At 44.6% G+C, this 144,179-nt stretch overlaps 3 protein-coding genes and 1 long non-coding RNA gene across 27 annotated transcripts; 1 reads left to right on the top strand and 3 right to left on the bottom strand.

Annotated features, from left to right (window-relative positions):
- The first annotated feature begins 63,171 nt into the window (after positions 1 to 63,171).
- Positions 63,172 to 93,262, top strand: CCDC90B (coiled-coil domain containing 90B). Of its 15 annotated transcripts, none has more exons than XR_013956479.1 (10): positions 63,174 to 63,274; positions 63,967 to 64,086; positions 64,919 to 65,022; positions 67,129 to 67,230; positions 68,289 to 68,330; positions 68,410 to 68,481; positions 68,566 to 68,619; positions 69,187 to 69,301; positions 70,208 to 70,354; positions 71,105 to 71,237. XR_013956479.1 is itself a non-coding variant. In XM_080614125.1 (10 exons), the coding sequence occupies exons 1-10, from the start codon at positions 63,208 to 63,210 to the stop codon at positions 71,394 to 71,396; spliced, it is 1,059 nt and encodes a 352-aa protein (XP_080470251.1). In that variant the 5' UTR covers positions 63,174 to 63,207; the 3' UTR covers positions 71,397 to 73,549. The 15 variants fall into 15 exon arrangements, 14 of the variants coding, with proteins under 14 accessions (XP_080470263.1, XP_080470251.1, XP_080470262.1 ...); XM_080614125.1 differs by having other exon boundaries at positions 70,251 to 70,341; positions 71,105 to 73,549; XM_080614136.1 differs by having other exon boundaries at positions 70,251 to 70,354; positions 71,171 to 71,270.
- Positions 73,799 to 89,491, bottom strand: ANKRD42 (ankyrin repeat domain 42; the record flags this gene model as incomplete). Of its 2 annotated transcripts, XM_080614124.1 has the most annotated exons (11): positions 73,799 to 74,331; positions 75,232 to 75,385; positions 78,217 to 78,343; positions 78,734 to 78,909; positions 79,515 to 79,620; positions 81,525 to 81,650; positions 82,301 to 82,501; positions 85,380 to 85,515; positions 86,372 to 86,491; positions 87,378 to 87,485; positions 89,303 to 89,491. In XM_080614124.1, the coding sequence occupies 11 exons, from the start codon at positions 89,489 to 89,491 to the stop codon at positions 74,236 to 74,238; spliced, it is 1,539 nt and encodes a 512-aa protein (XP_080470250.1). In that variant the 3' UTR covers positions 73,799 to 74,235. The 2 variants fall into 2 exon arrangements, with proteins under 2 accessions (XP_080470250.1, XP_080470249.1); XM_080614123.1 differs by lacking the exons at positions 73,799 to 74,331; positions 75,232 to 75,385 and having other exon boundaries at positions 78,325 to 78,629.
- Positions 93,263 to 93,433: 171 nt separating the features above from the next.
- On the bottom strand, positions 93,434 to 115,850 carry PCF11 (PCF11 cleavage and polyadenylation factor subunit). 8 transcript variants are annotated; one of them, XM_080614118.1, is made up of 17 exons: positions 115,154 to 115,294; positions 110,524 to 111,221; positions 110,304 to 110,429; positions 107,908 to 108,096; positions 107,317 to 107,508; positions 105,387 to 106,492; positions 104,931 to 105,120; positions 104,191 to 104,836; positions 102,648 to 104,104; positions 99,963 to 100,050; positions 99,184 to 99,303; positions 98,705 to 98,813; positions 97,463 to 97,646; positions 96,871 to 97,026; positions 95,842 to 95,934; positions 95,155 to 95,190; positions 93,434 to 94,571 (listed from the first exon to the last, which is right to left on the bottom strand). In XM_080614118.1, exons 3-17 carry the CDS (start codon positions 110,400 to 110,402, stop codon positions 94,359 to 94,361), a joined length of 4,878 nt encoding a protein of 1,625 aa, XP_080470244.1. In that variant the 5' UTR covers positions 110,403 to 110,429; positions 110,524 to 111,221; positions 115,154 to 115,294; the 3' UTR covers positions 93,434 to 94,358. The 8 variants fall into 8 exon arrangements, with proteins under 8 accessions (XP_080470244.1, XP_080470246.1, XP_080470242.1 ...); XM_080614120.1 differs by lacking the exon at positions 110,524 to 111,221 and adding an exon at positions 114,328 to 114,622 and having other exon boundaries at positions 115,154 to 115,280; XM_080614116.1 differs by lacking the exon at positions 110,524 to 111,221 and having other exon boundaries at positions 98,705 to 98,810; positions 115,154 to 115,834.
- Positions 115,851 to 130,572: 14,722 nt separating this feature from the next.
- On the bottom strand, positions 130,573 to 143,809 carry LOC308219337. Of its 2 annotated transcripts, none has more exons than XR_013956480.1 (3): positions 140,617 to 143,809; positions 139,362 to 140,328; positions 130,573 to 137,565 (listed from the first exon to the last, which is right to left on the bottom strand). It is a non-coding gene; the product is annotated as an uncharacterized lncRNA (long non-coding RNA). The 2 variants fall into 2 exon arrangements; XR_013956481.1 differs by lacking the exon at positions 130,573 to 137,565 and having other exon boundaries at positions 140,193 to 140,328; positions 140,617 to 140,814; positions 141,076 to 143,809.
- Between the last annotated feature and the right edge of the window lie 370 nt (positions 143,810 to 144,179).

Genomic DNA, 144,179 nt, shown 5'->3' with positions numbered 1-144,179 from the left:
CTTGACAAAGGTCTCAAGAAATGTCAGCAGGGTGTGTTGAAAAAGAAGAAATCGAAGATGACAGGCCTAAAAATCTAGCGAAATAAAGATCTGTTGAAACATAAAGTGTCATTTGTCATCAGAGATCAAGTGAAGCTTAGTCTACATGTGTTTTTTCTTAACAACAGTACACTTTTACTGTTTCTCACTTGGTTTGAAACTGTAATAGTAAGTTTATGTCATTTTCTGCCAAAAAGATTGCCCAGCAAGCTAATTTTTCAGCTTGGGAGTGCAGTAAAAAACTGCTCCTTACCTATCACATATTTTTAAGCTGTTGAGGTTTTCAATTAATAACAAAAAGTGTCAATTGCATTTTTAGCTGAGGAAACACAGTCCTGGCTGCTTTCAGGTTACCTCTTTTGTCAGCGACTGCTCCCCGTCAGTGACACATTAGTGCCAGAGCTGCAGGCAGATTTCAAGTCATTAAAGTTCATGAGTGAAACTTGAAACTGAAAGTGATTAGAATTCTAGTTACAGGCTAAGAACTCATGGTAAGTGGTAAATGCTCCATCCCTGGCAGTGCTCAAGGCCAGGTTAGACAGAGCCTTGGGCAACATGGTCTAGTGTGAGGTGTCCCTGCTCATGGCAGGGGGTTGGAACTTGATGATCTTGAGGTCCTTTCCAACCCAACCCGTTCTGTGATTCTATGGAACTGTTGGGTTTGTATTTGTTTGTTTGCTCTAATCCAATATGTGATGTCTAAGACCAGTGAGCAGAATGAAAGGAACTTTCCATCCCTCCCTCATGGACTGGTCCTGGCTGGGTGGTCCAAGGTAATTTTGTTGATGTTTCCTTCTTGCTCACTCTTTAAAACATCCAGTTTCAGTGGAAACTCAGGAAACACTGCTCGGTTATTCTGTCACCAGAAAACAAGAAGAAGAGAGGGAAGGCATGTGCTGAGAAGATAGTGCCTGAAAGTGTCCCAGGGACTTGCTTGCTCTAGACACTGACAGAACTGTGCAGTGAAGAACTGATAAACTCAGTGCTGAAACTACAGCAGTACCCACTAGTAGCAATAAGCAGTTACATGGTCCAGACCTCATCCAGAAGCTTGATGGCTGCTATATGCAGGAATATATGCACCCCTTATAAACCAGAGTATTCTCATAGGGGTTTTCCAACTACCTACCAAGCAGCCACATATGTCAGTTTGACCCTGCGCTTATGAGTACACAGCTTGGCTTGGGCTCCCAGATGCTGATGAAACCACACACAACATTGTGTGAATTATCAGTTATTACTAATTACAGCTTGATTCTGTTAACTGCAGAACAGGTTATAGAATCATAGAATCATAGAATCATAGAATAGTTTGGGTTAGAAAGGACCTTAAGATCATCCAGTCCCAAACCCCCTGCCATGAGCCCGGACACCTCACACTAAACCATGTCACCCAAGGCTCTGTCCAACCTGGCCTTGAATGCTGCCAGGGATGGAGCATTTACCGCTACTCTGGTCACCCTGTGCCAGTGCTTCACCACTCTCACAGTAAAAAACTTCTTTATATCCAATCTAAACTTCCCCTGTTTATGTTTCAACCCGTTACCCCTTGTCCTATCACTACAGTCCCTAATGAAGTGTCCCTCCCCAGCATCCTTATAGGCCTCCTAAAGGTTACTCCTAAGAAATCCTGGTTGCAATCTGTGTCTCCCGGAAACTCATACCTAACAGTGAAATACCAAACTGCTGGGACTATCCATCCATTTTCGCTTCTTTCAGCAACAATGTCAGCTAAAGCAGCTGCCTCTCTCAGTCCCTCCGTTTTCTGCAAGGCTGTTTTTGACATGAAGGAGTTCCCTGGAATGGCTCACCCCTTGAGAAGAAGCTGGGGCAGACTTTATATGCTCTTCAGGCACCTACAAGTGACAAGAAAATGCCCCAGTAAACTTCAGCATCCAACATTTATGATTCATTCCCCTTCCTGGGGCCCAGCCATGTTTTTTCAGGACCAAAACGTCCACCCAGAACTCTGCTGATACCAGCAAAAGCCCCTGATTTGCTGTTGCCCTCAGAAGAGTACAAGGACTTAGAAAATACCAGCAGATGCCTATCCATGTTTGAAACCCAGGGAAAATCAGATCATCTATAGATGACTAACAAAGGATCCTCTTTGGAGCTGAGCTGGGAATTGAGTCCCATCTGCTGTGCTTGTCCTTGTAGTTTGGCTAGAAAAGACACCCTTCCTGATGAGGTTAGATAATGGAAATGGAGCTGACCTCTAGTAAATATTCTTATCCCTCCATGTCCTTCAGAAGATTAGGAACACCCATTAGGTCTGTTTTCAGAGCCAAGTAAAAACTCTTCTATAAGAGTTTTTAATAATATTTATAAGAGTTTTTAATAATATTAAAATAATATAAGCTTTGAAAGTTGTAGGCCACAGGATTACAGGAGAAGCACAAGCATCTAGTCAGAAGGAGGAAAAGACATTATAATCAGAATCATAGAATCCCAGAATGGTTTGGGTTGGAAAGGACCTTAAGATCATTTAGTTCCAACCCCCCTGCCATGGGCAGGGACACCTCACACTATATGTAAATAGACAGCAATCATAAGTCAACTTATCTAGAGAATCTTCTTGAGGGTTTTTTGCATGAATTTTCAATATTCCTTCTACCCTCACATATCTCATTGAATGACATTGCACTTGCAAAGGCTGCCTGCTTTGTGAAGTCTCTGGAAACCTAACACCTCCACAGGGAGAAAAATAATTAAAAATTAAAGGATAGGTCACAATATACATCTATAACCTGATCCTGAAAGACATTTTCATGCAGCTTTTATACTGATAGGAGTGCTCTTGTAACTTTAGATGCTTACAGTTCACACAAGCCAACTGACATCCCTGGTCTCCTGTTTTCCTAGTGGGGCTCTTCATGTGACAGGGTACCTCTTACTGGGTGTTTTCACAAGATCAAGACCACATATTCAATAGCTTCATTTCCCAGTGATCTCAACAGCTTGTAGCATTTCAAGGACTAGTTGTCTTTGCAGTCCAGCTGCTGTTTCAACCTATCTTTGCAGTGATGATGTGATTGTATATGTCCTGCAAGAAATCTAGCAGGTACCTGCTTGGTATGTATCACTCAAAATGTAAAACAGGCATTCAGGAAAACAAACAGGATTGCAGAAGGACATTATAGAATCACAGAATAGTTAGGGTTGGAAAGGACTTTAAGATCATCCAGTTCCAACCCCCTGTCATGAGCAGGGATGCCTCACACTAGACCATGTTGCCCAAGGCTCTGCTTTGAAGCATCTTCACTTCATGAAGACATTCATATACAAATTTTCTCAGCCATTGCAATTACTGTTTCTTAATTCACACAGGTCATGGGGATTAAAACCCCACAGGTATCTTGATATTGACCCCTCTGGAGGCAGACTTGATCTGCAGACAGACCAGCCAATGACCACACCACATTTATTAAACCTGCAAAAGTGTCTGAGGACAAGGAGGAGGTGAGCACTGGTCTGGCCTGTCCAACCCCGGCTGTGCATTTCTCTGTCATCACTGTTTCACCACAAAAATCATGGCACTAATGAGCAGCCTTAGGATGGAAGAGATCTTGTATCGGTGACTCTAACCCATGGCTGTGGCCAAGAACGCGTCACGGTAAGATTGTATTAGTCTACTGCTAAGCAGCATGGTCAGAAAGCACATTTCTTAGGTTTATTGAGTTAATTTCAAAGTTAGTTAACACATTCCATTACTGAAGAATAATGCACAAGATGGTCAGGTTGCCTTTTTCTTTTTTCAGCTGGCACCCAGAGGATGATGTCTTATCTCTTTCTTGGTTGTTTTGGCAATCACTTCTTATCTCTTGCCTCTGGCCATCAGTGAACTAATGTTGTTTCCACCATGGAGCAATTCTGCTACTGAAAAAGCCTGCTGCCTGACTTGCCTGTATTCTCTCTGTGCTGCTGTAGGCTTAGAGGACAGCTGAACCCTCGACCTTCCTAGGCAGACGATGGACTAAAACTCTGAAAGTCTTGATTCCATTCTGGCTTCTTTCTATGTCTCAGGTTCCCCATCTGGAACATGCAGATGGTAAAATTACCCTTCCAGTAACAGGAAATTCATGCTTGTGAGATGATGATAAATTGATACGTGATACAGACAAAACCAAAACCAGAATGATTTCAGGGCTTGCTCAGAAGGACGCCTGAGTTTAAAATTGCCAGTTGTGTAAGATCATGTTGAATAAAGAGAGACAATGGCTTTTTACCTTCCCTTGCTCTGTGTGCAAGACCACATGTCCTAGTGCAATGTCCTTGAATGGATCTAAACCAGAGTTGCACTGGGTCTCAGTTCTATCCATACTTTCATGCGCTGCGCAGCAGAGGGTTTCTGGCTGTCAAAAGCTTTCTATCCCTCCCCAGAGCCATTAACTTACTTACAAAACCAACTCCCACAGCAGCACAGTCTCAGCCTTCAAACACTGAGTACGTTTTACTCAGTATTTATAGGCCAAGCCAACAGATTTGAAATATAATTAACTCTCACCAGATGTAACATTTTTGTTTTCATCTCAGCACCATCCAAAGAGATGAGAAAATTCTGCCCTTGAAATATTCTGCCACTGAAATAGCAACAAATCTGAGCAAAAGCATATGCAAGCTGATCTAGTCAATGGTAAACTCTTCAGATTGGTATGAGCAGAGGGGATCACCTCAGCAAATATATGGAGTGGCTTCAGAAAGTAAAATCTGATCTGAAGAGCCAAATAGCCATTGCAATTGGAGATGAATTATTAAACAGGTTAACACTCATAACAGTAAACTTGCAGAGACACACAGTCTGTATACCTCCGGATGCAGAGCAGAACAAGAAGAAATCAATGGTCGATGAGAAAATGAACATGAGCCGGCTTGAGTGTGCGCTCACAGCCCAGAAACCCAACTGTATCCTGGGCTGCATCAAGAGGAGCGTGACCAGCAGGTCGAAGGAGGTGATCCTGCCCCTCTACTCTGCTCTCGTGAGACCTCACTTGGAGCATTGTGTGCAGTTCTGGTGTCCTCAACATAAAAAGGACATGGAACTGTTGGAACAAGTCCAGAGGAGGGCCACGAGGATGATCAGGGGACTGGAGCACCTCCCGTATGGAGACAGGCTGAGAAAGTTGGGGCTGTTCAGCCTGGAGAAGAGAAGGCTGCATGGAGACCTCATAGCAGCCTTCCAGTATCTGAAGGGGGCCTACAAGGATGCTGGGGATGGACTCTTCATCAGGGACTGTAGTGACAGGACAAGGGGTAACGGGTTCAAACTTAAACAGGGGAAGTTTAGATTGGATCTAAGGAAGAAATTCTTTACTGAGAGGGTGGTGAGGCACTGGAATGGGTTGCCCAGGGAGGTTGTGAATGCTCCATCCCTGGCGGTGTTCAAGGCCAGGTTGGATGAGGCCTTGGGTGGCATGGTTTAGTGTGAGGTGTCCCTGCCCATGGCAGTGGGGTTGGAACTGGATGATCTTAAGGTCCTTTCCAACCCTAACTATTCTATGATTGTATAAATGAGATCTTGGGGGAATTTTCTGGGAGCTGAGTCAGCTGGAAATTTCCTGCTGCTTTCTCTTAAAAAGACAGTTTTCCCCAAGGAAATGCACGAAGGGGAAAAATAGAAAAGATGGTGGGCAGGTGTAATATAGCCCTGCCACTTACCAGCTGCTGAGACTTTTTTCTTCCTCTGTGAATGTCTTTATGGAAAACTTCATGAAAGCCATGCACATTTAGATTGACAGATGATGTCAATGTGGGTCACTTACTCTAACTAGCTGGATGCTCAGAGACACACTGGCTCATGCCAGTTGTACACTTTGGCTCTCATGTTCATTTTCAATCACTGCATCGCATTGAGGGAAGCCAAGAGTACATTACATATGCAAGTCCAGTAGCTCCCAGCCTTGGGAGAGTGATGGATGTTGCTGCTCCTGCTGGCTGGTGAACAGGGTGAGCAATGAAGAGGCTTATGCAGTCTCCCAGTAGCCCTTCCCAGGCTGCCCTCAAGGGTGCATAACTCAGTGGACAAGGCTATTTTTGCACTGTTCTCACAGCATGTTGGAGACAGCCCGTAAGACCACATATTTATGGAGGTTTGGAAACAAACGTGCTGGAGAAGTATGTCCAGCATGTGTGGGCTGGAGTGATGGGGCACAGGACAAAGAAACAGATAAGAAAGCGGGACAGACTCCCTCCAAAAATGTCACATTCCTGACATTATGAATCAATTCCATTGTCCAAAGCACTGCAGAGGGAACTGAAATGAGCAGTGGAGCAGAAGTTACCTGGTCATATCCGGGCTCCAGTTCTACTGGGAACTGCCCACAAGTTGCCCTTGTCTCTCTGAGAATGAGATGAACCCTTCCAGCATCACAGAGACTTTGAATCCAGACACAGCCAAGAATGACCAAGGTGTGAGGATAGATCCTTGCTATCCCATTTACAGCCATGGGAGAAGATCTGAGTTAAGATTTTTTATCCCACAATATCCTGAGATAGTACTGACAGCCTCACTGCTGATCTGTCAATATTGTTGAGCACCTATACAATATAACTGGCTTTCTCAGGTACTGACATGAAGCTAGAAGGACTAATGCTCAGGTAGTCGAGTATAACCAGTAGCAACCAATGCTTGTGTTTCATTCTGCCAGAAGTATTCGATAAGAGGTCACAACTATTTTCCAATATTAATCTTCTATGTCAGCAGATGCTGTAATTTCTATTGATTGCTACCTCATTAGTGGAGAAAGGCAAGCCAGGAGATAAACAGGCAGAACTGGAAAATTGGAAGGTCTGGAAGCTGTTTTATCTACCTGTAATTCTGCTCCACATTCAGAAGACACTGATGCTTTATAGAAATCCTTCCTATATTTGTACCTCTCATTACAGTGTCTTTTCAATATTTGTAGCTCTCATTTCGATGTCAAGTTGATTCTGTTTGTGAAAGCTGAAAAAACACCTTTCGTTTTGACTCAAAATGTTACGAGTAAGGCAATGTGACATTTGTATTTAAATGCCATTTCTTACTGCACTTCCTGATTTTTAAAGCCTTTCTCACATAAGTAAAACTTTGTGCATTTAATGCCATGTCATTGATCTTGGTTTTTAAGCTATTAGTGACTCACCCATCACCCCTTGGCTCCTGTTCTTCGTCACCACCTAGCAATGTATGGCCAGCAGTCTGGTTGTATTCTGGGGTTCAAAAAGGACTTTAGGGGGGTTTAAGACACTTATTAATCATTTCTTTTCTTTCTTTCCTCCACCTCCCCCCCCATAAAATAGAGACAGCAATACTTAACTTCCTCGTATCTTTAGTTTTCTTACAGTGCACAGTGCAGAATAAAGATAGACCTCAAGTATGTGTTTCCATAGCTCCAAGCAGATGTGGACACAATCTCTACTGGGGCCAGGAGGCACTGCTGTTATAGAAATGATAATGTCAATGCACTGCCTGTGGGGGTGTGATCTCTTACTGAGAGGGAAAAGACCTATGAAAACTAGCTGAATTATTGCTGTTTTCTTTGCTTGCATGTTGCAGTACTACCTCTGCATTGTATAAATACAATTGCAATGCAAAACACCCAGGCAGAAATAACAGGTAAATGCTGCTCACATGTTAACCTCAGATCTGCACCTGTGTATTTCTCCTCAACACTCATCAAGCCTAATGGCTTTGTAGAGGACCTGCTCATCTCAAAGCACTTCCTACCGATCCACCACCGATTAAACCTATGCTGCCATGCTCCTGTGAAGCAAGGAAATTGGTGATAGTGAGGAAGCAACAAGAGGGAATTTTAGCTGTACAGTGAGTTCCTTTGGACTGTGAATCAGTTTCCAGATTAATGTCGTAGATCAATTGCTTGATTTATTTAAAGAGTGAATTGGATAAAGTCACAGAAAATGCATCAGAGAATAATTCAGCTCCTGGAGGATGGACTGGGGGAACAATGAAGTTTGCTTGAACTCTGATCATTTTCTTCTCTTTCTGTCTGAAATCAGGGCACTATTGCTACACTTCTCCAGAGGAAGACTAAGAATGAACAATGTGTAAGAGTCAGTGAAATCTCTTTTTACTACAACAAGAAAAAGCTGCCTAGTGAGCAACTGGGATAAAAGGACAGTTTCTGGGAGTGACATGAACAATAATAAACTAAAACTATATCCACTGGCCTCATCTGGCCCATTTACCTAGTTATGACTCCATTGGCTGCCATGAAGTTATTCCTGATTTACCTCCAGTGTAATTAAAAGGGCGCAGCAATAAAAGTGATATATATGGAACACTTTTTTTTACCTGCTCAGAATCCATATGCCATTCTTTTATCTCATTGATCATATTTAACAACATACATAAAACCAATGAGCGTATTACAGTCTGGAGCCTATTTTAAACAGAAATAATTGTATCCCTAGCCTGATATCTTGATTTGGTGTTATCAGTCAAGTCACCTTTTAGGGGGTTGAGGATAAGGTGTACAACATGAGCAGGAAGAACAAAGCTTGCCTCATCAAAAGCAAGCCTGGCCTCAGACCTAATGCTATGCAAATTGAGCTACTCTGCTCCAGACTGAAGACTGATGAGCTTGCTTTAGTGACTTTGCATGTATAGTGCCAGCTCTACTCAATTGGTAGCTCCAGCTAAGTACGAGAGCCAAGCAAGCTCTCTGTACCCCAGTGTATCCTGTAGTGCTCCTCTGGGAGGAGAGGGGAGATTGGACCAGAGAATAGTTTGGGTTGGAAGGGACCTTTAAGGCTCATCTAGTCCAATCCTCCTGCAACGAGCAGGGACATCTCCAACTAGACCAGGTTGCTCAAAGCCCTGTCCAACCTGGCCTTGAAAACTGCCAGGGATGGGGCATCTACCACCTCTCTGGGCACGCTGTGCCAGTGTTTCACCATAGAATCACAGAATCATCACCCTCATCGTAAAAAAAATCTTTATATCTAGTCTAAATCTCCCTTCTTTTAGTTTAAGATCATTACCCCTTGTCCTATCACTACAGTACCTTTAGGTACCAGAGAAAGGAGAGGTTAAAGGGGGTTTTTCAATCTGGCAGGCCATAAGCCTCTCTCTCTGAAAGAGAGTAAGCCATACTTCTCTCTGAAATGAAATCCTGTCAATTAGTGTTCTCTTACAGTTACAGGGCCCATGCCTCCTATTTCAAGATTTGCTGGGCAATGTATAACCGGCATCTAGTTTTAATCTGCTCCCTCAGACCATAGAATCATAGAATAGTTAGGGTTGGAAAGGACCCCAAGATCATCCAGTTCCAGCCCCACTGCCATGGGCAGGGACACCCCACACTAAACCATGTCACCCAAGGCCTCATCCAACCTGGCCTTGAACACCGCCAAGGATGGAGCATTCACAACCTCCCTGGGCAACCCATTCCAGTGCCTCACCACCCTCTCAGTAAAGAATTTCTTCCTTAGATCCAATCTAAACTTCCCCTGTTTAAGTTTGAACCCGTTACCCCTTGTCCTGTCACTACAGTCCCTGATGAAGAGTCCATCCCCAGCATTCTTGTAGGCCCCCTTCAGATCGGTCAGAATCTCCTAAATATTTGGGGGGCGGGTTGTGTGTTTGGGGTTTTTTTAATTGGGAAAAAGTTCTGTTTAACAGCATCACTTAACAATTGCCTCAGAAGCACCAAGGGGTGCTGACACTGGCTGGAACAGGGGTGCAGAGAGGAGCAAGTTGTCATTAAGGAGAGCTCACCAAAAGAATGTCAGTGTGTAATCGCACTCCAGGAGTCAATGAAGCGCTGTCACTTGTATGGATTTATCAGGTTTCTTTAGTTCTTGTGCCATCTGCAAGCCCAGGGCTCTGTTTCCAGGCATGCACGGTATGGGTCTCCCACCAGTATTGCGGACAAGGTCCCACAAGGCACAGTCGCACAGAACAGCTATCTGCTTCCTACTCTTCCACAAGACCTCTATGGGCAGAAGTCTCCTTTTAACTTTAGTGTGGCAAAGATGCCACCAATGCTCTGCAGTGCCTCTCACGTGTGGGTGGTAAAGCCATCTCCTGCTCCTATCAGCTCCTCATGAGCTCAGAATGACAACAACTTTGGTTTGTGGCTGAGAAGTGAGAAGTCGGTGACGATAAGCAGGACTGCCTGTCAGCCCTTTGTGCAAGGACATTTCCTTAAATAGGAGTTCTCTTTAGAAATAAAAGGTTCCTCAGAAAGCAGAAAGCCTCTGTCCAAAGCTCCTCTTTAATATCACTAAATAAGTAACGGAAAATGCCTTCAGGGCAGCAAAGTTCAATATTTTCCAATTTAGCAAGCAACAGTTATTCTTGTGCTTGCAGATCTGAACGCTATCTCCATCTACCTAATAGGAAAGCATAGAGAAGACAGAGACAGACTCTTCTAAGAGATGTACAATGATATGAGAACAGGTGATGGACACAAGCTGCATCATGGGAATCTCCATTTAGACATGGAATTATTCTTTTACCACAAGGGTGGTCAAACACTGGAACTGGAACACAAATAAGACTGATTTAACTGAGCTACATGCTCTACATGCACCCGTTCTGAGTGGGAGGTCAAGCCATACAACCTCCAGGGCTCCATTCCAATCTAAATTATTCTATGATCCTCTAACTCTTAGAGTCACATACATTGAAGCTATGGCTGCAAAATTATTTATCTATTTTCTTGCTTCAATGTAACATAAGGCTCAGTTTCTTGTTTTGCAACTCAAAATTTCAGTTTTGCAGTAATTTTTTACAAAGAGCTGTGGAAGCACCTACTTAGTCTGTATCAGAGCACTACTAATTAGTAATGCGCATCACTATAAGACAGATATATGCTGTCTTGCTGTGTGGCGTATGAAAATACATTTCACTCTAAATTAATCCTATTTTACATAAAGGAAGATAACAATGAAAATCAAACAAAATTCTCCATAATATGCAGCATGCAAATAGGGCTACAGTCTCAGCATCTTGTCTGTCAGACAAGATCCAGTCCCTCCGCTTGGTAGTAGAAGAGGACCTGAATCACCCAGCCCTCCTCTAGGAGCCCACACGGCTGCCTCTTGTGACTTTTTAAGCCTCAGGTTGCCCAGCAGCTCCTGAGTAATACTTTAGTAAGCCTGGTTCCCAAGCAATGTGCAACAGGACTAGCTGTAGTGATGGCCCCAGATCCCCATCATTATACTGCTTTTATTGTGCTGTAAGAGCTCAACTACAGGCTGTTTGGCGTCCAAGTAAGGATTGGAAGCACTGAATGGTATTCAGACTATCTACACTGGTTTCCAAGATTTACATGGAATTTATTGCCTAGATCCAAGAGCCCTACTCAGACTGATGGCTGCCCAGGGCCCTCTAAACTCTTCAGCACATAAAAATCTAATGGCACCCTGGTGTTAACTGCATCACTCATTAAGCACCTAAACACGCCTAATCAGCTAAGTGGGAACCTCCTACCCCAACCCTGCAACATCTCAGAGAAAGAAGGGAGCCCCTGAGGACCTTCATCCATTTGGTACATCCAGAGAGCACTTGGTGCGCTTGAGCAGCATTGGCCAAAGGAGGTCGCCTCTCACATAGCACTTAAAGGGCAAGAATTGCTGATGCAAGGACAAAGATCACTGAACCTACTGCAAATCAAAGACACGCCGAAGAAAACAAGTCTCTTTCTAAACAAAAGAATTTGCTCATTATCAATCACAATACTAAATTAAGAGAACGGTAAGAAAATTTGCACCTATTATCTGTGAAAGGTACTCATGAAAACACTTCTTTGCTTTTAATGTCTTGTTATGAAAAACTCAGCTATATAAGGAGGAGACTGGTATTGACAGCTTCAGGGAGCCCTTAGGATGGGTCAGGGTATTCCCTAGCGTTTGTTCCAGCAGAAGCACAACTCTGCAAATGCATGGAATCATATAACTTAATGATAATGGCATTATAACTCAGCTGTGATAAAAAAAAAATTACTACAGACATTTCTGGTTAATAAGTAAATCATAAGTAAATCTTAATCATTGGTTAAGAAATGAAATCATTAGAAGACCTTTAACAGCACATTGGGGATATTTGAGGAGGCTGGGCAACAGCGAAGCAATTGATGCAGATGCCTCTAGCAATCCAGGAAACAGCAGAAGGTTTAGAATACCATCATATTCTTGTCTCCTCCTTGATAACCCTTGAAAATCCAGCTGCTTATCAGCTTCTAACAAAGAGAATATTAAATTCACAAGGGTCAGGAACCAATTCTGGGAAATATTCCAGCTCCATCTTATGCTTGCTCCCCAAATTGATCTTTGAAAGGGTTGGGGAACTTTCTGACTGGTGATGTTTAACATGTGATAAGATAAGGACAGCCAAATCTCTTTCTTCAGGCTATTTGTCCTGGAATCAGGAAAAAAACTCTTCCTACTCGTCATTGCACAGCTGACATATTAAGGCTATTTTCTAGTGTTTAGAATCATCATCTGCTGTTAGGTTTGATGAACTAGCAAAGGATGCCAAAACCTATTCTCCCATTCATCAACATATGCTGCTGTTAAGTGGTGCAAGAATGTTTTTGCAGTGGTAGTTCAGACAAATTAAGAAAACAAGACAGTCCTACAAGGAAAGACAGCCCTGGATTCTTGTCCTATGGGAAAGACCCTCATTTTGCCCTGATATTGCAAAAATTCATCTTATCTCTTGTAAACTGAGATTGCAGAGATTCTTGCTGACAACATACAGCAAAGCAATGTCCTGTGTCGTTCAGAAGCAGAAAAACCTGACTGGCAGCAGAGGAAGCTTCCTTTATCTACTAGTGAAACGTTCTGCCATGACATTTGCAATAGGTTGCTCTATTATCAAAGTAAAAATTAATTCCTACACATTGTTAACAAAACAGCATGTCTTTCACTTTGCTTACAAACTGCCAATTACATGATTCACCAGGAATTGCTGTATATTGCAGTGTCTTTCCATTCTGCATAAAAATAGCTTTTCATTCAGTGTTTCTTTCCCAATTCCACACGTTGTGAGCGCTCAAGCCATCAGATATTCCCCAGTGATACGTAATGATTTATAAACCCTCTGCTTTTGCACTTATACCCAATTTGAATGAAGTCTGAAATTCAGTGTCTCAGCAATTTGGGCAGCAGAGTTAGAGCTGGAATCTGTCCTTGGCCTCCTCTGGGAACACAAAGATTGCTACACATGCTATCATCACGCTTTTGCCTCTGAGCGATATGGGTTGTACAAGGCTTTGAGCTGAACCTGGATTGCTTAAAGGAGGTTGGGGCAGGTGAGGCAAAAGGAACTAAAATGTGCAGAAAAACAAAGGTGAAATTTAATTCAGCTTTACTTATAGCAAAATTAAGGACTCCTCACTACTAGAAAACCACAAAACACCACAAAAACTCTACATTGTCAGGAATTGCAGTAAAAGTGCTCTATCAGGGCAATGGTATGGTGCTCCTCAGCAGAGAATAACACTCCACTTCTGACACCAGCCCCAGCACATCTGGATGCATCACTATGAAGAATCGGCAAATCTGCCATGAAATCCACGCGAGCCCTGAATCACATCATTGGGATGCTCACATTGTTCACAGTTTCCAGCTCCACGATACCTCTTCCTCTCAGGAGAGGAATAGGGAATTTCCATCAAAATGTTATTGATGAAATAAAAATCAGTTTCTGCATAATCTAAGTTTTTGGTGGGAAGAATTTAATTTCTCACTGGAACCACTGATGTTGAGCATGTTTTGAACCAGGCTGCCCGAGCTGCTGCAGTATCTCTTGAAAGACGCAGTGCAGCTGATTCACCCTGCGGGATGGATTGTAGCGTTCATAATTTAGCAATGCCTCAGCTCAAGCTGGAGCACGATGGCACATCCCAGAGCGTGCATCTAACAGAATTAAAACTCTCTACAACCACCTTTTCTCCCCTGGTAAGTCTCCATCTGTTGAAAATTGGTGAAAACAGATGTTAAATAATCAAATGCTTATATCAATAACTAAATTTCATATAAAATTTGTGAAATTATTTGCATTTCCAATTCATAATGAAGTCAACTGATTGAAACCTTAAAAACAGAACTGGGATTTTTCTGAGGAGCCAAACCAAACAAAATCAAGGCAAAATGCTAGGAATATTCAAACGCAATGCATTAACAATTTTTTTCCCTCCAGTGAGCTGTTGCAGGTAAATACACACTATAAACCAGTAGATTTTTACCAAAGTTATTGCACCGTAAGGTAGGTTGCCATGGGTGAGGGGAACATCACAAAGCTCATGTGGCAGAGGGCAAACTGAAAGAGCTGCTTTCTTCTTCAGAATCCAAACTGTGATCAAAGCCTTTCCTTTGGAAAATGATTAAATAGAATTGAATGAGTCTGAAAGAAAGGAAAGAGGTGGCAGGTTGGCAGCACATCAAGACTGGGCAATGACCACAAATGTTCACAGGAGATAACCGCACAGAGAGTGAGCTGCAACCCTATACAAGCAGATATTTGATGTATTATTGTCTCTACCTCAGACAGACCCAAGGGTGCTGTCCTTTGTGTATCTTGGCCAAACGTATGTCACTAGCCTTGTCAAAAGAGTACAAATGAGATGGCAAGAACTGATTCTTTCCAACATCTCTCAAGATCCATTGGAACAATATATTGGTCATATAAACTTTTACAAACTTTATTTTCTTAAGCCACAGAACAAACCACAGCAACAACAGTAAATATTTCTGCTTTCATTCCACAAAGAAAGTAACTAAGGCTGAGAGCAGGATGATCAATGTTTTCCAGCTATTGTGCTTATAAGGGAGTTTGGAATAGCTCTGGGTGGGTTTTAGACAGCAGAAGTCAGCTAAAATGAATCTCACTCCAAGGAAACAACAGTGCTTTTGCTGCAACCCCAGGGATACACAGAAAGTGCTCTCTCTTGAGATGAAAGACAAGTGCACAAGGAAGTTTGGGCTCTAGCAGTTGATGCAATGTTCCTGAGTTCATCTAAGGAGTTTATAACCAACATAGCGTATATCTTTTAGAGCTGCACAAACAGCTGGATGCCTCAATGATCCTTATGCCTAATGAATTCATACTCTCTCATTGCTCAGATAAAAATGCTACACACCATCAAGTATAACCACACTGAGATCTGAAGTTAATTGAGTCTTACTTATGACGGCTGAGGAGCCCCAACAGGCTTAGGCCCTATTGGAAAGGCATTGTCCACACTGAGGAGTATGGCACAAAGTTTAGGGGCCTGCCTTTGCTATGGTATTATTTTTCTCTTGCCATCATTGCAGTGCTGAAAAACATCAACTAAGAACAAGTTCCCCATTAGGCTGAGTGTCATATAAAGGAAGCCCAGTAGAAGTCAGGAAAGAAGAGTGAGATTTATTGCATTTGTCTTTAAGAGAAGGATTTAATTAGACACTTGGCCATCTCCATTTAGGTGGCTATAATTTCACAGATGCTCACAAATAGGTATCTAAAGTCTTTTGAGACACCTTAATGTAGTTTATCCACTTCAGGTTACCTTCAGCTGCTGGTTCCAAAGGCCACAGGTCTTCCATATGTTCTGTATCATATTTGCCAGCCCCATGCAGATGTCTCAGATACCCTAGAGCCCCTCAGAGACCACAGAAGTCTATTATGCAACTGAGCTGAGCCCTTAAATTCCCTGACAGTCAATGGAAAGCGATTCCATACAGTCAGTGACCCCTGAAGAGTGATGCAGATGGCCAGGTACCTGCTTTGAGGTAAGGATTCCTCTCTACCATCCACTGACTGTACTGACTAGGACTAGGGTTCAATTCATCAGGATGTCCTCTGTTACTCGATACACCCAAGGGTGTCTGAGATGTGCAGTGATACGATGCAGCATTTACGCATCTCTGGAACAGCAGCTGGAGGCCAGGTGGAAGAGTGGGACATCTCAAGTGGTACCGCACACCTATGTATGAGCAGCTGTGATGAGCTCTTATGATCCATCCTGGCTGCTTAGAGACCAAGTTCACACATAGACACTTACCTGAAGAAAGTGCCTCAGTCTGGAGCTGTAGCCCACCCAAAGACCCTATTCAGTTTCCAGCAATCAGCATTATGGCCATTTGAGAGACTCTCTGCAGCCTGGTCTCCAGCTGCCACTCTTGAGAGATACGTGTCTCCTTACCAGCCCCATGTCATCCCTGGCAAGCCCACACAGATGTCTTAGGTCCCTTGAGCATCCCTAATTACACTGAAAGCCTCCATCTGGTTTACTGAGCTGCAGAAATGTCTGTAATATGATTGCCTACACTAACAGAGCAAATGATTCAAGATTTCCTATATAACCAGGGCATGAAAATTGAGGTTTAGGATACATTTCAGCTGGCCTATAGCATATCCAGAGGAGCCAGTTTCTCTCCATTCTTAATAAATGGAAGACTACCAACTCAGAAGCAAGCACCTCAGCAGCCGGTCAGCTGAATCCCACATCTCAGGAGTTACCCAAGCCAGAAAAGGAAACTCCAGCACAAATTCACAGACAAGAAGAGACACAAACAAGTCACTAAGGTTTGATGGACCATTGTGACTCCCAATTAAGCAGGGCTGGGCTTTAGCCATGAGCCAAGTTCAGATTAAAACCCCAGTGAAAGAGGGTTAAGATGGTCTTTAACTTGCTTTCGTGATGGAGTAAGAAAACAATCAGAGCCACACTGTCAGCCAAGGTATCACAGTATCACAGTATCACAGTATGTTAGAGATTGGAAGGGACCTCAAAAGATCATCTAGTCCAATCCCCCTGCCAGAGCAGGAACACCTAGATAAGGTCACACAGGAATGTGTCCAGGCGAGTTTTGAATGTCTCCAGAGAAGGAGACTCCACAACCTCCCTGGGCAGCCTGTTCCAGTGTTCTGTCACCCGAGCTGTGATTCTTGCTGTAACCCACCACCGCTGTTTTTGTGTTAATATTGCTGAGCTTTTCCAAGAGGTGCCATGGTAACAGGCACTTGGAATTACTTCACAGATTATATAGCATGTTATTTAAAGTGGCCTGGCAGGCTTTCTGCTTTTAGCATTCAAAGGATTACCTTCAAGGTAGCCCATCTATTTTCAAATCCTTAAGCCCCTTGACACCTGGATGCTTTGTATGGAGCTTCAAACACACCATAATTTTGCTCCCAGGCTTCAGAAAATCATTTAGAAGTAGAGGAGGCAGGAACAGCACAAGGCACTTCTATCAATTCCTGTGGCAGAGAAGTTGCAACAGGCACACAGACAAAGCGAGAGGAAGAAAAATTAATAGTAGCTATTTTATTAATAATAAAAGAAAGAGTCTGGCTAAAGTAAGGCATCAAGTTAGTAAAATAAAGCTCATCTAGTGGTTTCGTACAAGGATAAGGAATAGTTTCCAGCTCTGCTTGCTGCTAGCCTGCCTCGTGTTTCATCCAGGTAGGATTAAAGGCTCGTAGCATCAACTGGGTTGGCAAAGACCTTTAAGATCCTCAAGCCCGACCTTTACCCCAGCACTGCCAAGGCCACCTCTAACCCATGGCACTGAGGGCCTTGTCTACACGGTGCATGAACACTTGCAGGGATGCTGCCTCCAGCACTGCCCTGGGCAGCCTGTTCAGTGCCTGAGCACCCTCTCTGTGAAGAAATTGTTCCTAATCTCCGGTCTAAACCTCCCCTGGTGCAGCTTGAGGCCGTTTCCTCTTGTCCTATTGCTTGTTACTTTAGAGATCAATCCCACCTCGCTCCATCCTCCTTTCAAGGCAGTTGTAGAGAGCAATAAGGTCCCCCCTGAGCCTTCTCTTCTCCAGACTAAACCCTCCCAAGGTCCCTCAGCCTTTCCCCATCACAATTGTGCTCCAGACCCTTCATCAGCTCCGTTGCATTCACAGGGACCATCCCCCACCACGCCCTGTCTCCCCTTTGCATCTTTATCATACCGTCCCTCTCCCTTTGCTGCCCTTGCCTGCCCCATCTGCGCTCATGGCTCTCCCTTCACAGCCCTGCCCTAGACTGGGGGCTCCAGAGGGCAGCAGGGATTGCTGAAGCACAGCACTGATAACTCCTGCCCACCCCATGTTACTCTATGAGAGTCCCAATAAATTAGACACAACTTCCCCCAGGAGGCTGTTACAAAAGCAATGATGATTTATGCAAGCGTAACAAATAGGCACTTGGATACCATGGTGATTAGCACTGTGAAAGGGAAGAAGAAAAGCAAAACAGTTTTTCTCCTCTCTTTTATCTGATTTGTGAATTCTCCAGGGAATGCACATTTTTGCATATGCACATGCCATATGGACAGGCAGAGGCACGGTCCTTCTGAAATCCCTGATGCTCACCTGAATTATGAACAGAATGGAAATTGAGAATTATCTCAGCCAGTCTCACTTCCGCCTTCATTAAGTGTCACAAACACAGCCCATGAGTGACAGGCAAATTTCCTGCACCAAACGCATTCAGTTGCCCAGACCTGCAAGGCAAGAGTAAATACTCTAATTTGTCAAGCCTTCTACCATCGCCTCTTACCCCCAGCCCTGGCAATGACATTATCCTCCTCACTGGTTCATTGCCTCCTCTCACCATCATTGCTACACCTACATATTCACTGCATCAGCATCTTGAAATCACCTCCCAAATTTCCCTGTCTATCCTCTACACCTGTGCTATTTAAATCTCTCCCAGGGAACCAGCTTGGCCACCTTCCTACCTGCAAAACACAAGCTCTCTGCATCCAGACGTCAACAGCCGGTATTCATGAGGCTTTCCCCACTGCCTCACTGCATTTAGGGACAGACCTCTTCTCTCCTAAAGGTGCCCCTTTGGTGGCCTGACTTTGCCACTGCATGGAGCCTTCTTCCCTTTCCTCACACCTTTGCAATAGGGGACAATAGGCTTCATTATACGTTTGGACTGATATTTGGTGAGCACAGAGAGCAGATTACAGCAGTGTTAATTGCAAACCACCAGCATGGAGGAGTACGGTGTCTTGTGGTCATCAGTATCCCTATAGCCATCACGCTCCTTTTCCATTTCAGGGTAACTGGGGGGACTACCCTGGCAAATAGGTGGGAAAGGCTGGCTAAACACAACTGACTTGCTGCAATGCTCCTACCATTCCCATAGCAGAGGGGATACATCTCAGGCAGCTGAATGAAGAACCCATGTCTGGCTGTCACTGGCATCTCCAAATCCTGGTCCCTACTCTAAACCAAGCCTAGAAACCACCCACAGCTGATGCACAGTCTGTTGTAAGCCTCTTCCCTCCGCCACACGATACTGTAACAATGGGCTGAATAAAGCCAAAGACATCTTGCAGGATAGAGAGGTCAAATCCAAGTGCTTTGCCTTTGAACAGATTTTGCTTTCTTCCTGCCCATTTTCCAGTTGTAAGTATTCTGCAAGGCATGACTTCAATTTTCACAGCATTGGTAAGTAGTTTCTCATACTCCAGAGTACGCACAACCCATGCACAAATAACTCTGGTAATAGCAAAGGGATTAGAAAAAAACAGTAAAAGACTGAATAAGTAAATAGCTCCTGGTTAGAAAACTGAACTTCTTATTGACTTTAATGCAAACATTTCCACTTGAGTGTGTATCTTCTCAAATCATTCGCCTCTCTCAGGAAGCAGATTTTTACAGTTAAATGGTCCTCAAAGGCACAAAAGACAGCAATGATTTATACATGCATGTGTGTATCTATGTATATGACCACCACCTATGTATACATACGTGTTGGTGGAAGAACCAGAGCAGTTGTGAAGACCTTTTCCAGACCTGTCTTTCTGTGATTCTATGAGAAGAGCCTAATTAGGAGCCCATTTTTCAGAGGCACTGAGTATCTCCTGCTGTCACCCCAAAACCAGCTTGCTTAGAGACCCCAAAAATCCTGCTCTTGAGGCTTATCTCCCATGAGAAGTGCAATGGTTTACATTAAAGCCATTTAAAAACAATTTAGTGTTATTTTTTGCTTAGCAGTGGGTTATATTGTTTTAATTTGTGTTAGTAAGGATTTGACTGAAATCAATGTGAGCTGTTCTTCTGTTTAATGAGTTCATCCCCATTAAAAACATGCCTTTATTAGGTTCATGGATGTTTCTTGTATAAATCAGACCTTAGAGCCTCTAAAGGGCTCCAAGATGCATAAAGAAAAGATAATGCTTATCTTTATTTCCTGGGGTTTTTCTGCATTAAGTTACCCAACAGCACATCCACCTATCTTATATAGCACCATTTCTGCAGTCTTCGCGCATCTCATAATACACCTGGGAAGTAGAGAACCATTTTCTTTCCAATTTACCTGCGGAGAAGTGAGCTGCAGAGCAGCCCTAAGGCCTCACCATCCCCGAGCTGGGTCCTGCATTCAGCTCACCAGCCACTAACCCATGAATTGCTCCTCCCTTTCACCCCTTAGCTCTCTCTGTTCCTATAATGTACTTGGCTTAGCACTAAAGACACAAAATCTCTGTCAAAACCATGGTGCCAGGACAACCACATACCTGGTTTCTCCTAAGAGTGAGGACAGACCACAGCATCTCCTGCTCCCTCCATCCATAGGGATTTTCTTCCAAAGTAAAGGGATGCAAGCACCTCTGGGCCTTGGCCTGGCTTGCAATCTGGAGACTCTCCCAGGACCTTGAAGCAGATCTTGGGCACTGGTAGCTTAGATCAGATAAAACCTTGCACCACTTCCACAAACCTATTTTTGGCAAACAGCTTCCTCCCCTTCTGTTCAAAGTGCTTCCTTAAGTCAGATGCACTGATTGACGTTTCAAGGGGCTTGAGTGCCAACACAGTCTGAGCTGCAAGAACTTCTCCTGGTGCTGCCAAAGAGGTTATGTGAAAACCATCACAGCAGAAGGAATACACTGAGTGCAGCAGGGAGCTGGAAAGGCAAAGATGGAGTTGAAGATGAGAGGAAATGCTCCAGTGCCAGATTTTAAACTGCACACAGGGGCATTTGCTCTCTTTGTTATGCAAAACCCAAAAACAACCGTGGTGTTGATCTTTCAGGAAGTCTCAAACGGAGAACGTGGTGGTACAGGCATTCAGTGATCTGGTCTCCTTTCCTTTTGCTAGGGCTGGAGCCCTCACAGACCACCCTTGATTTATTAGGAGAAGTGTTACACAAGACAGGAGGTAGGACCCACCTAATTTTATAACCGTCCAAAGCCATATATATGTTATTTATACTGCACTGTACATTAGGGAGACCTCTTGCTGGCATTTGGAATTAAAAACAACCTGCAGTACTGTGAAGCACTAAAGCTCTCATCTGGAGATGCAGTCAGGAATGAAAATGAAGAGGGTGAATCTGTAGGCAGATTTCTGACAAAAACTGTTTATATCCAGGCGAGGCTGGGAGGAGAGTGCCAAGATTCCTGCAAGATTTTCCAAACTCAGTGCCTGCATCTTGGCTCCTGCATCCATCACTTGGCACCTGTTTGGAAGCGCAGAGCATCCTGGCTGCTCTCCTGGCGATGAGCACGGATGCAGTGTGCTGACACTGCTGTGTCTGTGCTGGAAACCTCACCTGTCCCATGCATCCCTCTGCTGCTGTCTCACACAGATGTGTTTCGTTTGGAAGTGGGGACAGATGGCTTGAATTCATTTATTTCTACCACATAAACAGAAAACAAACCCCAAAACAGGGCATGCAAGAAGAGGCTGTTCTCTGCGTCCTGATCCCAGTATCCACACAAATACAGGATGCTACCAGATGGAGGGTATGGTAATTTTAAAGGAGAAAAATACAAATACCATGCTGTGAGGTGGGGGGATGTGTACACTTAAGTTTGCATTTGGCAAAGCAACAGGCTTTATCTGTCTAAAATACACCACCTAGAGTGGCACTCCTCAAATACAAGCCTTTGCTTCTACCTCCCCCATTGCCCATTCTTTTACTGGAGCTCAGAGCTTGCGTAGGGATCTGGGTGATGGAGCCATCCACCTCCAGTAGCATCCCAAAGGGAACGATTTTCTAACAGAAAGAGGAAATTCAAGGTTGACAGGAACAAGGACACAGCAAAGAGGCCCCAACCTCCATCAGTTCATGAAAAAGACCAAAACCAGGTCCTTGCTGCCCTTATAGAGCTCAGTTCTCGTAAGCCACTGAGGACAGAAAAATGCGGACATAGAGATCAGTAGCAGAGCAAAAGTTATAGCCTCACCTCATTGCCAAAATGCAAGAGCATAATATAAGAAAGAAAATCCTGGTCAGTCGGATTAGGATGTATTTCCCATGACACAGTAAAATGAGCTGCTGGCAAAAAAGATTGTGAAGAAATAATGTCACTCAGAGGCTGGTCTGAGCCAAATACAGACAAGAAACAGTTCCTACCTTGGGTCACAGGGCAGCATCAGCCTATATGTCAAAAAAGGTTGGGGTCCTGAACTCTGCGTTACAGTATCTGTGTCCTTCCACTGCTCTGAGCCACAAAAGGTCACAACAGCTCATGTCACAGCCAGTTCTTTCCAGGGCACTCAGACGTCTGCTGGAGATCTACATTGACCTGAAGATTATCACACCTGAGCAACTCTAAACCCCCAATCACCCAAAACACCTGTGCAGAGACAAGGTATTCTTGTCAATCTCACACATACACTTTCATGCCCAGTGTGACAGTCGTGCAGCTGGGTCTATCTGACAGGTTGTGCTGCACTCCCGACCGTGCTCAGAACTAATCCAGCCCTCTGAATGTGCCCAGAGATAACAGGTGTGACAAAGGGGGTTACCTGCATGGATGCCCCCAGCCATCTTCTGCAACTTCCTGATAAAAGCATTGCTGCCTTCTAAGATGAAATTGCTCAAACAAGATCAGACCTTGGGTCTCTGGTGGTAGGATTGTACGGGGTTACACTATGATCAGAAGGGTAAAGTTCCCACTTCAAAGGTTTATCAGTTTAGTTCAGAAATGCTGAAATGCCTTCATTCCTACGTTAAGTTTCATTGTAAGACAGAGACAGTTTGTTGGTGGTTACATTTAGCTGCTATGCTGTTTGTTGATGAGACCATGGGATAATAGTGAAGCTGCACTGAATTCCAGCACTCCAAAATGGATTTCCTGTTGCTTGGCTGCTGCCCTCCCATGGCATGTCTTCACCAAACACTGTCATTAGACATCTAGTGTCAAAAATTCTTATTTTGTTCCTATATCTCAGTTTCTTCCATTCTATTTCTGTTTACTAAGTGGAGCTGCCTTATATATTTTAAAAGCAAGTAAAGAATCTCAACCAGGGGAAGCTGTTTATCCATCTCCCAGCTTGACCATTGAGCTACTTGCCCTTTCCCCCATTACCCACATTCAGCCTTTTTTCCCTCCTCAACTGGGAGAAAAACGTCACTTTACTGTTATCGGTCTCACTGTCCTAATAGGGCAGAGGGTCCTCTGTGTGTCCATATTTTGTGTGCTCATTTAACTGCAGTCAAAGAGCACTCTGCTCTTTTGGGTAAGGACTCAGACAGCAAACTGACTCCTTCAGTCAATGGTTTAAGGCCCGTAACAGAAGGGATGCCACAGAGCATCTTTCCCTGTGTGGAAATCAGAATCTGTAGTAGAAGTAACTTTTTAAAGGGTAAAATAAACTTTGTTTTGCTACTTTCTGAAGAAAAAATATATATTTTTCTGACATTTTTTGTCCATTTGTATTAACTCATTGTAACTCTTAAATCTTTGCAGCTTGCTAAGCCTATACCCCCCCTTTTTGTCTTTGCATGGAAGCAAATATAGACCTGGACAGCTCTAAAGTACTGCTTCTGTGTTAGCACTTTCACCCGGTTGTTTTCCACCCCAGAGGAAAATGTTTCTAAGCAAAGAGTGCTACAGCATGAGACACAAACTGTGATCTCTGGAATGAAATGTTACGTTTTATTAACCTCAAATATAAACCTCCTTGTGCTGGCAGAGGAATTGCACTGTTCAAAGCAAAATGAGTTCTTAATAATTGCTGTCAGAGAGGCAGTAGCTGTGGAAGGTGAAACAGCCTGCCAGTAAAACTCCACTGGTGTTAACAAATTGTGAATTAGATACCGTGAGCACCAGCTCACTGCTGTAAATTGTTTGCTTTTGAAACCTTCTGGACCGTCTTCTTCTGGGTAAAAGGATAATGAGACTTGATGTTAAAGGCTCATTATGAGAAAAAAGGAGGATCTAATAGAATCATTACATTAAACTGGAGATGAATGCCATGGCGAGATGGGAAGCTGGGAGGTGCTGTCAAGGGGTCGCTGGTCACCTTCAGTCTTTGGTAAAGAAAAGACCTTGAGGTTTGGAGATGTGACACTGTGCTGGGATGAAGTGAGGCTCTTCCGCCCAGGGGCATATGGTGGCTGTCAGCAAGCTGCTCACACAGCACACAGGGGAGAGCACAAGGTGTAGGAAACAGGCTGGGGGCAAGAGCCAGCCACTGCAGAAGCAAAGAAATTACACATCCCAATGTGGTATGTAATGAACGGATGGGCAGGGAATGCTGTGAACAGGCAAAAGGTGATGCTGATAAGGGCTGTGCACTTCATGAGCAAATGGGTACTTAGAATTGTACTGCTGGGTTATTATTCAGTTCCATTTCTAGTTTCACTTGAAAGTACATGGCTTTGCAATAGTCAAAAAAGAAAAAGGCAAACAAAATACCCAGATGAGTCAAAAAAATAGCAGAAACACCTGTAAGTTCCTTTACATAACTTGATGCACACCCTCACCTGAAACACTCTGCTCTTTTCCAGGTCTGCTATTGCAGACTGCAGTGGAAAGCAGAGCAACTGGGGACACGCAATGCAAATGCTTAATGGCACGTAGGAAGAGCTGAGAAGATTGGGATGGCTGGGTTAGAGAGAAGACTGTGTACACAACATGATGTAGATGGAAGTATGACTCAGACTGGAGCAGGTAAATTTATCTCCAGAGTGCCATAAGCTGGAACAAGGGAATGTCTGATGACATTTATGGAGCACATCTGAGGAATGGGCTGCTAGTGGTACACAGCCAAATTAGTTAAAGCTAAAAACCCCGAGAGGAACAGCTCATCAGGACTTTCATATGATATTAACAATACCCATACTTAAATTACAACATTAAAAATAGAAGATAAAAATAGAAATAAATTAAAAGGAATTAAAAGTTTAAACAAATAATAAAATAAAAATAGAAAAAATCTTACCCTATTGGGATACAAGTCTCCCTTAGTATTAAAAGATTAAGTGGAAATCAGGGCATTGAGCAATTATTTCCATGTTTTCCAATAATGGATTTCAGTGACACACTTAAGAAGAGTTTTTCTTCCAGAAGAAAGCAATTACAGTGTTCAGGGTTGGTATTAATAAAATACACAATCAAGCTTGGCTGTAGAAGACAATGATGGGTGGTTACCTGTGGTGCCATTTGAGATGGGGCTGGCAGTAGCCATTTTTCTGTACTGCCTCTTTGTGTGTAATCCTTCTCTACAGGAAAGCAGCTGTACGCAGGATACCACTGCTCTGTTATTTAGAACCTCAGCAAGAGCAAATCTGCCCACATTCCTCCTACCCCAGGGCACCGCGGCTCCCAAACACCTCACACTTCTGCCCCTGCAAATCACAGCTGCTTCCCACATAGTGACAGCACTGCCCTTCCTATGGATATTCTATGCACAGAACAGCCTCCATCAGCCTTGTCATAGCTGTGCTTCTGAGCCATGACCTGTGTCATCATGCTTCCATGCACAGCTGGGGTGGGTAAGCATGCTGTTCGCAGAATCATAGAATCAGAGAATGGTTTGGGTTGGAAAGGACCTTCAGATCATCCAGTTCCAACCCCCTGACATGGGCAGGGACACCTCACGCTAAACCATGTCACCCAAGGCTCTGTCCAACCTGGCCTTGAACACTGCTAGGGGTGGAGTATTTATCACTTCTTCATGTTTCAGCCCCATTTCTGTCTTTCTGGATGGAGTCCCTTCAGAAAGCAACCAGACTCTGTGGAAGCTGTCCCTGCCCATGGCAGGGGGTTGGAACTGAGTGATCTTTAAGGTCCCTTCCAAGTCAAATCATTCTTTGATTCTATGACTAATAATAGCGAGAAAGCTAAAAGCAATTGCTATTGCAAATAGAGCCTATCAGTGTATCAAAGTGCAAGCAGAAACACTTATCAAAGCAACAAGCAATTGAGATGCTGATGCATAATGAGCTGTTGCTCATGACTCAGCCGTAAGCTGATGGATGGCTCTCAGCCCATTAGAAAATATGAAGTTAAAAGTGCTTGTTTCAACCCCTGTAAAAGTGTTTTCTTACATAAAAGCAGGTTTGCGCTAATGGGATTTATTTCTCATTCACAATGGCCTGAGAGTACACATTTTCTGCAGCTAATGGGACCAGCAATATCCAGGCACGCTGTGCAGATCCACACCTGGCTTTGGGTATTGGACATCCCAAAGTCCCCTGATGGCTCACTCTACATTTTAAGACCAGTTCTAAACCAAACTCAAGCAGAACTCAGTTCTGATTTGGGCTAACACTCCTCTCTTACTGCCTTTGGAGATGTTCAGATCCAGAGTTCTGGTCCAGGTCCGTTTGGGAGAAAACATAAGGAAGGATTTATCTAGAGCTGCTATTAGAGGAACTGGCAGCAAGACTGACAAGATCCTTCTGCTGTCACTAAGCTTTGACAAGCTGGCAGGAAGCAAGCATAGCTGTGATGGAATGACAAAACAGAGAAGCTCCTCTTTTCTTCTGATCACTGAATTTTGTATGATAGGCCTGAAAGGCACCCAAAGTACAGCTCCTCTTTAAAGTCCACTGCTTTAACTGATCATGCAGCTTTGTGCCAGCAGAGAAGATGGGAGACAAGTCCCATCCCTTCCTACCAACCCTGTGCCACAAGGCTCTCAGGAATGGATGGTGTATGAATGCCTGGAAGTCAACCTCCTTTACCTGGAAACTGCAAACTTGCTCTTTCAGAGACAGGGCAAGCAACACAGTGAGAGATGCTATCTGGAGCTATGTTGGGAGAGTTAACCACAGCTCTAGGAGCAGGGTGGCCTTACTCCCAAGGCTTTCCTGCCTTCACTGGGAGCCACCAGCTTGGATGTGCAGCTCTTTATGGGCTTCACAGGTTTTCTGAGCTCCAGTGTTCTTCCTTCCTCCTGGCCAAACTGGTCCTCCCCAGCCTTTATGTCTCCTCGCATCTGCGCATCTCAGCTCTTCTTCTGCTCTCCCAGTTCCTACTCCTCTGACAAACACCTCACCCAATCTGCTGCTTTCTGAAGGTCTTTCTCTCAGTAGCATGGAAAATAACACAGTTTTGGTGTTGCTGCTTATCTACCTTTGCTCCACTGCAAAGCCATGCAGTCACACCATGAAATCCCTTCTTCAAATAAAAGGGTACCAAGGTTCAATAGTCTGCCCACATGTGATGTCCTGAACTCCCAAGCTACAATTTAGAGTGTTTAATCCTAACTCCCAAGTACATCCATAGCCTGGCTCATCTTCCTGTTTCTGAGAATTCAATTACAGCCTCTTCGTGACCCTGATTCTCACTGCCCTACCTCTTCAGCTGGTTGAGTAGTTAATTGTTATGCCAGAGGCTTCAAAAACTGCTTTTTGCTGTGTTAACCTCTGTGGCATCTCGCACATTCATCACCTTAGAGAGACAGTGCAGAGTCTCAGGGACTGAAACCAGTGTCACCTCTTCTAGTCCCACTATGAAGAGAGGCACCACAGTGCACAGAGAAGCACTTTCCTCTGAGCTTCCTTGCCTTTCCAGAGCTGCTGCATATAACATTAAGTACAAGAGAATGTATCAAGTGAAGTGTAGCTTGACCTTATTTTTTCCCTTTCAGGTGATCTAACCTTCTCCTTGTCAAAGCTCCCTCCTCTCCATCTCCTATTTCTTCCTCTGACTTATCTTTTTAGATATAAGTTCTTTGAAGGTTGAGACCTGGCATCGGTATGTGCTGCCTAGCAAAATGTGCCTCATCTTAGGAAGGCTCTCTAGTTGTGATTAAACTCTGCACTGACCCAGGAAGATCATATAGTGCCTACATAATAGATGCTATATTAAAAAGGGTCAAGAAGACAACTCAAACACTGGACCCTGGATCCTCCCCATTGCCCAGCTACTGCCTCTGTCCCTGGTCCTCTTTGGGACCATCCCTCCTGACTCCAAAACATATCTCCTGCAGGAAGCCACTCAAATGTTGAGCCTGTTTTATAACCTGGATCTTCCTCAGGATGCCTTTACTCACCTAGTGTGTCCATGAGTCCTTAAGGAGTGAGAATTTGCCATGGGGATGGGTGAGTTACAGGCCCAGGTTTAAGTAAACAGGTTTTATTCATTTAAATTTGCATGCAAATGATCAAAGAAGACTCCAGGCAAAGCCTCTACACAGAGACAGACACTCACAAAGTGGCTATTACAATGACAAGACATTTCTTACTCTAGCACAGCTCCCATTCAGCACAACTCTTCCTGTGATGTGTTGTCATTGTTCCCAGACAGTGGTGACACTGCTTTAAAGCTCCTGCCTTCAACCCACACGGCTGTTGTCTGAAGGACATAACAGCACAAATCAGATCGAGTTTGATTACAGTACCCATCTTTAGCTCATTGCAAGGGCTACTAAAATGAGAAGGATTAGGGAGTTTATAAACTTTGTATCACGATATCCACACAGTATCAGAGAGCTACCTTCAAGTAAATGCATAGGCATCAGCTGGCAACCCCATTCTTGCTAAAGGCTGTGCAAATCTCTTGTGTGCTCTAAAGAACTTAGACACTCTGGATTAGTAATAGCATAGTGTTATCTATTTTAACAGTCTGTAGGCAATATTCAGCACTTTGGATGAGAGAGAGTGAAAGATCCACATATCAGAGTAACAAGCATAAATAATACAGCAGATTGATCAGCTCATGAGTGATGTTTTCCAAAAATCATCAAAAGTGCCAAGGCAGATTAATCAGTTTTGTTTCACTCAAAGATGTTCCGCAAAGGACTTGATGTGAAGGAAACCATGTGAAGCCAGCAACACTTTTGAAAGCCTAAGAGAAAAACTGAATGTGTTTGTTCAGGACGGGAAAGAAGAAGAGGACCCATCATATTTATGCTCTGCATGTTTCCATGTTATCTGACTACATACCAGATCCAGCTGTGTGTGGTGGAAGTTTCAGTACAGCCTCCCCCAGGTTCCTGTCTGTTTTAACTGAAGCATTGCCCACACTGCTCCCATCGCTTTCCTTCCTTGAGCAACACTGACCAATGTTGGAGTCCTTTGCACTTAGAGGCATTTCTGAACGACCCATCGCTGGGACCATCTGGGCTGCATGTTATCCATGCCATGGATGCCAGGACAGGGTATGCATTAGCTCTGACATCTTCCCACAGAACTAAAGGCTGGTTTTGGTGTACCTGCTTCCTTGTGGTGCATGGTTGGCATTCATAGGCCTGTTGGACTCAAGCTGATCTCACACAGGGCTTCTTGGCTTTGGAAACTGGGATCATGGTGGAGTCAGCTGTTGGCTGTAACACACACTTGCATTTCAGATCCAATAGCTTTGGAGCTCTGGGCTCATCTTCAAAGGTCTTCCTGACCTCTGAGGTCTCCAATGGTCACTTTTACCACCAAAGATACATTTTGCAGATGTTTCAGAGCTAAAAATGCCAGGTCAAGAGTTTGCAGGAGAGTGTGAATATTAACGTCTCTCTTCCAGCATGGCATTAAGTAAGAAACAATGCAAAATCACATTATTCACTGTTTGTTACTTAATGCATACATATTATCCTGGACTATTACCATGATTCATTTCCTTTGTCACCTCTTGATCTCTCATTTGATGTATTTTGTTCTGTGGTACATAGTGGCATGTAGGAAGCATAAAAAGCCCCCAGTGAATACAGGCTGACGGATTCAGTAGGAGAAGGTTATTACAAGTACTGGTAGAAGTTCAGGTGTGACTGCTGTGTAGATGACATCTATCTCTGCAAAATGGTATGGGCAATGATAAGGAATAAATAAATGTATCTGCTAAACCAGATGGGCAGTTTGGTGTCATTTGTGTCCCACAAAAATAAATGAAATGGCTTGGAAATAGCATGAAGAGAACCATAGAATCAACTGGGTTGGAAAAGACCTTTGAGATCATCAAATCCAACCTTTACCCCAGTACTGCCAAGGCCATCACTAACCCATGGCACTGAGGGACTCATCTACATGATTTATGAACACTTGCAGGCATGGTGACTCCAGCACTGCCCTGGGCAGCCTGTTCCAATGCCTGAACACCATCTCTATGAAGAAATTGTTCCCAATATCCAATCTAAACCTCCCCTGGTGCAGTTTGAAGCCGTTTCCTCTTGTCCTATTGCTTGTTACTTGGGAGAAGAGGGACACCATCCTCGCTCCATTCTCCTGTCAGGCAGTTGCAGAGAGCAACAAGCTTCCCCCTGAGCCTTCTCTTCTCCAGACCAAACCCCCCAGGTCCCTCAGCCGTTCCCCATCACACTGTGCTCCAGGCCCTGCACCAGCTCCGTTGCCCTTCTCTGGCCCTGCTCCAGCACCTCGATGTCTTTCCCATAGTGAGGGGCACAGAACTGAGCACAAGATTCAAGATGCAGCCTCACCAGTGCCCAATACAGAGGATATGAAGATGGAAGACTGCTAATGAACTATGAGCTACTTATATCACTTACTGGAGTCCTCCAGCTCTAGCACCAAATTCAGCCACCAGACTAAGCCAGAAAGGCAAGATGAACTACTTAGAAATAGCTATGTTTAATCTCAAGTGGGATTTTATCTAGAGGTCAGGGTGAGAGAAAGGGAGACAGAGGAACAGCTCTGTGTTTCCTATTTGCCAAGATAGTTCTGCCAGTGCAGACTTTTCAATTTTCTATTCAGAACTACCTTGGCACAGTGAGTCCTGGAGAGAAGTGACCTTTCCTGCTGGCTCACCTTAATGAAGCATTTGGTCATGAACATAGAAGTCCAAAACCCTGTATTAAGCAGAGATGTAGGTCTCCAGGCTTGACGAAGAGCCATCGTGAGCTTGCGAAGCCTAAGGAGAAAGCAGAGCTCACCAGCAGTGTGAGCTCCCTGTTTGTCAGTCTCCAGTATGGGACAAGGCACAGATTACCAGCTATCAGGTGCTAATCCTTTCCATAATTATTAGGTAAGGGAAAATGCTCCTAATTCTTTCTTCTTATGGGACAATTGCAACTGGCTTGTTGCTTCTATAGACAATGTTATTTTTGGTAAGAAAAGAACTAACCTGTTCTGTGCTTAAATAAATGACATCTGCTATTCAGCATGTTAAGCACCAGCTCTGGAACACAACAGATCTATGATTTACATAGATTTCTCTGTTTCTTCAAAGTTAAGCACTGGCTCTGCAAAAAGGCCACTCAGAACCCACTATTTTTTCAACTATTTCTTATAACTGGATTATTCCCAAGGTGAATTATTCACTAAAAAGAACTCCCTTGCATCAGAGTACATCTTTCTGCTGCTCACTGCCAATGAATAAGCCTCAGGAAAACGTATGAAGCTTAAAAGGAGTGAAGAAAAAAGAAGCTCTAACCAGCTAGTTTGGATCCAGACTTGAAACAGCTTGAAATCCAAGCATGTTTGGATTTAGGATTTTCATGTGTGTTCATCTGTTGTAGGCAATATTCTTTTATTTGAAGAAGAATAGAGGCAATTTGCAGTCGAAAGTGCCTTCTTGGAAACTATTTTTAAAATGACCCTTAAGGAAGAGTGAATTCTTGCTGTGCAATTTGCAAGATAAGTGAATTTGAAGCAATCTGCTGATAAAACACCATGATGAAAGGTGGCAGTGAGTGATTGACTCCACGTTAGCCTGCAGTGTCGGAAGCAGCTCAGGTAACTATAAATATATGATTCTAGAATAAATATGAGAGAATTAATGAATAGAGACACCGCTGTTTCTTAGTTGAGCACATGCACACACAGCTGAGAAATAGCGGAGACAAAGAGTCAGGAAAGGAGGACTCCCCCAGGGGAGAACTGTTCGCAAAACATAGCCCAAGCCATCTCGCTTTGGGCAAGGTCAAAGCAGTCAATGAAGAAATCACAAGAGAGCAACAAAAATAAAGGCTGGTGCATGTGGCTTCACATGGACTGTAGGGGTAGGTCAAGGGGTGATGAGTTCAAACTGAAACAGGGGAAGTTTAGGTTGGATATAAGGAAGAAATTCTTTACTGTGAGGGTGGTGATGCGCTGGAATAGGCTGCCCAAAGAAGCGGTAAATGCTCCGTCCCTGCCAGTGTTGGATAGAGCATTGGGTGGCATGGTCTTGTGTGAGGCATCCCTGCCCATGGCAGGGGGCTGGAAGTGAATGATCTTCAGATCCTTTTCAACCCTAACTATTCTATGGTGATTCTATAATGTTTCAGCTCACTACATCACTATAACATGCAGACTTCAGCCATGCAGCAGCTCTGGGACAGAGTAATTGCACAACTGGGCAGGTGACAGTGCTATCAAAACCAGTGCAAGGTTTACTGGTCAAGTCCTGAGTAGGAAACAGTTAGACTGCACTTGTGGAATATTTCTGTAAGGCATTAGCAAGGCCATTGCTGCTTCTCCATGACAGGGAGGACAGCTGGGATGTCACCAGAACAGGAGGAGATAGACTCATGCCACTCTTTTAAAACCTGAAGGCCACTTACCTAAATACAAGTTTCTATGAGTGACTTTGCCTATTTGGGGATTTGTTTAACTATATACCACCTGCCTGGTGAGTTCCTTTAAGTGTTAACCATGCCATTGGGTGATCTGCAGAGGCATCACAGCTCACAACCCAGATCTAAACAGCTGGGACACAGGATGGTCACCCTTCACAGACAGAAGTTGCGGCTACCACTTGTCTGCTATTGTATAAGCTGTGATTTGTATTGATCGTGACTTGACGCGGGTGTCTTTCATGCCTTGCTCACAAGGGCACCCTTCCTTCTGACTTACTTAATCTCTGGAGCCAATTTATCTTTCCAAAGTGCAGCCTTGCACTAAGCAGGTTGGTTTGATTTTGTTTATTGTGGAGTTTTTTCCTTACTTGGGAATTGCCTCCATTCAAGCTGCATCCTGGGGACCTTTAAAAACACCACACTCCACACAGAATGAGGCATTTGGTTTTCCTCTCAATGCCTGAGTGGAGACAATCCCATGTCATTATTTCCCTCAGTGTTGTCGCTGGTCTAAGCACAGTCTGACCCTGACTGCTCATCCATGTCACCGAGACAGCCCTTTATTTGTGGCAATAAATCATGTAATACATCATCATATTAAGTCTAAAGTGTCAAATTTCTGTCTTTGGCAGACAGAGGAGTATTAAGTTTAGAATTCCTTGGAGATTCAGCCCAACACATGAGGTGTGAGGCCAACAGACAGCCCTGTGCACCAAATGGAGCTGTGCAATATGCCACAGACATGGAAAAAAAGCCCCTATGTCAAAAAGAATAAAGAAGTTCCATGCAAACAGCCCCAAAATTGTCATAAAAGTTAGAGGAACCTTTCTGTTTCGCTAATTCCCAGAATGAGAAAGCAAAGTTCTGATTCTGCCCTGAGGGATTTGTTCAAAAAACAGACAAAGTCAAAATCAAACTGATTTACCAGATAGGAGATGAATGGGTAAAGATCACGGATAATAGATGGGAGAGTTCATCGACCTGACAAGGGGGAAAATACACTGCTGAAGGAATCCTTTCTTGTGCTGAGGACAGGAAGAAAGACAGACCTTGCAGCTATTATTCTTTCCTTTAAGTACAAATACTTCAGCATCACGATATGCTAACAAGGTAGTTTTCAGCCACAGGCCTCTCCAGAGAACTGAAAGCTGATGGTAGGAAATTACTCTCAAACTCCGACTTGAGACTCTAACACAACGTAATACAGAATGAATAGAGCACCTTAAAGCCCTGTGTGTGCATTTGCAAACTACTCTTACAAATTCCCCCTTTCAAACTTTCTGTGGCTATTTTATACTTTTTACCACCCATAGCTTTGCAGATTTGTGTGTGCTGATGCACCCTTATGTGTCTATACATGTATATAATGAATGCACATATTTATAGGGAAAGTTAAACAAGGGAAGTTTAGATTGGATCTAAGGAAGAAATTCTTCACTGAGAGGGTGGTGAGGCACTAGAATGGGTTGCCCAGGGAGGTTGTGAATGCTCCATCCCTGGCGGTGTTCAAGGCCAGGTTGGATGAGGCCTTGGGTGACATGGTTTAGTGTGGGGTGTCCCTGCCCATGGCAGGGGAGTTGGAACTGGATGATCTTAAGGTCCTTTCCAACCCTAACTATTCTATGATTCTATGATTCTATAGAGTAAAATTTCACATTAACCATGCATGTACTGCAATGGAACAGTAACAAGTACCTCATATTCCTGGAAACCACTTCCAAACATATATATGAATGACAAGAATGTGATAGGGAGCAGTCAGCATGGATTTAGGAAGAGGAAACCATGATTGACAGCCTTCTACAATGAAGAGACTAGTTTGATGGATGGGAAGAAGGAGTTAACATTGTTTAATCTTGACTTTAGTTAGACTTTCAACAATGTCTCTTCTAAGATACTCATAGACAAACAGATGAAGTCCAGGCTAGATAAATGGATGGTGAGGTAGACTTAGGGGGTTCTGATCAGCAAAGTCCAACTAGAGGCCAGTCACTACTGGTGTACCATGAGGATTGGTGATAACACTGTTTAACATCTTCATCAACAACTTGGGTTATGGAACAGGCTGAACCCTGAGCAAGCTTGCAGAAGATAAAGCAGGAGGAGTTGTTGGTAACACCAACAGTTGCACTGCCATTCATGGAGGGACCTTAACGGCTGGGGAAATGGACAACAGAAACCTCATGAAGTTTAACGCCAAGGTCCCTGGGGTGGGATAGTCCTAGGCACCAGTACATGCTGGGGACCTATTTGCTGGAAAGCACAACGCTCCTGAAAGGTGACCAAATATTATGCCCATAGTAAAGACAGAAAAGCTGAAGCAGAGCAAAAGGGCATCTGGAGACTACAAAGCAGGACAAGTCTTGACTCTCCTGCTTTAATAGACAATTTCTCCCCATTAACTGGATATCAAACAGACTTCTACTTTTTCTTTAAATGTGTATCTAATCAGTAACAGAATGATGGTGACTGCTTGAACATTCTAAGACAGACTGGTAGGAATGAGAGAGTGACATGACCTGAATTCTGCTGAATCTATTGGTCTCTTAAAGGGCCTTAATCCAGTATTGCCTCTCGTAACATTAATTGGACTTTTACCATTGACTGTGTTCTGACCTGGCCACTTTAATTAGGAAAACAATCCTTTCTTCTTTCTTTTCCTATAGATGAAGACTGGGACATATCAGAAGGGATATTTCACAAGGACAGCATTCAAATTAATAGTTTTATTTCTCTTAATAAGAATAGCTGCTTTTGAACTGTATTGGTGTCAATATACAAGACAGATCCAAGAACATTTGGCTCTGCCTTCTGTGGTATTGAGTTACTTAACAGATTGCTATTACGGCTTAGAGAAGCATTAACAAAGCAGAAACCATCCAAATGGCTATTTTCTTTCTGATATAACAATTGATTTTTCTTGGTCTATCAAGTGTCCAGTTTTAACTTGCACATTCCCTATTTTGTTTGCAGCTCAGAGGGAGCTGGATCAAATCTTCAAGGAGTTTGCTGGATGAAAGTCTAGCTTAAACATGAAAAATCACCACAGCAACTTTCACTGACATAAAAGACAGACAAACCCAAACACTTATATGGAGGGACCCATATCATAAGCATCTTTGAAAATCTCCCAGAAGCTGCTATATTTGCTGCTGTAAACTCAGAATTAATGGGCTGCCTTCTATTTGCTGCCTATTTGACTGAGCAGCATGAACAAGAAGCAGAATAATCACCTCCATAGATGGCTTTGACTGCTCTCCTCTTGTGGTCCTCTGAGCTTTATGATTCTGCATATTTTCCCTTCTGCTTTGCTCTCTGATTTCCAGCAGAATCCACATGAAAAAGCACAATGCTTAGGCACTACATCCCAGAGTCAATGCTAGGTTAGCCTTTACATTCACATCTCTGCAGTATATGGAATTTACTGGTTTGCATGATGCTTCCCCTAAAGCCCCTGCAGTCTGATGCTACTTTGAATCTCAGAGGGCTCACAGGCACAGAAAGACTTTGCTAATTCTGCCTTCAGATTGCAGGACTCAAGAGGTCCTTCAAACCATGAAGCAAACACTGTAAAAAGGAGGTGATGGAAGAGGCAGTATCCACCTGAGCCAGTCATAAGCCCTTCCTCTACAAAAGAAGGCATCTCCTACACATAACCAGACCAGGCCTGGCGCTAAAGGTTGCGGAAGGGAAGGACTGCTTTGCTATGGATCTTCAGATTATCCAACATATTGGTTCCTGGTCTGACTATGACTTCCATGGTGATAAAACACCATGGCTGGTTTGTACTGTAAGAATTTGTATGAACAGCATGTCACCACATTAAATGGCATTGTTTTTCTACGCATTTCTATTCTCAATGCAGTTGACTTGTGAAAAGGCTTAAGAGTCCTTTGGGGACTTATCCTTGTTGGGTTTGCAGAGAAATACAATGAGACATCTCATGTAACTCTTCTGAGTGCAGCTTTTCCTCAATACTGTGATATGGTCAATTAATTTTTAAAGCAGCCACTAATAGAGCTTGCCTGTAAACTAGATCTTCATCTTAGGAGAATAAATAGTGACAGATTTCTTTTCAATTAACCCAAGAGCAGCACCACAATTAGTTCATCGGTATTTGCTGTTGCATTGTGCATCCTCTGATGTCTGAATCATTCTTCTGCTTTTCAGTTTGCAAAAGTCTGCAAGAGATTTTCAAGCACTCACTGCTCCAGAGAAACAAAATATTAGCTTGGAAGGAAAAGCTGGATTTTATTCAAAGTCCCATGCCTGCTTTTTGTGTTGTTAGGCTCTCCTCTTTTCTCAGTCTTCAAAGACACAGCTCACTAATGGACATGATTATCTGCTGACATTTCTGAGTAAGAAGACATTTTTAGTATAAAAGGGTTATTACAGTAAATGCAGGCAAATATATTGATTATCCAAGAAGTAAAGGTGCTGGTAAGAAAGCTACCAAGTAATTTAGCCAGTCCTCAATACTATTCCCACTAGTATTGATGCAAAAGAACTTGCCTAATTAGGGGCCTATCAGTTCAGAAGAAATCAAAAGAGCCTCATTCTGATCTTGAATGTGCAGTTTGGTATTGGCACAATTCTATTCATTTCATTCTCTTCATCTCTTACTTAGTGTACACCAGCATCAAGGAAATTATGAGGAGAATGTTACCTGCCATGTCTCATGTTGTTTTGCAAAGACCACTAACTCGCAGCAAAAAAGGTGAAGGAAATATATCTATAGACACCACATAGCAGGTGGTGCCTCTGTTGCATGCACTACAATGAATACAGCAGATATCATTGAAACTACATTGTGGAGGTGTTAAGAATAAACCATTACAGCCATTAGTATACTAGTGGAATGAAACTTTAGTGCCGAAAGTGTTTTAACTCTTTTGTCTTTGGAGAAAAATCTGCATACCTTTATGAAAAGTTCATGGGGGCAATTTCAGAGCACATAAACAGCCATGAGAAGAAGCCTAAGCAGCAAATCTCAGTTCCAAAGGTCTTGCCAAACGTTGCCAGAACAGGTCTTAGGGTCTTAATCAAGTTTTATACATCCACAGTATCAATCCCTATATCTGAAATACTCCCCACAGGATCTCTTTATACTCAACAGGGAGGAACAGTCACTTCTAAGTTGTGAAATATCTGGCATGGTTTCAGTATCTATTTTAGAATGAGCTAAGTGCCCATTACTCTCCCACTGATAATTAAGGTAGATCAGATGACGTGGTCATATGTGTAGATGTCTCCACTTGGCTAGATGAGGGTCACCTTTTGATCTTAGTTTTGAAAGGGAAACATGGAGAAGTAACAGTAGCAAATTTGTTTGAATCTGTAATACTAATTCATTAGCATAGGGAGCAGTCTAAGTTGTCCTTCACTGGTAGGCATCAGTCAAAACATTTCTCTGTACGAATACAAGGAGTTTTGGACAATCTGTTCTATCAACCCACCATTCGACTACTCCAGGCATACATATCTGCTGCCTCACTTAAAATATACAGCTGGCAAGATCTAGTATGAAATGTAAGGGAGGTTTGCTGCATGCTCCTCAATTCCATTCCAGGGTCAAGAGTAGCCAAGACCAAAGACTTACAAATCCTAAAACATTTCAGAAATGCAATTCAGGGAAGGGCATGTGGCATCAGGTACTTCCTGTGTATATGAAAGCAGTCCCTCAGGATTTTGATGGCCACCATATAAAACTACTCAATAGCCTCAAACATCCAGCCCAATCACCTCTTACACTGTCCTGGGGATAATGGATGTAGGAAAATGCAACAGTGACAACATAAGGTTTAATATCTTGTGTTTCTACTCAACTAGAAAAAGGAGATTGCAGCTCTCCAGCAGAAAACTGATCAATTCCTTCTAACACTTCCACACTAAAAACATGGCATTGTAGATGGAATTTCTGTTCTAGGCTTTTTTTCATGGGCTTCTAAAACATGTTAGTTATAAATTATCCCTCCCTCGATGGCTTGCATTGCTAGACCCAGGCGGACTAAGGTAGCCACAAAATCTCACAACTCTCTAGAAACCTTCTGTAGGCTTTCCTACTCAAGTACATGGCACAGGGTGACATGTTCAGTGTGATCCCAGAATTTCATCTCTTCTCCCCATTCTCCAGCTAAGAGTTATAGATGAGAAATCACAAGGGAAAACTCACCCTGGATTTGGAACCAGATCAGCAACCTACAGCCTGGCCCTTGCAGTGTTGTTGAAGAGCATCCAACAAACCCAAAGAAGGGCAAGCTCAATACACCCAAAGCAGTTCGGTTATCACTAATAATGTTCACCTCTTGCTAGGAATGGCACTCCCTTATTTTAACCAGGTCCTTACATTTTATTCAGATAAGATTTAGGGTAAAAGGATGCATCTTGGTCACTTAACCAGATTAAACATATAAAACTGAACATATTAACATATTAAAACTGAAAGAATTAGAAGAGTTACATAGGACAAGACCTGAGCAACCCAGATATATGTCTTGTTTTTACTGCTGTCTGGATCTCTCTTATCCTGGGGGATACTGGTGGAGATAGAGGCCAAGAACTCCAACTGCCTGTTGGAGAGGTCTCAAACTTCCATTAATTTTTCTTTTCTAAAAAGTCCTAACCATTGATTTTGCACAGAAAAGACAACACAGGAATAAGTATCATGGAGATTAGTTCTTTTCTCCACCTCAAGCTTTCTTCACTACCATTTTGATCCTTTGCTGTCACTTAATAAGGTTAAAGTGGTATAAATTTGCTCTTCAAGGAATTTATCAGTCTATACCTACTCAAAGCTGGGAATGAAATGCTTCAGTTCAGTCCCAGTTCCTAACTTCATCTCCCTTTAGTACATAATTAACCTAAGGGTGGGAGGGAAGATTGAGAACAATATGGAGCTGATTCACCTTCTACATTCACTAGCAAAAATAGAGTATTACTGCATGCATCAGTGGAATTAAAGAGTAAGTCTGAGATCACTTGTAAACAGATCCAGTCAGACACGATTGTTGCATGAATGGGAATGCATAAATTAAGCTTTGCCAAAGGTTACTAGCAATTTATAGTTTGGGTTTCTTGGAAGCTCCAAGCACGATGCTATGTATTTGTATTGTTTGTTGAACAGGTACACTTAACAGGGCAGTCACAGTATTTAAATGCTACTTTTTCTCTCAAATATATCTTGACTGATGAGCAACTCGGAGATGTCATAGGCCAAACACTGCCTTTAGAGTTGGAAAACATCTGTTGATTGATGCCTGCTTGAAGAGCTGTCATAAGGAACATGGAGGAAAAAATAATTGTCATAACATGCCTAATATTGAAATGCGATGTGTTTCTTTTTCATCATTTCCAAAACAGAGTAAACTGAAAGATGCCTGATGACAAAGCATTTAAATATAGACAGACTTTTTCAATATGCGTGTGGAAATAACTGATGGCTTTCATTTGAAGAACAGTTTAAATAAGTAAAAGAACTAAAAGAAGTGTAAAATAAGTATGTTTGGATCCCTTTGATACCTGGCAGTCACTAGGGAATTCCATAGTTCTGCCCTCCATGAGGTGCTGATTAAGAGGATAGCTTAAATTAGTCCTTGAATATGATATGAAACCGATCATGTTGGAATGCAATTGTTTTTATAGTTTAGAGGCTTAGCAAATCAAAATCATTATATCAGGAGCTGTACAGAAGTCCTATTTAGGGGAAGCGGTGGATTAGGATAAAAGATGGCATTCTTCCCTCACACCTATAAATGACTCAGCTTTGTGCTGAGGAGGTCTTGTCTTAACGGTAAGGAGGAAGAAACCATGATCATCTGTTAGCCCCACCAAGTCATTACAATCAGCCCTCTTCCAACTTGAGCAATTACACTGGCTGTATATCAGCAGAATGTGAAGTCTGCCTCTGAATTTCCCCTCTGAATATTTACTGTCTTCAGATACCTTCTTCCCTCCTCTCATTTGCCATATCTTTGACTTGATGGCCTTCAAGCCATAAAGTTGGATGCTTTTTTGACAGCCTCATTGTTTGCTTTGACTTCACTTCATGATGAACTCCTCCACCACTACAGCTGACTTTGCACCGCAGTCTCACACTCCATCCTTATTTTCTGATTCCTGTAACACCAACTTTGAATACTTTCTCCTTATCAGGAGTCACACTATGGGACAAATCGGTTCTCTACTACAGTGATCTCATCTCCTATCTGGAACATGGGGTTTACATTTCATGTACAGCTGAAAAGATCCATGCACGAAGTCACTTAACTTGCAGCTATCCAGGAGCAACCTTTGGACCAGAAAAAGGAGCGGAAGGTGTCCCTGCCCATGGCAAGGGGTTTGGAATTAGATGATCCTTAAGTCTCTTCCAACCCAAACTATTTTATGATTCTATGAGCAAACCATTGTGGAAAAGGAAAGGAAAAGCATGAGGAAGATACATTAGAGAAACAGATACCACTGTCTAAGTAAATGAAGCTCCTTCGCCCCAGTGAGAGGAAGAAGAGCTGACAGTAGCCCAGCTGCATGGAAGTCCCTTGTCTACGCAGCCAAATTAAACCCTGTAAGTTTAATTTGGTAAGGTTTTCTAGAGCATAACTTTTTGCCTGAAGAGATGCATGTCCTTCATCCCACAGCCTCTCTGCTTCATTCGCCAGCACTGACTGGAGGTTACGGGTCAGGAACCTTCACTGCTCCTGTCACAGCTGCTGCCACATTGCTCAACACATCAGTGGCAAATGACAGGCAAAAATGATGTGCTGCTTTATGTAAAGTTTGCTGCCTTGTGCTTGATGAGGGCATGTCTTCAGTGTGCTCATCTCCTCTGTCTCTTCTTTAATAGCAGGAGAAACATGCTGCTGGAAACAGTCATAAATCTCAGTGCAGCCGTTGGGGAATGAGAGCTGATGTCGTGTTGTACTGAATGTATTCAGTCACGTACACAACAGAAGGAAAACTTTTCTCAGGGCAAAGAATTTCATTCATCCCTGACACATACACTGACAACTCAATTAGTTAAGGAGTTTTTAAGGTATTTAGATAATGACAGATGGAAAGACCTGATTTCTACTATAGTCAATAGCACCAGCCCGGGTTCTTGATAATTCTATTTGCTATCAGTCTATGCATTTAGACTGATGGAGTAACAACATCAGTGGACAAGGCAAGAGCTATGGATGTCATCTATAGGTCTTCTGTAAGGCCCTTGACATGGTCCCCCACAATATCCTCCTCTCTAAATCAGAGACATATGGACTTGATGGGTAAACTGTTGGCTGGATAAGGCATCGGTTGAATGGTCGCATCCAGAGTGTAGTGGTCAATGGCTCAATGTCCATATGGAGACCAGTGATGAGTAGTGCCCCTCACGGATCTGTACTGGGAACAGCACCGTTTAATATCTTCATCAGTGGCATAGACAGTGGGATCAAGTGCACCCTCAGCAAGTCTGCAGAGGGCACCAAACAGTGTGGCATGGTTGACATGCCTGACGGACAGAACACCATTCACAGGGACCTGGACAAGCTCAGGAAGTGAACTCATGAGATTCAACAAGGCTCAGTGCAAGGTCCAGCACTCACTGGGCTGTGCCAAAATCAGCAGGCTGTGACATACAGTGAAGCACAGGATGGCTACTGGTGTTCAAGGCATCAGATGCACAGTGGCTGGTACAATGCATAGAATCATAGAATCATAGAATAGTTAGGGTTGGAAATGACCTTAAGATCATCTAGTTCCAACCCCCCTGCCATGGGCAGGGACACCTCACACTAAACCATGCCACCCAAGGCATTAATAGGAATTAGGAGGAGGAGAAATGACAGCTACATGATGATGTCTGCAGGAGTGCTGGGGAAACATCCATGGTGCAGCTTGGCAGCCTCAACCTTTTCCCTTGGACTTCCTTTCTCACTTGCCATTACTTTGCTCTCCCAGCAGCTACTCAAAAGCGCTCATCACAGGCCCTGCGCAACAGCTCACTGATTCATTTCGTGGGGGTTGTGATATGGATTTCTGCTGCTCATCACTCTGGGTCTGTTCCACAGGCAAAAGTCCATGAAAATCACGTATGAGCCTCAAAATACAAATTAAGAGGTCCTGGGCTTTGGTGTGGGGATGACTCTTTGCCAATCCCACAAGTCAGGTTTACTGGCCGATTTGCTTTGCGTATGGACAAGGAATGTGTGTGAGGGATGAGGGAAGGCCATGGGAGAAGTGGAAGCAGGGAGGCTACATAGAGTCCAAGGGAAGCAAGTGCCTCTACTCTCTATGCAATGTCACCAGCCTGGCATTGGTGATGCTGCTTAGACCAATACTGGCTTTAACGTGGGGCGCACGGCCTTAAGAAGAAGTGCAATTTTGTGTTATCTTTCCTACTTTATTATTTAAAGAGCCAAACACGTTCATTTCTCCTCCCTGGAGGTGTCTGCAGCCTCCCCACAGCTGGATCCTACAGAAACGGTGCACTACAAATAGCAGCTCAAGGAGCAGGAGGGAGGAGCTGCTTCCGCAGTGGTTTTTGACTGTTCCAGAAATAGCATCCACAAGCCGTGTACTCTCACAGGAGGCATTTCTGCCTGCACACCCTTCACTTGCACACCATGCACTGCGGCAACGCAGGTCAGCTCAGGAGCCTCAAAGCACAGCTTTTAAAAGCCTTTGGAAATGAAGTTTGTCCTGCAGCTCCCCCAGCACAGTTTGATGCCCACCTGGCATGCGTGCAAGGTGAGCCCCGACACCTGCTCTAGGGGACCCCGTCTTTCATGGCCTCTTCCCTCTAATCAGACTGGAGTGCACCTTTCAACAAGCTGGTTCTAAGTCTCTGACCATGAAGTCTGGACCCATCTGAAGTGAAGGTTACAGAAAACGTGAAAGCAGGGGGCTATTTATTGTAGCACAGCCAAGTTTAATCACACGTGGCACATCCCCACTGACATGGATGCTTTCCATTGTAGCCAAGATTCAGAGGACTCTCCTATAATCTTTAAATTAAATGTAATCCTTTATGCCGGAACACAATTATCCTATGAAATACATCCAATGAAAGAATAAGCTGACCACATGCCGTACACATCTGTTTAAGCTCTCATCCATCAGTCACATCCAGGAGGCACAATGAGCTCTTTGCCAACTAATTACAGACCAAATATCGCTCTGGAATCACTCATCTACTGATTTTAAATAAGGAGTGAACTGGGAGAAAATTGTTGTCAACCAGCACCACAAACCAGCAAAGTCCGCTGAATACATCATTCCTGATTAACTTCTTGCTCAGCACTACGATAGTGCCAGGGACGAGTAGTTAGAAATTGGAAATAATCAGTGAGGAACTTTAGGAGAAGAGATTTTTTTACCTGAAATGCATTTTGGAGTTCTTAACTTTGGGTCTATCCAGGGAGCAGATCTTGCTTTGCAAGAACTTTGATTTTTATTGCATTCTAATGTGATTTTAAAGCTCATTAAAGCAGCTCCTTTTGTGCTGCCAGCAACAAAAGCCTTAATGTTAAGAGTCCCCTGGAGCCCACAGTGCAGATAAGCACAGTTGTTTTTCACTAAGCTCAGCCTCCTAAGCCACCAGCTCACAGAATAAAGCAGAAGCTTGCTGCCAGCAGCAGCCTGGAAGCCAGATTTTAGATGATGCACTTCCTGTACAAAATGCTTTAGTCACGAAAATAATCATCTGTGTGTTGCTGTCCAGGGCATGACACTGAACATAGAATCACAGCATCATGGAATAATTAGGGTTGGAAAGGACATTAAGATCATCCAGTTCCAACCCCCTGCCATGGGCAGAGGCACCTCACACTAGACCATATTGCCCAAGGCTCTGTCCAACCTGGCCCTGAACACTGCCAGGGATGGAGCATTTACCACTTCTTTGGCCAACCCATTCCAGTGCCTCACCACCCTCTCAGTAAAGAATTTCTTCCTTAGATCCAATCTAAACTTCCCCTGTTTAAGTTTGAACCCGTTACCCCTTGTCCTATCACTACAGTCCCTAATGAAGAGTCCCTCCCCAGCATCCTTGTAGGCCCCCTTCAGATACTGGAAGGCTGCTATGAGGTCTCCACGCAGCCTTCTCTTCTCCAAGCTGAACAGCCCCAACTTTCTCAGCCTGTCTCCATACAGGAGGTGCTCCAGTCCCCTGATCATCCTCGTGGCCTTCTCTGGACTTGCTCCAACAGCTTCATGTTCTTCCATCTTTTGTCTACCAAGACTTCAGATGAGAAACATCCAGGTAACGTTGCTTACGTATTTGCAATGCAATGATTAACTTTCAAGTATAACTCCTCTCTTAAAAAAAAAACAAACCCACACCTCTTGGAGCTTCTGTTCTTGGTCAATGACTCCACATCAAATTTGTCCAATTTGCAAGTAAAATCGATTAGGTCTTATTCCTAATTGACAGCATATTCAGCACAGGATCAGGAAGACATGTTGATACATTTTTATTGACTTGCAAATCACTCACTAGTAGTAATGATTTTGTGATACAAAAACTGAAATAGATGGCATTGCATCTCCTTTAGTGTATGAATTTTCCATGGAAATTAACAGAATTAAAGCTCAGGGCTTGATTTACCAATTTAAAATACATCACTATAGGTGGAGAGATGTGTTGAGTCAGCAAAGGTGTGGGTTTCCTTATCTGTAACTGCACTACAATCAACAACTGCAAATCTAATTACTGAATAAGCTTATTCAACTTTAACTGAAATATCAATCCTGCATTTCAGTTAAAACGTATTATGAATGCCTGAAAAGTACATTCAGCTGGGATTTAAAGAAAGAATTTTCACAGGTGAAGGTGTAAACTCTTACATCTCCTGTCAATGAAAATTAGATACCTGCACTGACTTCTCCCCTAATTCTGTAAAGCATTTCATCTTGCCTTTACTATTAGACTTGGCAACCAGTGCTACTCTTTCAACCTTTGTGGGTGCAAAGAACTGCTTGTTTCAGCAAGAACCTTAAATGGAAGCAACAAGAGCTTCTTTTCATTGCACATGCAGCAAAATGGAGAAGGTGCCCTTACTCCAAAAGCAGGAGTTACTTTAACCTTCACCTCAGGCAAACGATGTGGTGTAAGAACACCTGTGATGCACAGATAACCTGGCTACCCTGGCAGGGTTAGACATGGTGCCTGGGCTCTGGTCTGGTCTCAGAGTCAGGTCACTTCTGCTTATCTTCAGGTATTCTGCATGGGTAACAACTACAGCGGCTATGGCCATTGCAACAAGATATTCTGCATGTGTTGGCACAGTCGCAGGCTTGCTTTTGCCTATGGCCAGCTAGTTCTTGGCCTCAGAAAGATGCTGTCATAAGGTTTTTTGATCAGCTCATATAAGAGAAATCACTTGGATTTTACCCTAGGAGGGGAGCACATAGGAAACATCACATCCATCATAGAAGCCCCAGATGCCCAGGTAAGGTCTGGCCATAGGGCTGCTGATGTGGAGAATCTCTTTAACAACATCTCCTCTAAAAGGCCAGCAGACCTCTTCAGGACAAGACTAACTGGTGAAAATTGTGATGATTTATTGGCTGTGCACAGCAGAGAGGAGACAATTTAGTTTGAAGAATGGGTTTGGAGTGTCCTTCCCTACCCACCACATCGGACTCCCATAATTTATAGTTGACCTTAAAGACCATGATGCCCTGGATCCTGGACTTCTCAACGACTCCAGCCCACGCTAGTATGTGTCAAGACAACCCTCATATCCTTCCACTGTATGTTGTACTACCAGGCAATCCCCATGAGCTGGATGTGGGAGCTCCCCCTCACCAGAGCCACCCCAAGGAGGACCCTTTGTGTAACACACAGTCTTCAACAGGTCTCTAGAGCACAGCATGACAGCAGGGATGGTTTCCCACCTCAGAACCGCTCTTGACATCTCTGGAAATGTTCAGGCTGGATCAACTACTGGAGAATAAACTTGCTATTGCTCCCTGATCACTCTTCAGAGCCATGTTCCTGAGTGTTGAAAAGAGGCACTTAGATGTCTTCCAAGTGAAGAGACACCCCAGTTGAATTTCACAAATGCAAATGTCAATGTTCCAGTAGTGAGCAAAACCGCACAACGACTATCCCCAGCGAAAGCTAAAGTGAGAGTTTATAACCAGCATTAGTGTTGTCTTTCCCAAAATCATCTTATAACTCCTGACAGGGCAGTTCTTGTTATGACTGTATTGGAGAGATACAGCTCATCATAGAATCATAGAACACCAGGCTGGAAGGGACCTCAGGGAGCACCTGCTCCGACAGCACCCTGTCCACCCAAACCACTTCCCTGGGGAGATTATTCCCATGGCTGGTTGTTCTCATTGGGAAAAATTCTCCTTGTGTCCAGTCAGAATCTCCCCAGGAGTAACTTGTGCCCATGGAAAAGTTGTCTTTTCCATGAGACTCCTTGCAAAAAGGGAGTCTCCATCTTCTTTGTAGCCACCCTTTAACTACTGGAACATGGTGGTAAGGTCTCCCCTGAGCCTTCTTTTCTCCCAGCTGAACAAACCCAGCTCATTCAGCCTTTCCTCATACAACTTTCCAGTCCTTCGATCATCTTTGTGGCCCTTCTCTGGACCGTCTCCAGCCTGTTTGGTCTGTTTGGATTATGAAGTTCTGCAGGTGCATACAGCTCTGCATACTTCCCCTCTCCATAGCTTGGTACTTATCTTTACTCAAGCCAGACCCAAAGATTAGGTGAAGGAGCACAGAGACCCCTGAAAGGTTCAATCAGATCAGCGCAAGCTCTCACAGAGTGCCTTACACCCCAAGAGCCTACTCATATAGTACAGGTATAACTGCTTAAAACACAGGAGGAAAGAGAGCCAGAGTCTCACTTACATTTTATATGGCAGCCTTGTGCTACTGCATTCACCCAGAGGGGGTGAGAGACCCCAAAACCCCTGCCCTGATAAGGGTTGGAAAGCCACTCTCTTATGAGTTATGTTTTCTGAATCCCTTTGGCTGACCTGAGCATAGATCTGCTACACCCTGGGCAACGTCATTAACCCTTCAGCTATGCTAAGTAAGGTCATCAATATCTCTTCTTTAACAAGACTAGTTCTTTTCCCATTATGATTACGGAGATATATGTCACATGCACAAAACTTCAGCATAACAGAAATAAATGTAAGACCTTGAACATAAATGCATAAAGAGAGAGCATATATTTTCTTAATTGAGTAATAGTAGCATTAGTGTTAATAACAGCATTAGTGTAGACATTAATACGTAAGGGTTTAAAATGTCTCCATACTAAATCACAAGGGTATTTTAGTGTTAATAACAGCATTACTGTAGACATTAATACGTAAGGGCTTAAAATGTCTCCATACTAAATCACAAGGGTATTTTAGATTAAGATGTGCTCATCAGACTGTAAATCTTCCAGCTACTTGCACTGGGAGTGGTGCTAAGGATTGTAACAAAGGATGAATGTAAGTATACTAACAGCTATTGCAATACAATATTCAGAGAATAGACTACACTATACAATGGAGTATATAACTATTGGTTGCATCCTACAAACTTGTACAGAAAATTTATGGTTTAGGGATAAAAACAATCTTCTTAGAAAGAGAAAACTGATTGCCCAAGATGAGATCTCTGATATTTGTCATTTGGGAGTGTAATAACTGCAGGGATTTTCCTTGGCTGTACTTACTTGATGTTATTGCTAAACCTGTATCTAGTTTCTGCTGTGCATGTGCCTATTTTTCCATATTCCCATACAACTGCTGGGGACAAACCTAATTTAAAAAAATATATTATCCTACAGCTTATCTAATAGCTCCTAACTTCTAACAAGGTGGTCAAGGAGAATAGGATAACAAGCCTCTGCAATGCTGCCTAGACTTTGTTCGTTATGGGAGAAGAAATACGACTAATATTTCAATCTCCTGCCCTATTGAATCTGATTGTTCTTACTCAGTGTCTTGCTTCTATAATATATGAGATAAGCTAATCTGTTTATCACTATTGGAGGATCACCCTTGCAATAACTCTTACACTGAAAGCCATTTATATGCACGGATGTCTCAGTGTGCCTTCCCAATAACTCCTGGCCAACATATAAATATAGAAGCTTCCCTTGGTCATTTTGGCTGTCAACAAAGAAAAATGGCAGCAATGACCATTTAGAAATCACTCGTTTTCACACATGATATAGAGCTTGTGGTCTGAGTGTATCAATAAAAACCTTCTTGTATCCTTTCATACTCACAGGACTAGGGTGGGATATTTTGCTTATTTAGTTAAAGTTTTTTTGTTCTTTTTCTCCACTATTAAACCCTTTAATTTTCAGCATGTTTCAGAGTCTCAGGTCAAGTGGGATCTGAAGCCAACATAGAGATGACCTGAATAGAATCATAGAATAGTTTGGGCTGGAAGGGACCTTAAAGGTCACCTCGTCCAACCCCCCTGCAGTGAGCAGGGACATCTCCAACTAGATCAGGTGGCCACAAACCACATCCAGCCTGTCTGTGAATGTCTCCAGGAATGGTGCATCCACCACCTCGCTGGGCAACCTGTGCCGGTATTTTACCACCAGATGATACTCTGCAGGCAGATACAGCTCACTCTTATCCTCCAAACTGGAGGGCAAACTCTTCAGTTTCTGCACTGTATAGATGAAGGGTGAAAAGCGTAAAGATTTAACAGCATTTCATGTGACTACACTTCTTTCTGAGAGAAAGTACCAGCACCAGGCACACTCAGTATCAGCATCATGTGGCTACAGAGCTTCTGGGATGGCAAGGAGCATGAGCCAGGAAACCTTGTATCTGTCTGTCACAAAGCATGGCAAAAGATCACTTCAAAGCAAGCTGAAAACAGACTACCTGAGTGCATATGGCTTTTGGCTGAAAAATTTGGACTGGCTGTCACATGCATGCCTCAGTCTCAGGAGTGCCACTTTATTGTAACTATTCGCACATAAGAGACATAACCAAAAGAGAAGAAAGAAAAAACAAAGGCACACTAAGGGGGAAACATTTTTAACTAAATCTCTCCAGAGAGATCAAGTCTTTTCCTATAGATCAGAAACAGTCACCTGGAGAAAAAAACAGTTATTTTATTTTTTTTAAGGAAACAAAAAATCATAAAGGTATCACAGAATCATGGAATGGTTTGGGTTGGACACGACCTCGAGCACCCTGATCTAGTAGAAGGTGCCCCTGCCCATAGCAAGGGGTTGGAACTGGATGAGCTTTAAGGTTCTTTCCAACCCAGACCATTCTGTGATTCTATGATTTTATGTGTAGTGGTTGTTCTAGAAGACAAACATAGTAACAAATGCTCTCTGCCCCTTCTCCTTTCTTTAACCTTTTATTGCTGAGAAGACATCATATGTTTTTTAACCCTTCTTACATGTGTTCTCTCAGAGGCGCTACCACCATCGCTGATAGGCTTGGCCTTGGCCAGTGGTAGGTCCATCTTGGATCCAGCTGGCATTGGATCCATTGTACCTGAGGGAAGGTTCTAGCAGCTTCTCACAGAAGCCACCCTGAAGCACCCCCCAGTACCAAAACCTTGCCATGCAAACCCGATACAAAGTCCCAAATAGCAAAAGTCCTGAGAAACCTGGTCTGACACTTGGGTGACCATGCTCATGAGGTTGAACTACAGACTTCCCAAAGACTCTTCCAACCTGAATAATTTTGTGATTTGAATGAGATAGAGAGAACCTCAAATGATACACATCATACAGACTAATCCACTTGGTGACAGTAAATTCATGCATATTATGATGACCTGTCTCATCCTTTTTCATCCTTTTTCCCAGACTTCTACTGGGGAGACAAATATCTCCTGTAGCCATGAGGCATCCCCAAAAGGAAAAGAATCACATCCAGTAACACTGGAGATGTGCTTTATGTTTTCAACCACAGTCACATATTCAAGAGTATGTCTTCTGTGTTTTGTTGTTGCTGCTGGATTTTCTTTATCACACTCCCTCCTCCTCCACCCCAATTTCAAATCCATCTTTACAACACCAAGAAAATTTGTTCCACATCTATAGCCTTTTCCCAGAGCCAATGAATAAGTTGAACAGTAACACAACGGTTATTCATCAATAAATGTCTATCTCTGACTATATATGTATAATGAATACTTCAGTTATGCAGCAACTGGAAATTGAACCTTTTGTGTGTATATATCATCACATCAATTTAATTGCCTTTAGCATAGATACTTCCAGTTTATGAGCAACATACATAATTGCAAGGGGACAGTTACGGCCACAGTTAAAAGTTACGGCTGGTAGATGAACCATAGCTGCTTTTGCATTGAAATTCTCAACACAAACTGTATTAGCAATATATATAAGAAGGGGTGGCACGGAATAGATCCTTTTCTTCTTTATTTGCATTTAATCAGCATTCTTGAGGCTGATTTAAATCATGTTACACTTATAGCTTCATAATGTGAAAAAACTAGCTTTTACATTGAAAAATAACCCATTATTTTCTATTCTTCCCCACGTCAATGGTTACAAAGGTTGCTGAGCTGCTCCTGCTGAAAACTGCTGGGTGAACTAATGAGATCAGCTGCTCTTAGAGGTGCTCCTTGAAAGCCCTTGATGCAATCAAGGCTTGAGCTGTGTTTACCCTACATATCTACAAGCTACTATTATTATGGCTACAAGCTGCACCTATATGAAATAAGCAGAAAGCACTGTGTGTGTTGTCACATTGTCTTCACAGGCTTAAAGGAGGCAAAGGGAACCTGCAGACCCAATCTTCAGCTTTATTCTGACATGCAATGGAAATGGTATAAATGTCACTTTTGTAATCCTAGTTACAGACCACATGTGTACTCAGTTTATTTACTGAAGGCTGAAAACCCCTATAAATTACAGCATCCAACAGCTCCAAAGGAGCTAAACCAGGAGTAAGTGGTGGGATACAGGGAAGACAACCCTGCTGCAGAAGCTGGGCTGTTGTGCTGGGATGTGAGTATAGCCTTGCTATCTTTTCTGATGCATAGAATCATAGAATCATAGAATCATAGAATAGTTAGGGTTGGAAAGGACATTAAGATCATCCAGTTCCAACCCCACTGCCATGGGCAGGGACACCCCACACTAAACCATGTCACCCAAGGCTTTGTCCAACCTGGCTTTGAACACCGCCAGGGATGGAGCATTCACAACCTCCCTGGGCAACCCATTCCAGTGCCTCACCACCCTTACAGTAAAGAATTTCTTCCTTATATCCAATCTAAACTTCCCCTGTTTAAGTTTGAACACGTTACCCCTTGTCTACCCCACTACAGTCCCTAATGAAGAGTCCATCCCCAGCATCCTTATAGCCCTCCTTCAGATACCCTATGTGGGCACCTCAGAGCCAGACACACTGGTCCTGTGTTCAAGTTTTCTGAGCAGAATATTCCATATGAAAAGGTATGGTTTACTGTGTGCAGATCTCCCACTCAGCACTTGTTAGGCCACAATTGGAATACTCTGTTCAGTTTTGGTCCCCTCTATACAAAAAAGATGTAGACAGGCTGCAGAGGGTCCAGAGAATGGCCACAGGGATGATCTAAGGACTGTTCAGCCTGGAGAAAAGAAGGCTCTGGGGAGACCTTATCACCCATCTTTCCCTAAATGTAGTTTTTCAAATGTTAAAAAAGAAAATGAACAGTTCCAATGGACATGAAATCTGTTTGGTTTTACTGTTGGGTTTTCTTGCTTTGGATCAAGCCCACATAAATTAATGTTAGTGATTTTCAGTCAGGCCATGAATACAAAAAATCAGTTGTTTCCACAGTTTTGCCTCTCAGGAAAACAAGAACGGTTTCCTTCTATAGTACGAATTGACCACCACATTTTCACACTCTAGTTAACTCCTACCAGAGTTAAATGAAAATTGATTTTTCTCTCACTCCACTGCCTTGTCATGGTACTCTCCTGGATTTTCTAACAGATTCATGGAGAAATGGAAGTTCTTCACCAATTTCACTTGTGTTCCATCTGCTATTCAAACCTATTATTTATGCCTAACACAGGAGCGGCTGGAGAAATGCTTGGCTCTAGAACAGCACTAGGAAGTCCATTCCATCTTTTTGCATTGCTGTTTCCTAAAGCTGCCTCCTTGCTGCTGATGATTAGCTGCAGCCTTGGAAGTGTAGGACCTCTTCCTCTCACCTTTGTAAATGTGAGTGACTCGTGAACATTCAGACTATGCTCTGTTCCAACCTCTCTTTCCAATCATGATCATTTTGCTCAGAGTCAATGACAGGAGCTGCCCACCTTCTCTCCAGAGGGGTCACTTATAAGACTAAACTTGCACAAGTTTTTCTTCTTTTGAATTGTTCTTGTCATGCTAAATTACATGAGTCTGCAAAGAAGACAGGAATCATTAAAACTCTGACATGGAGAAGAGGCATCAGATGTAAAACCTTTCCCATAGTATTTCCTAAGTGATTCAGGGTCAGGGTGGTGAGCTCAACTTGTCAGGTTGCTTGAGTCTCATCATTAGGATATTTGTTATTCGTTTCATTTTCCAGTCCTTAACTTAATCCTGTTACTCCCTAATATAATCCTATTACAACCAGGATAGTTGCTGCCAGCCAGGTCCACACATCAGCACTGAGATGCAGTTACTTTAAAATGTGGAAACTGAGATCATTTCATTACACTTCCAAAGCAGCACAACTTCCAGGTAGAGTCTGTTGCAGGGGGTGGTCCATCTCATGCATAGAGGGGATGGCACAGTAATGCTAGTTTACCTATGCCAGTTAACTGGTGTTCATCAATTAGGGTTGTGTAAGTAATTTTCCTGTGCATAAAGACTAGACATGGTACAGAATATCTACAATCATAGCAAAATAAAGCAAAGCTGCTTCTTTGCACTCCTGGATATTTCAGAAACTCCCCATGGGCTTGTCCTAGCTCTGAGGTATGATTTCAGGTTAATAGTTTTGATTAAAGCAAAGGAGGAAAAGAAAAGGGGAATCAGAACAGAAATAATATCTCCGATCAAAACAATCCTTTCTTCAGCCTTATTTCAGTGTTCTGTGTAATTTGTTTCCAACTGCTATTGAAACAGAGGTTGGCTGCTTTTCAATAGCAAAACTTAAATATATATATAGTGTGTATATAGACTCACACATGCATAAATATATATTACACATAGACTATTAAAACTGCAAAACCAAGTGTACACAAGTATCATAATACCAGATTTAAGGTTACTGTGCTCATGTTGTGCAGTGTTATGACTCAGTAGTAAACGCTATGATCACCTGCTGTTTTCCTTAAGACCTCTGTTTCAAGTTTCATGAAGATGCTGCAAGGGCTGGAGCAGCTCTGCTCTGGAGCCAGGCTGAGAGAGCTGGGCTGGTACAGGCTGGAGACGAGAAGATTCCTTAAGGGGAGACCTTAGAGCAGCTCCAGTGCCTAAAGGGGATACAGGATGCCTGGAGAGGGGCTTTGGACAAGGGCCTGTAGGGACAGGACAAGGGGAATGGCTTTAACCTGCCAGAGGGGAGACTGAGATGAGCTCTTAGGCAGAAGCTCTTCCCTGTGAGGGTGCTGAGGCGCTGGCACAGGGTGCCCAGAGAAGCTGTGGCTGCCCCATCCCTGGCAGTGTTCAAGGCCAGGATGGACACAGGGGCTTGGAGCAGCCTGCTCTGGTGGAAGGTGTCCCTGCCCGTGGCAGGGGGTTGGAACTGGATGAGCTTTAAGGTCCCTTCCAACCCAAAACATTCCATGATTCTATGATTCAATGAATCAGGATAACATCAGAGCGATGAACATCTGCACCTTTAGTAGAATAAACCCCGACTGTAGTATTTGCTTATCCATCCCCACTAACAATCATTGCAGCAAACCAACCTGAAGGTCACCAATGCAGAAAGCTTTATGTTCACACGGTTTTTGTTCTCTTGGCCAGGAATAAAAGACTTTTTATTCACTCACTGTAAAAAGGAGGGGGCAAATTTCCTGTTGAAGAAAGAGATCAGGCCTTGAATTACATCAGCAGAGATTTGGTTTCAACTGAGTTCAACCGGCATAAAGCACTTCAGAGGTTGCCACCAGATGAGTCTAATTGTTTTGCAGTAAATCCACTCTTAATTTATAGCCACGCTAATGGGAACTGAATTTACCTAAATGTGTGTGTATTCACATCATAAATTCAGCAACTCCATAATTCAGTTATCTACTGAGTAAGACTGGCTCCTGGGGACTGAAGGTGAGGCGTGGGCTCTCTTATTTTGGTGGTTTAAACACTTCATGTTCAATTAACATATGTGTAAGATGACAGCACGTCAGTGTAAACTGCTGTACCTGGAACAGGGGAAAAAAACGACCTCATTTCACTTCATTATCCAACAGCACAAATGAATCGCTGCAGTCGCTTCTGAAGGTCTGTGGCATTTTGCACTTGGCTGTAGCATATCCGACCATTACTGAGAAGACAAATGTCCTTACAGGCAAATGCAGTTAACAGCACGCTGGGTTGCGGGGCAGATGGATGAAATGAGCCTCTGGAAACGACCAGCTGCTACAGTGACTCCCTTGACACAGCCTCGCCAGTCCAGGATGACTGTACCTTCTGCGTGCTGAGGGAGCTCGAAATGGAGATGTCTCCATGTCTTGAAGCAAGCAGTGTACCTTTCTGAAGCTCATCTGCTAAATGTTTTAAGATCCCAGCTGGATTTACATTAGCCTGCAAAGAATACATTTGCTCTGTTTCCAGGCTCATAAACACTCTACTGTTTTGAGAGAAGCTCTTAGTCCTGGCATAATCTATTCAAGCAAGAAGATCTGTGAAAACAATGGTCTGCAAGCTGTTCCCAGGATACAGAGCGCTGCAGTTAAGTGGGTGCTGTTTGTGCCTAGGTGGAAATGCATCAATGTCTATGTGGCCTTTAAACACTGAAAGTGCACTGTGTAAACCAGGCAAAGTATTTTGGACTCCATCAGAATTCCAGAGCCACTTCAGGAGCCATGAAAACCTGTTTCCTGGGGAGCTGTCAGCATTTCCATAATAACTCATAAATCAGATCATAGTGACTTTTATGAACTTGTTTATGAGTTTGTGCCAGCTTCTCCAGTACATCTGGGCCCTTCAGGATCTTTGCTAGACAGGTATATTGTGTCTGGCTGAGATGGAGTGAGCTTTCTTCTTCATAGCCTGGACAGAGCTATGCTTTGGAGTTGTGGCTGAAACAGTGTGGATAACACACCAATGCCTTGGCTATTGCTGAACAGAGCCTGTACAGCATCAAGGTGTTCAGTCTTTCCTACTCTGCTCACCCCACCAGCAAGTAGACTTGGAGTAGGCAAGAGCATGGGAGGGCACAGAGCCAGGACAGCGGATCCCAACCAACCAAAGGGATATTCCAGACAATATGACATCTGTTCAGCAACAAAAGCTCAGGGAAAGGAGGAGGAATTGCAGAATCCCAGCTTGGAAGAGACCTCAAGGATCATCTGCTCCAATCTTTCTAAGCAAAGCATGACGCAGACTAGATGTCCCAGCACCCTGTCCAGCTGAACCTTAAAAGCATCCAGCATTGGAGAATCCACCACTTTGCTGGGGAGATTATTCCAATGGCTGGTTGTTCTCACTGGGAGAAATTCTCCTCTTGTGTCCAGCCGGAACCTCCGCAGGAGTAACTTGTGCAGGCAAGCCAGGCAGCTGGGATCCCTGTGTAGAGCACTACAAACAAAGTGATTGGAAAGGGAACTGGAACCCACAGCCTTCTGAAATGGTTCCTGTTGACTATGAAACCAGTTACTCCCTCAAGGATGATCTGGTATGTTGCCTGGACAAGTGGACCACCACTGAGGAAGGCATCCAATGTCTGAGAGAGCTAAAGATGGTGGGAATCCACCCAGTCCCTGTGGCAGAAGGTAGGATGTAACTCATCACCAGTGTTTTATGCCAATACTCTGGTGCTGATGCACTGGCCAGACTCTGAGCCACTAACTGTGGAGTGACTGTTCCAATGGCTCCAGAGGTTCAAAGAGAACCTCCCCTCCTTCCCCTCGCCATGGACCTGGTCTGAGACCACAGGACTCTCAGTACTCCAACCAGGAATAGAGGGTCCCTGTCCCTGGCCAGGCAGAGGAAAGGGATAACCAGATTTACCGGACAGTGTGGATCCAGTGGCCTGGCATATGGGATCCACAGGAACAGAAGGCTTTTGTGGACACTGGTGCACATTGTGCCCTGATGCCATCAGAGTACAAAAGAGCAGGATCCATCTGGATTTCTGAAGTGATCTAGACTAATGAGTTATCTGTACCTTGGTGAGACCATGAAACATCAGGACATCTACGAAGAGATGGAACATACAGACGGGCTCATGACTGAGGCGCGGACCCAACTGCAGAGGGGGTAGACAGCAGCACTATGAAGGGCAGAGAGGAGATAACTCAGAAAGATAGAGAAGAGGAGCATCAGACAACCCCGCACTGAAGTCTTCTTTCCCTAATTACTGTCAATACCAGAATTTTATTGCCTTCAGCCACACGCAGAATCTATATATTGAGATTTCCCAATGCGAAGATGCCGACACAGGATTTGGGCTTCTCAGTACTATGGGATTACAAAGAGCAAGCAATAGTGTCTGCTGCTACAAGTCAGCATGGCTCCATTGACTACAGCAACCTCTCTGACTTAGGTGAGACTTAATCGAATACATCTGTGATCACACATTTTATTTCACTATCCCATTTCTTCCCTCCCCAGCGGGGTCTCAATGTTATCTGAGACACTGACAAGGACAAAAGTCAACAGAGCATCATTAATACCAACCACAGCTCCAAAGTCTGCCTGCCCACTGCCCATGCTCCATCTCAATTAGATTTAGTAAGATTTATCTGAGCCTGATGTGGCTAAATGAATCATGCAGAGCATCAACCTGTCCTACCACAGGCTCCTGTGCCCGCACCCTGCATGTTTATTTCAAAGTAATCTAATTTGCTGTAAATGTGCTTATCTAGCTGGGAAGCAGCCTGTGAGAGGTGCTCCACAAGGAATACAGCTTTCCAGAAAGCACAGCTCAGTGAACTCCTTTCAATGCAGAATATAGAATCTATTTTGTTGTTGTTGATGATCTGCACTGGAATTATTCACTCGCTCCCTGCTCTTTCCCTCAATACATTTCTGAAGCACAGTTAAGCTCCTAAGCTCCAATCAGTTCAAAATGGAGTGGAATGCACTAGCCCTTTTCTGTGGGATTTCCATAAAGAGCTTAAGCAACCCTGGAGCACTGCAGGACAACACCACTCTGCGTGCAAGGTACATTTGGCAAATGAGGGTGCAGTTCTGACAGACGTTTGCTAACAAAATGCTGATGCACAACAGGCTGTTGAGTGGTACAGCCTCCGAAACAAGAGAGAGACAGAGCGTGACACTTTGACCTGAGTAGTGATGGGAAGAGAGACCCAGGTCTCATGTTCCTAAATATATACAATCCCAACCAGTGCTGAAATGATTAGGGGACAATACTGAGATAATTAGCAAATGTCTACTCTACATGAGCACCTTCTATCCCACTCCAGGCTGTTGGATCTCACTCACCTTTGCTTCCCGAGCTCTGTCTTGCACTTGAGCTTTGTCTCAGTAGCATGGTGAAGGAGGCATTCAGAGCCAGTCCTGCTTCCCACGGCACAATGCGCAGCAATACTCCCCTCTTACTCCACGAGGTGTAGGAAACAGGGTTGGGAGGGGGTATGCAGGTGTACATTGGGGCAGGGATGATAGATGGATGGTTCCAACACCAGGGAGAAGATGAGCTGGGAGAAGATGACTTGTGCTGCACTCAAGACATTTGGCCCCTTTGCAGCATGGCAAGTTTCACAGGTTAAGTCCCAGCAGAGATTTTAGCATGTATGAAGACAACCTCCTCCAGAGGTCCCCATCTGGCCTCTTTCCTCCAAGGCTCAGTCGTGCTGCAACACGTGGTGGTGGCAGGATGCTCCCTTCTTCCAGTTTCAGGACTGAAGAGTTCCTGAAGGACGCAAGGAGACAGGCATCACCTGCCACTGCTACCAAAGTTCCCTGTCACCTTGACCATCCCCTTCCATGCTGCTTCAATTTAGCACTGCTACAAAACTACCCAAATGACTAGAAAGAAGCAGAGTGGGCACCCTGAAAAGATACTGGAACTATCTATTAGCAGAGGAATGGATATTTCCAGACTTCAGCAAACGCAGTGTGACCAGTATCAGACCACCAGAGACTTCACAAGAGGCTCATAGCAGAGAAGGGACTCACGAGGGATGGATTCTGCTTGAGCACCCATAGAAACAAAGTCTACATGAGACCCCTGTCCATCAGCCCCGGCTTTGACAGGGAGGCACAACTTACAGCACATGAACACTTGAATGTTTTTATCATTTTAAACTCCTCATTCTCTTACATTCTGTTTCATTTGTTGAGATTAAATAGTACTTTGCTGTGCTGAAGCTGTTTGCACTCTGTTTGACACTGGCCACAGATCCCAGAAGAGGTCTGCAGGGGAATCATGTACCATGGTTCAAGGACATGTGCCCTCTAACACAACCAATATGAAGGTTGCCAAACCCAGACCTCTTCTAAGGGTGGGAGACTCAGAAATGAGAGAGCAGAGAGAAAGGGCATTCGGTACTCCACATCTTTGAGCATCCCGCAGCAGTTTAGCTTTCTAAATGCAGTGCAGGGATAGCAGGCTTTGAAAGTCTTTGATTCACTCAGACTTCAGAAAGGAACTTGCTAGTGATTCAGCGGGAAAAGCAACCTTAGGTTGGGAAAGATCTCAAAGAAAACTGGGGGGATGGAAAGGAGGTCTGTGTGCTCGCTGTTTGCAGAAAGAATGGACTTGAGACACGCGGTCCTTTTCAGCCCCACATACCAATGACTACATAGCATCACCTTAGACAATACTAAAACTTTGGTCTCTATCCTGAAGTTGATCCATGTCCCTCAAAGGGAGACAACAGAGAGCCCTGTGAAGGATGCCAGATAGTGAAAAATATATACTGCATGAAAAACAGGGGGAAGGTTAAAAAATTAGTTATCCAGTCTCACTCGTTTCCCTCTTTCCAACCACATCACTGGTTTAAACATTTTTCTGCTGGGGGTCTGTATCTGTTCACCCTCCTTATTTCTATAGAATCACAGAATGGTCTGGGTTAGAAACAACTTTAAGCTCACCCAGTTCCAACCCCACTGCCATGGGCAGGGACACTTCACACTAAACCATGTTACCCAAGGCTCTGTCCAACCTGGCCTTGAACAACGCCAGGGATGGAGCATTCGCAACTTCCCTGGGCAACCCATTCCAGTGCCTCACCACCCTCTCAGTAAAGAATTTCTTCCTTATATCTAATCTGAACCTCCTGTGTTCAAGTTGCATCTGTTTGAGAGGGGGGCTTCTACCCTGCAGCATCTTTGCAGAGCCTGGCAGCATGAAGCAATCCCTGCTGCAGGCCCTTACGAACTGAAAACAGCTGTGCTCTTTGTGTGCATGCAGAAGCTGCAGGACGGCTGTCCGAGAGCACAAGAATGGCTGCCCTCTATACCATACTTGTATTAATGACAATAAATACAACACAGCAGAAGGCTGAGTCAACCGGAACACACAGCCCCATCGGCAGCTCCTGTCTGGCTGTAGGCTGCTGCCCTCCTACGGCAAGCTGGGACAGCCGCAGCATCTCCAGAGCTGTTTTCTTTATTAGAGATGAGCCACGTTCGGCTGCTGGTACCAGACACCCCGTTTGGCAGCTCAGTGTCTGTCTGAAGCGGAAAATCAGCACCCTGGGGCACTCAACCCTTCTGTCCTGTGAGGGAAGCCTTGGTTGGAAAAGACTTTGTGACCCTGAAGGTGCAAATTCCATCCTGAGCCTGTGTGTGACACTGCTAGTGCTGAACAATAAAGTCCTGTGAGAGGGCGCAGATCCAGGGGTCTTCCCCTTAGTGACAGGGGTTTGTTGCTATTGTTGAGGTTTTTTATTCATGTCTATATCTTGGCAACACAGTTGTTGACCTGGAAACTCAGTGCTTTAAATAAGCTCAGGCTTGTTTGAGTGTTTCTGCTGAATCCTGCATCTGTTACCATGTCAAGTTAACCCTCAGCACAGGTACCAAGGGTGTGCTCCTCTGTGAGCATCCTTTCAGGGAGCTCCTCAGCTGCTTGCCTTCTTTATTACCCTGGGTCACACAGCTGCCACTGGTAGTAGTGCTTCTTCCCTCACATATCCCATACACATCTTCCTTCTCATCCTAGAAGTCCTCTGAATGAGTCATGTCCTGATAGAGGAAATGACAGGTGGGCCAGTGAAAACTCAGGAAGTTCAACAAGGACAAGTGCAAGGGCCTGTACCTGGATCAGGGCAATTCCAGCGCAACTACAGGTTGAGCAAAGACTGGATGGAGAGCAGCCCTGAGGAGATGGACTTGGGGGTGTTGGTTGACAAGAAGCTCAACAGCACGTGCTTGAGCACACCATTCATAAGTGTATGTGAATATACAGAAACCAAACTGTATCTGGGCTGCATCAAAAGGAGTGTGAGCAGCAGGTTAAGGGAATGGATTCTCCTCCTCTACCCTGCTCTGTTGAGATTGCCCCCTGCAGTCCTGATCCAGCTCTGGGCCAACACCACAATAAGGATGTGGAGCTGTTGGAACGAGTCCAGAGGAGGCCATGGAGATGCTGCAAGGGCTGGAGCAGCTCTGCTCTGGAGCCTGGCTGAGAGAGCTGGGCTGGTTCAGCCTGGAGAAGAGAAGGCTCCTTAAGGGGAGACCTCAGAGCAGCCATGGTGCCTAAAGGGGCTGCAGGAAACCTGGAGAGGGGCTTTGGACAAGGGCCTGTAGGGACAGGACAAGGGGAATGGCTTTAACCTGACAGAGGGGAGACTGAGATGAGCTCTTAGGCAGAAGCTCTTCCCTGTGAGGGTGCTGAGGCGCTGGCACAGGGCACCCAGAGAAGCTGTGGCTGCCCCATCCCTGGCAGTGTTCAAAGCCAGGTTGGACACAGGGGCTTGGAGCAGAGTGGCTCAATGATGGCTGAAGCTGACCTGGCACCAGAAGGAACCTCCAAGTAACTGAAAATCAAACGGTTTTTTTACCAAAGAGATTTTTTTGCTCTGAAAGCCTGAATTTTTATGTGCTCAGCTTAAAGCACTCCCTCACACTAGCTGTGAGAAACCCAGATCTCTGGGAAGAACACGGAGGGTTGAGTTCAGACAACCCACAGCTGCTGGCGACTGCCGAAACACGCATCTTACTTACTCACAGATGCCCTGCATCACGGCTCTCAAAGTTTACTGTTTCAGTTAGTACGTTTTACAAAGAGTACCACCAGCAATCCTGGGCTGCACTTCCAGCTGTAACTTCAGCATCCCCAGGCTTGTACAGTGTCTGAGAGAGACTGAAGTATTTTAGTGTAACTTGTACAAGCAGAAAAGTAAGAATTCAATTTTGCAGAAGTACTCCTTGGCTGTGAAATCTGTGTGCTGCTCTGACAGGGACTCAAATACAAACAGGTTGCAGTTGGAAAGCTTCAGAGTTCAAAAGCACCAGGGTCCAGAGTAATAGTTTCATCTTTCAGAAGATGGACAAAAGCGAACAGCCTCAAGCTGCACCAGAGGTTTAGATTGGGTATTGGGAACAATTCCTTCCCCAAAGGGTGTTCAGGCATTGGAACAGGCTGTCCAGGGCAGTGCTGGAATCCCCGTCCCTGCAAGTGTGTAGATGAGGCCCTCAGTGCCATGGGTTAGTGGTGGCCTTGGCAGTGCTGGAGTAAAGGTCGGACTTGATGAGCTTAAAGGTCTTTGTCAACCCAGTTGATTCTGTGATTGTTTTAAGTCAAGGGGGGCCTTCCTCTGGCTGATAAGGTCTGAGAAAGGAGTAAATGCCTTCAAAAGGAAACAGCTGGATGAACCTCTCCAGGTTGCAAATCAGCTCAAACAAGAACGTGTAGTTAATAGGAAAGACTAAACACACATTCCAACGTCCTTAATGAACAGATTTCCATGAAAAGATAAAATGAGTGGGGTATTTCTCCCCAAACGACCAGTACACTCCCCCCAGACCAGAATTCACAGCACCCGCACCATAGCCTTATCTGCCCAAATTACCACATGCAATGACTAACAAGAATAGGGTGGGCATTTTGTAGACTTACAATGAATATGTATATAATGGAGGTATGCGAGCTATAATACATATGTGGTATTACCAATAGAGGTACTGTCTCTTCTCAGGCTGCATGACAGGCAGAGCAATCCCCCACGCACCCAATACTGCAGTAAAGCCATGTCGGCTTTAACCCCCCGTTCTTTCTTTAACCGGTCATTCTTTAACCCGCCATCCCGGTTAAAGAGTTTATGTCCCGGAGCTCGGGGACACCCGCAACAGAGCCTTACAAACACCTCACTGAAAAGGAACACAGCTCCCTCCGCATGGCGGCGCAGCGCCTTCCCCTTGAGGCTGAAGGACTACAGTACCCAGCATGCCCCGCGAGAGCCTGCCCGGAAAGGCATCTCCACGGCGCTTGCGCAGTGGAGGATGGTGGTGTTCGCCGGAAGCGGAGTGTTCGTGCCGCAATGAGGGGAGCTTGGTTTGGGGCCGCGGTCCTCGGTCGGGCCCTGCGGCCTCCGGCTGCGCGGAGAGGTGAGAGCCAACCCCCGAGGCACGGACCGAGCGCGGCAGGAGCGGGCGGAGCCGCCTGCTGTGGTAGGGAGTAAGCTCGGCCTCTGTGGGGTTGTGCTGGAGGCCGCGCAGGGCTGCCTGAGACTGATCTTGGGGCCGGTCCCTGAGGTGATGTGTGGCGGAGCACACTGTAATAAGGCCCAGGCAGGGGTGAGTTACATGGGCAAGAGCAGTGGGTTGAGTAGCTTATGGGGACTGAGCTACTTTGTACTGTTTAAACTGGCGGAGAGTAGATTTAGGTGAGGTATTAAGAAGAGGAGCTTCCCTATGAAGGTGGTGAGGTCGTGACACAGGGTGCCCAGAGAAGCTGTGGCTGCCCCATCCCTGGCAGTGTTCAAGGCCAGGTTGGACGAGGCTTGGAGCAACCTGCTCTAGTGGAAGGTGTCCCTGCCCGTGGGTTGGGACTGGATGAGCTTTAAGGTCCTTTCTAACCCAGACCGGTCTGTGATTCTGTGAAGATAGATACATGAGTCCTAGTTGGTGTGGATTTCCTATGGAAAAAGGGATTGGTGGTTTTTTACATAACCTAGCAATCAAAAGAACCCGGCTTTTTGTTGCAACGTCTGTGCATCTTTGTTGTGATGCAAGGCATTAAAATGAGATACAGCATAACAGGATCTGGTTAAGTTTAAGATACGTGTTGTCTCTCCCAGGTTTTGCCGCCACACTGGTTAGGAACTCATACGATGTCAGAAATGTTGAAATCGCTCCCCCTGAGCAGAGGAAGGTGACTTTTGATACCCACGCTTTAGTGCAGGATCTGGAAGCCCATGGTAAGTGTTACCAGACAGATCATTCAAAGGAAGACTCTTAGGTTCAGTACTATAACTTTGAGTGCTCTGTGTTTTCCCAGAGTACCAAACTTGGTGTTATAAGATGGTTTGGCAGCCCATTGAGGAGGATGGTGAAGGAGGCACCTGACCCTGATGCCTCTGTAACCATACAAATAACTATTACATTAAATTTACCTTATCTATAGCTATAGGCAAGTTTAGATAGCGTTTTCCAGCTGGAACATAATAAACTTATCAAATGTAAAGTAACAATAACACTTAAAAGAACTGTTTTCTAGCAAAAATGAAGCTTTTTTGCAGGTGGAAGGAAGTGATCCTGCCCCTTTACTCTGCTCTCGTGAGACCCCACTTGGAGTATTGTGTACAGTTCTTGTGTCCTCAGCATAAGAAGGACATGGAGCTGTTGGAGCAAGTCCAGAGGAGGCCATGAGGATGGGCAGAGACTGGAGCAGCTCCTGTATGAAGACAGTGGAAGTTCTTTATAAAGTTAATTTTGACTGAATTACTTTTATAGTGCATGAACAGTTCAACATTATGCAGAAATCCTGTCAGCTGCATGCACAGGGAACTTCAGTATGTTAAAAGTTAACATATTTTTAGATGTTGGCAGCATTAAGTCTGTGAGTTTTGCAGTTGAAAGTCACAGTGACTGGCTCCTCACTGTCATTTCTCAGTGATTGTGTGACTTCCCATTTACCACTGCAGTTGGGTACAGCACTTGAGTGTCCCTGTTCATTATGTACCACTTGCTCTTGTCTCCATCCAGCTTTCTAATACTATCTTAACTTGTCACCCTCCAACTGTCTTCCAGGCTTTGGGAAGGAACAAGCAGAGACCATCTTGAGGGCGTTAGTAAACCTGTCGAATGTCAGCTTGAACACAGTCTATAAGGATATGGTTACCCAGACTCAGCAGGTAAAAGATGGTGGTGTACATGCACCATTGTACAGGCACAGCATTCTGTAACGTCTCATGGCTGGATATTTGAAAGGCAAGTGAGCATCTCTATAGTACTATAAAGACTTCACTGAGGTAGGTTTTCCTGAGTTTCAGGGTGGTGGTAAGAATAGTAACATCTCAGAATACCAGGTTGGAAGGGACCTCAAGGATCATCTGGTCCAAAAGTCTTAAACCTTTCATCTCACAGGAGTGTTTTCCAAATGCAGCCACAAATCAGCAGTGTAATGCAGAGTTTGCTTCATTTGCTGCTGCAAAGCTGAGAGGTGAAGCCAAACTCTTCACTGTGCTTTCCAGCAGATGAGGGCAGAAGAAAGGCTCAAGAAGAGGTTCCTGAAGAGAACAGGAGAGAGAACAGGATTACCTAAAATAGCAGAAAATTGGCAGTGGCTTTACTGAATGGCATGGCATTGAGGTGTCTTCTTCCCTTAGATACTGGGGTTCATGGACATACCTGGAGGCAGTGAGTCAATTCAGTATCACGGCTGGTTTGTCTGCCGATAACAGAGGTGGTGACAAGTTTCACTTGAACAAATTGCCAGAATGAAAAGAACTTCAGTTTTTCTTGAGGGCTGCACATCTGGGCTAAGCTCTGATGCATAGTGATGGTTTTAATGACTGGGGAAGGCTGTGCCATTCTTTTTCAGTGGCTTAATGTAATTAAGCATTGCTGTTTCATTTAAACTGCTGAGCCATACATCCAAGAGTTTTATCTTGACATTCATTTCTAATAAAAGTTGTCTATGCTCATTTTTTCTGTAACCCTGAGAAGACAACAAGAACTTGTGTGTCTATTTTCGTTTTCCTCATCAAAATGAAAACTTTCGGGAAATCCTATTATGTGTACAGGAAGTCAGGATCCTCAATATAACTTGCATGGAATTGTGTTACACAGAAACACTTGATTTTTGTAGTGCAGTCAGTGTTGAGACTGAATGTTTTCAGATGGGATGAAGCAAATGAGCTCCTCTGTGTAAATGCAGCTGAAGTTTTCCCAGGAAATGTAAAAACATCCTTGTGTTCAAGTCAGACATCAGCAGAGGCTGGGTCAGGGCATACTTTCATACAATCACAGAATGGTTTAGGTTGGAAGGGACCTTAAAGCTCATCCAGTTCCAACCCCTGCCACAGGCAGGGACATCTTCCACTAGACCATGCTGCTCCAAGCCCTGTCCAACCTGGCCTTAAATACTGCCAGGTCTGGGACAGCCACAGCTTCTCTGGGCAAAAGCATGATAATGACTTTAGTGAAGTGTGGGATCTGAGAAATGATGTTTACTTCAGGTCTGAGTGAGAGCTCTTCATTGCTCTGGTGCTCAGCTTTAACAGCAGAATCCCACAGCGATGTGTTATTTTGCATGCTAAGTAGCAGGTAACTTCCTTACATTAGCTAAAGGAATGTTGCTTTCAAGAGTCTCAATTACAAAGCGTCTTTATTTTCATGGGATTTTTTACTCTAGTTTATAAAGAGCAGTTGAATCTGAACTTGTTGGTCCAAACATCAGTAAGAGTTTTTTCAGTGTTTAACTATTGGCTGTCAGGCTTTAAGGCTGGGTGGACAGCATGATACTTGGACTAATCACAGACTGGTTTGGATTGGAAAGGACCTTAAGATCATCCAGTTCCAACCTCCTGCCACAGGCAGGGACACCTTCCACTAGAGCAGCTTGCTCTAAGCCCCATCCAACCTGGCCTTGAACACCACCAGGATGGAGCATTCACAACTTCCTTGGGCAACCCATTCCAGTGCCTGAGCACCCTCACAGTAAAGAACTTCTTCCTTATATCTAACCTGAACTTCCCCTGTTTCAGTTTGAGCCCATCACCCCCTCTGATGTTTTTGCTTAAGTTCAGAGTCAATGTAATTAAGCAACAGAAAAAAAGCACAAATCCTCTAAAGTCTTTTTAACAAATTACAACTAGGAAGTTCTGTGTTTCTGTCACTTTCTTGGTGGAGTCTCCCCAGTTTTGTGCTTTAGAGCAGCTAGTTTCATCATTTCAGACCTCAACATCTTTACTTGGTAGAAAGTGTGCAACTTAATGACATGTTTTATTGTTTCTAAGGAAATAACTTTGAAGCAGATAATGGCACATTTGGACTCCATTCGAAAAGACATGGTCATCCTGGAGAAAAGTGAATTTGCAAACTTGAGAGCTGAGAATGAGGTACTAAAGAACGCTTTTAGTTAAGCAGTTAAACTGTAATGTTGGGTTGTACCTGTTGAACATGTTTGTGGAAAAAAAATATGAATGTAAAAGTAATTTTGTATACTTCTATCATAGAATAAAGGAATGGTTTGGGTGGAAAAGGAACTTAAAGCTTGTCCAGCTCCAACCCCCTGCCACAGGCAAGGACACCACTAGACTCCACTAGAGCAGGGTGCTCCAAGACCCGTCCAACTTGGCTTTGAACACTGCCAGGGATGGGGCAGCCACAGCTTCTCTTGGCACCCTGTGCCAGCGCCTCAGCACCCTCACAGGGAAGAACTTCTGCCTAAGAGCTCATCTCAGTCTCCCCTCTGTCAGGTTAAAGCCATTCTCCTTGTCCTGTCCCTACAGGCCCTTGTCCAAAGCCCCTCTCCGGGTTTCCTGTAGCCCCTTTAGGCACTGGAGCTGCTCTAAGGTCTCCCCTTAAGGAGCCTTCTCTTCTCCAGGCTGAACCAGCCCAGCTCTCTCAGCCTGGCTCCTGAGCAGGGCTGCTCCAGCACCTCTGTGTTGAACTGTTGTAGATTACAGCTTCTGTGATCACATAAAACATATTTCATGTGCTCAGACTTGCTCAGTTTTCTTAGAGTCATCTCCTGTAATTTTATTTCAGGGTGATTGTGGTACAGTCTTATCCCCATTAACCACACAATGCACAGCAAGTAGTTGGTCATTTCTCTGCAGGGTTTAATTAAACTGGTGATTGAGACATGTTTCGATTCTGCTCGATGGCATTTTGGTATTTTCCTGCCATCTTTAGTCTCAGAATAACAAGATCCTCATCGTTACTAAAGAATCCCTTTACTTTGATCACAATTCCCAGCAGATTATATATGGCTATAGGAATTGAATACACCAGTTAGGATGTTTAGTCAAGAACAAATTGTCCCATTGGGAGACAGATCATGGCAGAGTAATTGCATGCGCGTGGTGGCAGCGCTCCCATGAGTGATGGGCTTGGTCAGCAGGGTTCTGGGCTTGTCAAATCATTTGTGTTCTTTTTTCTCCTCTGCACTTAGAAAATGAAAATCGAATTAGATCAAGTCAAACAGCAGCTGTTGGTAAGTAAACAGCAAGTACCTCCATGCTGCTGTTAGGGACAGTAAATAGGGAGTTTCATAATCTTTATTTGCTTTCAAGAATGAAACGGGTAAGATCCGAACTGACAGCAAGCTGGACATCAACCTGGAGAGGAGCAGGGTGATGGATATGGTAAGCTGGCCTGTGAACATACCCTGACCACTGCTGTGTCCTTTTTTCTGGTGGTACAGTTGTAATTTCTCTGTTATCCCACAGTTCACAGATCAGGAGAGGAAATTGATGGAAGTGACTACAGAGTTTCATAAAAAAGTAAGTGTTGAACTAGGTTTGTTTTATCACAGAATCCCAGACTGGTTTGTGTTGGAAGTGACCTTAACGCTCATCCAGCTCCAACCCCCTGCTACGCGCAGGGACACCTTTCACTAGAGCAGGTTGCTGCAAGTCCTGTCCAACCTGCACTTGAACGCTTCCAGGCCTCTCAGGCTGAAGTCTGAGAGCCTGAGGGTGGACATATCCCTTCTTCAGCATCTCCTTTAATTTCTGGATATGGCTTGTGAATGCTTAAACCTTTTTGTGCAAGAATTTAGGGATACTCTGTGTGTGCTGTGGAATGCCTCCTTCAGGAGGCACTGGCATAGCAGAGATAAAAGTGTATGGGGTTTTTTTGCTCTCTTTCCCTTCAGTATTCTTCCTGGATTGTACTAAACGTTGTTCCGTGTTTTCTAAGGTCTCTTACCAGTTATGTGTTTTACTCCAGTAATAGGCTGGAAGTTTATGTCTGTCTTGTTGCCTGTAGCATGGTACTCTTGTTTGGCTTTACGAAGCTGAAAGGGCTAGAGATTGTTGTTAAACACATGCTCTCTTTTCCTGTTTCAGGATGCCAGTACCAACAGTGTTATCTCAGAAATCAGTAATAAGATTGACACTGAAATTGCTTCCTTAAAAACACTCATGGAATCAAATAAACTTGACACAATACGTTATTTGGCAGGTATGTGATGGGCGGGGGGAGTACCAGTAGTTTGGATGTGTAAAATCTTACTCAAGAGTATTTGTGAAGTGAACTGAAGGACTCAGTTGTATAGCAGTAGACAGCTGGGACTGAGTTGGGGAGATCCTTCAAACTGGCAGAGATGGGACACAGAGCACAGAAGGGATGGGGGCATGCAGACTGCTGCTGCTTTAGGCTGGGATTGTGCCCAGAACTGAGATTAGGAGGAATATGAACATGATTAACAAGTAAAAGCCTGAATACCTTGTGTAGTCTGACAGTACCTCAGCTTGCTGCAAGGCTACAAAACTTCTCCTGAGGTGATGCAAGTTATGCTGGAAGTGAGCTGTCTTTCAGGGCTGAACTGGGAGTGACAGCTCTGCCTCCAGACCCAGAGTGCTTTCCTCTACCAAGCAGAACAAACTTCTGTCAACATACACATAACCAGTGACATTTGTATTGTGTTGTTACTGGATTAAAAGGGGATAATGCTTTATATTTGGAATTGAGAACAAGTCCAAATGGAAACGTAATTCGCTTTCTTCTAATGCTAATAGAAACAGCAGTTTAACAAATGTGAAAGACAACTCCTCAGGCTTCAGACGTGCAGCCTGGGTATCAGAATGGTTTGGGTTGGAAGGGAGCTTCAAGCTCATCCAGTTCCAACCCCTGCCATGGGCAGGGACACCTTCCACTAGAGCAGGTTGCTCCAAGCCCCATCCAACCCAGCCCTGAAAACTGCCAGGAATGGGGCAGCCACAGCTTCTCTGGGCAACCTGTGCCAGGGCCTCAGCACCCTCACAGGGAAGAGCTTCTGCCTAATATCTAACCTGAACTTCCCCTGTTTAACCAGCTGACAGAATCAAGCATCCAGCTAATTATTTCCTTCCTTTATTTTCTTAACAGCTTCAGTATTCACTTGCTTAGCGATAGCACTGGGATTTTACAGGTTCTGGAAATAGATCCATGTGGAATGACTGCATCACAGAGATGGAGAAAAGGCTACGCAGCAGCATCAGTTGGACAGTGGTGTTTGCACTGTAGATAACCTTGGTACCTTTTTGGTTTGATACCCTTACTGTGCACTGTTTGCTGAATATGTAATGCTAAGGATCAAAGTAATTGGGAGGGAAGTAGCCAAACAGGAATACTACATCGTCCTTCATGGAATACTGTATTTATTTCCAAGGACGACTTATGCTAAAGCAGAAAGTGTTTCCTGATGTGGTTTGGAATTAATTTTGTTTTCTTTTTGGAACATTCTCAGTGGAACATTCTCACTCTCACCTTCTCTTGGAATAGAAATATTAAACATTTGATCTGCCCTTGAACTGAGAATACCTTTCCCACGTTAGTATTCCCAGTATGGGAACACTACTGCCAGATGCCACAGATCTACTCTGATCCAAGTATAAATTGGATTTTTGCCTTCAATCTGTTCCTCTCTTCTAACAGATTAAGCCTGGCCCTTTGCGATTTTTAATATATGTATATATATGTATATACAAACCCACACTGCAATGGCCTTTACTAGAGAATCCTTGGTTTTTTTCTTGAGTACTGGTTTACATATATTTCAGATCTCATGTAGAACTAAAATGTCTTCTTAGATTTGGGGTTTCTTTAGCATCTCTTGCAATTTCCGTAACCCCAGAGGTCAATAGAATGGGAGAACTTACCTGTGTCTCTCCAAGGGGAAACCCCTCTGCTCACAGCAGCCCCGGGGCAGATTAAGTGCTCTTAACTCCCCTTCAGGTAGCACAGAGTATTTCCAGTAAACCCTGGTGTATGTTCTGGGTGTAGGATCTGGCTTGTAACATGGAAATACTCAGCATCCCAGTGGTGTCCTCCTCCTCCCATCTCCTCCAGCCTGTCCTGTGATCCCGTGGGACGTGCTGCCTCCTCCCTCCTGATGATGATTCCTCTGCCTCCTACAAGGACTTCACACCTCTCACTGCAGAGCTGGGGCATAGCTGGTGGCTGCCTTCCAAAACTGAAGCATGGAGGTTGGGTTGGAAAGGAGTTCTCTGGGATAGAAATCCCAGAGATTTTGCATCTGGAGTGCAAATGCATGGGCTTGGTTTGGGTCTGCTAATAAAATAGGATTTAAAAAACCAGCCTCCCTGGATTGCACTTTAAGAATAGGTCCTTTATGGGTTACACAGCGTGTAGTGCTGATTAGTGGCAATTCATTTTTATTGCAGTATTAGCCTGTTTGTAGTTTAACTCGCTGGTACCCTACCAAGGCTTCTCTGCTGTGCATTAAGTTATTTATCATCTTCAGGTAAGAAAATAAAATCAGTTTCTTATATTTGCTATCTAACTGGCTGAGATACCTGAATACAGATAAGCAGGCTGTGAAAATGAGGCTTTTACAACAGGCACCGTGCTCATACAGTGAGAGATGAAGCTGCTTTTGTTGTCTTTGTGTTTGACAAGTAGGGAAATGTACAAATCCATCTTCTCGTAAGCTATGACCATTTCTGAGGTTCTCTGGATCACAGAATTGTTTAGGTCGGAAAAGGGCTTTAAGATCATAAACCCAGCACTGCCAAGTCCAGCACTAAATTATGTTCCCAAGCACCACATCTACACATCTTCAAAACACCTCAAGAGATGGTGACCCCAGCAGTGCCCTGGGCAGCCTGTTCCAATGCCTGAGCACCCTCTCTGTGAAGAAATTGTTCCTAATTTCCAATCTAAACCTCCCCTGGTGCAGCTTGAGGCTGTTTGCTCTTGTCCTATCACTTCTTAATTGAAAGAAGAGACCAGCTCCCTCCTGGCTCCATCTTCCTGTCAGGCAGCTGTAGAGAGTGATAAGGTGTCCATGTCATCCCATTCCCCCCCCCACCCCCTCCAGCCTTCTCTTTTCCAGCCTAAACCCCCCCCAGGTCCCTCAGCTGGTCCTCATCACACTCGTGCTCCAGGCCCTGCACCAGCTCCGTTGCCCTTTGGACACACAAATGACTCAGGTTGATCTGTTGCACTGTTCCTACATGAGAGTTTAGCCCCAACAGACACGTAGGAAATGGCTCATCTACTGCAGCTTCTCACCACCCTCATCCCTACACTGAAGTTGGCTCCAGAGCCTGAGTTACTCCTCTAGCTCAGAAGCAAGGCCCGTGCTGTCAGTGTGCCTGTCCCTCAGCATGTGTGCACAAAAGCACTGATTTCTTTTCAGCACCTTTGAAATTCTCAGAGATTAAGCTTCCTTTGGTAACTGAGGAGGGGACAGAGCAGGATTCAAGTGCTAGAACAACTTTCAAGTGCATGGATTTCTTACAGAAATCAAAACTCTCAAAATATGCAGGGTTCCAAAGGGAAAAGAATTTCACAATAGCACAGAGGAGAGGAAAATCTTTGTACGTGAAGTCATGAGCTGGTTTTAGGTGTGGAGGAGAGGTCAGGATTGCTGCTGCTATGATGTGAACTCTTCAACCCTGAGCTAGGCTCTAGTCACTGCTGCAGCTCAGCTGGCACCTCACAAAGGGGCTTATTTAGGAATGACTTGAAGATGGAAACCAAGGGGCCTGGCATGTATCTGCAGCCAAGAAGTACTTCTCACAGAGACTATTTTGGTTCCACACTGAAGGTCCTCTGATTATTTCAGGAGTTAAGGTGTTGGGTTTTTCCGCTCCTAATGCAGCAGTACAGGATAGACCAGACAACAGGGATACCCGTCTCAGACCTGGGAGGGCTGTGACATTGCTGCAGGTAACTCTTGAAATGTCCCTTTACAATTTGCAGCATTGTTGCTGAACTGTTACCTGGGCAGGAAGAGAAGTCTGGATGCCGTTTTATTCTTTTAATAAAAAAATGATGCTGCTGTGATTAAAGAATATTTTCTGTCCCAGAGAACTAAAAAGCAGACCAGAGAAGGCTCCAGGGAGATCTTGGAGCAGAAATCTGGAGAGGGACTTTTTACAAGGGCCTGTAGGGACAGGACAAAGAGGAATTGCTTTAAACTGACAGAGGGAGACTGAGATACTAGGATGAAATTCTTTACTAATGAGGGTGCTGAGGCGCTGGCACAGGGTGCCCAGAGAAGCTGTGGCTGCCCCATCCCTGGCAGTGTTCCAGGCCAGGTTGGACACAGGGGCTTGGACCAACCTGATCTAGTGGCAGGGGCTGGAACTGGATGAGCTTTAAGGTCCCTTCCAATCCAAACCATTCATAGAATCATAGAATCATAGAATAGTTAGGGTTGGAAAGGACTTAAGATCATCCAGTTCCAACCCCACTGCCATGGGCAGGGACACCCCACACTAAACCATGTTACCCAAGGCCTCATCCAACCTGGCCTGGAACACCGCCAAGGATGGAGCATTCACAACCTCCCTGGGCAACCCATTCCAGTGCCTCACCACCCTCTCAGTAAAGAATTTCTTCCTTAGATCCAATCTAAATTTCCCCTGTTTCAGTTTGAACCCGTTACCCCTTGTCCTGTCACTACAGTCCCTAATGAAGAGTCCATCCCCAGCATCCTTGTAGGCCCCCTTCAGATACTGGAAGGCTGCTATGAGGTCTCCACGCAGCCTTCTCTTCTCCAAGCTGAACAGCCCCAACTTTCTCAGCCTGTCTCCATACAGGAGGTGCTCCATTCCCCTGATCATCCTCGTGGCCTCCTCTGGACTTGTTCCAACAGTTCCATGTCCTTTTTATGTTGAGGACACCGGAACTGCACACAATGCTCCAAGTGAGGTCTCACAAGAGCAGAGTAGAGGGGCAGGATCACCTTCGTCCTGCTGGTCATGCTCCTTTTGATGCAGCCCAGGATACGGTTGGCTTTCTGGGCTGCGAGAAACTCTGTGATTCCATGATTAAATGCAGAGAACCACAACTCCTCTGTGGAGCTGGGCTATGCAAACATTTTGTGTTGTCTGGAATATTGCCATTCTCCCTCCTTTTGCTGCCCCTCCCTGGAGTTTCATCCGTCAGCGTAGTCTCACAAACACTCCCCCAGGGCTGCAGGCTGGTTTCTTCTTTACTTTGGTTTTCTCTTTGCAAGGCTTGGAGATGGTCTCAGCTTCCTAAAACAAAGGACATCATTGCAGCCATTATACAGCAATCATAGAGTCATAGAATGGTTTGAGTTGGAAGTAACTGAGTAACCCTTTAGATGGTGACACTCCCCTCCTGAAGCACGATCCAGCCTCAGATACCAGCCAGGATGAACTGTCAGTCACTGCATATGCAGTGTGGAAGTACTCGGGGATCAGTCCACTCGCTCTTCTTAACAAGAAGATGAAGAATATTGGTGTTTCTCTGCTGGGGTACAAAGAGAAACTGATACCCCTTAATAGCAGACACTGTCAGGACACGAAAAAGGCTACTGTTGACTCCTGTCCCCCAAGCTAAAAGCTGCTGGCACATTTATTCCAGTATTTGGAATACTCGCTCTGGAGCGAGTCCAGAGGAGGCCACAGAGATGCTGCGGGGGCTGGAGCAGCTCTGCTCTGGAGCCAGGCTGAGAGAGCTGGGCTGGTTCAGCCTGAAGAAGAGAAGGCTCCTTAAGGGGAGACCTCAGAGCAGCTCCAGTGCCTAAAGGGGCTACAGGATGCCTGGAGAGGGGCTTTGGACAAGGACCTGTAGGGACAAGACAAGAGGAATGGCTTTAACTTGCCAGAGAGCAGACTGAGATGAGCTCTTAGGCGGAAGTTCTTCCCTGTGAGGGTGCTGAGGCGCTGGCACAGGGTGCCCAGAGAAGCTGTGGCTGCCCCATCCGTGGCAGTGTTCAAGGCCAGGTTGGACACAGGGGCTTGGAGCAGCCTGCTCTGGTGGAAGGTGTCCCAGCCCGTGGCAGGGGGTTGGAACTGGATGAGCTTTAAGGTCCCTTCCAACACAAACCATTCCATGATTTCCCAGCACAGTGCCTAGCAATGGGCAGTAGCCTCTGTTCCACACACTGGGGGTGTTCATGTCACACTCACCATGGGGGGAGCAGGAGAGCTGTATTGTTTCTCCTGTCTCTCCAGGCTCGCTCTCAGATGGTTTATCTTGGCACGGCACTCATCCAGCTGACTCTCCAGCTTCTCCCGCCTCACTCGCTCATATTCCAGCTGGGCCTCCAGCTCCCTCACAGCCCTGCCAAAAGCAAACGCAAGGAGTAGGGGGCGAAGCGCATCCCGACCTGCCCTGACCACTCCACAGGTCCTGTGCCTTTGCTGAGGAAGGGGTTAGTCACAGCAGAGCAGAACTCCTCACAGCAACTGTGCTGGGGTGTACGCTCCTGGCTCAAACCCTTAGTAACAGCTATGAAGAGCTGGTTTCCGCCCTCGCTGTCAGCCGCGTTCAGCGAGTGTGACCACGAGGTGGAGATGTCTTCCCGCACACCGAGCCTATCAGCAGGGCCTTGGGCAGGCTGTAGCACAAGTCCCGATCCAGCTGTGGGCGACGAAGAAGTGCCCAAGGAGCACAAAGATTAGTGTGAAACAGCAAAAAGGCATTGAACTGGGATTCTGAAAGGGGCAGGGGCAGTTTTTTCGTTTATGCCTGGTTCCTCTACAGCCTTCCTAGTGATTGGCTTAGCCATAGATGAGGAATACTCAAATGACAGCCCGCATGGAGTCCTGCGTTCTGCTCCGGGGCAACAACACAAGAGGGACGTGGAGCTGCTGGAGTGAGTCCAGAAGTGGCCACGAAGATGCTGCGAGGGCTGGAGCAGCTCTGCTCTGGACAGTCTAGGAGAGCTGGCCTGGTTCAGCCTGGAGAAGAGAAGGCTCCTTAAGGGGAAACCTTAGAGCAGCTCCAGTGCCTAAAAGGGCTACAAGAAACCTGGAGAGGGGCTTTGGACAAGGACCTGTAGGGACAGGACAAGGGGGAATGGCTTTAACCTGACAGAGGGGAGATTGAGATTAGGTATTGAGAATAAATTCTTCCCTGTGAGGGTGCTGAGGCGCTGGCACAGGGTGCCCAGAGAAGCTGTGGCTGCCCCATCCCTGGCAGTGTTGAAGGCCAGGTTGGACACAGGGGCTTGGAGCAAGCTGCTCTAGTGGAAGGTGTCCCAGCCCGTGGCAGGGGGTTGGAACTGGATGAGCTTTAAGGTCCCTTCCAACACAAACCATTCCATGATTTCCCAGCACACTGCCTAGCAATGGGCAGTAGCCTCTGTTCCACCCACTGGGGGTGTTCATGTCACACTCACCATGGGGGTTGGAACTGGATGAGGTTTCTCTTTCAACCCAACCAATCTGTGACTGTGTGACACTGACTAAAGGGAAACTGAAGCACTGGCTGATAAACAGTTGCACAAGATCTCAACAGTCACACCCACCACGGCTCCTAAATTAACTGAGATTGCTGGAACTGGTTTGCTGAGACATATTTCACGCATGTTTTTACTACATAAGCAACTGACCTCAGTGACTGAGTCATCTGGAGTTGAGCTGCTCTCTTCTGTATTGGAATGAACTAGCACAGTTATGACCATAAGAGCTTGGTAAAAGGAAAAGGGAGACGTCTGCCCTGTGCATTCATAGAAACACAGACTGGTTTGGGTTGGAAAGGGCCTTAAGATTATCCAGTTCCAACCCCCTGCTATGGGTAGGGACACCTCGCATTTTGCCCAAGGCTCTGTCCAACCTGGCCTTGACCACTGCCAGGGATAGAGCATTTAAATATACTACAGTGGCCTTCCCAAGTGGCAACTCCTGCTTTTCATCCAGCAAAATGGTGTTGTCACTAGTTATTTTGAAGTAATGAGCTTTTCTGCCATACGACACAAGCCTCTTCGGATTTATCTACACGTGGGTGCCCTGAGAAGGGGAGGTGGGTACACTGAGAAGTGCTATTCCCATTTCAAAAGGCCAGTGTGGAGCTAGAGATGTTTTTAGCCTCCACAGGTCAAAGATCCTTCAGAGAGCCCCACATTTTTCCTAGTTTAGCCACACATGCCACAGAAAGCAAAATCCCTCAAAAAGCCTTATCAGAGCCCTCTAACAGGCACTGATAGCTTCTGAGTAGCTGCTCTTTCCAAAATGAACTCTAACTACTGCCATTAGTCAACAGCGACCTTTTCAATCACTGCAGACAGATTGTTCTGACCTTCCAATGCAGCAGCAACATCAACCTCCTTAGAGCCAGGAGAGACAAGCCTCAAGGAAGATGAAGGATCTCATCCTGAAGTACATGTCAAATTATGCCTGGAAGTGCCTACATCTCTCCAAGAAGTCTAAAGAGGAGCTCAAGGTAACTAACTCGGATGCAGCTATCTACATTGCAGACATATCAAGTCATTTTTGACAGGTAGAGGTGGACACAGGGCTGTCTTTTGGATGCTGCATTATCGTTCAAGCACTAAATCTTTAGTAGACAGAAGGGCTTTTCTTTGAAACTTAGTCTGCCCATCAAATCACCACTCTGACAGGATGCTTTCATTTAATGGGAGACCCTGAGAATTAGACATTATGAGAAGTGCTTCATGTGCAAGAGCAGGTTTGCTGAGATTTCTATTTTCTGTGTTCTGGATATGAGCTAATGCTTTCTTGAGTGCAGAAATATACTGCCCCTGACACGAAAATGTAGCAGGTCATTGAATAATTTCTGCTGGGTATGCACTTCCATCCAAGCCATGCTATGACTAATGCCTTGTGTTAAAGTACATTCATGTATTTGGCATCCTCAGCGCAAACAGAACAGCCAGGACTTATCAGACCTACTGCACATATGCTGCAGGAGAGCCTGAAGGCAAAACAGATGGTTTTGCACAAAAGGTGTGGGCCCATCAAACACTTCTGTTGTGTTGTGGGGCTGATCCTGGTGGTAGTAGTTTAGAAATGGTCAAATTGCTGAAGTTCATTTCTTTTTGGCCTTTTGGAAGTGGAAAAGGCAGAGTGGGCAAATTAATCTGAGTGTAAGTTAGCCTTAAAGAAAGCTTTACAATGGAGTTAAACCTTAGCAGGGCAGATTAACCTTACTTCTCAGCTTCCCTTTCTTCTTTCTTCGTCTTCTTTTCCTCTTCAGTTATTCCTCCCAGCTGCCTGTAGTTGCTGTAGGCAATTTCTAGAAGTTGCTGAAGTTCTTGAATCTTGTGATAGGCTCTCACTATAAGACAAAGATCTCCAGGTAGGTAAAATACATGGAGAAGAGTCATGCTGGAATCCTATCCTCTGGAAAACAGTCTCATAAACACAGAGCAGAAATCTCAGTGCTCAGCAAACACTGAGCTACACCTGACATCCACAGAGCAAACAGGTCTCAAAACCAAGCAGAATCCAACATGGCTTCACCAACATGGATTGAAACAGCGTGAAAATTGCGTTCTGATTGCTTCTGCTGTGCTTTCTGATCTTCCAGTTTGTTGTGGTAGATATCCTGTCAACTGTCTCTCCTTACAAGAGAAAATACACACCAGTTGACAGAAACTGTACAACTAGGGCTATAATGTCTCAAGACCAACTGTTTCAAACAAGGAGTGATGGAAAAAGTACTTACTGCGCGCATCCCTCTTCTCTGCTTTACCCAGTGTTACATCTGCTTTGCTATCCGTGCTCCCTTCCACACCATGGCTTTCAAAGAACTTAATGTTGTTTGCATCTAGTTCTTCATCACTTGAGTTACTGTCTCCAGTTCTCTGTGTCAGAAGTTCCACAGCTGCCAGTTGGGCAAATCTGCAGGGAGAACAGTGAACCTGCACTGAAGTATCCCCATCGCCTGCAAAATGCATGTGAGAGAAACTCCCTGAAACTTCTCATGTTCCCATTTATCAGAGAGAGGGTCAGGATTAAAGGAAGCACAAGCTATGAGCAGCTCATCTGCTTTTATAGTATTCTGACGGCATGAGCTCTGCCTCCATGGAATCTTGTGAAAATGACTCCAACATCAGAGGTATCTTTTGCTTTGCAGGATTTTGTAATTGAATCCCATCAGGAAATGCATTCTTTTTATTCATGCAAAACTTAGGCGGCCTGAGCTGCTTCTCATTTACTTTGTAGAGCAAACTGTGAGCATACTGGCTCACAACCTTTTTCAGGTCTGCTAGTTTCCATCTTTCATGTCTGACCCTGCTAAAATATCTAACTAACTAAAGTGAAAATTAAATCCTTTTATAGCTACAGTACAGCTTTGCTTATCACTCAGAACTGGAATACATGGGCCTGATCTGTTCTTGCTCCATCACTGAAAATCAGGATTAATCCCAAGAAAGCTAACATGATATTGATATATATAAATAGTAAGGAAATAAATGGCAGAGCTACAGGATGTGGACTACTACCTCTTGGCTACATCCTTTGGAGTCTCTCCAGCATCATTTGTAATGTCACAGTCAGCTCCCATTTCAATCAACCACTGTAGGCACTGGATCTGCCCCTGTCCAGCAGCTAAGGGAAGGAAGTTGCACACAAGTCAGGTATATTCAACTGAAGCATTTCAAATCTAAAATGTTCTCCTTTTGTCATTATCTGACATGCCAGAGCCTGGGATCACTAGAACACCACAGTGGAGATACCACTGCAAGAGAAGCCTCTATGTCAAGATGCTCAAGTCACACAGAACCATTGGGGAAGCCCATTCAATGTGCTTCTGTGACTCTTTCTAGTTCTAGATATTTACTTACTGGCAGCTCTTCCTGGAAACAAACTTGCCCAATCTCATGCACTGAGCATGAGACACAGAAGTAACTGCTGCCTCACACTCTGTTGCAGTAAGGCCGGTGTGTCATAGATCTGCAGCAAACCACTATCACCCCTCTCCAGCTTCGGGCTCCCATCTATCTGGGATGGACAGACTGGTTGCCCCAGTGTGTGGTGCTGTCTTATGGAGGAGGGAGGCCAAGGCTTTGTGCTGCACCTATAGGGAGATCATTTCTTGGGCTAGACACTGAAGGCAAGACTTCTCAGCTTCAGCGTTAACACAACAGCTTGGCCTGTTCATATGACCTGGCATGACTGCTGCTCACACCACGGGGTGCCAGGAATGGTGTCTCACATACAGAAGAAAGCATTTGGCATTCTAGCTGGATCCTAGAAGCTGCTTTCTCAAGCTTATTCTTTTCAAGGAAGAATAAATCCATTTCTTCATAACAGCCCCTTGCTATGTTTGTTTACTTCCTGAGAAAGGAAATGAAATTACAGTATCAACCATAGTACTTCTCCATAACACCAACACTGTATGTAAAGACTGGGGATGAAACAATGGGTTAGCATTCCTCCAAGAAAAGAGAGTGGGAAAGAATATAGAAAACATTTTTTAAATCACTACAAATCCATTTATTTTAATGAGAACTTCAATTCTGTTTTCCAAAATTCTACCATTTGGATCTAGACAAAAAGAAACAGTGTTAAAAGCATGTTACAGAAATACATCCCTCTTTCTTTCCTCTTCTATTTCTCCTATTCTCCCTGGAGAAAAGAAGCTGCATGGAGACCTCAGAGCAGTTTCCTGTATCTAAAGGTGGCCTACAAGGATGCTGGACTCTTCATCAGGCACTGTAGTGATAGGACAAGGGGTGATGGGTTTAAACTGAAACAGGGGAAGTTCAGGTTAGACACAAGGAAGAAGTTCTTTACTGTGAGGGTGCTGAAGCACTGGAGTAGGTTGCCCAAGAAAGTGGTAAATGCTCCATCCCCAGCAGTATTCAAGGCCAGGTTGGACAGAGCCTTGGGAGACATGGTCTAATGTGAGGTGTTCCTGCCCATGGCAGCGGGGTCGGAGCTGGATGATATTAAGGTCCTTTCCGAACCAAACCATTCTGTGATTCTATGATTCTATGTCTTCTTTCAGACATTATCATGAATACCCCAGACACAAGAGGACCATTCTTCTGTAATGCTAGCACTCCACTACCTATCAAGGTGGTAGATGCCAGAAGTTCACCTTCCTTCCCAGCTCCTACCAAATGACTTTGTTGTGGTTTCCACAGTACTGATATGTTCAGTAAACAAAGTCCCAGGCCACACCACAGACCCTTCTCATACCCAGCTGGCCAATGTCTCTGGAAGTCACGTCTCTCCTGATAAAAAAGAAACTATTTAGTTTTCATCTTAGATGTTGTTTTCTCTTTAACATAAACTCTTCTCTCTTGACTTCAGCTTGGGCATGTTGTTTTAAAAGTGACACCTACACACACATGCATCACAAAATCTGTTTTGGGGGTTGCCCTTTCGAGCCCTCAGGAAATGAGATGCTGTTTTCATGGAGTTTATCTGAGGAGGAGCTGCTTGAAAACCTTCACCATATACAACAACAAACAGCAAAAGCTGAAACACAGATCATAGTTACTGACCTTTGTGCATGAGAGTGGATCCCTCATCATCCCGCTCATTCATATTGATCACTCCACTTCCCACTAATCTTCTAAGTGTTAACAAGTCCCCTTCGGAAGCAGCACCATGAGCTGGGAAAGCTAAAACTGAAAATGAAATGCACATGTTTCCAAACAGATGCCAGTAATCCCATTAAACATGCTCCTATTTGTCTCTCAGGCTTTGTCTCTCTCATATCATATGCATGGGCACTTCATAGCTGGAGTCAGACAGGTTAATGCAGCCTTAAGCAGTTAGAATGCAGCTGCATAACTAGCACTGTTCATCAGAGACCTGACTAAACATGTCTTGGTTATGGCTACAGGCATCTTATACGCTAAAGAGATTCATCTGATAAACCTGAAATAACAAGTACACCTTTGTTTTAGAGTTGATGTTGTATAACTGCTGGTGACCTGAGTAAGTAACCTGCCCATTTTGAATTCCATACCCTAATCAAATATATAAACATTTTTCCTTCTCCTTGCTTAAAAACAATGAAATTTATAGACAATTTGATTTTTCTAGTTATGTTTTACAAATCTCTCCTGGAGTTTAAGAAGAACATGGATAACTTGGTATTCATAATGCAGTACAGTGTGACAAGTTTCATTCTGATCATGGGTAAACCTAAGGCATTTATAAAATCCCACTGAGTATTCCAGTCTTTGGCCATCAGGAAGTGTAGGAAGCATTGAAAAGAACAATGATTAACAATTTCAATGCCTGTTTTAACAGTACCTTGATCCATACTCACCTGCCTGTGTCTCTGGTTGCTGCCTCTCTCTTTCCACACCATCAATATACTGCAGGATATTATCTTTATAGAACCGTTCAGCCAAGTCCCTTGGAGTCTCCCCTTGATCATTCCTGGCTTTCAGTGTGTGCATCACAGTGGCCATTTTACTGACCAAGAACTTGAAGCAATGCAAGTGCCCTTCCACTGCTGCTAGATGAGCTGTAGAACAAGGTGAAATGAAGTATGTTAGAGCAGAGCACTGCTGCTCACCAAGAAAGCAGAGCCCTTGGTTAGATCCAGCTTTCTGCCAGCATTTGAGCCATCCCACACCACACAAGTAGGAGTAGCCTCAGTTGAACAGGTGGTGTTCAGCTGCTATCCAGGACAGAGTTCAGCTCAATGCAAAGGAGGTAAAAGAAAGTTGTCAAGGATAGGATCTGCAAAGAAAATTCATGGCAGAGTTGATCCAGGAGACAGCACAACACTGCCAAGAGACCACTGAGCACTTAGGAGAGCACTGCTGGGGTCTCACCTTCCCACCCCACTCTCCAGAAGCTCTCTGCCTTGACTGTGTAGGGATACTCCTTACAGAGGACCAGCAAGACGTGTCCTTTACAAGACGTTAAGGCCATTTTAGTCCCACCTCTACTGTGCCACCTCAAACAAGCTGCATCACCCCTTCAGTTACCCCACTGATACAGTGAGGACTGCAACATTGACGTCACTGGGTAAAGTATTTGAAGGTACATCCCATGACAGAGGCTCTTATTCACAGCACTTCTGTTGTACATTTGTTTCCTTCAAGTGCTGCTGCATTGCAGGAACTGCTTCACCTCACCACAGCAGTGACTGCTTCCCACGGGGGATAAGTGTTTCCTCCCCTGCCCTTTAGGCTATGCTGTGGTTTAGTATTTAATATTACTAGATTTTCTTTTAACAAAAGAACACTGTCCATCAGAAAATGGTCTGACAAGGGCCTGTAGTGATAGGACAAGGGGGAATGGCTTTAACCTGACAGGGAGGAGATTTGGACTAGACATTAGGAAGAAATCCTATCCTGTGAGGGTGCTAAGGTGCTGGCACAGGGTGCCCAGAGAAGCTGTGGCTGCCCCATCCCTGGCAGTGCTCAGTGCCAGGTTGGACAGGGCTTGGAGCAACCTGCTCTAGTGGAAGGTGTCCCTGCCCATGGCAGGGGGTTGGAACTGGATGAGCTTTAAGGTCCCTTCCACTCCGAACATGTGCCCAACACAGAACTGTGCCATACCATCCCTCAGGCATGCTTGACTTGCAGTCAAGACTAAAGCCAAAGGATACTGTGATGTTAACACAAAATATGCATCGTAGTGCTGAGAACTTTCAAAAACCTAGTCCCATGTATCACGAATAGGCAGTGGGTACTTGAATGTTGTTATCTCACCTTCTCTGTGTTCTATCTCATTTTTTATACAATCAGACTAACGCTACTGGTTCTTCTCAAAGTCATGAGTGAAAAACAGCATCTGTGAAAAACTCAGATGTTGTGCTATGATTAAATTAATATTGTATTTAGAACTGGTTTAACTAGTGAGCAGGAAAAGCAGCATGGATGTGGCCCAACCCAAATATAGAAGGAAACCAAAATGTTGAATTAATTCTGTAGCTGAATGAGCCACACTCTTCCCAGAAATCAGCATGCATAGGTAACTAAAGGCTCTGACATAACACAGACGTGCAGAAAGTACAGGCAGTTTTTAAGTTTTAGGAATATGGCATTGCAAACTCAGTACATTTCTTTCAGTATTCTCTTAGGAAAGATGACAGCACTGTCTAGTTGAAGCTGAAGTATGTAAAGATGATTTAAATCCACTTTGCTGTTTCACAAGCTGAGGGAAAGCTGGTCTATACAGCACACCACTCCGACTGATCTTTTACTAGCAATGTTCCAAAGCATCTTCTTTCCTCTGGATGATGACAGGATCAAATGAAACTGAACAAAGGCTGGAGGATCAAGCCTCTATAGATGTCCAAATAACAATAAACCCGATTTGCTACTAACTGGTATATAGAGAGCATTGAAGTAGAACTGTGCTGGCATTTGCTGTCTCTCCATGAAAGTCTGTTATCAGGGAAGTGTTCCCAAATGCAAACAAAGCTGCCTTCCATGCTGCCACCAGGGTGCCTGACATCATGACCCCTTATAGCTAATACACCAGATGTCCCACTGGGATGCAAGAGCCTCACATCCTTTTAATAAGCCCCAGGTTTGCCAAACAGAACCTAGAGGTTTACCAGGTACGTGGTGCTTAAGAAAGGAGAAAAGCTTTTAAGAAGGGATTTAAAATGATAAATCTATACAAGTTACAGGGAAAAAAAAATATGCTGTTTGGAACAAATAATGGGATAAACCATAAGAAGGAAAATGCTAAAAGGGAAAGGATGGAATGAGAACCCAGGATATGAAGAATAGCATTCAACTTACAGAGGATAATGAGGCAGTGGCATGGCAGGCAGAGGAACACTGAAGAAACTCTGAAGAGCAAGGAATAAACAGTGCCCATCTCTTGTGCTAAAGCAACTACACTCATGAGTATGAGGAGGGTAGAGATTACAGGCATTCCAGAAATCAAGATGAAACACAGGCAAATGAGAACAAGGGTTTTACCAAATCAGTTAAGAAAGAGTGGGAAACAAAAACCTACATATGAACATACCAGCACGTGATCACTCTGCACAGCCATTAAAGCCTAGCACGTATTCAAGAAGTAGCATGTAGCAGCTGAAACTGCCTCCTGCTCCACCTACCCTTCTCCTCCTGTGACCTCCACTGGCACACGTGTTCCATCACAGGTGCAGGAATGCTGCCCACCCACACAACCTGCTCCCCATTCGAGCAGCAGGAGCTCTGATCCTTGCCAGCCACAGCAGGAGGTGAATAGGATAGTCACTGACAGATAAATGCTTGAGATTCTATGAAACCCCCATCCTTATAAAAATTGAGTAATGGCATGGAATCATCTAACAAATGCTCCCAGTATGCAGTGCATAAGATTTGCTACAATTATCACATAACACAACTGTAAACCAAAGGTTAGACCCCATATGAATTCTCCTGCTATACCTGGAAGGTTTCCATTGTTATCCACATCATCGATACACGCTCCCCACCTAAGGAGAAGCTGCAAACAGCCCAAGCGGCCATGGAAAGCAGCATAATGAACAGGCTTCCAGTTCTTCCTGTCTGAAACATTCACATTCTAAAACGAAAGCAGCAACAGGTTCATTTGTTAATTTATGAATCTTAATCACAAGACACATTCTATAAATATGAATGAGCTGTTCATTGTGTTAAGTTATGTAAAGCCAATCACATAGTGTTTTGCAAAGTTAAAGGCCATGAATGCAGTTCCCATTCCAAGAGAAGGACTTTTCACAGGTTCTTGGGTTTATTTAAGTAAGACACACATAAAAGGTGCATTTTTAGACATGCTTCTATCACTGCATTGGTTCTTATTCCTTAATTATGGGTCTGGATGGCTTCTTTACTATAGATCTGTATAACTGCAAAATAACACAACCACCACAGCTCTGATCTTAATTTAATGACATCCTCAGTGGAATGTGGTTTAATCACATTATTGATTCTTACTAGATTTTTAGATATGGAGGGATAGGACCAGGGGGAATGGCTTTAAACTGACAGAGTGGAGATTCAGTTTAGATTTTAGGAAGAAGTTCTTCCCTGTGAGGGTGCTGAGGCGCTGGCACAGGGTGCCCAGAGAAGCTGTGGCTGCCCCATCCCTGGCAGTGTTCAAAACCAGGTTGGACGGGGCTTGGAGCAACCTGCTGTAGTGGAAGGTGTCCCTGTCTGTGGCAGAGGGTTCAAATTGGATGAGCTTTAAGGTCCCTTCCAACCCAAACCACTCGATGATTCTATGATAATTTCCCTAATGTGCCTTACAATAAAAAGTGGAAATTTACCATAAAAATCATTTCACTGACAGTAAATAATCCACAGTCCTAAATCTCAGTTTAAGCTAGGGAGAGTTTTGTTTGGAAGGAGATACCAGACTTTGGCTGTGTGGTAGGTAACTGCAGGTAAAGGTCTCTCACCACTCCATGTCGCAGTAAGGTTTGCAAGGTGTATGAGTGCCCATGAGCTGCAGCCAGGTGTGAGGGTGTGCACCCACGGTCATCCAGAGCTTCTGCATTTGCTCCATTCACTAACAAAGCCTGAAAGAAATGCAGAGCAGAAGTTCAGTTCCCAAAGCAAACACTGCCTTGCAGGATGACTTGAGATGATCAGCAGGGTAACTCTGGACTGACCTCAACCCAACACTGCACAGAATAAATCTGTTTGCAATGATAGCACAAATGAGTGCACTGGTTTTAACAAGGGTGAGTTGATTGCAGATGTAAAGACAGCAAGATCATAGAATCACAGAGTTGTTTGGGTTGGAAAGGACCTTAAGATCATCCAGTTCCAACCCCGCTGCCATGGGCAGGGATGCCTCACATTAGACCATATCACCCAAGGCTCTGTCCAGCCTGGCCTTGAACACTGCCAGGGATGGAGCATTTACCACTTCCTTGGGCAACTTGTTCCAGTGCCTCATCACCCTCACAGTAAAGAATTTCTTCCTTATATCTAACCTGAACTTCCCTTGTTTAAGTTCAAACCCGTTATTCCTTGTCCTATTGCCACAGTCCCTGTTGAAGAGTCCCTCTCCAGCATCTTTGTAGATACTGGAAGCTGCTCTGAGGTCTCCACGCAGCTTCTGTTCTTCAGGCTGAACAGCCCCAACTTTCTCAGCCTCTCTTCATACGGGAGGTGCTCCAGTCCCCTGATCATCCTCATGGCTTTCTCTGGACTTGTTCCAGCAGTTCTATGTCCTTTTTATGTTGAGCACACCAGAACCGCACACAGTGCTTCAAATAGGATCTCATGAGAGCAGAGTAGAGGGGCAGGATCACCTCTCTCAACCTGCTGGTCATGCTCCTTTTGATGCAGTCCAGGATGCTTATGGCTCTATTAGAGCTCTCTCAGTTGATCTTCATAATGAATTTGTCCAAGTGGCAGCTCTGCCCTACTTACTTGAGAGTGAATATTTACACATACCTGCATGCAAGCATCCTGACCCCGGATAGCCGCAAGGTGAGCTGCTGTCCAGCCTCCCACAGTCACACGTGTTGTATCAGCTCCGTGCCAGAGCAACCAGTGAAGGCACTGCTCAACCCAAACCAAAAGTTTCTACGTAACTATTCTTATCATGCATGTGAAACACATTTCAATTATAATTATTAGTTGATGTTACATTTCAAAACAGTATCACACTACTTCATTACGGAAACATGACACCCCAGAGCATGCCTTAGCCAGATACTTGTGCATTAGGAAGTCAGAGGCAAGTTACACTTGGCTTTCACCCAAGAGTACAAAATGTGCAAACACTCTACTAATTCAGACCCTAGAATCAATTTTACTTCTTAATTTTACTCTTCCAGATTTAAAATATAACCTGTGAGAGTATTCCCATGGTAAAAGTGTTGGGAAATAAACAATGCTCACGTGCATTCCAGCTAAAATTACTGGCAGGAAAAATACCATGAGCCAAATTTAAAGCCTCACTTAATTTATTAGGCTTATTCAGTGTACATAATCCCACCTCTCTTCTCATCCTTCCACAGCCTAGTTTTGTTTTATTCACTTTTTTCCAGCAGACACTATTGCTTGCAACTGAAAGCTATCCAAACGGACTATCCAAAACCAGCTAGAGGACCAGTAAGCTTTTTATTACATATTATGATGATTTATTATCTTCTTTGAAGTCAGCCTACAGCTCTGATTCCTCCACTGTTTCCACCAAGCAGCTTAACAACAAATAGATGACAGATAATTCAATAAAATCTAATACACTGACTGCAAAGTAGAAGAATCAGGTTAAAAATGACAGTTTACAGAGGCAGAAAAGGGTGGGTAAGCAATATATTTTGGGGGATGACAACATGATGATCAGCATTTTCTTGTCAGTTTCTGTAAATTCCAGAAACAGCCCTGCTGTTCCTTGAGTTTAGCAAGAACTTTACATTCTTTGCTCTGGGACATGAATGTTTATACGGTTTTTCCTGTTGCATCAAGGTTAGATTCCTATAAAGAATATACAAGGAGGCTGCAACAAGAGGGTGAATGTTGTGCTCAATACAGCAGTTCAGTCCTGGATGTTCAAATCACTCATTCAAACACCTGCTGATTTCCTCATCAATATTCAAACATTCCATTTATGAAAGTAAAATGTATTAAGAGTATTTCTATAGAGAATGAGGCACGTTGGTAAACAGAATGAACATGTTCTCATGTCACTTCTCAGCTGTTTCAATCACCTTCAGAACATTTTACACACATTACAGTGTGTAAATATCCTCAGTGTCCCAAGAGAATATATATATAAAATATAATTATATTATATATATAATATAATATAATATATATTATATAGAATATATAATATAATAATATTATATATAATATATACTATATAATATATAATATATATAATATATATAATAATATATAATAATATAATATATAAAATATATAAAATATAATATATAAAATATATAATATATAATATATATAGAATATATATAATATAATTATATATAATATATATTCTATATATATTATATATATAATATATATATTTATATAGATATAAATAATATCCTCAGTGTCCCAAGAGAAGGGGAAAACACAACAGGGGCAAAAGAAGGTCATGAGCCTGGAACTGAGGCCATAAGGCACATACTGCTCAGAGTAAGAAAATCACTGATTTTGTAAAATCTGCCAATGCTGACTACATAAACTGCCTGGGGCTTCAGAAAGGGAAAATGAAAACCTAAAATGCTGTATTTCTCTTCTTTTATGAGAAAAACAGGCAGAGGTTATTGATTCAACTCGATCAAAGCTAGCAGCTCTGTGTCCAGCCTCCCCCAAAGAAGGAAAACAGTAACTTGCAGTGCCTAAACACTAAGGTCATGTTTTACCTCCAGGCTTCCAGAGTGTGCAGCACAGTGCAGCGGTGTGAATTTGTGGACTAAATCCACCTCATTAATACCAGCTCCACCTCTTATCATTGACGCAAGCTGTTCCACATCCCCAGCTTTCACTGCCTCATGCACGCTACTGTAGTTTGGCTTCTTCTTTACAGCTTCTGAGGAATAATAAAAGGGCATTAGTAAGTTCAGCAACATTTAAGAGGTAGGAAATAAGTGATGACTCAAAGAAACATCAGGGTGTCAGCTTCAGTGTTTGGAGTAACGTATGAGATTGAGATTCATGTGAGCAGGAATATAAAGTCATTGTCAGAAAAAAATTGCAAACCCCTGAGACAGACATGCCTCCTTCAGCCCAAAAAAGAGCCTGAAAGAGTAAGACCCAGAGGAGAGATGACAAGAAGCACAGCAAGAGCAGGAAGCAAAGTTACTCCATCTATGGACACAAATGCTGGAGCAAGTCCACCCCAACGCTGGCTTTCTTCCCAAACTGTGGGCATCACAGACTCTGGCATTAATCACATTTTCAAGTACAACACTGGGCAGGCTTCTCGCTTGGGCAAATAAGCTCTCAGCTTTCATTTCCCAGGTGTTCCACATGGCCACGTTCTTGCTGCTGCCTGCCTAAGGACCTGGCACAGCATGGAATGCCACAAGGGAGGCATCACCAAGTGAGCAGACCACATAACTGCTACATGGGTCAGGTTCAGGACAACCTGAGGTCAAAACTGAAGCTGCTGTAGAAAAGCAGCTCTTTTATACAATGTGTTAGTCACCCTGTGCCTCTCCCTTGCTAAACTACAGCACTGCTCTGTCACTGCTTGCTTTGTCAGCAGCCCCTACCAAAGTCAATAACATTTTCACTGACCTCAGTGGCACAGATTCAAACTCTAAATGTAGAAGCAATGGGGTAAAAGGAACGCCAAACAATCCATCACCAAGCCATGAGATTAAACAACCTATGCTCTTCTTCAGGCTTTTCCACTAATTAACTATGTGACTGGAAACAATGGGAGTTACATATCCAAGACTCCTTGCACTAACTTGATATCTTGCCAAAACTTGTAATATGGGATGTAAGCAGATCTGATGGCAGAGGAGGCTAACTTTAGATAGCCAAGCATGAGAGAGAAGAACCTAAAAGTTAGTGTTCACCTTCTACAGTAGCCATCGTTACAGGATGAAAATGCACTGATTGGATTTCACGCTCTTAGGAGAAGTCTTGAAGAGGTGGGCTACTGCTTGCAAGTCAAGCAAGCATGAAAATGTAGGTCTTAGGAAGTATCTGTGCCTCAGTTTCTCTGCCTGTGGAGAAGAAATGGTGGTAGTAAAAATTGTTATGCAGTTTGACATAAAAATATTAAAGAATATAAATTAGATACTGCATGGTCGTGGAGTCATAGAATGGTTTGTGTTGGAAGAGACCTTAAAGCTCATCCAGTTCCAACCCCCTGCCACGGGCAGGGACACCTTCCACTAGACCAGGCTGCTAGAAGCCGCATCCAGCCTGGCATGTTCATGATATATGTAGAATAGAATAGAATTTTAATACCATTAAAACCAGCATTTGCCATTTACCAGTGCCTATTTTCATTGAATCTGTAGTGTGACAGCAGTGCTCAGTGACAGCAGTGCTCAGGCAGATTTGGGGTTGCCACAGAGAGGAAGAGGGGGCTGAAGCTGCTTCATCAGCCCAGGCTGACAGTAACACAGTGCTCGATCTGGTGGCTGTGTATCGCGGCACTTCACCTCCCCTGCTCAGCAGGCTCTATCGTTGCTCCGCACAAAGCAGCTTCCGTTAGGAACCAGGACTTCATCCTGCAAACACTGTCTGGACAAACAGCACCAGCATAGCAACACAGGATAATTCAGGTTGGAAGCGACCTCGGGAGGTCACCTAGTTCACGTTTATGAATAATACGAAAGTATATTTTGTAGTTTGAGTTGTTTTTAAAAGAGGCAATGCCACCAGGACATAGGTTCCCCACAAGGGAGCAATTTCTCTTCATGTCAAGGGAGGGCTGCAGGCTTCAGTGCGATGACACAGACTTACATCAGGGGAGGATATGGCCAATTTCACCACTTGCCAAAGTACTGATGTTTAACACAATGTTCCAGCACAAGTTCAAGGTTATCCTTTGTGTTTCCAAAGCCAGAACAAAAGCCAAGGACGAGCCCTGCCAGCAGAGTGAAGCTTGTCTCCCTTCTCCCTCAGGAGACCTACAGCGTGTGGAGATGGATGCCAAGCGCTGCTGCGTGGCTCTTGGCACAGCCCAAGGGAAGCTCCCCTGGGACTGAGGTTCAGCAAACAGCTGCTAACATTAATTCTGTGAGAAATATGGTCATTTTGAAAGCGAAATTACTGGTCCCGTAACTTTAGTGCAACTTCTCATCAAAACTGTTATCAGATGCTCAAAGGAGAAAACTGTGTAGAATTAAGGAAGCATTCTGAGATGACCAGCTACCCAAAACTCAACTAAAGAAATTAAGTGAAGGAGAATATGGCTCAGAACAGGGGAAGGAGGCAACTTCGTGTTTTCTAGTGTTTCTGAGCACAGAAACCCATCCTGTGCAGCCCCAGGGGACGAGGGGGGCTGGCTGCAGGCAAAGACCGCTGACACACTGCCCTTCCTCGCCTACTCGGCGAATATTGAGCAATCCCGGTGTTTCGGGGGGGTCCCGGTGGAGCCCCGGGTCAATGGGGTGGGTTTCGGCCGAGGGAGCGCAGGGCCCCGTCCCGCGGGGCGGTCCCCTCATGGCTGCCCGCAGCCCTCAGGGAAGGGAAGCGGGGAAGAGCCTCACCGAGCGGTGCACATGGCGGCCCCTCACAGCAGAAGCGGCCGCTCTCTCCGTACCCTCCTCCTCGCAGCGCCCGAAGCAGCTGAGGGGTTGCTATGGGCACGGCTATGGGTACAGCGGGCGCTCCCCGCTGGAAGAAAATGGCGGGCGGCGCGGCCATGGCGCCTGAGGGGAGACGGGAGCCCGCTCGCCCTCGGGGAGGGAGGGAGGCAGCGCGGGTCCCTGTGTGTGAGCGGCCATGGAGTTGACTGCGGGCGGCAGTGCATGAGGGGAAGGACTTGCATTGCCGGGAGGTGCTGACATCTTTCTGGCAGCCCCAGTGTTTTCATGGCACTCCCCAGGGAGAAGCGTAAGGTAAGGATCCATTCTTACCTCCGAGCCACCAAGAGGTATTTAACCTGATCATGCAGCATAATCAGACCCGGTCACGATTTGTACATGTTTAACCTTCTCCCTCTGCACGGACACATTGACAGGGTACAAGGGGATGTTTTTTTCCCTGCAATTCCAGAGTCCTGCTTCCGGGCAGGATGAACCCTTTCCCATCGGATTTACACATTGGTAATTACATGGACCAAGTAAAATCCATTTAGAGCTTAATTATCCTTGTCATTGTGAAGTTGCGTTAAATCCTCTTGCTGCAACTTAGATGTCTCTCTTCTATCCCGAGTAGACTGAGTAATTTGTTCCATTTTTCTAACAGCCTTCAAATGTTGGAAGACATCGCATCTCTGCTCAGTCTCCTCTGCGTTTGTGGGACGTACAAGTTTAGTCTTCCAGGACACTAAGTGCTGGAACACGTAACAGAGGAGTAACTCACCATAGCACAGCCCACAGCCAGCCAAAAGGACTGACTTACCCCGATCAATCTCATGTAAGTATTCTTGTTCCTCTAGCTTTTCTCTAAAGCTATTTTTAAGGTTGACATCGAACAGGGCACTCACAAATATAGCTACAGCCTTGAGTCAAGGAATTACATCTTAAACTGCTTGAAGATGGGAAGAAGTAAGTTGTGAAGATGGGGAGAAGTTGTGAAGATGGGAAGAAGTCGCAGCCAACATCAAACTCACCTTCGCAGCCAATATATCATACACCAAGAGCGAGTTCTGATCTCCCAAGTACCCGCACTACAACAGTAATACCCTTAGGCTGTGGCACTGCTCTGACTTACTGCTTATGCGTCTTGCTCCCAGCACTCCACAAATACACACGTGGCAGAGTGAATACAACATTAAATGCACATCGTCTAAGACACACAGCTGTATGATTATTTCCACTCCCACACAAACCCAGTTTTGAAAGGAAGAGACTTACACTCAAATGTATGCTTAATTATATTTATTACATTTAAGAAATATTAACATCTCAGGATATCTGGTTTACCATCTAAGTCCAGTCATAAGCAACAAAAAGAAAAGTGTTAACCATGTTTCAAATGAGCATTCTTACATTCATTCCCCCCACCCCGTTAACGTAAAGAAAAGTGTTCAGCTGTATTAAATTCATAGGTGGTTGACTAATGGAAGAAAAAAGAATCATTAAAATTGTCTTAACTACCAGGCATCCTGGTTTGTTAAGTGGTTGTTGGCACTTGTGTTCACGATCGAGCACTCTGGTTGCTTTGTTATATTCTCCCCTTCTACCCAAAATTGTGGGTTTGGGGGTTTTTTTAGGGTTTTTTATTTTTTTTTACTTTCTATCTGGATATGTAAGTTTGTTCAAATAAGTTTAGAAAGAAAAGAAACCTCGGGTTGCCTGTGAGACGTTCCTGCACTGTCCCCCCACCTCTGTGAGAAATTCCTATCGCCTGTGGCATAACTGAAGGAAGACGATTTGCTTTCTGAATCTTACTGATCCAAAAGTCCTTGTGTAAGTTCATTTCAACTGAAAAAAGTACAGAAACGCTGTCTCCGTTTGATGGTGTGCATAAACGTTACACTCCCATATATAGCAAAAATAGCTTTTATTTATAATTTACATTTCCACAAGTGAAAATTGTACATTTTTTACATAGACCATTTCATTCCATTTAATTTTTCACGCATCTACAGAACTTTCACACAATGACACCTGAAACTGTGCAGGCAAGTTAAGAAATTCAAATACAAAAATGTATTTATTAACCAAGCAGTAGTTTGAGGCCCTGCCTCAGTTGAACATTTTTATTTCATATAAAAAGTATTTGCCTTCCAGAGATAACACAGCAGCTCTTCTGTAAAAAAAAAGAATGTTCATACCTCAAGTTAGTTTAAACAGACTCATCAGGTTCTGTCTTTATGTCTGTAGATGCAGGTGTGCTGCTCTCTTCTGCACAGGCAGGAGGGGTGTCATCAGGTTCTTCTTTCACTTTAGGTGACTCACAGGACTCTTCTGTTTCTTGCTTAACAATGTCCAACATTATATTTAATGGGTTTTCTACAGGAGTCTTGCTGGGAGATGGCGTGCAATCGAAGGATGATGTCTGCAAAGCCAAAGTCAAAGCAGCATTAACACACATTAAAGGAAGAATTTTTAGCTCCTTATCCCTTTCACTCTTTCAAAATGCAAACATGTTCATGGTCAGGCACTCAAAACCCAAACCTCTATTTTATCAAGATCCTAAGAAAACAAATTTACCTTTTTAATGGCATTACTTTTCACAATTCCTCTGAAACAGTGTCATCCTAGAAGTGGTGAAATGCTTAACACACTACCATAAACTATTCCCTGCCTCCCCAAGGGAACTCTAACTCCCAAAACACAACACACCCTAACACCCATCTATTCCATTTTTGCAAATTCCTCAGATTACATATGTTACTCGACAAATCCAGGATGTGGTTTCAAACCATGGTTTCACTTCAGTCATGTACAACACAAGCTGTCACAGCATACTGCAACACGAAATACATCCTGGCTAATTCTGTATTACAAACTTGCCATGCGAGCCTTGGACAAGAGAAATGGGTAGCTCTGAACACATCTGTTCCCTGCAAAGGCAGAGCTCCAGCAAACAAAGTGAAAGCCAAATGCTTCAAAAAAACCATGAAGAAGGATTCACTTACGTTTTGGTAATCTTCGTAGCAAGATGGATGGTAAATCTGAAAGAGAATGGTTATATATTTAATTACATTAAATTACAGCAGGATCGTTGGTTACACACAGAACAATGTCAGTTACACATCATCACACAACTGTACGAGCGGGCAAAGTATGGCATCAAATATGATTGGGAAATGATTCTGTATTTATTTAGGGCAAATTATAATATAGGAGCCCGGTTAAGTGCTGAGAATTATCTTACACACAGCTGCATACAGAAATAAATGAACCAGTATCTACACCTATTTAGAAAGATGTTAATTTTCCCTTCAGCACAGCAGTGTAAGGGGAGGCCAATGAGGCTACACTAATGCCACCAGGACTTCATGTACTTCCAAGGGCTGAGCTATTTATGTACTTGGAAGCCTGGAAAACTACCATGGGAACCCCCAGGAGAAACAGAGCCCTTAGAATCCCAGGATCACAGAATGGTTTGGGTTGGAAAGGACCTTAAGATCATCTAGTTCCAAGGCCTTGCCATGGGCAAGGATGCATCACACTAAACCTTGTCACCCAAGGCTCTGTCCAACCTGGCCTTGAACACTGCCAGGGATGGAACATTTAGTACTAAAACCCTTGGCTTTCTCTTTCTTTGCTGTAATTCTGTGTGTTTTTACTATAAATATCACATGTAAGTATAATCAGGTTACCTTCTCATCTACTCTAATTGCATTCTTCAGGTGCCACTCTTCCTCTTCCTCATCCCAGTACTGTTCAAACTGCTCTTGGCAAATTTCACAGCTCTGAAAAGTTATTACAGAGTAACAGAAATAAATGAGATTATTCCAGCACCTTACTGAACACATAAACTTCAGAAACCTAGTGACAGTCAAATAAGGATCTTTTAAATACATTCAGACTACAACATAATCTGTCTTCCACACTTTAGAAAACCTTAATTAGAAGTTACTTGAGTATAGTCTGCACATCAGCATCTGGCCCTGACAGCTGCTGTCACTTGAGAAAGGGGAGTTTTGCCCTTTGAAGCTAGGAAGTCTAAGCACAACATTTCATAACAATATAATGCTGGTTTACTGACACATAAAGACAACCTAGCACAGGGATTTAATACTATTTATGGCATTATCTTCACTCTTCTCCTTAATCTGGAGCCTCAGGCTAAAGAAAGCAGACTATTTAAATGAAGTATTAACATTTTTCATACTTCTGTGCAAAATAATCAAACTGGAGAACAAAGCACAGAAGGTACTTTTTAAACTTAGAACAAACGCCTTCACTGCCTGATAGCTAGTTGTAACAACATTTGTACTTGATTACTACACCAATTCACGTACCAAAATACAGCTCTACAGGTGATGTTGAGATGTTTCTTTGTCCTAATGCTTATTTTCTACCAAAACAAAAATTCTGTATAAAAGTATCAAACCCCAGTAAGCCCAATTTGAATGGCAAAGGACCATTTCCAATTCACTTGCTCTAGTTTCTCTACAGAAACATTCAGCAAATTAACACAGTCTGCCCATTTCGATGGAATGCTGAGGGGCGTAGATTTTACACTGATTTACACTGCTATCTGCGCCTGGGAAACAACCATTACACACACAAATACACCACCTGTGAGGTGGTTGCACAGAGATCCAAGAAGGCGGCTTCAGTCTACATACACTGTATGACAGAATGTTGTTATCTGAGCTAATAAAACACAAGCTGAAACTTACCTCAACTGCTCCAGCAGGTCCTGCAGGAACACTCTGAAATTCCTTCTCTTTCGCAGCTTCTTGTGTCTTCAGCACAACCTCTTCATGAGCTTTTTCAAAGAACTGGCTCTTTGCACGCTCCTCGAGATCAGCTATTTCCTCAAATTCAATCCAGTCCTAAGGAAGAAGGTTTCATTCAGTCAGACTCTGACAAATAGCCAGAAATGGCTCAACAATAAGGGAATAAAAAAAGAGCAACAACCAAAAGACATCCCCAAGTACCATAATTCAATGAATTCTCATCAGAGCTGGAGCGCTCCCCACATGCAGCACAAGCACAGTGGGTGCCTTCGCACAATGCTACACTTCAACACTTCAATGCTACATTCTCAGTGCAATGAAAACAGCACCACTGGCCTCAAAATAGTTACTGTTCATCACACAATTCCCTTTTGTATTTCAACAGGCATTTGAGAACTACTTGAAATATCAAAGATGTTGTTTACCACAGGCCAACTTGTGTGATGATGCAGATTTCAACTGCAATACTACCCCCATACATAAGTAAAACACAGAATCCAGCCTGTATCAAGCCACACATTGCACTACTTACTGTTAAACTGTAGTACCATCTTCTGTGTGTGATTTTTCTGCTAACATCTTTTTCTGTCCGGTTCTGACGATAATGCCAATCCAAATGATCCGCATAAACATCTGTCTGTGAAGTGGTGAATCTCATTCCACACGAGTAACACTGAATGCCAGTGTACAGACGATTTATAACACTATCGTAGCGCCTACAAAAAGAGGAGGAAAAGAATTCTTAACATTTCTTTGAAAAGAAGCAGGTAAGGAGTTGCTCAGTAAGTTGCTCATATGTCCACAAGAGGAAAAACATGAATCTACTGCACAGCCAAAGCACACATGTAGATAAATTCTTCCTCATTTTCATAGCACAATCAATTGGAACATTCAAATAAACAAAGAAGGGCCTCATATTAACCCCTTGTTATCATATGAGCAGCTTTCTAGTGTTGTGTTTTGTGTCTACTAGTTTCATCAGCTAATAGTGCATAAAATCCCCAAAGCCTACATTTGGCTCAGCTTTGCAAACTACTGCAAAGGTGGTAAAATTAACAGCCATGCAGCAAGTTAAAGCGAGATGAGAGGAGGGCCACAAAGATGCTCTGAGGGCTGGAGCACCTCTGCTCTGGACAGTCTAGGAGAGCTGGGCTGGTTCAGCCTGAAGAAGAGAAGGCTCCAGGGAGATCTTACAGCAGCTCCAAGCACCTGAAAGGACTACAAGAAACCTGGAGAGGGGCTTTGGACAAGGGCCTGTAGGTACAGGACAAGGGGGAATGGCTTTAACCTGACAGAGGGGAGACTGAGATTAGATCTTAGGCAGAAGCTCTTCCCTGTGAGGGTGCTGAGGCGCTGGCACAGGGTGCTCAGAGAAGATGCAGTTGCCCCATCCCCGGCAGTGTTCAGGACCAGGTTGGATGGGGCTTAGAGCAACCTGCTCTAGTGGAAGGTGTCCCTGCTCGTGGCAAGGGGTTAGATGAACTCTAAGGTCCTTTCCAACCCTAGCCGTTGTACGATTCTCTGACTTCAATATATATCACAACCTTACAAAGTAACAACATGCAGCCTGTGTAAAGATACCTTTCCCAGGTTAATTTTCCCTCATTTTTCCTCTCTCAAATTCTCCAAGGCCAACATTAAAACCTGCAGGTCCTCTCAGTCACAAAATGACACAGGATCTTTCAAAAGCTCTCAGCTGTCTTGGATTAACTATCTTAGATAAGCCTATGCCATTCATTGTTACTGCACTGTAAACTTATTCTACTATACTCACTGTCTTAGCTCTTCAACAGTGAAGTTCGTGAGGTCTGGGACATTTTGATCTTCATTCTGGTCGTCATCCTCCTCTTCAGCAGCAGGCTGGGCTGATCCTTCGTTCACTTCTAGAAAGCATAAAGATATTTTACCAGAATTTCAGTACATCATCAGAAAGAAGTGACGTGCTCCTGACAGTTATTTTTACTCAACTATTAACAAATACGATGTGACTATGCTAAAACACAAGTGTGCAATAGCCAAGTCAATCATCTTCTAACATCATTAACATAAATAAAGCATATGAGAAACTATAAGCTACTCAGAATTTCAACTCAGAGAAACAGATACTAGGAATTTATCACACACTCTAAATTCCTTCCCAAAACCAAAGTTCAGTTTAAAAAACCATGTAGGAGTTCACAACAGCTCTAATACTTCGCTTTACACTTCAGTTGTAGATAAACTGAGTAGTTAGAACACAATGGATCTACATACGTGCTGAAGTGGAGTCAGTTTTTGACAGTTTGAGGATCCCTGTTTTCAGCAGTTTAGCAAACAGCTCATTGACATCAACCTGCCCAAGGTGGTTATCAGGGTACGAATGTGGAACGGCTCCTGGGGAAAAACACCAACGTTCAAGGAGACAAGAAGTTGCATCAGAAATTCACTTTCAGCTGCATGTTTCAAAACACACTTTTCCTTCAGCCCCTTGTTTCTTCCTTTTTTAATCCGAATTATTTATCAACTCTCTTTGCTTTATCCCTAATCCTTGGTCAATTTCTTCCCCCACAGCAGAAGTGCTATCTAAGCTGGTTGCCCATACACAGATTCCTACTGAACAGTGGTTACTGAAATGCATCATTTTCTTTATTTAATGCTTAAATATTTCACCAACGCCAATCTACTTCATCCCCTACTTGAACTATTTCTGACTTTTTAAAAGCTTTTCATTACTAACCACTCATACACCCCTACAGACTGGGGCTTTCCAGAAAAGCAGACCAAAATGTATTCATTTTCTCTTTTTCTTTAAGCACAACTACATACCAAACCCACACAGTGAATGAGACCTAGTGAAAGCCTTCACTGTTTGAGGGAAACCCCTGGAAAGATGAAGGTACTACAGAAACCACATCCACAGACACCTCACTGAGGAGGCTTCCCTCAGTCCACACAGACCTTGTACAGTGGGACACTACCAAAAGGTCATTTTTGTGGCCATCAACACAACAATCCAAGAGAAACAAAAGGAGATCACTGGTTCTGTTACCCACCTGCAGGGTTCTGAACAAAACCTCCAGGATTTGGCAAATACTGTTGACCTTGGCCATAAGGCCCTCCTTGAGCAGACATGAGAGAAACCTGTGAAAGGCAACATTGAAGTATTTTGTGTACAATAATGGCATTTTAAGTTTCCTTTTTATAATTTTATCATTAACATATCAGTATTTCTCAGTGTTTTTATACGTATTAAATTCCTTCCAGAAGTCAGTTTGGTATCGAAAGGTCCACAAATGACAACATAACCTTTGCCTCATTTTCACTTCCCACTAGAGAAGTATCAGGAACGCTCACTCACTTTGCCTAACATTTACATTAGAACAAACCGAAAACCCCACCCAAACCAAACAAGAAACTCCAAAGCCCAAACCAAACCAAAAACCCCCAAACACCATTTCTTGTAGAGCCAAGAGCCTTCAATCCCATTTTCCAAATAGCTCTTCCTTTTAAATTGCTCCTGTTCCCCAAAAGAGAGCTCATCACAAAGAAATTAAAGAAACGAGTAAGGGTCTATTAACAAATGCCAGGATCAGTTCTGATCTAAGAACTGAAACAGCATCCACTATATGACACACATACGAAAGCAGGAGTCTTTCAGCAAACCAGCCACAGTGAGCTGCAGACAGAAAAACAGGTTTTATAACATGCTTGTAATAAAAATGGGGTGTTTTCACCCCCTAACTGGGTGCTTTCTGGATTTACAAGTTCTTTAAAATCTCATCGCATTAGAGGTTAGCAGGACACGTCACCTACTTTCACACAGTAACTTTTTGTGTTCCATTATTATCCCCAAAAGAAAAATGCTTTAAAATCTCTCCTCTCCTGAAAAAACATTGTTTTCACTTAAGTAGTATTTTCCCCTTTTGAAGACAGCATTTCAAACAGGGGCTTCAGCAAAGACAACTGAGCTTTTAAAGCATGCTGGTGCTAAGTGAATTTTAGAAGACTTCAACAATCATAGAATCATAGAATGATTGGGTTGGAAAGGACCTTAAAGCTCATGCAGTTCCAACCCCCTGCCACAGGCAGGGACACCTTCCACTAGAGCAGGTTGCTCCAAGCCCCATCCAACCTGGCCTTGAACACTGCCAGGGATGGGGCAGCCACAGCTCCTCTGGGCAACCTGTGCCAGCACCTCACCACTCTCACAGTAAAGAACTTCTTCCTTATATCTAACCTGAACTTCTCCTGTTTCAGTTTAAACCCATCACCCCTTGTCCTGTCACTACAGTCCCTGATGAAGAGTCTGTCTCCAGCATCCTTGTAGGCCCCCTTCAGATACTGGAAGTTGCTCTGATGTCTCCACGCAGCTTTTCTTCTCCACGCTGAACAGAAAAATGTCTGTTCTTTCTTAATTCACCCAAGTTATAGGTATCTCTTTAAACCTGCTTGTCATCAGTACCACTAACTGCAAAGAGATCACAGAATTTTGTCCATTCCAATTCTATACCTCTTTGAAAACTGTGCATATTTACTTACATTATAGCCACTTCCACAGTATCACAGTATCACAGTATGTTAGAGATTGGAACGGACCTCAAAAGATCATCTAGTCCAATCCCCCTGCCAGAGCAGGAACACCTAGATAAGGTTACACAGGAATGTGTCCAGGCGGGTTTTGAATGTCTCCAGAGAAGGAGACTCCACAACCCCCCTGGGCAGCCTGTTCCAGTGTTCCGTCACCCTCACTGAGAAGAAGTTTCTTCTCAAGTTTAAGTGGAACCTCTTGTGTTCCAGTTTATACCCATTACCCCTTGTCCTATCATTGTTTGCCACTGAGAAGAGCCTGGCTCCATCCTCGTGACACTCCCCCTTTACATATTTATATACACTAATAAGGTCACCCCTCAGTCTCCTCCAAACCATAGAGACCCAGCTCCCTCAGCCTTTCCTCATAAGGGAGATGCTCCACTCCCTTAATCATCTTAGTTGCCCTGCGCTGGACTCTCTCCAGCAGGTCCCTGTCCTTGAACTGAGGGGCCCAGAACTGGACACAGTATTCCAGATGCGGTCTCAATGCTCAAAGTGATGGAACAAGAAAGTTGGAGAGAGACCAGACAAGGGAGAACGGCTTTAAACTGACAGAGGGGAGACTGAGATGAGACATTAGGCAGAAGTTCTTCCCTGTGATAGTGCTGAGGCACTGGCACAGGGTGCCCAGAGAAGCTGTGGCTGCCCCATCCCTGGCAGTGTTCAAGGCCAGGTTGGACAGGGGTTGGTACAAGCCACTCTAGTGGAAGGTGTCTCTGCCTGTGGCAGAGGCTTGGAGCTGCATGAGCTTTAAGGTCCTTTCCAACCCAATCCATTCTATAATCCCAATGTTATTTTTTTTAATGCTTTATACAGAATTCACTTTTGTGCAAGTATAATAAGACACCACAGGCTTCTAATTACCTCATTTTTCCATTTAAAAATACTAATTTCACTGTCACATTCTGAGCTATGAAGTGATTGTAAAGATCCAGTATTTGCTTTAATTCTTAAAAACAGATTATTCAAAAATAGCACTGCATGTCCTCCTTAAATTACCTAGAACCTACTGAAGCAGAACAACTCTTTTAGCTTTAAACTAGCTCTCATTCTGCCAGCTGTTTAGGAAAACCTTCAGTTTTTAGAGGAAGAAAAGCCTGCTAATTCTCTACACAGGGACAGTCCACAAGCAAACCATCAGCTCTTACCTGACTACTTCCCATTGGCATGTTATTGAAGTTTCCATACTGAGGACCTTGAAGCCCTTTTTCTTCAAAGTAATGCCCAGCTGCTCGCAGTGGGAAGTTCTGTGCTCCAGGCCCAGCTGGCCCATTGAAATTTGGTCCAGGTGAACCATCAAACAGATCAGGTCTCTGGAACTGCATCCCATGAGATGGTCCATTGTAGCCATGGCCAGGATGGTCAACAAATGGACCACCTTGTCCATATGCTGACAGTTCTAGTCTTGAGGCAGGATGGTTAGCTACATTTTCAAAGCGTGCACCTTGAAGGCCAAGTGGCAAATCAAACCTAGAGGCTGGCTGGTGAGGTCCATCGAATCTTTGAGGTATGGCTGTATCAAAACGTGGTTGTGCCTGTTGGCCAGGAGCCCTTTCAAATCTTGGACCAGGTGTTCCATGGATTCCATCAAATCTTTGTAACAGAGACAACTGACCAGGCTGACCATCAAATCCAGCTGCGTGACAACCATCAAACCTCGGGCCAGCCCGACCCAAAGGACCATCAAATCTAAGTCCAGCTCCCTGGTGTATTGGTCCGTCAATCAACCTAGGACCTACACCTGGTCCTTCCAATCTGAGCCCACCACCTGATGGTCCATGTGGCCCGTCAAATCTGAGCCCACCACCTGATGGTCCATGGGGCCCCATGGGCCCCTCAAATCTGAGGCCACCTCCAGGTTGACCATGGGGCCCCAATGGCTGTAAATGTGGCCCCTCAAACCTGAGGCCACCCCCTGGTTGACCATGAGGCCCCAAGGGCTGACCATGGGGTCCCTCAAACCTGAGACCACCCCCTGGTTGACCTCGAGGCCCCATAGGTTGACCATGAGGTCCCTCAAACCTGAGACCACCTGAAGGCTGACCACGAGGACCCTCAAACCTGAGGCCAACTCCTGGTCCTTCAAATCTAGGACCACCTGCAGGCCCCTCGAAGCGCAATGGCCCACCTATCTGCCCAAGAGGGCTCTCAAATCTCAATGGACCTCCTCCACCACCCTGTCCTGGAGGTCCTTCAAACCTCAGTGCCCCTGCCAGCTGCCCTGCTGGCCCATCAAATCTTAGGGCTCCAGCTCCCCCTGCTCCTGCCAGCGGTCCATCAAACTGAGATGCACCTGCTCCCACCAAAGGCCCCTCAAATCTCAGAGCAGCCTGTCCAGGTGGCCCATCAATTCTAGAACTCGTCCCAGCAGCAGGAGCATCACCAAAAGGGCTTCCTTGTCCATCTACCCCAACCCTTGCAGCAGCCTGTCTAGGTGAGCCATCAAATAGAGGTCTCTCTTCCATCAGTGCACTTATCCTCTGCTTTGCTTCAATGCCTCCGAATCTCGATCCTGGACTTTCCGGAAATGGTGATTTCTCTGGATCTTCATACCTAGCTCTTTTGAAACGTTCACTGAATGGTGATCGTGGTTCCTCTCGAACACCTAAAAAACCCAGGGCAAACCAGGTAAGTAACTAGCAACATGTTAGTGAGCATTTAAGCGATGTAAAATAAAGGGAAAGCACACACCAGCTTGCCCAAGAAGTTGTCTTTCCTCACGATTATCGAATCTGCAGACTGCATCACCATCTATTTTCTGGAACTCTGTGGATGTGCTTTTCCCCTGCTGTCTCAGAGCATCTCTGAATTCCTCTGATTCTCCCCAACTATCGTAAGGATCGAAGTTCTTAGAACCTCTTGCTCCCTTAGTAGAATTCTGTTCCTCAAGTCTTCGTCGACCCTCAAGTGGCGAGAGGTTATCAGCAAAGGGTCTGTTAGTGCCACTTACAGGAGAGTGTCGTCTCGCTCTCTCCCCAAACGGCTCTTTCCTATCAAACTGTACTCCACGCTTGGCTTTTGCTTGCTCACATTCTATTCCAGAAAGCAATGCATCAGGTAAATGATAATCCAGAATATCATCAGGATCCAACAGATCAAGCCTTGACAACGAATGCTGAACTTGAGTTCTTTTTAGTTTAGCCTTATGTTCATAATATGTTAATTCTGCATCTGACAGAAGAGGTTTCTTTTTCAAACCACATTTTTCCTCTGTAGGGCTATCCCAGACATTACATCTGTGTTTTCCTTCCTGATACTGGAACAGCTGTCGGATCTGATGAGCCACCATGAGGAACTCATCCTGTGTTATTTCACCTGATGTCAACCGTTCATTGGCCTAGAAGATAAAGTTAAAGGTTTAGACTTCCAAAAAACAAAGCAAACTATATATATCCAGGACGCTTCTATGAAGACAGACTTATGGTTATTACCTTCTTAAGTAATTCTCTCTTGCTTGCAGATGTCAATTCCTTGGGAATCTGTAAATTGGCATCCACACTTAACCGGTGCTGCTGCTTTGGTGCTCGGGGTGACAGAATTCCTTTGCCAGCAGGCCAATTTTCCCGGTGTCTTTGGTGAGGAGATTTACCAAGTGCTTGGTGCTCTTCATTCTGCTGTGTGCTGAAAGCAAGAATACATTTAAAATACAGATTACTTCTTTATTCAGGACATGACTGTTACATTCCTATTAGAACTGATGATGGCAAAACAACACTGTCACCTTAGAATCCAAGTAATACACCATCTCCTTATTTCACCAGTAGAAATACATTACACTGATCAATTTTAACCATCTGAACATTGCCTCCCAAAGGTGCCTACACTGAAGTCAGCAGCGGAATTTCCACTGACTTCCAACAGAAGTTGTTTTAAAGATAGTAACTTACTTTTTATTTTCTTCCCAACCAGATTTCCACCTCTTGCCTGATTTGGATCCTTGCCAGTTCTCTGCATTCTCCTTTGGATCAGGAGAAGCTTTAGTAGAATGCTGGCTTGCTGTTTCTTGGGGTCTGTCTTCTTGGGCTTTTTTCACTCTCCTCGGATCTCGCACCTCTTGTTTAGCATTCCTCTTAGTCGAATTTCTTTCATCTCTTGCTGCTTGTGTGCTTTCTTCAGCATGAGACTGCTTAGCACCTATCTGACGGATCTTTCCAATTTTTGGAGTTGATGAAGTAGGAGATAAGCTCCTAAGTCTTCTTTTTGGTGACCTCCTCTCCCGCCTTTTTGGAGAATGTGTAGATGGTGACCGTGCCTTAGGAGAGCGCGATCGTGACCGTTTCCTATTACTTGATCTCCCTTGTTTCCCACCCTGTTTCTCTGTCTCCTCTGTACTTGTGTCTTGTTTCTGAACAGCACCATTGATGACTTTATTTCTGCTGCCTGCTGGTCTGTGTTCACCTGTCTTATGTTCCTCTTTTTCTTTCTTCTCTATATTTCTTCTCTTTTCCTTCACCTCCTCCTCTTTGCCCTCTTTATCTTGAAGATGTCTTTTCAGTCTTGGATCCCGCTTACTAATATCAGATACTTTTGTGCTTTCACATTCCTGGCTTTTAGTATCTTTAGTACTGGGCTGCTTGTTTTTCAAAGGGGATGGTGATTTAGATTTTGCATCTGACTGCTCAAGTTCCTTCTTTTGTGTTTTTTCACTTGCTTTCGATTTCTCCTGCTTTGCTGAGCTCTGTTTTTCAGATTGTGTTGTTTTACTTGTCTTTGTATCAGACTGATTGGTTGTGCTTGGTGGAAACTCTTTCCTATGAGACTGGTCTTTACCATGAGAAGAATGTTGACTCATCCTATTAAGACGAGGATCCCTGTTTGCTATTTTGACATCATGAAGTGGAGGACTTGGGGATGGCTTGCTTTTTTCAGATTGCACAGCAGTCTGATGAGGTGCTTTAACTGTCATGTGAGGTGTGGAAGACATGTGTTGCTTAGAAGGTGCTGGAACTGAAGCTACAGATGATGATCCTTGCTGAACGCTAAGAGATACAGCCTGAAACAGGAAAAAAATCCTGCATTAATCTGCATGACACAACTACCTCAAGATGTTCATGTTCTTATCTCAAAACTAGAAATGGAAATGTCTTGAAAGTTATGAGTCACCCATTTAACTGAAAATGACCCATTGTTAATTGCGAGTGTTAAACTAACGCAGTGCCATTACAAAAGATGAATTTCAAATACAAACCAGTACCACAAAGTCAATATTGTAAAATCTTTACTTTAGGCACATGTTCTCATTACAGTGTTAGCTTTCAATATATTTCACACACTCAAGGCAACTAAGCTGCCAAGCAGCTGATATAATGTGCAGGCTTCTATGCCTCAAAAATGCTTTATTTTGGTATCATCAACTGTCACCACAGCAAGACTTTCAGTTATGAATGTAAACCAACCGAGCTTAACCACCATCTTCAGATGGTGGCATCAAACCATCCTGACCTAATGAGGAAGCTGACTTTGTTTCCAACAATCAGACTTCCCCATTCTGCAAGAGGAAATATATTTGAAAAAGCCTTGCTTGATATGAGCCACAAGAAGAGGTGGAAGAAGAGGATCAGAGGCAGGCATCCTTTTGGAGAGAAGTTAAAAAATAGAACACCAAGAGCTTCACCTTTTTTTAACCTCTGAGTGTAATTCTTAAGGCTTTTAGGTAATAAGTAACTGTTCAGGAACCCCAGATCAACTTGCACTGCTCTAGTCTTAAAACAGCTACTGGCGAAGGGAAAAGCAACACTGTAGTTACCTGCACACCTAAGCACTGTCCAGGAGAAAGTGAGACCCAACTACACAAGTTTCACCAACCCTCCTACTCACCAACTGTGCTTTCGTCTGTTCCAGCTCCAGCTCTAATTTCTTTTGCTGAAGTTCTAACAATTGCTTTTGCTTTGCAAGCAATTGCTGCCTTATTAGTTGCTCCTGTGTCAAATTCTTTTGTATTTCGGGAACAGCAGGAGGAGTAGAGGCACCAGAAGTTATAGCAGAGGTAGGCGTAGCAGATTCCTCTGGCTAGAAACACAATAAACAAAAGTTACATTTAAAATCCTGGTGGCATCAAACAACTCCATCTCCTTTAAGTGCTACCACAATCTAGTACTGGCACTTAGGTTTGTACAGCAGTTAGAAATTGTATTTTTAACGCAAAATGTAATTAAAACAAATATAAAGCTTTTACTCCACTATAACTTCCTGCTGCGACAAACCTGTCATTTATTATAAATTCACCATGTTCCAAAATCAAGAATAGTTTTGAAATACACAAACCACACCTATCAAATAGTCTCAATTCAGAAATGCCTCTTACCTGGCAACAAAGGTTACTTCATTCACAATCAATTGTCAAAAGGAGCATACAAACAATGAAAACGACATGTTTTACCATCTGTTCACAGAGGCAGAAACACTTACCGATTTATTTAAAAACTTAGGATTCACATGGATGCTAGAAGTATTCACATTTGGGGGCAGAGGTTTAATTGGCCAAGCAGGATCTAATGAGTTGACTCTGACATCAAGTGCATACAGTTTCTTCAAAGGAAAAATATCATCCCATGTGGAGCGTAATTTAAATAAACTTTTCCTAGTATTCTCATCCACCTAAAACAATAAAACAATTCTATGGCTTGTTAAGTTAATATAAAACAATTTCTTAAACTTTTCTGTAGAACTTAGTTCATTCATTTCCTATTTCTAGCAACAGTTTGCTGGTTTAAAAACAGAATTATAGCAGTGCAGATCATACATCTGTACCAACAGAATCAGTAACAGCAGCTCAAATGTAGGATTGTTGTTTCAAGGCCACCGGAAGGTTTTATTGTGTATTACCATTCTCTGAGAATTTTCTTTCAACTTTTCCATTACCAAAATTCTCATTTTACTTGCCCAATTTCTGTGGAAAAAATACAGTAGCAAAAATATTGAAAGGCAACAGCCTCTGAGACAATACATTGGTCTAGTGTTTGTGCTAACTGGAGTACAACCATAACAAACAGATCGGGAAACCACAAACTCTGCACAGGAAAGGTGTTTTGCTCAGCTGTTCAGCCACTGAAGGATTTTTTTCCCAACAAACACCACAAAAGGACTAAGTTAACTGTATTTCAGTTCAGCTGCAAAATTAGACCCATCTGTGAGCCACAGATCAAGAGGACCTTTAGGACCAGTGCCCATTTTATCTCTTCACAATTTGTTTGGATCATCATGACCGGTAAAAGTTGGAAATTTGCAGTAAAGCAAAATATCATTCATCTCATTACTTTAGTTCAATGAACAATAAATGAAAAATATTTGACAACAAATATATGCAGCTGTCCTAATGTCAACGTCCCAATTCAACCATTACTGACTTTGTAGGTGGGCTTTGCTGCAGTTTAGTCTTTACTATGTTACAGCAAGACACAGAATAGTCTGGGAAGGTCAGAGGTTCTTTCAGGGAGGAGCAGGAACTTCAACAAAAGAAATTCCTACTTAGCTACTGGCGGGGGCCTCCCTGTAAAATTTTCAATGAGAGGGTTTGGAGTTCACTGCAAAAGGTGCAAAAATGACCGATCAAAAGTTTCTGCCTTCATCAAGTGTCCACTGACTGATAAAACAGAACTTGTAACAATGTCAGTGCTGGAATTCTACTTGCATCTTTCAACATGAGCAGTTAAGCTATTAGAAGTGATTACTTTACACAATTCATTAATACACATGAAATAAATAGTTCTAGTTAGTTTAGCAGACAGTTAACCTATAAAACTCTGAAAATCAGTCATTATTCAGAGCTTCAGCTGCAACATTAAATGCAACTCAGTAAAAAAATACATTCACAATACTGAAAAAATAGAGTATCTACCTATCTACTCTACATACGAGAGTTTAAGTGTTCCATGATCATTATTACCTTATTTATGATCATTATTACCATTATTCCTTATTTCAACATGTGTATTACATCTGAAAACCATATACAAAGCATAGTGGGATCTCAGACCCTAATTGATATGTAATGACACGTAAATACATAAGCATCTCATCCATATGAGATGCAACTCTCGTAAGTCACACAGGAAACCACAGAAGCTAAACCTTCATTTCTGATCCAACTTAAACCCATTCAAGTCCAGCCTTCCAAAAACTGGACTTCCGATTTGCCTTTCTTACTGGGAAATACACAGAATTACTTCCTGGGTTTAAAGATCAAGAGCAAAAATTAAAAGATTCGGCAACAGATCTCAAGGTTAAATGAAATTAAAACCATATTTGTCATGTAAAAGAGCAATACATTCTAACACCCTTCTCCCCTAGCATTTTTTTTTCCTTCAAATCAGACCACCAGAAAAGAATTGGGTATCAGTGCTATTCACTCTTCACAGTTTAAGCACTCATTCTGCGTATCACAAATCACGTAAATCAGACAAATCTAACTACAGCAGAGAGAGGCTCTGAGAAAATCCACCAGAAACTGATTCTCAATCTATTCTTTGCATAAAGACTATTTACGATCTTAAAACTAAACCAACAATTCATAACTAATTGGTCTATACATGACAGACAGTCCATCCAGGTAAACAAAATCCCATTAGTAAAATCTTGCCTGGATATAGGAAAATTATAGCTGGTTATAAACCAAATTAAGACTCTGCTAACATGTAACTCACATGCTTGATATTTCGCAGTATAGACACAGTACTGAGATTGACATAAACCAACCAATCTGCACAGTTCAGCACCCAAGAAAACCCAAAACTGAAAACAAGTATTTATTTTACCAGGAACACGTATTTTCTTAGAATACAGAACTTTTCTGAAAGTGTATATACCTTTTCAAATACACAAATAAATGTTGCAACTAGGTTTTTAGTAAATGCAGTAAGATACTCTCTTCCGACGTTCTTGACAATGGAATCCATAAGGTACATAACAGGAAGCTTCTCTGATGCAGGAGCCTGGAGTAATAAGAAGAAACTGAGAAGTTTAGTACAACAAAAACATACATTAAGCTTTTTAAATAGAGGGATTACCAATCCCAGAAATACAGACCTCTCTTTTTGGTTGCCACTATAAACACCAAAGGAATTGCCTTGGGAATTTTTCTGTTTATACAAAAACTTAATCTGGAAAATCGATAACTCAGTTCAAAGTATAGCACGGTGGGTGGGTCTATCACACAAAAAAGGGACACCTCAGATTATTCTGTCTGTGTACCAAAGCTTGGGAAAAGGCAAAAAGAAAAACAAAAAAAAAGAAGTAAAAAAGAAGCCCACAAGACAGTATTGCTGCTATGTACTGATGGAACCTTTGAAAAGCCACTTGAGAAAGCAGGTTTTTAAGTTAGCAGGAGTCAATCGGTAGCACTTCAAGGAACAGCTAAAAGGTTTCTAATTCAAACCTCCTGAATGCTCAGTTTTTTCTGGGTTTCACAGAACACAAATCAGACTTCTGGCAAATAGCCCCAGTCAGGGAACTTCTGTAGCTGTTGAGTATCAGTCATTTCATAAACCACACGTAGAACAGGCCACAGTTATCTCAGCATAATCCACACGGATGGAGAGAGTCCCATTCTCTGCAGGCACTTGCAGGCAGTGACAGTTCGATTTCCAGAGTGCATGCAAAAACACACAGTCACAAGGTTCAAAATCCAGAGAGAACTCAAGTATCTGGTCAACCGGGTAAAGGCACAGACACACTCAGGAACTGCAACCAGGGAGTTGCACAGAAGGGAGTCTTCATGGACACAGCTGTTACAACAGGAGGCTTGGGTTTTGTTATTTGGGTTTGGTTATCTGTTTGGTTTATATCCAGTTTCAAAACTTGTAATGAGTTTGTGCAAAGGTGTGGTGATGCTGGATCACTACAGCGACTTCTAATGTACACAAAGCACTACCAGCCCGATCGAGGTGATTTTAATGCCCACCACTGGCTTTCACAAAGCAGAAGGCACAATAAAGTTCCAGAACACGTCAGCAAATACAGAGACTTGTGGAAAAGGACACGGAAGACAACACCACAAGCTGTGTGTTGACCGTGACCCCCTTAGAAGAGCATCCACTTGAAATACTTTTAAGTCCCATTCACCATGAGGTGAGATCAGGATAAAACCAGAGTAACTCCACTCACTGCTCAGTTTAAAAAGGACAGGCTACTGGGTTCATTAAGGACACCGTACATCGCAGCCCCTCGTCCAGCCAGATATGTGGAAGTGTTTTTGCTTTACAATTTTAGATTTAATTCCCCTTTTAGGTGGTTCACGGAAGGGCACCAGGTCAACAATACTTTTATACGGGTAAACCACAATGCTTCCTCACCCTTAAATGTGTATTTATTAATCATGACCTGAAACTTAAACATTGAAGAGGGCAGAAATCCTTGTTAGTTGGGGACAGGGAGGGGAGTGCCTTTGAACACACTGAAAAAAGTAAAAACAGGCAGGTGCTGTATTTTGTCCAAAAGACAGGAAAATGCAGTAAAGTTAACCAAACTAAGTTAAATGCAGCACACTAAAAGCCTATCTTACACTACAATGTATTCAATTTGTAAACAAGCTAATATGCAACAGTGTTAGAATAAAGGCATCTCTCTAGTCCCAGAAATCAAAGCCCCTGGGTCTACAGCTACTTAGTATTAAAATGTCTGTGGAATATGGGTTTCTTCTTTCAAGCAGTCTGCACAGTGGCACATTAAAAACACTACGTTCTGAATGCCTGCCTTTAGAAAAAAATGAGAGTGCACTATTTCTGACTTTTAAAGTCAGCTGTTAGAGAAACAAAGAGCTGTCTCAGAAGTGCCTATGCCCAAGAGCTACTAACGTAGCATGTTAGACTCCTACTCCATCTCACCAATGTATGGAAGTAGCTCGCTATGCACAGCCAAGCTTTAAGTTTGAGATGCTGGGGAATCATTTAGTAGCAAAAGCAATGTAACATTTAACTGTCACTTTCATTAGGCATCAGACTGTTACAAGTAATCATACACGGAAGCACCCTCGCCTGGTAAGGAAGCCTACTTCAAACTATGGCACAGATTAGCATCTTAGCAGCACACCCTGCTTCAAAGATAAGCTATTCAGGTGTCACATTTTAAGAACCACGACTTAAATATGGTCAGAATATTTAAGTCTTCCCTTCTGGAAATGTTTATTAGGTATCTAGCCCATACTCCAGTAACCACTCAAGGGAACCCCAGACTGGAAGGGATTTTGTTTTCAGGCGGTCTATACAACACCCCCTACCAAGAAAGATGCCCGCTAACCGAAAGGCGCCGCATCACCACCAGAACACAGAACACCACTAACTGAGCTCATCCGCTCTAAAGACTTCATTACAGAATTCCCACTCTTCCTTCAAATAATGTCGGAAAGCTATTGTTGGAAATGTGTGGCTCTTTTTTATTAGTTTCCTAAAAGATTTCAAGTTTCAAATCGGACCCCAAGTCACAAACTTGTGCAAAAACTGGGTTTTTTTAAAAAAAAGAACCTTGTATACAAAATGGGTCTTGGAAAACAAATTCTGCACTATACAGTGGTAAATAAAAAGACAAATACATATTTCACACTTTTTATTTACAAATAGTATCATACCAGTCACACATTTCAGAACCATTTATTCAATTGTAAAGCAGACCACTCGAGTTTTACACTAAACAAACTGTCTCCAAGGCAACACTTTTTAAAAGTGGCTTAGTAAAGGAGATCGCTTTCCCAGAAACAACTAAAAACTCGCCTTCAATAAAACCACAGTCACAAACAGTAACTAGGCAAAACTAACCATTGATACAGGAGTTCAGACATCTTGGAAAAAAAAAAGAGGAAAAAAATAGAAATCACACTTCAGGGCAGGCTCTAAATCACCCAGAAATGAAGAAGAAAAAAAATTTGACAGCATTGATTATTTATCACAAATCATTTTATACACATCCACTGCCCTTTAGGAGATATAATGGTGAGATCTATTCGATTATTAGGTCACCTCCCCAAGGAATGGCAAAACGCCGCCACTGGCAGCATTTAAAAGTAGACTGGAAGAGGTCTGTGGAACACTAAAAAGCCACCCTGCATTGATAAAAAGAGCAACTTCTTAAAGAGATCCTTCCCTCCCCATCATTAGATAGTACAATTCTCACCATTATAAACCACGATTTCAAGCCAAAGGGAAAAAAGCCTTTGAACACGTGAGATCAGAGGGAGCAAGGGAAATCACGGGGGAGGGGTGACTGGCACGAGTAGGGGAGGAGAAATTCAAAGAACAACCCTTTTCTTACAAAAAGCTGCTGTTAAAAGGTGCTGTAAACCCCCATCCATGTGCTGTGGCTGACTGATGTCAGCAACTGCCTGGGTTGGGCTCAGAGGGAGCCTCCTCTTTCCCTTCTTTTTATATCATGTGCCTTTCAGACGCCATGTTAGGATCCTACAGGCTGCTGCAGTTTCTACTGTCGGGGAGAATTCCTTCTTCCCCATCCTCAACCGATACACTTCTCTAACCAAGATAAACACACACACTAACACTGCCGTTAATGGGGGCACAGAGCACCTGAAATCCAAACAGATTACCCCAAACCCCACACAATTTTATCTATAATCAGGCAGAGCAAAACAACCTCCCCCCCCCCCCGCCGTTACCACCACACACACTTCTCTATCCGGAGCGGATCATCACCTTTCAAACTTTTCTATAAGATAAGGGTGCCCACCCCACCAAAATTAGTATCTCACTGGGAAAATCGCTTTAACTGATACTCCGAAGTCATTATATTCAGCCCTTCAGAAGTGGACAATTTGCGTGCTATGAACTCAATCTCTTTAAACTACACCCCCCCCCCCCCATAAATAAAAGTAAAAAATTAAAAGACCTTCCACAAACTCTCCCCATTGGCCCCTCTCTAACGATCGCGATGTATCGAAACCACTAAATTGAAGGGTTCAGACACCAGACTAACTGCACGCTGTCTCCATGAAGGGGGCAAACCCAGCTCCAAGGGCGAGGTGCCGCTGCCCAGTCACTGCCAGGCCGCCATGTTGTGCCTGATATTTACACGGGGCTTCAAACGCGAGCTTGCATTTGGCGGTGGGGCGAGTCCCAAACCCTCCCCTCTACTGCCAACAGGGTGGCGTGGGGCTGGTGCCCTCCCCCGAGTCCCCTGCTCCCTACGGGGTGAAGGGTAGAAGAAGCAGCAGCCTTAAACTTAGCGATGAAAGGAGAAGCCCCCCCACCCCCACCCGTGCTCCCTGGTCCCAGCTGAGGGACGCTGCCTGGCTCCCCACAGCCACTCCGGCCTCCTGCTCCTCTCCCCATACCTCCACCTCAGCCCAAACCCTGCTCCCTCTGCTCGCCCCCTCCACTACCTCACGTCCCCTTGATCCCCCTGCCTCGCCTTCTCCCCGTCTATACCCACCCCGCCTCTGGCCTCCTCGCCCCATCCGGCCCTCGGCCTCCCCTCTGCCTCGCCCCGCTTCCCGCCCCTCAGGCCCTCTCGCCTCGCTGCCTCTCCCTGTTCCCTCCGCTCTCCTCCTGCCTCTCCCATCCGCCCGCCGCTGCCGGCTCCTCCCGCACCCCTCATCACTCTTATCTCCCCCACACGCCCTTTCCTCCTAGCCCCCGAGGCCGCCCTAGCCCGCTGCCCCGGCCGGTCCCCCCAGCAGTATAGGTAGGAGTAGTAGTCGGTGGAATATAAAAACCTTGGCGATTTGCGCCTCGATCAGGGAGACGATGTCCTTGGCGAAGGGCACGTTCTCCTCGGCCAGGATGGTCAGCATGTTGATGTGCGGCTTGCTGTTGAACGTCAGGTCTTCCAGCGACGACTGGTAATCGCGGCACGCGTCCTCCCGGGCCTCGCTGCTACCAGCGCTGCTCTCCGGGGCCGACATTGCTTTCTCCGACCGGGGGCCCGCACCAGGACCCGATACCCAACCGAGCGACAAGCCTCCCTCCCCGCGATTCCCCCCTTGCCGCCGACCGCCGCCGAGCGATGCCGCCCCCCCCGCCGCTGCCGCTGGGCTCCTCTACCGCATCCTTCGTGCTGCGGCTCCCGCGGGCTATGGCGCTGCCGCGTGTGCTGCCGCTGCCTTCAGCCGCCGCCGGCTCAGTCTCAGCGCTCACAAAATGGCGGCGGCAGACCCCGAGCCTCTTCCTCCAGCCGTTGCGTCATGTGAAATTGTTCTACGGGAAAAGGCCCGGCGGCTTGGAATGCCCCTTTTGTTCGCTGGCTGCTCTCCGATTGGCTGGTGACCCTTCTGCTCAGACGGCGATTGGCTCCTCCATCACCACTGAAGCTTCTGATTGGTTTCTGCGCTAAAGCTCCGCTCGCCCTCCTGTCCTGACTTGCGATTGGCTGCGGTTCCCTCGCCCCCCCCCCCCGCCGGTGACATCGGGCTCTGCCTCTTCCTGCCGCCTTCGCTAGCTGCCCTGAGCGTTGATTGGTCCCCTGTGTGATCCCGCCTTTGGGACTGCGCGGTGCGGACCTATCTTCCCGCCCCCCGCTCGCTATTGGGCTAGGCGTTGCCGTGACAGCGCCGTTGCCCACTGCCCCCGGGTGGGCCTGGGGCCTAGAGGTGGATGGTGGCGGTGGTGCGGGCCTTGGCGTCCGCGGGGAGAGGCCCTTCCACCGGGGAAGCGGAGAGCGGGGGCTGCCGGCAGGCCCGTACCGGAGGGATCGCTCGCTGCAGCGAAGCGAGCTGTGCCAGGCCGCAGCACTCGTGTAGGCCTGTCAGCTGGACGCGGCATTGTCCTCCTGAAGGATGGCGGTGCCAGGGGAGCTGGGGTCCGCGGTAGTCAGGGGTGCCCGGTTAATCCGGGTATCTGCCTACTTGATGCGTATTATCTGCCTCCGCAAGTGTCTGTGGGCTCCCGGCTTCACAGAATCCCAGATGGGTTTGGGTTGGAAGGGACCTTAAAGCTCATACAGTCCCAGCCCCCTGCCACGGGCAGGGACACCTTCCACTAGAGCAGCTTGCTCCAAGCCCCTGTGTCCAACCTGGCCTTGAACACTGCCAGGGATGGGGCAGCCACAGCTTCTCTGGGCACCCTGTGCCAGCACCTCAGCACCCTCACAGGGAAGAGCTTCTGCCTAAGAGCTCATCTCAGTCTCCCCTCTGGCAGGTTAAAGCCATTCCCCTTGTCCTGTCAGTACTTGAACCTTTTAACTGGTCACACCACTGTTTGTAGATGTCAGCAGAGCTTTTTCACTTCACTAATAGGACTACAGCAGTCAAAAGTAACAAAACCTACCCCTGATCACCAGGTTTGCTCAAATGAATTTAACTTGCTTGCAAACCATCTTAAGGTATAGCCATTCCCTCCCCACACTGCATATTACTTGCTAACTGTGGAGAAGTGTTGGCATTTGAAAGTAGGTCATTGGCAAAGGCTTCTTTGAGATACACTTTGGAAAACACTTTCTATGAAAACATGTTTTAAATGAAAAATACATATGTATAATGTATATGTATAATGAGTATGAATATAAATATGTGTATTATGTATATAAATATAAATACAAATATAAATGTAAATGTAAACATAGATATATAGATATATAGATACAGATATGTCTATATATATATTCTGCAAGTATAGGAGAAATATAGCAAAAATGGAGACCTAGCAAGTTTCTGGTAAAAACTGCCGTTTGCTATTTTATCTGGATAAAAACATTTGTTTCCGTGTCTCTGTTTATATTCTCTTTCTGAAAACAGGTGACGTTCAGACCAGCGAAGAGGGGACAGGAAACTCAACAGCATCTTTTGTTTGCCCATTGAATTGTGTGTTCGTGCTTGTTCCTGCAAGCCTCAACTTTGTACACACCACTTCGCCTTTCCAGTGTGTCACCACGAGATAAGCAAATGAAACTCAGGTTTGTGTCTGGGACTGACTTTGCCTCAGTGTAAATATCTGCCTGCTATTTGCAGACACGCTGTCCAGGAGGAATATTATGTACCAGGAATCGTGCCATCATGTAAATGCAGTTAAGTTGGCAAAACCAGCACATACGGTTCTGCTCCAAGGGGAAGACTGTGAGGGTGGGGGAACGTAGCTCCTCCTCCAATGACTATATTTGTAAGTTGGAATGCTTGTTCATACTAATTACAGGAGCAAAACCAATAATACGAGCAAAACTGCCTTGAGAGGATGTCATGTGGTCCAAGGCCACCCTCAAAACCAGATTTGCTGTTTACTAATCAGCAAAGGATGGAGCTTGTGAAGCAGTTTGCTACCCTCCAGAACACTCCTGGCTTCCTGACATCGAGCACACCCTACGTGCCTGAGCAGATCCAGTGTTTTAGTGTGTTATTAGTTCATCTTCACTAGTCTTCATATGTAGACAAGGTCCACAGGCTGTTAGAAACTGCCTGTGTGGCCCCCATGCTGGTGAGTTTTAGGAACACTCCATGATCTAATCAATGCTGAAACAGCTCAACTAGGTGATCTTAAGGTCCTTTCCAACCCTAACTGTTCTATGAGTGTATTAGCAGTGGCACAGAAGTTACTGTTAAGCCTGTCCTTGGGCTCTCTAATGAAAAGTTGCTTTATTATTACATGACTTGTCACAGCAATATGTGTAGAGGATGGAGTTACCAACTCTGCAGACCCAACATAAGCAGCATGGCCAGCAGGTCGAGAGGGGGGATTCTCCCCCTCTGATCTCTTGCAACCCTCCCTGCAGTCCTGATCCAGCTCTGGGGCAACAGTACAAGAGGGACGTGGAGCTGTTGGAGTGAGTCCAGAGGAGGCCACGGAGATGCTGCGGGGGCTGGAGCAGCTCTGCTCTGGAGCCAGGCTGAGAGAGCTGGGCTGGTTCAGCCTGGAGAAGAGAAGGCTCCTTAAGGGGAGACCTTAGAGCAGCTCCAGTGCCTAAAAGGGCTACAGGAAACCTGGAGAGGAGCTTTGGACAAGGACCTGTAGGGACAGGACAAGGGGAATGGCTTTAACCTGCCAGAGGGGAGACTGAGATGAGCTCTTAGGCAGAAGCTCTTCCCTGTGAGGGTGCTGAGGCGCTGGCACAGGGTGCCCAGAGAAGCTGTGGCTGCCCCATCCCTGGCAGTGTTCAAGGCCAGGTTGGACACAGGGGCTTGGAGCAACCTGCTCTAGTGGAAGGTGTCCCTGCCCATGGCAGGGGGTTGGAACTGGATAAGCTTTAAGTTACAACCCAAACCATTCTGTGATTCTATAATTCTATGACCCATGCCTGCAGAAGCCCACTTCTTACATGTGTTCTTGAAACCACCTCTTATCAAAAGCATAACTTGGCTGAAATTATTACTTAGAGATGATTCTGGTACAGCTGTGTCCCACCGCTTCCTTATCCCAGTTAACATAGCTCTCAGTTGCTTGGTTTTGTTTTCTTTCTAGATGCAGCCAGGGGTTTTGCTGGATAAAACCCACTAAAAAGCTGCTAGACCAGACATACATGGAGCACGCTTGACTTGAGAATCACCAGCAACTGATCATTAAAGCAGTTTTCCTGAAGGGCTATGAAATTATAGTACTACATGAGAAGATACATCGAGATAAGAAGTCTTTCAGGAACTTATTACATTCCAAAGCATTTATAGTTGTACTTGAGAATACTCATATTTGTGCTTGAGCTGAATTTTCTTGGGAAGTTCAGTAATATTCCTTTAAACTGCTTTATAGCTGGGCCAGGATAGAAAAAAACCAGGATCTCTCCGCACCCAGAAATGTTCTTGCTGCTTTTCATTCTGGAAATATCAAAAATGAATTGACAATGCATCCTCTTTGACACGTTTGGAGAAGAAAAACAGACACTAAAGAAACAATCACAGTGTAGATATTTAACTATTGGTTTAATGAGATGTAAATTACCCCTCTGTATGTGAGCTGAAGTCCTTTGTTCTCCTGCAGAGATTCAGTTCAGGAAGCAGACAGTGTTTCTCTGTGGGCCGCCCAAAGATGAAAAGCTTTATACTCCTGTCAAGCCTTCAGAGCAGCTCTGCTGTCATCAGCCTCGCACTCCTCAGTAGCTGATATGTAGAACAGCCTCAACAAGAGAGTTTGCCAAGGTAGCTACAGAAGAGCTGGTAACCCCTGCCTAGAGATGGGATCCCATTTAAATCACTTTAATAGCCAAGTATTGCTTATATCAGAACTGAGGAAGATGTTTTGCTGTTGAAATTACACCTGCAGGTTTCACCAGCAAAGCTGTATTGATGGTGAATGTTGTTGTAGTCCTGGTATTGCTAAATGAGGCCAACTTTTAGATATAAACCAAAACTCCATTGCCCACCAGTCAGTTTACTCCTTGTGCAGGTTACACAGCTCTCATGCAGCTTCCCTCACTCTTACTCACATTTAGATCTGTACCTTGGTGACCTCTGAGCAAATAAGCATAAGACTTTTCTAACTGGATTATCTCCTGTTGCGAGCTAAGCACCCAGGTTACTCTGAATGTGGAGAGCCTGGTCTTGTCCATCAGGTCACAATGTAGGAAACATTGGAATTACAGACTTGGGAAAGCACAAAAAGTTCAGTTTACTCTTCCAGTGCCTGGAGGTGAACAGAGCATGAGGAAAAAGCCATCTACTAACATTTCTGTACATACTAAATACTGCATGTTGTATCTTCTCCAATATGGTTTGGGTTTCACAGCCTCAGAAATTCTTAAGCTGAACATATTTAGTAAAAGATTGTTTAATAATTGGAAACAATTCAAACACTGACGTACTGAAAAGTATGTTGAGTGTGTCTAGACAAATGTACTAACCTATGTTGCCCTGCAAGAGAGTCTGACGGCTTGTAATTTGTGTAGCATTTTAATTGTGATGGCTTCATCCTTACAAGAAGGCAGACAGACTACAAACAGCAGCGAGCCAGGATCAAAGGCTAAGGATAGAGAGGCAAGAAAGTGTTGAATCTATATATTCCTGCCTTTGTCAATCTACACCAAATACTGCGGCATAAAACCAGATCTCTTCAGTATTTTGGACAACATGATCAAATCATTTGGTCTGTAGATACAACACCCAAAGATGTGACAGTAGGGAACCACATCTTTGTTTGTACTGACTGTGACTAGCTGGGCTGACTGCAGCAGCTGGTGTTCCTGGTGCTAAAGACTTGCTGAGTTCCCATGAAGGCTTCTGTAATCCTTCAAACCCCTGTGTTGTCACAGCGAGATTGTTACAGGTACCTGAGTTAACATGCCACCAGCTCACCTTCTGAAGTGACATCTCTGTGGGCCTTGGGAGACTGGAGGACTCAAAACCCAGATATGTTTTACTCTGGCACTTGAGTGTTATCTTCAGCTCCCCAGCAGGTATCTGTTACTCTTCTGTGTCACCTGTGCCTGAGCAAGGTTCTGGGTTGCTACAGAAACTGTCTCTGCAGAGCCATTCAATCATAGAATCATGCATTCATTGAACAGCTTGGGTTGGAAAGGGCCTTAAAGCTCATCCAGTTCCAACCCCCTGCCACGGGCAGGGACACCTTCCACAAGAGCAGGTTGCTCCAAGCCCCTGTGTCCAACCTGGCCTTGAACACTGCCAGGGATGGGGCAGCCACAGCTTCTCTGGGCACCCTGTGCCAGTGCCTCAGCACCTTCATAGGGAAGAACTTCTTCCTTATATCCAGTCTAAACCTTCCCTGTTTAAGTTTTAACCCGTTACCCCTTGTCCTATCACTACAGTCCCTAATGAAGAGTCCCTCTCCCATCTTTATAGGCCCCCTTCAGATACTGGAAGGCTGCTATGAGGTCTCCACGCAGCCTTCTCTTCTCCAGGCTGAACAGCCCCAACTTTCTCAGCCTGTCTCCATATGGGAGGTGCTCCAGTCCCCTGATCATCCTTGTGGCCGCCTCTGGACTTGCTCCAACAGCTCCATGTCCAGCCAGGCTCTAGAGACAAGACTCATGCTCTCAGCAGGAACATAAATAATTCACATTCCTGCTGGCCTGCTCTCTGTGCCTTCCCTACCAGCAGGCTGGCAGCTCAAAGGAAAGCAGCCATGATGAGCTGCAACTCTTACCTAGAGAGTTAAAGGCAGGTTTACTGAGGTAGGCTGTGTTTTCAACGTTTTGTTTCAGAACCCTGTTCTTTTTTAGAGAGGCAACACCAGCAGCCTCTCTGACAACTGCTTTTCACAGGGATAACAGAGAGACTCTTCACTGAGCAAAACCCACTCCTATCACGTCACATCACACTCCACCAGTTGTCCTTCACTGCAGTGCAGCCACCAAGGAGGCAGCTGGCTTTCTGACTGATAAAGCATGCAGTCACACAGCACCATGGAATTAACCTGGAAAACATCCCCTGGTGCTTTGGATTTGCCTGGATGTCCCTACCTCTGGGCAGCAGCTGATGTTGGCATGGGTCACTGGGTAACCGTAAGTGAAGGACTCACAACATTTAGGCTCTGTTTATGCATGGTGCTGAAACTGTTGTTAACTTCATGTTGAACTGTGTGACTACTAAAATACTTCTTCTCTACTGTGAGGGTGGTGAAGCCCCGGCACAGGCTGCCCAAAGAAGTGGTAAATGCTCCATCCCTGGCAGTGCTTAAGGCCAGGTTGGATGAGGCTTGGAGCAACCTGCTCTAGTGGAAGGTGTCCCTGCCCATGGCAGGGTTTTGGAACTGGATGAGCTTTAAGGTCCCTTCCAACCCAAACCAGTCTGGGATTCTATGATTCCTACACACAAATTCAAGAGGATTCCCTCTGTACATGTCATAACCCCTTCTCACTCTTGACTTTTCCTGTCTATGTAAACTATTGGTCCAGTATTTAGTCTATCCCACTCCCAACCACCCTTTTGCTGTTGAGATCTGGGAGTTCAACTCTTCCTTCTGCAAGAACAACATCCCCTTTTGCAAGTATTTTCAATGAATATGGAATGGATGTCGATAAATATGGGATAGATGCCAATGAATATGGAATAGAAGGGAGTCTGCAGCAGTGTTTGGGTGAGCCAAGTTCTCTTCCACCTTTAGCAAGTCTATCACCCAAGAACTTTGTGAGTAAATTCCATGTAGTTAAATAGTATTGAGGTTGTGTTTAATGTGACTACAGCTATCCTGGCCTCTGCTGAAGTCATGGACTGACCTTTGTGCTACATTACAGGGCAGACTGGTAAGAAGCACACTGTAGGGTATGTAACCCATGTAAAAATAAAGAAGTCCTTCAGCACCTACATGTCATTTATCTTCTCTGGTCGTCAGCTGCATCTGCTGGAGCTGCCAGATCGCTGTGCTGGGAGCTGCCACACGCGTTACAGCCCCTCCTGCCTCCCCTGCCCCATCTCAGCCTGCAGGTCTGGTTTGCGGCATCCCTGCCCATAGCAGGCAGGTTGGAACTGAGTGATCTTAAGGTTCCTTCCAACCCAAACCATTCTGTGATTCTATTGTAACTGTGACCTTCACAGTTTTGCTGGGTCAGCATATTTCATCCGTGTACTTTCTATCCCATCATCTGCGTTGTTAATGAAAGGATTGAACAAATGAGGATAGACCCATGTAGCCACCCTTTTGGGTTGGAAATCTATGAAACAAGATTTGTGCGGACCCTGTTGGAATTTCAGCTCCTTTGTTAATGAGACTGCACCACGAGACACAAATTACACTGATTTTTGTCAGTGCAGGGATCTGATACCTATAGCTTTTGCTTATTGATGAGTCGTTAGCCTATCATAGGAAGAACTCTGATTGCTGTTTCTACCTGACAGATCCACTCCTCTCCTTGTTATTTTCCTAAGGCTTACAAATAACCTTTTATCTGCTCCAGATTGAAGGACCTGACAGTGGCTGGTCTTTAATTTGTTAGTTCTAAAGACCAAAGCCACCAGATGCTACTTCTTAATGACGGTATTAAAGTCAACCACCTTACATTAACCCACTAGAGATGCTGGAAGTGATGTACATAAGGAGTTTTCAGCCTGCACAACTCCTGACAGTGATCCAGCATCTGACTGGCAGAGAAGCATCTGATCCTTGCTCTAACACTGCAATATCAACTGCAGAGGAAGGCAAAGGGAACACAGGAAAGGAGAAGCTGTTCCTTCACGTCTTTATGAAGCAGCCTGAGAGGAAGCCCTCCCTGCAGGTGCATTGTACTGTTCTGCCACTGAATCACTGATAAGTATTCTCTGAGTACAGTTACACAACCAGTTTTGCACTAGCCCTGTAGAAGTTTCAGCTGCTTTGCTTATGGGACTGTTATGGGAGGCAAAAGCCCTGCCAAAGGGGACATTGTGAGTGCTTTTTTCCTCTCCAAGTATTTTCTTACCCGTACAAGAATGTGGTCCATCAGAAAATGGTTTGACAAGGGCCTGTAGGGACAGGACAAGGGGAATGGCTTTAACCTGCCAGAGGGGAGACTGAGATGAGCTCTTAGGCAGAAGTTCTTCCCTGTGAGGCTGCTGAGGCGCTGGCACAGGGTGCCCAGAGAAGCTGTGGCTGCCCCATCCCTGGCAGTGTTCAAGGCCAGGTTGGACACAGGGGCTTGGAGCAACCTGCTCTAGTGGAAGGTGTCCCTGCTCATGGCAGGGGGTTGGAACTGGATGAGCTTTAAGGTCCCTTCTAACCCAAACCACTCTGTGATTGTATGAATGAGATGCAAGGCGGTTTTCCCTGAAGCCAGTAGATAAGGTGGGTGGTGTTCTTTCTTTCTAGCTCTTCACTTAGGTTAGAGAGAAGCTCCATTAATTGAATTTGATGCTTTCCCTCAAGGCATTTTCTGGGATGCAATGTTGTGATTATTGGCTAAAAGTCTTTTTCACTTTCCTGGAAGTGCCAATTTTAGGGGTTCAGCTTACACTAACAAGCTTGAGAGCCTCATACTGTGGTGAAAAGTCTTTGTGTGTGTACTGGATTGCTACAGGTTTCCAGCATTTCCCCTGAGAAGGGCAAATTTGGTCTCAGGATGGTGTTTTAACGCTTAACACCACTGTGTTCCAGCAATGTTGACACTCATGGGACTCCGAGTAGAGGCAAAGCAGAACCCCTCTATTTTCCCATTGCCATGAGGGAGATGCTTGCGCTGCTCAGCATCTCCCTCCGAACACAACTCATCTCTCCCCATTCCACCCTGCACAGCCCTCCTGTATAAGATAATGTAAATATCAAACCACATTGGGCCGGACTCTGAGGCCAGGCACACTGAGTAACTGTACACTGCAGCACTATCAGCACATCACCTCTTGCTATCCAGAACAGCCTCTTCCCTGATTCTTCAAACAGGATTTTCCTGTTGCCGTGGGTGGGCTGCATGGTTTAACTGCAGCCTGACTCTTCCTCCTGCTATGATTGTAATTGTCTCCCAGAGATCCTTATGGATATTGAGTAAGGAGGCACAAACCTGCTCAGCCAAGCGAGCAACCACCCCCCTCAACCCTTTGTAGTAAGGAACAGTTTTTGACTTAAGCCTATTTTGTATCTTGTAAGAAGATTAAAGAGAGACCAAGTGATCGGTTTATTCCATTTCATGTCAGGCATATTACACATAGCTTCATCTCATACAGAGCCAGAGCAAGCAGAAGGACATGATTATGCAGCTTTTATGCTGCTCTTGAGGACTTCCAAGCTGGAGTGCTCTGCCAGCATCCCTCTCCAGAGGATTCCCAAAGCTTCATAGCTGCATACACATGCCACCAGCCACAGTTCTTGGGAAAAGCATCCTATTTTGGTTGTAGCAGGGTAATTACTTCAATATAAGAAGAGGAAAGCTACTGTGGCAGTGCTGCAAAGGGTCTGAGGAGGTGGAAGGTGTCCGGGTGTGATGGGACACGTGAAGCCATGGCACCACTGCAGACCCTGCCTGAGGGCCAGATGAACTAGCGCTTCCTTCGTCCATGGCCTGAGTGGGTCCTGCTCATCACATCAGTACAACAGTGGCACATTGGAGGGCACGGAGAATATGGGTTTGAAAGAGGGGCCCTACAGCAGATCTGTGCCTGACAGCCACTCTACAAGGCAAAGGGATAAAAGCACAGTGATTTCTTCATGTACTGGTGATGCCTAAAGCCCTCACCTTCCCAGCGGAGCCCCAGGAACGCTGGAGTGTAATCATATTCTTATTCCACAGCAGTAAATCAGTTCTCTGGCTGACCTATTCAGAGAAGTACTCACAGTGTTCTTCTTCAAGACCATCATGCAATCCTGGGCTAATTCCCAAGTGCTTTCACAATCCATTTGCCTGAGCTGTTAGTAGGGAAGAGACTCCAGCTCCAGTCTATCTGCATGCTGTATGGAGGTACAGCTGCCTAATAGCCCGGTTTCTGCAGCACTGTTTGTCCAAAAAGTACTTCCAGGGAATACTGTTCATCACAAACAAGCTGTAATGAATTAACAAACTGTTCCCTTCACATTGGGAGCAGCTGGTGCGTTGGGATATAGCGTGAGAATCCCCATTTGGAGATGTGCCGACTGAGGCAGGAATTGGGACAGGTTACTGGCCCGGTCATGGTCAATTCTTGCTTTGAGTTGGGTTTATACGAGACAAGAACATGTTTGGGTAGCTTGGTGTAATTGTAAGCATGCTTAGGCAAAGGGTGAAAGTCTTTGATTTCTGTGTCTAATAAGGACAGTGAAAGGAGCTAGAATCTAGCCCCATAGTAAACCTGACCCAATAATCCATATATATATATGCATCATATAAGATATATATCATAGATATGATATATATATTCTATATTTTGTATGATTCAGGCTGCAATTTCAGTTAAGTCAATAAATTAGCAGATTCATATTATCCATCAGCAAGTTAATACAGCAGATAACCAGAATACAGTCATACTGGTTAGCTGGTGAGCTGCAGCAGAGCCAGCACTAAGCAGGCACATACTAAGGTTGTTCAAATAAACCCTTTTTAGACTTTATCTGCTGTTTCTTCCTGTTAACAGAAGTTCTTGTTTCTGCTTTTGCTCTTTCCCTGCTTACTGCTTCCATTGCAGGAATAAGGAAGAACACGGGTCCTCTTTGTTTCACTTGCACTATGTATAACACTGCAAAAACAACACACTAGCACATATGTAAGTAAAGGAGCAGCAAATACACTTTGTTCAAGTTGTGCATCTGTTATAACGGGCCTCGTGCTGCAAACTGTGCCAAGACAAGAGCATTTAAACGGCACAAATCAGACTGGTTACTACAGCCCGCTAGCTCTGCTGAGGTGCTTTATGAGCCTTTCTCCTTTGCCATGCCCTTTTATTGCTCTCTACCTCTGTACTCAGCTTGGGTGTAAATGTGAGTGATCAGGAGAGCAACCTGATGCTTCCAGGCCAATGTTTAGCAATGGGCTGATGTTCAGATCACTGTGGTGGGCAACCTACTCTCACTTTGTGAGTGTGCAAATCAATACTGTAAGGATAGGGCAGGGAACACTGTTTTCAGCAGTTAAGTAAGGAATTCACATTATGCAAGATACCTGCAGGCAGACACCTCCTCATTTTGAAGGCAATAAATGTATATAATGAAATTAGCACTCTGGTAAAGTCAGCAGAGCTTTGCGGTGCACCTACCTCCAGCTTTCCCTTGAAACCAATGTCCCAAAACACAAAGCTCTCAACTTCAGAAACCAGATTCTGGTCAAACATAAAGGAATGCTTAAAACTAAGAGACAGAACACTTCAAGTGAGGCAGAACAGAAACAGAGGGTTTCTAAATTAACTCCTTGTAGGGCAGGTTCTTTCTTTCAGATACTTCTCTCTGTCCCATCCTACTCTGAGGATGGTTCACAACTCATTGTGCTTCACTGCATCAATGAAAAGCATCTCACCCCCTTCCCACGGATCCAGCCATGGCTGCAGCATTCAACACAGACAGAGGCATCCTTCTTCCCTGGTGCCACACCACCCCCCTATGTGCTTTATTATATACCATGTTCCAGGAACAGGTACTGCTCCTGCAGGCTGAGAAGGAGGCAGCTCTTTGGTCCTGCAGCAGCTAGGGAGATGCTCTGTGTGATCGCCTGCTTTGTCCTGTTTCAAACTGCCTGTGGGTATTCATTATAGGGGAAGATATCTGGCACTTTTGTGTCTCGTGTTGACTTATGTGGGTAAATGAAGGCATGCCAGCAAGCCCATAACTCATCTTTATGGACAGCCACATCGCCAGTGGTGCAAGATAGCAATCTACCACAGTCACTGTTATCAGGAATGGGTAATGTAAGGGATGCACGCAGTCCCTTTGGAGACAGGCTCAAGAGGTGATTTCACAGCAGAGCTTCTGTGTGCCTTCACAGCTTGTGATCCAGGTTGTGGTGTGATGAGATAAACACATCTTGTGTCCCATGTGTGGGTTCCATAGAAGGGGTGAATGCACAAACATGAGTCTCTCAAAGCACATTACTTCCCTAGTTTCCTTACAGTCTCACCAAACTGATTAAAGACAAAGCAATGCTCTATATGTTATATAGTTTAGGCTGCGGTTTCAGTTCAGTCAATAAATGAGCAAATTTAAACTACCCAGTCACAAGTTCACCAATTCAGATTATCCAGTTCCCAGTATTACCAAGTTCACATGGCAGGTAACCAGATAATGAAAGAAGTACTTCTTTTATTTTAACCTTACCTTAGGATTTCATGGAGCTCTGGTTGTCTTTTAACCAGAAACCCCCAGCTACTATTTAGCCAATACATTATTGACATAGTTAACATGTCACCGGAGGGCCTTTCTTTACTGGGCATAGGTGGCTGTTGAATATTAAGTGTATATTTTGGTCTTAGGCCAGTTCAGGGATCCAAGCAGACAGAACTGTACCTGTGCTCAGCTCAGCAAAGTTCAGTTATAAAAATGCCTGTGCTACATCTTCTTCAAATGCATGTTAGCAGTTCTGTGTTGTACTTTGCCATCCCTGTGCAGTAGCACGGAGTATTTGGAAGCTTTACCATGTAGACAGATGAAGGTTGAATCATCTCCAACAGCAGTTTTCAAATAGCACTGGCTTTTTCACTGAGAAGAACGTGCCAGTGACAGGGTGCTTTCCATTTATAGAGACTGTGAAAGATAGAGCTCACCCTCCTCTCTGGCTGTGGCTTAACACCACAATAAATCATAGAATCACAGAGTGGTTTGTGTGGGAAGGGACCTTAAAGCTCAGCCAGCTCCAACCCCTGCCACGGGCAGGGACACCTTCCACTAGAGCAGCTTGCTCCAAGCCCTGTCCAACCTGGCCTTCAACACTGCCAGGGATGGGGCAGCCACAGCTTCTCCGGGCACCCTGTGCCAGCGCCTCAGCACCCTCACAGTAGAGAACTTCTTCCTTAGATCCAATCTAAACTTCCCCTGTTTAAGTTTGAACCCGTTACCCCTTGTCCTATCGCTACAGTCCCTGATGAAGAGTCCCTCCCCAGCATCCTTGTAGCCCCCTTCAGATACTGGAAGCTGCTCTGAGGTCTCCACGCAGCTTCTCATGTCCAGGCTGAACAATCACAACTTTCTAATCCAGCATTAGGGTCCTCAGTATTGGAGCAGACAGACCATAACTCACTAACCAAGGTGCAGGTCCAGCTTTTGCTGCTGGTTAAAATGTCTTTAAAAGTGGTGTTAGTCAAATTTCACACTTACACGCAATGTGATTACAGCTACTGCTCTCTCTGTGCCATCGTCACTCAGGTCAGGTCAGGTATCAGCTACCAGCTGTTATAAAACTCATAGGAACTCTGTAGTGCCCACACCTAACCGGAACCAAACCTGTAAGCCTGGAGATGCACTATTGCATGGATCCAACAATAAAACTGATGGAAGCAGCCTCGCACATGCACTGCACACATACTGACCGTCCTTTCATTGAGAAAAGGCTAAAGGAAAGCACTCAAGCAGCTTAGGATCTCGAGGGTCTCTTTCCTTAAAGTCACAGAGATGACAAATACAAGATCTGCACTGATACCCATTTTGGTTTATAAGACTCACTAAAACTTCCTCAGCACAGTATCTCCTTCACATCCCATCTTCCCTTGTCAATCACTGTCATGTTCTCAGCATTTGCAAAGCACTCCAGATTTTCACTGCGAAGGAACAGAAATAATAAGAACTCACAGCTCATCTTGTTAGCTTTTGACCTCAAAAACACAAGGCTGCTTGGCAGTTTATAAGAGGACATTCCAGTCATAGCTAAACAAAGTTTGCTTGTGCCAGTTACCAAGGGGCCTTTTAAAAGCCTCCCATGTTCTGCTGTGTGAGTATTCAGGCTTGGAAAGACATGGTGCACTACCAGTTTGGTTGTAGTGCTTCAGGGGAGAGTAAGGAGAAGAAGGATGAGAGAAGTGGCATCATTACTATAAGTCAGTTCTTAGAATTTTCACTACTCGTGTTCAGAAAGATACAATTGCTCTGTGCACTGTTTTCATCTCTGCTGCCAAAGATTGATCTGTGTGAATGTAAATAAGTGGCATTTTTCATACACTCAGGTTTTGCAGTGCTGATTTGTCTGGAAGATCGGTGTTGGGACCGGTCTTGTTCAACATCTTTGTCGGTGACATGGACAGTGGGATTGAGTGCGCCCTCAGCAAGTTTGCCGATGACACCAAGCTGTGTGGTTCGGTTGATACGCTGGAGGGAAGGGATGCCATCCAGAGGGACCTCGACACGCTTGTGAGGTGGGCTGATGCCAACCTGATGAAGTTTAACCATGCCAAGTGCAAGGTCCTACACCTGGGTTGGAGCAATCCCAGGCACAGCTACAGGTTGGGCAGAGAAGAGATTCAGAGCAGCCCTGCAGAGAAGGACTTGGGGGTGTTGGTCGATGAGAAAATGAACATGAGCCGGCTTCAGTGTGCGCTCGCAGCCCAGAAAGCAACCGTATCCTGGGCTGCATCAAGAGGAGCGTGAGCAGCAGGTCGAAGGAGGTGATCCTGCCCCTCTACTCTGCTCTCGGGAGACCTCACTTGGAGCATTGTGTGCAGTTCTGGTGTCCTCATCATCAAAAGGACATGGAGCTGTTGGAACAAGTCCAGAGAAGGCCACAAGGATGATCATGGGACTGGAGCACCTCCCGTATGGAGACAGGCTGAGAAAGTTGGGGCTGTTCAGCTTGGAGAAGAGAAGGCTGCGTGGAGACCTCAGAGCAGCCTTCCAGTATCTGAAGGGGGCCTACAAGGATGCTGGGGATGGACTCTTCATCAGGGACTGTAGTGACAGGACAAGGGGTAACGGGTTCAAACTGAAACAGGGGAAGTTTAGATTGGATATAAGGAAGAAATTCTTTACTGAGAGGGTGGTGAGGCACTGGAATGGGTTGCCCAGGGAGGTTGTGAATGCTCCATCCTTGGCGGTGTTCCAGGCCAGGTTGGATGAGGCCTTGGGTGACATGGTTTAGTGTGGGGTGTCCCTACCCATGGCAGGGGGGTTGGAAGTAGATGATCTTATGGTGCTTTCCAACCCTAACTGTTCTATGATTCTATGAAGACTGACACATCTGCCCCAAGCCACCCATGACCAGTCAGCAGAACAGTGCGTGATACTTCAGTGTGCTGTTGGACCATCATGTGCTTCCTTCCTTCGTCATAGAAGCTGCAGCGTGTATTGATGCAGTAGAACAGACCCTCTAATAACTGCAAAGACTTCTTATCACTGCAGCCCCAGCTGGTTTTGGTGCTTGTCTTAGTTCTACTCAGAATGACTGGAGTTTAAATAGCATGTGCATAGACGTTGTTACTATTGTAACTCTCTTTCCACTGGCTTCTCACAAGCTGAAGCACCTTCTCAGCACTGCTGCAAGGCAGAGACAAGACATCTGCAGGAAACAGCAGAGCATGTTTTGCTGATAAGAAGCTGCTTTTTGAAAGAGAAGTGGTCTCTTCTCTGCATGTGTGTTCTCCTCACACATGGCACAATGTCCCTGTTACTAAAGTCCATCCTGTCAATTCCTCCCATGTTGATTTTGGCAGAAGGTTCATCCAGATCAAGTGCGTGGTGACCAATCTCTGCTCTAACAAAGTAAGATCCCACTGGGAAAGCTGAAGACATCCATTAAAATATTCCACGGGAAAAACCACCACATCACATCCGTATTTTCCTTTGCTAAATCCTGTGCCTTGACAAAGCAACAGCAAATTGTCACTATCCAAAGGCATTTCAAACCTGGAAAACTGCTGGCTCTTTTATTCCACTGATGTCACTTGGCTTCTTCCATCTTCTTTCCTCTTTCTCTGTGGAACAGATTCTAGGAAGCACGATGGTTATACAACTGGCATATAGGCTATGCAGGAGTATCACTGTATCAGCTGGGGCCAGGGATAGGCAAGATCTATAAGTGACTGATAACAGTGTCCAAGTGATGAACAGGAATGTCTCACTGGCAGAAAGGAGTTAACAACAACATAGCTCTGCAGTCTCCAGCTGTATGTCAGTGTACCCAGCACTATGTAGCCACTGAAATGCAGCTCTTCAGCCAAGACGTTGCTTTTAGAGTCAAAGTTAAACTAAACTAAGCCACCGTGAATGACACAAACCATCCAGCCTGCTCTGCCTAACCTCCGCTATGTTCTGAAGGATAAAACACCCAACTCTGCCAACCTGACAAGAGCATTTATGTTATGTGTTCAGACACCTACTCCAAGGGTCAGATGTCCTGCTGCTGAGGTGTCAGTGGTGTTAGGGGCTCTCTCCAAAAGGCACTGAAATACAACCAGGTGGAACACTGCACTATCTACTTTCCAGCTGAATCCAGAACTTCTTGGGCCCCTGGACTCATTACACTATGGAAGGACAGTTAGATGCTTTGGCATGCAGTAAATGCAAGCAATTGATTCCTAAAATCAAGAATTCATTAGTTCAAAACAAACTAAAAGCTCATTTTTAAGCAACTTACTACGATTCAAATCAGCAGTGATGTAGCTCAAACCTTTTCCCTAGGAGAGGGCAGTAATTCGTCCAAAGCTGATAAAACTGAGTATAAGCTCAAGTAAAATCTGTTGCCTGGTATCATCAATCCAAATCCTATGGGACAGATAGCAAACAACAAAGAGCCTGCACAAGGAATACCGAAGGGTTAGAGATGACTCAATATTTCACCATATCATTGCAAACAGGAAGAGGCTATTCCATAAATCATGGGTTATTTCCATAGCTTGAAAGCCCATACGTACACTAACAGGTCATTACAGCAAGGGATCACACACAAGGTCTTCCATGTTATTAACCTCAAGCAGAGCACTGGTGCTGGGAACACATAAATCCTGTACAATCTGTACAATCAGGTGTAGACTGGGAATGGTTCCAGAAGCCACAGCATATGCTGGTGTCATGAATACACCCCCCTGCCTGCAGTAACTTTGTCTTATCCTCCTGACCCTGTTTCTCTAATCCCTTAATCGTTCCCGTGGCATTTCTCTGGGCTCAAATACATCGAACACCCTCCTTGCACTGTGGTTTTGGAATCTACTTCCAAAGGCTTGATTCCTGCCAAAGAGGAGGGTGCAAATGCTACTGATGAGCGTTTGGTATTGCCTGTGCTTTGCGGAAGGGAAAGCTAGAGGTTATCTGCTCCTCACTGAAGCTGTGGCTGCCCCATCCCTGGCAGTGTTCAAGGCCAGGTTGGACAGGGCTTGGAGCAACCTGCTCTAGTGGAAGGTGTCCCTGCCCATGGTAAGGGGTTGGAACTGGACGAGCTTCAAGGTCCCTTCCAACACAAACCATTCTGTGATTCTATGATAATAGGGAATATAAATCACTGTATATTAGAACATGATAAATTTTCCATCATCACTTACTACTGCCTTTTATTATTTACAGCTCCCAAACAGATCTCCAGTCAACAACAGCCTGACCTACTTATACACGTACAATTGGTCCCCCATGGAATTCCACTGATTTCAGAAAAGTTAATGGCTATTTGCTAATTACATAAGTAACTGTCACACTTTATACCATTGGATATGAAATCAGATCCATAAAACCTATTCAGTCTATGGACACCTTTAAAGATGAGGCAGAGTATTACACAACAGTGGTAACACCAGCCCGTAGGCACAGAGGGTGAGCTGTATCTCAGCTAGATGTGCAGGGTTCGGCTCTTGCTTTGAGCTAGTCTAACCTCTGCTCCCTCTGTAGTCAACAGAAAGCAATAGACATCTCAAGGGACGGATTAGCTTCCCTATAACACAAGCACAAGAATTGAGCCCACTCCTACATAATAGTCACTCACCTAACGAACCATCTATTCATTAACTGTCACACGTAGTGGGACTACATGAGAGTAATTATACGTGCACCAATGTTTATTGGGCTCATGCGAGCTTGTTCTGTAACCATAGGTTCCTAAATTAGGATTTAAATCAGCCCTGGGATATGTGCAGTCCTCTCCACAGAGTGTAAGGAAAGCCTAGGCACAGTCTGGGCACCCATTAAGGTATCCGAAGCTGGGCGAGATGCATTCCATTATTAATGGAATCTTATGTTTCAATCCCTAATGCTGGAACACTGACAACTTATCCACAGTTATTTATCTCATGTATCTTGGTCCTAGACTGAAGCAGTTCCTAATCAACGGCAACATTAACTCAAACCTGTCTTCCTAAAGTTAATTACCATGGTTGTTCTCATCTGGAAGAATAATGTCAAAGAAACAGCGAGGAAAAGCTCAAATGAAAATCTCTGTTAAATACTTAATTTCTTCTAACTCCTAACCTAAGATAAATGGTGGATTAGGGAATAAAGGAAGCTTGACATTCAACCTGTGAAGTGTTCAAACATCACAGCAGTATATAAACGGGTTTACAGCCCCCCTCTGCTGGTAGCGACCCACGGGTACAGTGGACAAGCAGCTAGAGCAGCCTCCCTCATTTCAAAGCCAGCAGAGATCAGCACCTCTGACATGCTTTTTGCAGCACTGTGTAGTATTTGGCTACACTGAAGGTTTTAGAGACGTGACGTAGGAGGTGAGAAGATGGGGGACAGAGGGACTGAGACCCCCTCTCTGCCCATGAGCGTTACAAGGTGCAGGGGTTATGCAGGGGGGGAACCTGCTCCCCTTACAGCCACATCCCTAGGACAGTCTGCAATGGGGGAGAAGATGCAGAGAGGATTTATGGCTACTAACATGATCTGTGTTCTCTTTACTGCTCTGTAGGCAAAACAGATGGGCTGGAAACCCACAAACCCTGCCTGAACATTGCCTGTATAAGCACATGCATTCATTTTAGTTAAAATCAAATGCAAATCTAACACTCTAACATTTGGAAAGCAGGGTTTCTTTCATGATTTTACTGTTTTCTAATGAAATAACACAAAGCCATGTTACATCTTGGACTTAAATGTGAAGCTTTCTGTGATACCATGATTACAAGAAACACAGAATACATACGGATTCTCTGGGGCTGCAACATCTACTACTAAAATGGCAATGGGTCAAACCTGTTCTTTCCAGGTCTAAAGGACCCTCAGAAGAAATGTGGAGCCACCTTCACACCATGAGTTCATCAAGGCCTTCTGATTTAGGAGAGAATTGCAAAACCCTAATGCAAGATTACCATGATGGGGGCATGGCAGCCTGATCCTGGTGCCACTGAAGAGAAGACCAAGTCACATAAGGTGCTTTGTCAAACTTAGAGGTCACACACAACCCCCAAAGACACTACTTGGACATTGCCCATGTTAACGTCTCCTTTGTCACAAGCTATATAACAACCTGGAAAACATTCATCTGATGGCATGTCAAGACACATCCAGGCCCCCTCAATGTAGACTGCTTGTGCTAAAGGGCTATATGGAGCAGTTGTTTACAGACAAGAATGGAAATGAGTTTCAGGAAGGGGGACAGAAGCCATGGGGACATAAAGTGACAAAGGGAGATGGCACCCCTTGACACTGCTGTCCTCTCAACCCCTCCACCTTAGGGTGCTGTTGTCCCCTGCCCAGGGTAGGGGGTGCATGGAGGGCAGCATCTGATCAGACCCCTGCACCAGCAGCTCATGACACCTCAATAGACAAGCAGGAAAGGAGAGCTCCTTGCTTTGCTCCGAGCTTTCGTTTTGATTCTTTACAATGGTGGGATGCAATAGATGGGATTCTACAGCCATCAGAACCAGCAGCGCCACACAGCTGAACAAACAGGGAATTACCTTAAGGCTTCTCACACCCATCAGGGCATAACCTACAGAAGGAACGTTGAGCATGTACTATGTATGGGTGACAGGGAGACACCTGGATAACCTGTGTGTTGGCACGAACCCTCCCTTAACACCTGTTCTAGCTACAACCAACACAATGACCAAAACCAAGTGCTATTTGTTTGTGGCGGACACGAGCAATACAATGTCCCTGACTGCTGAGCAGTAAATACAAGGAAAGCTGGGGTAGCCATCCCTTTGCATTCCACCCAGATGACAATTACCTGGAGGTTGTGCACCGAAAGCACCACCATAGCATAGGGAAAAGTCCATGGTGCACCTTTCCTTTGGGACTTGTAAACCAACTGTTCCCAAGAGGCAGATTCACCCGTACCAGAGAGTGTATTACTGGAAAGCAGACATATCCCAAACCAGACCTTTGGCTGCCATGATTTGTACCTAAATTGACCTTTAGATAACAGAGAACTGACTACAGTGAGAAGCTGGGATATCTGAGATACCATCAAACCCATGTGAATGAGGCTCAATGCCACTCCAAATGAATGGCAACAACGTTCGTTGTCCTGGAGAGCTACAATGCTTCAGTGTTGACAGGAACCTGTGAGACCCTGCACGTACCTGCTTCCATGGCCAAGCACATCACATGCCCCTGTGCTCATGACAAGGTTAATCCACAGCCAAACAACCTTCTCAAGGATGAGAGTTTGAAAGACAGACATGATTGGAAACTGTAACTAAACAAGATGATTCACACCAACTGTATTTGCTGGGGACCAGAGTGTCATGTTGGAGCTCTCTAAAGAGAGAACAGCATCTTGATCCCAGGAGCCTGTTGGCAACAAGAAGCTCCTCTGTTTTTCTGTGATTCCCCTGACTTATTTGTATTGTATAAATTGGTAATTATTAATACATATTCACCAATGTACATATGTATGCACACACTGGTGAATATGTATATACATATTCATTTTATGTATATACATTTTCAATATATGTATGCAAAATGTATATAAAAGTACTTACATATTTCATGTACATGTATGCCTATACTTCTAGCTATGTATTTATAAATATACTTAAAATATTATACATTATTATCATATGTATCATAGAATCATAGAATAGTTAGGGTTGGAAACGACCGCAAGATCATCTAGTTGCAACCCCCCTGCCATAAATGCTTAATTATGTATGATGAGGATTAAGCAAATTCATGTATTTTCATTGGACCTACTAAAATAGACTGTCTTTCCTCTCCCACTTGTATCCAGGAGGTAGCACTGGGACAGTGGTTACTCCAATCATAACCTACCCTGGAGGTGAGAGGAGCTTTCAGGGGCAGCGATCTGCTGAAGGCTGAATGGACTCCACTGATACAAGCAGGGATGACTGCTCTTCATCCCTGGGGAGATGCACTACCCACTTGGCTGTGCAACACCCTCCTGACAATCAATTCACATGAGGACTGCATCTGTCTCTCTTTGTTTTCCCAGATAGGGTAACAACAGCAATAATTTAACTCTTAGGGGATGCAATTACTATTTTAGCTGACACTGGCTGGAGAATACAGTGAAACCACTGCACGTCAACTCTGAAACAGCTGCCACCACATTGCCCTCATCAGAGGACAACGTTCACCATTATCAGAATGAAGGCAGTAAATCATGTTTGCATTGCAAGAGTTCATGGTAGAGAAGTGCCCTCGCTTCTATCAGGAGCACTGGAAATATGTTGGTATGGAAAACTGAGATTATGCTTTTCATCTGTCACACGTGAAACACTTCAGTACCTAATTCTTTTTACAGATCTACTTTGCCATTAACTACAAAAGGGATCTTTGGCTGTGTGTGCAGGAGTAACATATAAATCCCTAAGTGTAAGGAATCAGTTCCATCATAGGGATTGTACTGGTACTCTCTAACAGTCAAAACCCCTCAGATTTAGGGAAAAACTGCTCCATGTCTTACTCCAGCTCTCTTATCCCACTGGGATTTGTCTGGACTACATCTAGCAACCACCAGTGCAGCTTACAGACATCAGGGTTCCTCAGGAGGCTGCTGCCTGGCCAGTCACGAGACCTAAAGCAGAAAAACATGGTTAATAAAAGCATCCATACACACAAGGGACACCCTGCTGCTCCTCCCTGCAAATGAACCACAGCCTTAGATGCACAATTTAATGAGCCAGAGGCTTCAGCAACAAGCCCAAGAACTTCTGACTTCCACTGTGCACTTTCAGTGCCGTGCTGAAGATGCTCTAAACCAGCTCACAAACCTCCTCTGCTTCCACCCCGAGCCACAGAAAAGCACACACAGAGCAGGGAGCGTGCATGAACACCCAGAGACACTGATAGCTCACTGTGCCACTCCGGATAGCATTGGCATGAAATGGAATAGTGTACTGTGGCACAAAAGGTCACTCCGTAAACCAGCAGTGGCACCACAGCATCTGCACCATACAAGCGTATTTTCTGAGAGCTCAGCTAATACACCTCCAGGGAATGCATGCCCAAAAAGGCTCCGTCAGATACAAACCAGCTCTGATATGCATGAATCCAGAACCTCAGTATTGTGCTCCGCGTTGAGAAAGTGTAATAGTCAGCTTCATGCTTTTATGGCTTTGAAAAACCTCTCCTATATTGCAGGATTATCACAGCTGTTCAGACCTGAAAAACACATCCTCATATGGAGAGCCCTCGATCTTGTGCATGCTGAAGAGCAAGGTTCAGAAGAGGTACTGGGTCACACAGCTCAGTAGGTCAAGGGATCGATCCTAATGTTCTAGTTTTAAATCCTTACAAAAGCAGCACAACACACTCATAAAATCATGCAACAGCAAACCAAGGGCTGCACGACACTGAATCCTTGGTGAGGAAGCAGGCTTGTGTAAAGCTGACCTAGGTGGACCGGGGCCAGGACAGAACGGTTACCTGCTTCCTAGCAGTCCACCAGATTACATCCTTCAGACACTACCTGTAAATAACTTGACAGAACGAGGCAAGTGAAACCACGTGAGTGGAAACTTGGCCAGGAACTCAGGATGCTTACTGTCATTCCCAGTTTTCCAGGAAGAGACACTTGAACAGAAATGGCACAAAACCAAAAGTAATCTCATGGTGGAAAAGAACAAACTGGTGATAACACATAGAGAAGCTGAAAGTTTGGATAAACCGCACAGTTCAAGGCAAGGGAGAGGAGCAAACCCATGGAATCCTGGCACAGGAGACACGATCCAATGCTGCTCTCCCCAGATCTGTGTGCTTTTCCCAGCACTACTGACCTGAAAGGAAATGGTTTGTGTGCATTAAGGAATGCTGACTGAAAACTGATGTTTAGCTACTCATGCTGCCAAAGCCTGTATTTTAAGCTGAATCATATAGGAAGCAACGTGCAATTTTGCAGCACCGCATTCATACAGATGCAGAATACAAGAACATCACCGCACACCCTCAGGGACTCCACCACTATCAATTCAGTTGCAGGACTTTCTTAATTACTAATGGTGCATAATCTAGAATTCCAGTTGTGGAATTTTTACCTCTACTTAAGGCTGTAACACTCTCCCTATGTCAACAGAATTCTCTTACAAACCTCACAAGAATAAGACAAGAACAGTGTTGGAAGACTGCCACAACTGAAGGCTTGCATTGTCTTTCTTACAGCATCCATTTCCCATAGTGTGTGCTTTCCACATTTTCAGCTGGCTTTCAGGTTCAGTAGCTTATGAGACCGGTTAAAACAATTCCCTGCTGCCTTTCCCCCTTTTCCTTAGGGAGAAGCACCTCATACTGTGCTTGAGCATTTGTCACCTCACAGGCTACTTGTCTGCAAATGCCATGTGCGTTGAACAGTGTCAGTTACCAACTCAGACTCACCATTGCACAACAAAACCAGACCTTTCCAGGATTAGTGCCAACGGAGCGAGGGGCACGCAGAGCCTGAACCCGCTGCAACACCCCTTCCCGCCTTGTGCAGTACCCGGTTTTAGCGACGTCCGGGCTGCAGAGGGCAGTGCACACACAACGTACATCCGAACCAGCACAGTCCGTGCGTTTCCTTGCTCCACGAGGAAGTGCTCAGGTGCACCCCTTGCGTGTATTAAAGCTGGAACACATGCAACCGAAGTGTTTATCCTCAGCCTGAAGCCCATCAGACTCATTTGTGCACCTGTGTCTCGCAGCCCATGCTTCGGGACGGCTCATCTTCAGAGCAGCACTGCCATCAGGCACATGGCTTTGCTTGGTCTGCCCAACCCCTGCAGAGCTGCTGTTTTTTAAAGCAGTAAACGCTTGTATCTGACGAAACCTGAAGCTGTTCAAGGCGTGCGTGTATGCTCTCAAGACAAATGTGACCTGCCTACACCCTACAGCCTTCAGTGTTTATCTTGGGCCACCTCATCTGAAGAGATATATCTGTATGTAGCTAAGAACTCGCTGCAGGAACATCCTCAGCTTTTGCGTGTCCTCTGGTCAAAGGTTTCCCCCACTGCTCATGTGCCTCACCACAATTAGAGGCTCTTCAACTACCTGCCCTTTTTCCAAGGCTCTCCAGTGCTCTGACTAGCCCTGTTCCAATTACCTTCTCTAATATCTACAGTAAAAGTGATTTCCTATTTCAGTGTGAGATGAGCTCTCATTTAAACTCTAGGGAGTTAAAAGTTGCGGAAGAAATGGAGTTCTTCTCTCTACTGGAGTTCTTCTGGATACCAGTTCTTATGAACCAGGGATGTGCAGCAGCCTGCACACCCTTTACTGCTATCAAACTCCTCCCATGTTTCACTTGAAGAACATGTCCATGCTATCTGAAGAGGTTCTTGACTGCTCTTGGAGCACTCTTCTTGTGCTGAAAAAAAGTGAACACTTTACAGTTAGCCACTAGAATTACTTTCAGAGAAGCTTTACAATTCAGTTTGGCCATGCAGGAATACAAGGTTCTTCCAGAAACTGGTTTAACAGCTGCCTTCCCACAATTCCATTGAGAACACTTGAAAACGGCACACAAGTCCTCCACTCTTACCTGTGCTTTTCCAAGTGCTCCCTGTTCAAGATAGACAACACAAGTGTTTAAGATACCTGGAAGCAGTAACACGATACAGAAGTATCCACCTGTTCCACCCAGTTGAAGTCTCACCTTTCACCTTGCAGCTCTGCCAGCTCTTTGGGAGACAACTGCGAACAAAAACCCTCCACAGCAGTTCCTTCAGCCTCCAGACTCTGAGCAGTGCCTTTAACATGAAGGAGTTTACAGCATGCCCCCACAGGCTTCGGAGTAAGCAGCTGGCAAGCGACACTTCGGCTCTCCTCCCTCTTCGAGGGGGACTGTGGACAACTACAATTCACAGATGGGAGGATTAAGAACATGGGATTTAAAACAAAACTTAAGTGCCAAAACTAGTATAGATCATATCAATCACCCTTAGAAACCATATTCCACTCTGTGAGTGCACCTGAGTATCTTTTTATCCAGCTAATCCTCACACATCAGGCCTGACAACTGATGTGCAAGAACTGAGACAACCCCAACATCCCTCCAGTCCCCCACTTTGCACTCACATGGATGTTGAGACCCTGACAGCAGACCATCACACACCTTAAAAGCTGTGTTCTCACATCTTTGTACACACAATCTCATGTGTGTTTCTCATGCAGACTGTGTGGTTTTGGTGTATTATCCCCAGAAGGTTCAATTTAGAGAATTCAAACCCTTGAAGTTTTCATGAAGAGCAAGACCCTGTGAGAATGAAAGCTGAGACACGAACCCAGGTTTTTAATGTATGAACTTAAAAGAGTAAGCAATTTCTCCTCCCATCAAAGCCATCACACATTCCTACTATCCTCATCTGCATCTTCCAAACCTCAACCATTCTGTGATTCCCTCCAGCAGCATCTTCCAAACGCTTATCCTGGTTTCCAAGACCCTGGGTGGTTCCTTACCTCAGTCCACTGTGACCAAAATCACGGCAGCAGCAAAGACAACCCATGCTTTCTGCAGTGTAGAATGCCAGAATAAGTTTTTGTTAACAGTACTAAACCACAGCATACCCATGTACTTAAGAAATGCCAAAGACTTTCAATTCTATCATCACCTTCTGTCTTAAGAAATGCTGAATAACGCTTGTTTCTGCAAGACACTGCAAGCTTCCTGTGGATTTTGGAAGTAAGGCCTGTTGTGGCAGAGCAGTCTCAGACATTAGCACTTCAGGTGAACAAAGCATCCAAGTTCGAGACATATAATACAGGTTTCATCACTGACATCTCTTGACAAGTCGTGATCAGTAAGATACACTGACAAGTATCAGATACCCCAAACTGATAAAAGTGAGCATGTACACAAACCTATTTTGTCTCCTGCAACAAGCATTACTTTGGGTCTTTTCTGAAGTTAATTCTTTCTTTCTGCATTTCAACATGCTGTAGCAACTTTCAGCTGAGACATCCTCAAAGGAACATGGTATAAACAATGAAACAGATTATCTGGAAAGCAGAATGCATTCTTGTCTCCTCCCCTGAGCAGCAGCACTGACACAAATGAGAAGAGAGAGGAACCAACAGAGGTGAAACCAGTTGCTTCCCAACCAGTTTAAATAACAAAGCAAACTGTCATTAGGAAAGCAGGCAGATTTCACACCTTTTCTGCCAGTTATAGAAGAGACAACCAAGCTTCCCCCCAGTTAGTCCACCATCATTACTTGGTATCAGCTACAAGATACAAGCATAGGGTTAAAGTCCGCAGCGTGCACATGTAACCTAAAAGTGTCTGCATAGAGAAGCAGCAGAGTAGAAAAGAAACAGAAGCTGTGCTTGCAATTCAGAACTCTTTCGGGTGTATGCAACCATTACTGAAAGTTACAGCAATGTGGACTGAAACAGACATAAGAACGGCACACAGTGCTGTAACACCAACATATCTTGAAAGGCTGCAAGATTCAGGTGAAGTAACTGCATCACAGAATATCTCGTAACATCACTCCTCCACCATTCAAGTGCATCCGGGGACATACAAGACTACTGCATCTCTGTAGTTACTGGGAGGCTATGTCCTGAGCAAATGCATTGTACTTACCTCCAGGAGGAGCCAAAGTATGAAATAAAAACCTTGGAACCCTATTTTTCCTGAACTATACCACTATTAGACTTTAGCCAAGACTTCCAGCGAGCCTGTAAAACTCATCACATCTCCTTTCAGTGGAGTATCTTCTTGAATTAATAAAGTACTTTATTGCACAGGAATCAGCTGTAACTAGAAAGGGTTATTTCATAAAACATGCAATACTTTGAGTGTCCTCCCTTACAAAGGGGATATCTTCCACATGTTATTTCAGGGAACTCCAGTCCCCTTAAGCCTAACAGAGATTACTTAAATCTCCCACTTGGTGAGCAGATCATCCCCCCTTCCCTGACAGAAACTGGCACCGGGACGGTGTTCAGCACAAGGAGTCTACAACCCGCTGCTCAAAACCTGTCCTGCCTCCTAGATGCCAGCCAGAGGGTATGCTGAAACTCAGAGAGCATCTAGTCAGCTAGCTAAGCCATGCCTACACTAGACAACAAGCATACATAAGAAAACAGGGAAGCAAGTTAGCTTGGCTGCTCCCATACCATGCTGACAGGTCTTACAATATCACATCCATTCTCTCAGCTTTTTCAAGGCTGATTTATGTCTCTATGGAATCACAGAGCGGTTTGGGTTGGAAGGGTCCTTAAAGCTCATCCAGCTCCAACCCCCTGCCACAAGCAGGGACACCTTCCACTAGAGCAGCTTGCTCCAAGCCCCTGTGTCCAACCTGGCCTTGAACACTGCCAGGGACAGGGCAGCCACAGCTTCTCTGGGCACCCTGTGCCAGCGCCTCAGCACCCTCACAGGGAAAGAGGTTCTTCCTTATATCTAATTCTAAATATACGCACTGAGGACAGCTGCCTTTAGGAGGGAGCAAAGCTCCTCCTACTGGTCACATTAAGCCACGTTTCTCTGACACCCAAACACCATCAATAGTTAGCAGACATTAGCCACAACCCTTAAAAGAGCCCCAAACTAACAAGCACATGCTGTATTCCCTGCTGTGCGATAAGAACACGTCCCAGTCCGCTCCCTGCCGAGGGCCTCCCCACCAAGGCCAGACCAAGGCTTCAGCGCCGCTCTGTAAACCACAGTCTACGCCCGAATACTTCGGTAGCTCCAGCCCCTGTCCCTACAGGGCGCAAGGGACACAACCCCGACAGCCACCGGAGCCGCCCCTGCTCCCTACACCGCACACAGCAGCCTCCCCTCCACAACCAGCACCATCCCCGCACAGCTCCGCAGCCACCTGCCCTCACAGCCGTGCCCAGCAGCCACCCACCGCTCCCCCCTCAGACCCACCTCAGCGGGCGCCGCTCCCGCGCTGCCGAGGCCTGCCCGACGCAGGGCCCCGCTGCCGCGCGCTCACGGGTTCCCCTCCGGCTCACAAAAGGGGTGAGCTCCTAAACGGACTCCTGCCTTTGCCTCACTCCAGACATGGAACTGCACCACCCTACCCAGACCAGCGGGCACCGAGAAACAACCGCCCGCTACGCCATGTCCTTCAGGGCCCTGGACGACACAACCCGCCGCGCCCGCTCAGCGACTCCGCAGCCTCTCCTTTCTCTTTTACGCACTACACGCAAGCTTTGTCCACCCCTGATCCCAAACCTGGTTCCCATCCTCCCCCTTTGCCG

This window comes from Psittacula echo (genome assembly GCF_963264785.1).
Source record: "Psittacula echo genome assembly, chromosome: 3".
NCBI lineage: Eukaryota > Metazoa > Chordata > Aves > Psittaciformes > Psittacidae > Psittacula > Psittacula echo.
The sequence above is the reverse complement of the archived record's forward strand: the minus strand, read 5'-3'. Positions and strand labels throughout refer to the sequence as shown.

Bases quoted from the DNA above. Each gene is read 5' to 3' on its own strand.
- PCF11 (XM_080614115.1), bottom strand. From the start codon at position 115,342: ATGTCGGCCCCGGAGAGCAGCGCTGGTAGCAGCGAGGCCCGGGAGGAC. The intron at 110,430-115,153 runs GTTTTTATATTC...TTATTACTCCAG, and splicing joins TCGAGGCGCAAATCGCCAAG to GCTCCTGCATCAGAGAAGCT. The intron at 97,027-97,462 runs GTAAGTAGTGCA...CTTCTTCCTTAG, and splicing joins GATGGTACTACAGTTTAACA to GACTGGATTGAATTTGAGGA.
- CCDC90B (XM_080614125.1), top strand. From the start codon at position 63,208: ATGAGGGGAGCTTGGTTTGGGGCCGCGGTCCTCGGTCGGGCCCTGCGG. The intron at 65,023-67,128 runs GTAAAAGATGGT...ATTGTTTCTAAG, and splicing joins TGGTTACCCAGACTCAGCAG to GAAATAACTTTGAAGCAGAT. The intron at 67,231-68,288 runs GTACTAAAGAAC...CTCTGCACTTAG, and splicing joins ACTTGAGAGCTGAGAATGAG to AAAATGAAAATCGAATTAGA.